Raw genomic sequence first — 144,179 nt, forward strand, 5'->3', positions numbered from 1 at the left:
TCAGGCTTTGGTGAGAATTTCCTCTTCTTTGGGAGCATTGGTCATTTTCTCTTAAGGCCTTTAATTGATTGGATGGGGCCAACCCCCATTATGGAGAGTAATCAACTTTACTCAACATCTACTTATTTAAATGTTAACCTTCACAGAAACATCCATACTGGTGTTGGCACATATGTGGGTATCTGGCCTAACAAAATTGGCACAAAATTAACAGTCACACACACATTTACTAGCAATGGATTGTAAATCTAAACCTGAAAGCAAAAATTAGAAACCGAACAGAGGAGAAAAGTCTTTGTGACCTTATGGCAGACAAAGATTTCTTAGGAAATGTTTAAACACACACAAACACCATAAAAGAAAAAAAGCAAAGATTAATTGGAATTTGTCAAAATTAAAAACTTCTGGTCATTGAACAGCACCATCAAGAAAACTAAAAAGCAAGCCACAGAATGAGAGAAAACATTCACAATCTGGATATCTGACAATGGCCTTGTATCCAGAATACATAAAGAACTCTTATAATTCAAGGAGAAGAATTCAGACAACTCAGTGAAGTGTGAACAAAAGAATCAAACAGACATTTGACCAAAAGTGATGTATGAATGACCCATAAGCACATGAAAGACACTCCACATCATTTATCATCAAGGAAATGAAAGTTAAATTCACAATGAAATATCGCTACAAACCCATTAAAATAGCTAACATCAAAAAGACTGGTGATAGTAAGTACTGGGGAGAATGCAGAACAATGGAACTCTTACGGTAGAAATATAAATTGGTAAACCACCACGAAAAAGTGTTGGGCAATTTCCTTAAAAACTAAACATATATCTACCATACTGTATTGAACATATACCTACATATTTAGCCAACAGGATTGAAAATACATGTTATGGGGCGCCTGGGTGGCTCAGTCGGTTGGGCAGCCGACTTCGGCTCAGGTCATGATCTCACGGTCCATGAGTTCGAGCCCCGCATCGGGCTCTGTGCTGACAGCTCAGAGCCTGGAGCCTGTTTCAGATTCTGTGTCTCCGTCTCTCTGACCCTCCCCCGTTCATGCTCTGTCTCTGTCTCAAAAGTAAATAAACGTTAAAAAAAAAAAAGAAAATATATGTTATGGCAAATACTTGTATACGAATATTCATAACAGCATTATTTGTAATAGCCCATAAGTGGAAATAATGCAAATGCTCATGAACAGGTGGCTGGCAAAGAACCTGTGGCATGTATATCCATACGATGGGCTCCTACACAGCAAAAAGGAAAATAACATGCAACAATATGGGTGAATCTTAAAATCATTACCCTGAGTGAAAGACATGGAAAGTACTGTGTGATCCCATTTACATGAAATCCTAGAAAGTGCAAACTAACGTGTAATGCCAGAAACTAGACCAGTGATTGCCTGGGGCCTAGGACATAGAGAGGGCTGACGGTAGATGGGCATCAATCTGGAGTGATTGAAATGTTCTCATGTTAATGGTGGTGGTTTCACAGGTATAAATAATTGTCCGGCTTCATCACATGGTACCCTTTATATGGATGAAGTTTATTCAGTGTAAGTTATACCTCAATACACCTCAATAAAACCGTGGCCATATAGTCAATGGCATTGCAATAGCTTTATAACAGGATAGATTGTAGCTACAACAGCAGTTAACATAGTGTGATGTATAAACTTGTCAAATCACTAAGATGCACACCTGAAACTAATGTAACATTGTGTGTCAACTCTGCATAAATAAACAAATAAATGAATAAGTGAATAAAATAAAAGTTAATCAGTAAATAAAAGCATAACCTCGTATGACATTTTCCTTCCCTGTGTTTTTACCCCCTTGGCAATCAGGAAAGGAGACAGGCCATGTATGTCGGTTTCTTAATCAGCTTTTGACGTGTACCAAGCCACTCCAAAAATTACAGACTTAAAACAACTAGTTCTCTTTTTTGAATATATTTTACGGTTATCCTTCAATCGTTCAAAATAGTATTTTTGGCAAATGATAATATAGCATAAATGTAGATATTTAAATACTAAAAAGAATGATATCCATTAACTGCTTTCCCCAAGAGCAGATGATCTTCAATCAAGTAGTTCCATGGTCTTCTTCCCCCGCCCCCATATTTTATTTTGCAATTTTCCAAACTTTTGAAAAAATTGGAAGCACTGTGGAGTGCACACCTGCATGATCACTACCTAGATTCTACAGTTGACGCTTTACTAGATTACAACAATAGGTTCTTGGGCTCACAGTCCTACTGGACCCATGGTTTGGCCAGAGCCGGCCCACTGCTGTCACTCATTGCCTGCCGTGGAGGTGTAGGTAGGGGCTAGCTGGCTCGGCCTGGGCCTCACTCCTGTGTCCAGCTGGAGGCTGGATTCCAAGTATGACTGGGCCTTTGTCCATCACCATCCAGCAGGATGGCCAGAGCCCTTTACATAGCAACCAGTTCCAAAGCAGCAAGACTACAAGGCTCTTGAGGCCTGGGCTTCTAACTTGTATAACATATAGCTTCCATAACATTCTTTCCACTAGATGCTATTGGCAACAAAGCCAACCCCAAACTGGGAGGGGGTGATGTGGGGGGATGGGGTAAATTCTCTCTCTTGATGAGGTCTTCACTTTTGAAGTCTATCACACTCAACTGATAGGTGGCTTAGGGACTAATTTTCTAAAATGTCTGGAGTCCCCAGCCTCACATGTCTCCTCAGCCTGTGTCCTCGGCCAGCTAACAGAGTCCTAACTCACAAAGGGCTCTGTTCCCTGCCCAGGTAAGGATTCTCCAGCATCCAGGATACTAAGCACCCGTTAGGCACCAGGCACTCTGCTTGGCATTTGACATCCATTCCTCCTACACCCCTTAAACGATAATAATAGTGAGATGCTCCCATTTTACAAATGAAACTCACAAAAGTTAATGAAGGTTATTTACACGCAAAAGGTTATTTAAGCTCACAAAGGTTAAATAACTCATACAAAGGTAAATAACAAGGGCGCCTGGGTGGCTCAGTCGGTTAAGCGTCCGACTCTTGGTTTGGGCTCAGGTCATGATCTCACTGCACTGACAGTGCGGAGCCTGCTTAGGATTCTCTCTCTCTCCCTCTCTCTCTGTCCATTCCCTGCTCCTGTGTGCTCTCTCTCCCTCTCTCAAAAATAAATAAACATGTTTTTTACCAAAAAAAGGTAAATAACAAGAAACCCACCTGTGACAGGGACATGGGACTCAAACCTCCTTCTGTCAAACTCCTAGGCCTCTCGTCTTATGCACTATCCGTGCTGCTCAACTGCTTCTAGAAATCGTAAATGTTGTTCAGTTTTTCGAAGAAAACTAATGAAAGACATATCTTTTACCCCCAGATAGTCAAAGAAGTTTTCGAATCTCCACCCAACGCAAACACACACACACACACACACACACACGCACGCACGCACGCACACATACACCTTGGGGCGCCTGGTAATATTTTTTAAACCTCTTTAGCAATCATTATTTTGAAAGGACAATTTTGACTGATGAGTCACTGTTTCAGTGTCCCAGGGCTTAATAATAGCAAAGCCTGCTGGAAGTTAAAAAGGGATCAGGAGGAGAGTGGAGGCGGATGGCGAGGCTGCCCAGGGGGATTTTAGCCAGATGGCAAGGCCATGCAGCTGAGACCCGCTCATCTTCTTGTCTTCTCACATCAGTGCACTTTTAGGTCCTAATCCATCTAGTACGAATTAATCACCAAAGGGCAATTGCTTCTTTTAGGATCAGAATGAAAGATAAGGAAGTTCTTTCTTTATGGTGTGCTTTGGAGGATGTGGTTATAGGGCTTATGAAACTGAACAGAGGAAAAATAATGAAATGTCAGGATCCGCCCTTGTAGACTGGCCTGGGGAAAGAGTCTAAACGCGGAGAGGAGCAAGGAACATGTTGAAAGGACTATTTAGTGCCTGTGACCTAACAGCAAGCCGCCAGCCAGAGAGCACTTCAATCATCGTGAATAGGAGCCATCTGTCGATGCTTGAAACTTCCGGAGGCTCCGTGAGATATTTTAATATCTCGCAGCGTTATAGACAAGAATCTTGGGGTGACAGATCCGGAGGTTGTTTGCGGAAGGTATTCCTCACATTTCTTCTGCTAGCTCCAGAACTTCCTCTTGTAGATGGTATAACCTTGTAGGCACAGGGATATATGTTTCTGACAGGAGAGGCGGATCAAAATGAAAGCCACGCACACGCCTTAAAAAAAGACTAAACTAAATTAAAATAAAAAAAAAAAAACACCTTTGTCTTATAACACACTGAATTTTATTTTTTTTATTAAAATGTATTTATTTTGAGAGAGAGAGGAGGACGCGAGAGGGGGAGATGGGGCAAGGCGAGAGCAAGTGAATCCCAAGCAGGCTCCGTGCTGCCAGCACAGAGCCCAGGTCCGGGTTTGATCCCACAAACCCTGAGATCACCACCTGAGCGGAAACCAAGAGTGGGACGCTGACTGAACCACCCAGGTGCCACAGTATACTGAACTTTAAAATGGGGTTTTCAGGGCCGCCTGGGTGGCTCAGTCGGTTAAGTGTCCAACTCTTGATTTCGGCTCAGGTCATGACCTCACAGTTGATGAGACTGAGCCCCGCATCAGGCTACACGTTGACAGTGCAGAGCCTGCTTGGGATTCTCTCTCTCCCCCTCACTCTCCTCTTCTCTCTCTCTGCCTTTTACATGCGCTCTCTCTCTCTCTCTCAAAATAAATAAAAGTTAAAAAAAAATAGTGTATTTTCTGAAGATCGTGCAGCCAGTGAGGGAAAAAGCCAGGATTCAAACTCAGGACAGTGCGACCCCAAAGCCATGCTATTTTTAGCTCTTCGAAAGGGATAAAAATGACAAATGTCAACTCCAGCGATGCAGACAGTATACAACACAGACACTTAAGCTACTTGCGGAAATTTTAGGAGGCAGTAGTGGATCAAGGGGAAACCCACCTGGAAATTGCTATATTTCCATCCCTAATTCAGGGCGGAGCTAGCCCAAGATCAACCTTCCCAGACCCCTCCAGAGGGAATAGCATCTTCAGCAGGGCATCTAAACAAAAGCCAGAATGTCATCGCACAGATAAAGAACATCTCTCCTTGTCAGCCCTGACCTATCTCTGTCGAGCATTTGATTTTCCATTGCAGTGATTCTTGAGGTGGGGGGCCCAGATCAGCAGCATCAGTGTCACCTGGGAGACTGTTAAAAATGAAAATCCTCAGGCGTATCCCCAAACTTACTGAATCAGAAGCCGTGGGGCTGAGGCATGGAGAATTGTGCTCTGATAAGCTCTCCAGATGCTTCTGTTGAACGCTGAAGTTTGAGAACCTCTGCTCGCCGTCTCCCCAGTGCACAGCATGTGCAATTCTCTCAGCAGATAGGGAATGAATGAGTGAATGAATGAATGGTTATATATGCTCCCATCATGGACACTGAGACCAGCCAGTATAAGTGCCCTGGAGTCAGGGGTCCTAGCTGCCTCAGTAGCCATGCAGAGGTCCCTCAAGTGTCCAGACAGGTGGCCCTAGCCTGTCACAGGGACTCGGCCTTAGCACCACATCTGAGCTCTAACCCCACCTCCCTGAGCTCCCTCATTGAGCTTATATTTGACTCCGAGGATTTGGGTCTTTTTAGGGAACTGTCCTCAGCCTCCTAAATATTAATTGGATCAAGTTTGTGTTTGTATCCCTTGGTGAAAATGTCGGTGTTTTTTGTCTTATTAATTTGCCCGTCTGGGTGCATCAAAGACGCGCTTTCACAACAGAGGCTCAGGCAGTGAGGCAAACATGGGTCCAGGTTGGCCTGAGCAAGACCCACGAGGAACACTGCTAATGAGACTGGTGCCCTTCCAAAGATAAACTCAGGTCCCCCAACAAAATGTCAATGATGTGCCCCTATTCTACCTCATGATTGAAGCATTGGCTCTAGGACAGACCTGCTCACCATAAGTATAACCGCCTTGAGTCACTCTTGGTCAGGTTAGTGACAGGGGAAGGCCAAACCCTCCAGGGAGGAGCCTGAGGCCCGGGTGACATGGACAGCATCTCAGACCTGCCCCAAAACTTGTTCATCATGAGTAGGTAGATGTTTGACACTGGTTTTTTTTTTTTTTTTATTTCAAGTTTTTCTTTAAATTCCAGTTAGTGAACATACAGGGTAATATCAGTTTCGGGTGTGGAATGTAGTGATGTATCACTTAAATACAACCCCCAGGGCTCATCACAGCAAGTGCCCTCCTTAGTACCCACCACCTATTTAACCCACACTCCCCCCCACCCACCTTCCCTCCGGTAATCACTAGTTTATTCTCTATAGTTAAGAGTCTGTTTCTTGGTTTGCCTCTCTTTTTCCCATGTTCATTTGTTTTATTTCTTAAATGATACGTATGAGATATGGTGTCTTTATCTGACTTATTTCGCGTAGCATAACAATCTCTAGCTCCATCCACATCCATGTAGATGGCAAGATTTCATTCTTTTTTGAGTGAGTAATATTCCATTGTACATATATATACAACATGTGTATGCATTCATCAGTTGATGGACATTTGGGCTCTTTCCAGAGTTTGGCTAGCTGATATGCTGCTGTGCACATCAGGGTGCATGTATCTCTCCGATTTAGTATTTTTGCATCCTTTGGGTAAACACTTAGTAGTGTAACTGCTGGATCCTAGGGCAGTTCTATTTTTAACTTTTTGAGGCACCTGCATACTGTTTTCCAGAGTGGCTGTGCCGGCTTGCTCGCCACTGCTCAGACACATTTCCCATGGTCATTCTGATTCTCATGTTTCTCTTTGTGAACAGCACAGTTTCACCAAGGATATATTAGAATTTCAGTAGCTATTTGAGAAAAATTTTGAAAATCGTGGAAGAGACACTCTAGAACAGAAGGGGAATGAAATCTCTTAACACTCAAGAGTTACCATGCTTTAATTGACAAGAAGAGGCTTCAAAAAGAAATTCAGATTCGAAAAGTGGATCTTTTTAAATTTTCATTCCACTTAGTTAACAGTGTTAATTAGTTTCAGGTGTACAATACAGTGACTCAACACTTCTATACATCACCCAGTGCTCATCACAAGTGCACGACTTAATCCTCATCACCTATTTTACCCATCCTCACAGCCACCTCCCCTGGGGTAACCATGAGTTTGTTCTCTATAGTTTAGAGTCTGTTTCTAGGTTTGTCTGTCTTTTTCCCCTTCACTCACTTATTTCTTAAATTCCACATATGATTGAAGTCATGTGCTATTTGTCTTATTTCACTTAGCGTAATACTCTCTCGCTTCATCCATGTCATTGCAAATGACAAGATTTCGTTCTCTTTATGGCTGAGTAATATTCCATTGTGTATATATATCCATATATAAATATGTGGTATATATAGGTGTGGGTGTGTGTGTGTGTGTGTGTGTGTATTAATCGATGACCACTTGGGCTGCTTCCATATCTTGACTGTTGTAGACAATGCTGCTATAAACATAGTGATGTATGTATGCCTTTGAATTAGTGTCAAAAACCGTCTTTAGTAGAGTCCTTAACTACGTCAGGCACCACCCTTGCTCACTTCGTCTGCCCAAACACCTTTTTCTCCTCTGTGCCTTCTTCTGCCTTCTGCTCTGCCTCCCCTTTCTAGCCCAGCTCTGTCTCAACATCTCTTTAAGTCTCTTGAATCACTTCGACTGTCTCTAAAAGCCAAACCACTCGACAGGAAGCCCTTACAAGTAGACTTTAATGCATGGGCTACATCAGAATTAAGGCATCGTCCAAGACTTTCCTAAGCCTAAAGAACATAAAACAAAAAATATACTAAGAAATCCAGAATAGTCCTAGAGGTAAAACCCTGATTGCCAGACACATCAAGTGGTCTCATGCTGGCAAGCCTTTCAGAAGTGAAATCCTTGGCGGGAGAGGCTTGCTGTGACCATGCTGTTGATGTGATCAAGGACAGTGGTTCCATGGAACAGCTAATTGGTTCAATAGGGCTGTCAAAATTGACTCGTTTCCTTGTGGGCTATACACAATGATGAACCTGTAAAGATTAACTAAGATCTTCACTCTTGTAAGCAGGGAACTGACGAAGCTACTGAACAATTCAAAAACAGATTGTTCAGCATAAATTCTAAAGCACGGAGCACAGACTCCAATGTCAATGTGACCACTGCTCAGACTTGGCTGTCTGTGAGGGAGACAAATTAAAACCTGAAATTAGACGGGGCGCCTGGGTGGCGCAGTCGGTTAAGCGTCCGACTTCAGCCAGGTCACGATCTCGCGGTCCGTGAGTTCGAGCCCCGCGTCAGGCTCTGGGCTGATGGCTCGGAGCCTGGAGCCTGTTTCTGATTCTGTGTCTCCCTCTCTCTCTGCCCCTCCCCCGTTCATGCTCTGTCTCTCTCTGTCCCAAAAATAAATAAACGTTGAAAAAAAAAATTAAAAAAAAAAAAACCTGAAATTAGAGATTTAATTAAACAAGTTAGGATGGTAAATAACTCCTTTGTTTTGACTACAGCATCCTAAAGAGTATTTTGAAAGGGTAACAGATAAAAAAAAAATTAAAACTCAGAGAAAACTTTTGAGTCTCCAAATCAAACAATTACATGCCCCAACACATAAAAACAATTGCTTAAACCCACAGACAGAAGAATTCCAAGATGGGGAGTCTTGCAAATAATACAGGCAAAAAGGGTATTCAAAAACTATTGGATAGGAGGGGCCCCTGGGTGACTCAGTCGGTTAAGCGTCCGACTTCGGCTCAGGTCATGGTCTCACAGTCCGTGAGTTCAAGACCCGCGTCAGGTCTGTGCTGATGGCTTGGAGCCTGCTTAGGATTCTGTGTCTCCCTCTCTGTCTCAAAAATAAACGAAAACATTAAATTTTTTTTTAAACTACTGGATATGAAAGATAAAACATTGAAGTAGAAAAATACGATGCCTGAACAATGCAGGCGTTCAAGAGAGAAACAGTGTTGTTCCCCACCATGTTAAGCTCTCCCTTAAGGCTACTCATGTGGTGGGTATCTCTAACAGTCCCCAAACACATCCCATAAGCCTCTGTCATTTGTGGACATTTCTGCCTCCGTTGTGACACCACACCTGCTAATTTAATAGAGCTCCACTATGTAAATGGGATTGCCAGAAATCTTTACTTCTGAAGGTCTTTGCCCTGAAATTCTTGAAGACTCAGGTCACGGCTTATTTGAACATTCCCTTGCCAGTTAGCTGATTTATATTTACCAGTTGATTTGTCTTTAAATCAAGCCCAAATTGAACAGCTCTAGAAGGAACTAGCCTCATAAGCAAAGAGTTCTGCTGACTGGCAGAAGTTATGGAACCAAACCCATTAGGGTCCCCAATATCATTCTATCCGAGGTAACAACTAAGTCCTCGTATTTCACATCTTTCTCTGCTTTCTCCAGCAAAGATCCCTCTAGATCAGGATAGCTTATACCTGTTCATTTCATTCTGTGAAGGCCAACACTAAACTTGGGCGTCGTGCCTAAGAATTTGACGGAAGCCTTGTATCACTTTTCATAAATCCTTAATCAAGACCTTAAAGGCCTTAGATCTCCTCAGAACAGTTCCTACAGACAATGGGTCTGTATTTTTTTTTTTACAAAATCAAATTTCCACATGATGTAATGAAGTCTTCAGTATCCCATTGGGAACCCAATAGTGAGCAGGCATTTTGTGATTTGAAGTTTGCCTTAGAGCCTCCCACAGCTAATCTACCTCGTTATTATAATGTGTCCACTTGTTGGTACGCAAAAGTTCCAAACAGACCCTTGGGGCTTTGACTCAGCCCTATGGGCACTGTAGAGACCAATAACTGACTACATTGCACTGGTAGACAGAGGCATGTCTGCCTTGTTTCAGAGCAGTAGCAACACCGTCTAACCATCTGCCAACTGAAGTCCTAGGATCCCCTTTGGCATAATTGGTTGTCATGCTATATAGCACTTTTCACTCACCGGAGAAAATTAACATTTCTCAGCAAGCGGGATCACCTCACAAAGACCCCTGCTATTTTCAGCTCTCACATTTCCGCCCACCCTTATAACGTCTTGAAACCTGCTACACGTCTTCTACCTGACGAAGGGGAATCAAAATTGGTAACCTCTTGGGTTGCTCTTCATGCCTCAAAAAAAAATGTATTAGAGATTCTCATAGAAAATCCACATTCAATACCATCTGTTGATGGATCACGTCTTAATAGGATTTTCAGTTTTAAGAAACCAATGAAGATATCAGTTTGGGTTCTCAAGGCTGGGCATGTCCTAACATAACAAACATCATCTCTCGATTAGCACTCCTTACCAGAAGCAAAATCAATTCAAATGGCAGAGCTCGTTAAAGCTGCCAGTGACCTCGGGATTAAAGGATTCATATCTATACCTGTGGGGATGTGCATGATTCGGAAGTGCCCTGAAAATAATGAAATCAGTTAGGAGCCCAATTTAAAATGGTCATCAGATTAAAGAACTCCTAATACCTTGATGCTCCCCAGAGAGAAGGCTGATATAAAGGTAGAAGCGTACACAAAAGAGGATAATTCGGATGCTCAAAAAAGGCGTTCTAGCTAACCACTCTGGTGCATGGGCAGCCGTCACTACAATCGGGGCCTTCTGAGACTACACAGTGGCAAATTCTCGGACAATTTCAGAGAGGCTATCACGTGGTGTCAGAAAGTGTCTCCAGAATCAGACCATAAAATGTTGGCGATGCTCTGGCTATACACTAATGAGGATAGTCTTTCCCATTCTTATCAGCCTTCCAGTGGTGCCAGGGAACTTCAAAAATGCAGAGTCCTGCTCACCAACGGGATCCTGATTTAATTACAAGGTACTGATCCTTAGATTCGTGTCTCCCAATTCAATGGAAGCCAACTTTCCTTAGACCACTGGAAAGGGATCCCAACCGAAGCTTCCAGATTTCTAAGAATCCTCCAGAGGCATGTAATCTTCTGAAGGCAACTGCTGAAGCCAAGACCCCTGGATAAAGCAGACATTGCAACGTGAAATACGTCCCTTCCACCTAACGCGTCAAAACAAGATGGATCTCAGATGGCTACAGCTTTTGATTGGCATGCACCTACTCGCATGCTTCGTTTCTTATGGCCCTAGCTATTGTTTTTCTTGTCTGCGGCTTTAAGGTCCTGGGATTCTAATAGAGGCGTTATCACATCACACTAGGACACATAACACCTCTCTCCTTAATATCAGCATATCCTTAATATCAGCACTCACTCCTTAGCGTGAGTACAATACAGGGCTACAACTCACTTGTGATTGGTCTAACACATACCACTGACCCATCTCTTGGGCCAGAGAGACTCAACCACTACGTGACAGTCTCTATGTCACATACCACAACACACCACCAGACAGCCAAAAGTCTAAAGCCCCCCTAGCACATCATAAGCGGTAAGAGAGGATTTTATCTCTTACAGGAGCTAGCTTCTACAAGCAAACTTTTCTAGGAATAGAATGCAGTAAGGAGCTAAGACCTGGAGGTACAAGTGGAAGAGATTTCATTTTTATAAACCTTATAAAGAAGGTTTATAACGCAAACACAAGTTCATCCCCTTCTACTATAAACAGGCTGCTGGCCTTCTTTTAATTTCATCTTCTGATGAATCATCACGCTCAAATTAGAATTGTAGAGGCCAGGGGCGCCTGGGTGGCTCAGTCAGTTAAGCGTCCGACTTCGGCTCAGGTCATGATCTTGCCGGGCGTGAGTTCGAGCCCCGCGTCGGGCTCTGTGCTGGCAGCTCAGAGCCTGGAGCCTGTTTCGGATTCTGTGGCTCCCTCTCTCTCTCTGACCCTCCCCCGTTCATCCTCTGTCTCTCTCTGTCTCAAAAGTAAATAAACGTTAAAAAAAAAAAATTGTAGAGGCCAAAAACACTTGACTAGGGGTCCCAACGACCGGTCGAAGATTTTCAGCACAAAAACATCTTAGTTAATACCTAAAGTTAAATAGGGACTTACTTTCTTGGTAAATTAATGCCTACCTTCAGGAAAGTCCCTGATATCACTCAAGGTCCGTTTTGGCCCATCAGCGTTCTCAGAAAAAAAAAAAAAAAAAAAAAAAGAAACTCTTTAGCCAACTCACAAAGAAGAAAAACTGATCCTCAGTTTGTGAACTTAACAACTATTTGGGGCTACTTTTTTTCTTTCTTCATAAATCTTCATTTCAAGTTTCAAAGTACACCTGAAAGGCGGAGCCATTTAGGATTCCAGGGACTATAGAAGGGCCAGACAATGCCATTAAGGTGATAGGTCTCCCACCAAAGAATTTCACAAGCTAAACAGAGTGGTTCAGAAATGAGCAACTCCAGTTCAGGCATAGCTGTCCAGGCAAAATGTGTGCCGTTTTATGGGGCTATTGTTGCGCCTAACGCCCACAAGCTTTTCCAGAGTCTTTAATATTCCTACAAATATCTGAAAAACCCACAAAGAAAGTATGACATTAGGTAATCTATCAGATATCCCTGTGTCTACTACTACAGGCTCTATAGATCGAGGACAGGATTTGTTCCCAGGTTTAATGTGACTATGCGAGGCTCGTAGATTCAGAGTGGGTTACACACTCTGCTCCTCATCCTCTTTTTAGTATTTGCATCTTTGCAACATTCAAATCTGTGATCCCCCTAAATGCTGAGTGACAGTAAAATGCTGTTACTCAACCACTCTCTCACCAATGACTACTCAACAGAAACAAAACTTTATAAAGTATGTTGAAGCGACTTCCAACAGAGCCACAGATACCTTTTTAAAAAATTGTTTAAATGCTTATTTCTGAGAAGCGAAGAGAGACAGAGAATGAGTTGGGGGGGGGGGGCGATCAGAGAGAGAGGGAGACACAGAATCCGAAGCAGGTTCCAGGCTCTGAGCTGTCAGCACAGAGCCCGATGCGGGGCTCAAACTCATGAACCAGGAGATCGTGACCTGAGCTGGAGTCAGACACTTCACCGACTGAGCCACCCAGGAGCACCCACAGATACTTTGACCAACAGTGCACATGTGGAGCGATCACCACCCTGAGAACGTAGTCTATCCTATAGTCTTGGTTTAAGTATAGCCAAAAGACAGGGCTGAGGAATGAAATTTTTTTAACCACAACATGCAAAATAGACAAAGTGCAAACAAACCATAACTTGCAAAACAGAGAAACTATGCAGAAATCACATTTAAAACACAAACCCTTTAAGCTCTATGTGCATTAGCGGTAGCTGTCTCCGACTGTATGCTAGAAAAAGAAAACCACAATTTCAGCAATAACCTTGCTTCACAAAGCAGCCCAATAAGCTATTCCCTAGTTTCTAACTTCCAACCAATCTCTGCCAAGCCCTACTTGCTACCTCCCACCTAAAACCACCTATGTCAAACTCCTCTCCAAAAAACCCAAGACCTCGAGCTAGTAAATTCACTTAATGAAGGCTTTCTTCCCCAGCAAGTTTCTAATGAACTCATCTTGTTTTCCAATTACAACTAATGTTTCCAACCATCTTTTATGGGGTCTTTGACTGAAACCACCTGGATAAACTTGGATAAAGATCCATTTTCCCACGTCCAGAAGATGATGGACAGCAACTCCATGAAGTCCATCTGCATGTTGTTCTTGCCCAAACATGAGTTCCTGGCACCAGGTAGGTACATAACATCTATTAAGTGAATAAAAACAAGCCACCAGTATTAAGTGAAGAGATTTTACTGAGGCCAACATATATATTTGTAGTTGCCTATTCAATCTCAGGAAAATCAATGAAAAACAAAAGCTTCAAGTGCATGAAAATGCACCCAGTTTATACTGAATGAAAGCAATACTGAATGAAAATGTTCTTTCAGAACAGAGTCAGTGAGTGTTTTTGTTCCAGAAGTTCAATCAGTTGGATGTTTACAATTTTTTTCTCTTAAACTTCTCAGATACAATACTCAGATTTTTAAATATAAGGCTAACATTACTTCTCCAACTGAAAACCCTGGTGATCAAAGACCTCTATGGGCCAAGACAGACAGAGACCAGGCTCTGGAAGGCCCTTCATCAGCCTCATCATACTCAGGGCCCATCTCATTGCCCTCTGGGGGAAACCTGGCCTCCCCATTGGTTCCCAGGACAAGCTGAGGCAAAATGGAGAAACCAGCTACTGTGATCTGCAGAAGATGCTATAGGAAAGACACCAGCAGGCTGGAAATGGGGGGAAAGTCAAAAGAAATAGCAAGGGCAGGCATTCGGTGGGTGTACAGATGAAGAATGCAAACTGACTTCTCACTAGAAACAGAGTGACAGCCATAAAATGATGCTCAAAGTCACTCCTCATCAGGGAAATACAAATCAAAACCACACTGAGATATCACCTCATGCCAGTCAGAGTGGCTAAAATGAACAAATCAGGACACTATAGATGCTGGAGAGGATGTGGAGAAATGGGAACCCTCTTGCACTGTTGGTGGGAATGCAAACTGGTGCAGCCACTCTGGAAAACAGCGTGGAGGTTCCTCAAAAAATTGAAAATAGATCTACCCTATGACCCAGCAATAGCACTGCTAGGAATTTACCCAAGGGATACAGGAGTACCGATGCATAGGGCCACTTGTACCCCAATGTTTATAGCAGCACTCTCAACAATAGCCAAATTATGGGAAGAGCCTAAATGTCCATCAACTGATGAATGGATAAAGAAATTGTGGTTTATATACACAATGGAGTACTACGTGGCAATGAGAAAGAATGAAATCTGGCCTTTTGTAGCAACGTGGATGGAACTGGAGAGTGTGATGCTAAGTGAAATAAGCCATACAGAGAAAGAGAGATACCATATGGTTTCACTCTTATGTGGATCCTGAGAAACTTAACAGAAGACCATGGGGGAGGGGAAGGGGGAAAAAAAAGTTACAGAAAGGGAAGGAGGCAAACCATGAGAGACTCTTGAAAACTGAGAATAAACTGAGGGTTGATGGGGGTGTTAGGGAAGGGAAAGTGGGTGATGGGCATTGAGGAGGGCACCTGTTGGGATGAGCACCGGGTGTTGTTTGGAAACCAATTTGACAATAAATTTCTTATTAAAAAAATAAATAAAACTAAAACAAGAAAGAAAGGAAGAAACAGAGTGACAGAGAAGTCTCAGCCAGGACCCCACCATCTTCAACTGGGTTATTTCCCAAAATAATTTTGTATGCACCCGTGAAAGTGCTTTCATATGCCGTTAAAAAGTTGAGAATGAACCAAATAATGAAAAGAATGTGGGAAAGAACATTTTAGGCAGAAGAGACAGAGTGTGTGGGAGCCTTCGTGTAAGAAGGGTGATGTTAATGGGAAAAGTTAAAAGATAATGATGCATGAAGAAGAAAGTGGCCCCAGATGAGGAGGCGGTAAGTTACTATCCAAGTATGAACACATTTCTAAATTAAGGTAATCTTACATGTTCATATCCGTTGCTGAGACACGAACTGAGCAAATGCCTTTTCTTATATTACTCAAACCCTGTCTTTATTTTCTGTTCTCATCTCCTTTCCTATACTTTCTTCAAGGGAACTCACATTTAATTGCCTGATGATAAAGCTGGGGTATGTATTCATCTTTCAGGTGGTCTTTCCTGCGTGTCTCCTAGAGACATCTGGACATACCTTGTTTCTTCTTGGCTTGTCTGATTTGGGGGGTTTGGTCTTTTAACTAGAAAAACACCTTACTCTAACAGTGAGAAAGGTCTTTAAGGAAGGTAGAAAGCCTCCTTTCCTTCCCCCAAGTCCATTGGAAAGTAGTTTAAAAGCAACCACCCAAAGATGCTCTAAATCTCAAATGGCCAACAGGCATCCAGTAGGTGATTTACGGGTCTATGATCGCCCGCCTACTCTTCTGATTTATACACTGGAGTAATCCCTGACCAGTTTCTTAGAAAAATCTTGGATTTCGGGGACAATTTTCCACAAAATGATGCCACTCTTTCCCTCTTTTTTCCCCTCCTTTTCCCCACCTGCCATTTTAGCAAGAATGTTTTCACCTCATTAACCTGCTCTCATGAACTCTCACAGCCTAGCCATCGGCCAGTAAAGAATCTGAGAAGTTTAGTCAAAACATGGAAAAGTTGAGTTAATCAGCAAGGAAACATAGTACCTTCAGCGAAGGAGGGGGAAAGTGTCAGCAGTCATAACATCCTTATATTATGATTCCATTGCATCATTTATCGTAAGTTTGTGCTGCGGTCTGTAAGTCAAGTTTATTGAATGATCTAACGGATGAAGCTATCCCCTTAACTCTTACCAGGTTGGGGAATATACAGAAGACCCTGAGGCCCAGTAAAGGTATTCAGTTTTCTTTACTTTGGTCATACGGCCGAACAAGGGAAACTTGACAGGGAGATCTACTGATCTATTTTCTCACATCCAGGACCTTTTAGAATTACAGCTGCCTCCCCAGTGGCTCACCAGCTGCTGCATTCTTCCTGATGTAACAAAAACATTTGGACACACTGACACCTATCCTTCAGGAGCAAAAAAAACATTAATTTAAAAATTCCCAATGTCTTCTAAAACGTACACTCGTATACAGTCTCGAGCTCAATTTTCATACTGGAACAGGAACGATCTATGCATAAGCTGTGGCCCTGACGTCACTGAATAGAAGATGAAGGTACAGATGCCTGATAGACATTTGGAAGGTTTCATTTACCCAAGGGAGATTTCCATGCCATGGGCTTCGGGAGAAGCCACTGCCCGTGCCCAGTTCAGAGGGAAAGTCTTTGCAGTTTGTGCCAAAACACTACTTCATCTTTTCAGTTTGGCTCTATATCCCTTTCCATCATCAGAGAGTCCTCTGTACAAAAGGTCAAGAGCGGAGGTTTCCTTTGTGATTCTTAACCAAGAACATTTTCTCATCCTTTTGTATTTCGTTCGTGGCTCACCGGTTAATGGGGAGGTATGGCAGCCTTTTCAACAGCCAAAGGCATATATCTAAAATTACGTTACAGAGTATTCATATGGTGGAGAAGAAATAAGCCTTCCTCTCCTTTTCTAGGTCCCTTAACAAGAGGAGGCGGATACATTCTGAAGACCTCAGTTGCCATTTAAAAGAAATGCAGTGAAGCCAGTCAGAATAGGAGCTCTAGGACCTGACAGTTCAGGCGGGTTTCTTGATCCTTTGACTTACTGTGCGTATTTGGGCTAATATTTTAGAATTCTATCAACTTTTTGATTCCGTTAAGCAGAGGTTTTACATTTCTTCTTTGGCAGCATTGTCTGCCATCTCAACGTGGGAAGCTCCATAATCTGTTTCTAAAATATCTTCATTGACAGGAGACCAAACAGAATATTTTGACTCCTGGAAAAGAATGGCATACCCTTAATAAAGATGAGAAGAGGGGGCGCCTGGGTGGCGCAGTCGGTTAAGCGTCCGACTTCAGCCAGGTCACGATCTCGCGGTCCGGGAGTTCGAGCCCCGCGTTCGGGCTCTGGGCTGATGGCTCGGAGCCTGGAGCCTGTTTCCGATTCTGTGTCTCCCTCTCTGTCTCTGCCCCTCCCCCGTTCATGCTCTGTCTCTCTCCGTCCCAAAAAAAAAAATAAATAAAAGTTGAAAAAAAAATTTTTTTTAAAGATGAGAAGGGCAAAACATCCGAAAGTTTTCTGTCTCACTCTATTTTTTTATCTTATATTAAGGTTGAATATTAATATTAGTTACTTTGTAGAATCAGAGATTTTTCTCCCATACATGTTGAGCTCTGGAGCTCATCTGCCTGGTTCAGTTAAGGCTCTTCTGCTTATTAGCTGTGTGACCTCAAGTGTTTTGCTTAACCTCTTTCAAGCTTTCTTCTCCTCATATGTGAAATCAGCATATAATAGTTCCACTCCATAAGGTTTTGACGGGTTTTAAAGGGGATAATACATGTAATGATTTAGCCCAACATCTAGCGTATAGTTAAGTTTTCAATAAATGTTTGTATGGAAAGGAAGAGGGAAAGGGTGGCATAATTTTGTGGAAAATCATCACCCAAATCCAGGATTTTTCTAAGAACGTGGTCAGGGATTACTCCAGTGTATAAATCAGAAAGACCGGGGGAGGAATAAGGAAAAAGGAGACTTTAGTTAAATATGTCATATTGAAAATATGGGTATCTCTCTGTTTTCACTAAAAGAACACTTAAAGTGGTTTTTAAAAAAACAAGACACAAGGATGGAGAGAATGAGAGAGGATGATACCTGAGGAGATAAAATAAAATGTTGAATGAATAAAGAAAATGTGATACACACTTACACACACACACACATGCACATGCACACGCACACACAGAAATGCTATTCAGCCATAAAAAAGAAGGAAATCCTGCCTTTTGAAACGACATGGATGGAACCTGAAGACATTATGTTAAGTGAAATAAGTCAGACAGAGAAAGACAAATACCGTATGATCTCACTTCTAAGTGGAAAACAAACCAACACAAACCGAAGCAAAACACTAAACTCAGAGAACAAAGAACAGATTGGTGGTTCCTGGACACAGGGGTTGGGGGTGGGTCAAATGGGTGAAGGAGGTCAAAAGGTACGAGCTTCCAACTATAAAATAAATGATCCCTGGGGATGTAATATACAGCATGGTGACTAAAGTTAACAACACTCTATTATATACTTGAAAATGGTTGAGAGAGTAAATCTTAAAAATTCTCATCACAAGAAAAAAATATTTGGTAACTACATGACGGGATGCATGTTAACTAGACTTACTGTGGTGTAACTAGATTTATTGTGATGATCATTTTACAATATATACAAATATCAAATCATTATGTCGTACACTGAAACTAATATAATGTGCCAATTATATTTAGTATATATATATATGTGTGTGTGTGTGTGTGTGTGTGTGTGTGTGTGTGTGTATGAAATACGGAAAGCAAACAGACAAATGCAAGTGATTTAGCCAAGTAAAGAAAGCTGAAACCTGCCTATCTAAAGAAGGACAACCAGAAAGAAGCAAGTAAAGTCACATTCCAGAAAGTCTTGAAATTTAAAGGCTACAGTCAACTTTGAAGATATTGGGATGGGGTGGGCTGAAAACAGCAAAAGTAGTTGGAAGTTGTGTGAACGAGGCTGTTCATTCGCCACATGTACCTCCTTCTACCAAGCAGAAGGTAAGAGATTTACTCTCTGAAGAAAAGTGAGGCACAGGGACTCTGGACCTCAGAACATCAAGTACAGAAGAAGGCAGGGCCAAGGCAAACAGCCATAAACCAACAACAAATTAGAAGCATTGCGTCCTACAGGCTGCTATTCCCACTCAACCCAAAAAGCTGGCGGCCACCTTACACCCCACAGAGAACTGTAAACTAAAAGTCACAAAGACTAACAAATACTGGTGCTTTGGGTCGCTCAGTGAAATAATTTGGTCTGCAATCAACAATCCCACACGAATTCCCCTAACAAAACCACACACATGCAGCTTCCAATCAGCTTTACTGTCATGCTCTTTAATGTAAATGGACAGATGTGTATTAAGAGACATTCTTATCAGTCCCCTTTTATTCGTCATTCTGTAATATCGAACACAAAAAAATCAAAAACAGTTTACAAAAACGAATGTAAGGACTTCCTGTTTCTGGCCCAACATATAAGGGGTGTGGACGTCATCACTCCCATCTTTACAACAATTAAGAAAAAAAAAAAAAGCTGAACAAACTGAAAATTAACAACTCATCTTGGCTCCATCGGTGAATTGAGGTCATAGGCAAACACTACCCCAGAACCAGAGGAGAGACAGACGGGCAGGTGCAGAAAACCCCCGCCTAGCAGGAGCAGAAGCTCAAGAGGAGAAGCCCACCCCTGGAACTAGCACTGGGGCGGGAGAACCTAAACTGCAGTTTACTCATTGATGAATTGCTCCGAGTGGACTAGTTTAAGAGTTAAAACCTCTAGAGGGGGCCAGACCTAGAGTGGGCCCCATACTTTTAATAAATTTTACTTCCAGCAACCCTACCAGGTTCTCATGGTGAAGATCAGAGAAAATCTGTTCATGCTTCCAGCAGGAAGAAAGGAAAAGTCGCCATTTTGAAGTATACCCTCAAGAGACACTACTTTACCAGAGCCTAACCAAGTGGGGCTTCATCAGAGTCTTATTGTCCAAGGGAAAGAGAAATGCCCAATTTCAATTCCTTCTGACCTTCTTGCCTCACCTAAGGGGAAAAGGGAGAATTGAGATGTACTTGTGAAGGTCACCACCAAGGGACACAGGGACATTGATGACGGACACATAATCATAGGATTATGGACCGCTTCTTCTCTCCCACCCCCACACCTTGCCAACAAATCAGTAAGACTCTTGTATAATAACAGAGGACGAAACTAAAAGAACTGCATGTTTCAGACCATATTTAAAAAGAAGTCTCTAAGGGAAACCCAAAGACAATAGAGGAGATGAGAATAAATACATCAGAATAAATCTTAGCCTCTGATACCTACAGCTATAGCAAACTAAACATAGAAGAACTCCTAGCCAGATAGATAAACATAAAACCTCACACTAAAGGTCTATTTGCCCCAGCTCCTTTACCCAGTACACCATGTCTGACTTTCAACAACAAAAAAATATAAGCCATACTAGAAGATAAAAAATGTAATTTGAAGAGACAGACCATCAAAGCCAAACTCAGACAAGGCAGAGATTTTAGAACTATCAGCTCAAGAATCTAAAACTCTGAATGATACCATAAGAACGCTAACTTAAAAGACTAGCATTTTATCCAAGTGACCTAATGTCATTTCAAATCAGTAGAATCCAAAATGCATCTTGACAAAGGATTCATTTGCCAGATAATGTGGCAGACCCAAGGGGGAAAATAGTAAACAGAGTTTGCAATTCGCTAGATGGCAAGCTTTTAGCATGTATAGGCAAAAAAAAAAAATTCTTAACATCTACCAGCCATTGAAGAAAACGTAAGACAGGAATAAGATCAACAATACTCATTTGTTTTCATACACGAAAAAGGAAACAGAATCATAAAGGATCCTGGAGAAGTCCCCAATCCAAGTAATACTCTGTGCCTAGTGAGCCCAGAGAACTAGAACTAACTTTTGCATCTCCAGAGGAGTTTTTAAAAGATGGTCAACCGTGTTAAGACCATATCTTACATCTACAGAGGACACCAATCGTGATGATTAAAATAAAACCAACAAGTTGTGAAAAGAGAAAAAAAGTTAGCCAATCATCCAAAAACGTATAAAAAGAATTATACCCTATGACCCACTGGTATTTATTCCACTTAGAATGGTGAAAGTACACAGCAAAATAACAACAATCATAATCATAATCATAATTAATAATAAATAACCCATGCAAAATCACATGACCACAAAATCTCAGAATCTTAGGGGAAAAAATCTAAAAACATTCTTAAGAGAAAAAGTGATCAAGAATAAGTATTTATGCAAGTTCTGAACCACAACAACAAAAATCTAGAAGAAAATGCAGCAATGGAAAATGAAAACGATGAAAGTATTTTCCCAAATTATGATTTTATAGTTCTCTCCAAGCTATCAGTTATAATAAATGAACAATGCATTGCAGACATATAAGTTTTAAAATATTTTACCTATTATGCGTGCATTCTCATGAAACTACTGGAAAAGGTTTGTTTCACCAAACTGAGGAAGGTAGCCGAGAATATGGGAATTAGTAAGGAACGTATCCAACACTGACAAAAAATTCATCAAAATTCTGAAGATGATGATGAAAAATGTCCTAAAGAGACACGGGCCCATCCTGGAAAAGAAAGATAAAGGGCTCCAGAAGAGGTAACATAAAGGGAGAAAATATATACATCTGAAAGATCATCAGATGTGTTTTTCCTCTATTGAGAGGAATTTTATAATTCTCATCAGTGTTTGGAGGAAGGATTTATGACAAGTATATTTTAAAAAGCAAAGGAATATTGAGGCAATTAACCCTGGGTGGGGGGAATAGAACAATGAAATAACATTGCATGAGAAGTAACAGTGCCACTAATGGTTTAATAGTATGTATCCTACTAACCTTCCAGCCAATAATATAGACTCCATATTATTTTTTCAAAACAACTATTTGATGGATACAGAGAGTGGGCATAAACAACAACAAAAAAAAGAGGTAACTTGGTTGCTTTCTTTAATCTCTTCTTTCTTTTGAAAGAAGTGAACCACACAAAATGAGATCTATATTCATCACCTGAGAACACCTTCCAATCTCTGCAGCACAAAGAAACAAATTCAAGCAGAAAGCCACAGTATTGTCAGCTTGTAGTACCAGTGGGTGAAGAGGACTATTGCTATACTAGTAAGAAATTGAGGAAGTATACACCAGGAAAATGGGAGCTAAAGAGGGGAGAGACTCCAAAGAGCCATATAAATGTACCTAAATTCTTGCTGAGCAAACATGAACAGAGCATGCACAGAAGAGAACACCAGAGCCTTGCAAAAGCAGTATCTAAGGAGTTGGGGAAAGCTGAGAAGAGATTTCAGCTACTGCTCACCACAAAGTAATCAATATTTGGAGGCTGAATCTCACCAACTGAAACCCCAGAAGGGCCATGCCTTAGAAAAAAAAAAACTATGTCCCATGATTATGATTTTTCCCTAAGACTAAAAGCAAAAACAGAAACAGATACAATCTAACATAACGTACAATCAAACATATACAAGTTTAAGGTGAACTGCCAATAACTGAAATGCCCAACAGAAAAAAAAATAACATTATCAAGTAATAAAATCCAGAATCTTCATCATGTAATCCACAATGTCCAGTATACAATAAAATGAAAATGAAAAACATAGTCAACAGAAAAAAGAAGCAAATCAAAATAGGTCCTGAGATGATACGGGTGTTGAAATGAACAGATAAGAACTTTGAAGCAACAAAAATGTCCAAGGGCAACCAGAAAAGATAATCATAAGGAGTAAACAAATGGAAATATAAATCAAGAAATGGGAATTTTTTAAAAAAACTTTTAATGCTTATTTTTTGAGAGAGACAGACAGACAGACAAAGTGTGAGAAAGAGAAGGACAGAGAGAGGGAGACACAGAATCTGAAGCAGGCTCCAGGCTCTGAGCTGTCAGCACAGAGCCCGACGCAGGGCTTGAACCCACAAATCGTGAGATCATGACCTGAACCTAAGTGAGACGCTTAACCAACTGAGCCACCAGGCGCCCCAAGAAATGGGAGTTTTTTAAATGGAGTTTCTATAACTGTGAAAAATTAACTAGCTGAGCTTATCATCAAATTATAGAAGGCACAAGAAATGGTCATTGAACTTGGAGATAGAATAATAGAAAATACCCACTCTAAATGGAAAACTGGGGGGGGGGGGGGGGCGGGGAATGTAGAAAAAAGTTAACAGAGCCTTGATAATTTGTGGGATAACATCAAGAGGATTAGTGTATATGTAAGTTGAGTCCCAAAAGGAAAGGAGAAAATGGGATTTTTTTTAACTTTTTGAAGAAACAGTGACCAGAATTTTCCACTAATTTGGTGAAAAACATTAATTAAAAATACAATAAGCCTAATCCATCCCCCCAAAATATAAGGAAACCCATACCTATTCACAATGTGGTCAAACTGCAGGTAGCCAAAGAAAAAAAGAAAATCTTACAATTATCCAGGAAATAAAAGACCTTATATACAGGAGGAAATTCTATAAATCACAATATCCATTAAAAAAAATGGTGACCAAAATTCATTGGATCAACAGCATAACTTACACTGGAAAAAATTAAAACTCTCAATTCAAAATTATATATCCAACAAAGCTACCCTTGTCAAATACAAGACAACGTGTTGACTTTGCTGCCCAAGAGAGAGGAACAAGAGTCAATTGCTTTCCCTCCCAAAACAACTAAAAATCCAGCCATTTATGAAACAATGATTGCCATACATTGGAAGTCAGAAAGTGGAGATCCAAAAAAGAGAGGAAATAGAAGTTGTGAGCCCCACAATTGCTGAGATTACTACCTTGAGAGTTTCTAGGAAGCACCTTAAGTAAGGGGGAATCAAGGCAAAGCTGGTGGTCTCCCTGAGTTGAGAAGCTAGGAATTGGAGGAGGCTAATTTCATGGGAAAGAGCATCAGAGGTGAGGATGCTTCACTAAGAGCGAGATCTGGGATCTGAAGAAGGCTCCTTGAGTCTTCTGTCAAAGTACTGACCAACACATGAGTATGAACAAACTACCCAAAGCTTGTAAAATACCACCCTAATGTAGAAGAGGGGAAAACCCTAGAATTTCACACGGGGCTTGGAAGTATCTTTTACAACTGTCAGAATGTAAAATATAATTGATAGGACAATGACAAGACTGATGGGACACTCAGAAGAATATTATTTCAATATCGCTTCATTCTGTCTAATAAAGCTAAAACACAACCTTGAAACAATCGATCAGTTTCCAAGTACACTCTGTCCCGGAGGAAAGCTCAAGAATATGTATAGGAAAAAAAAAAAAAATCCGAAAGCTTCCAGCACCGAAAAGATAGATTTCATTACGTCTGGCATCTAATCAAAATATATCATGCATACAAATAGACAGGAAAATGTGACTCATAACGAGGAAATAATCATCACAAACAGACCCAGAAATGACACAGAATATAGGATCAATAGGCAAGAAATCTTTAAAAGATTTATGACAAGTATATTCCGTAAGTTCAAGAAGTAAAGGGAAAATCCAGCATATTAAGACACAGAAGATACAAGACCCAAATCAAAATGTTAGAGATGGAAACGGCAATGTCTGAGATGAAAATTATGCTGAATGGAATTAAGAGCAAAATAGACACTGCAAACAAAAGATTCGTGAACTTGAATACATAGCAGCAGAAAGATCCAAAATGAAACACAAATGAAAAAACAACAACAACAACAACAGAAAAACTAGCGTATCAGCAGTGATGTTATTATTCCAAATACTGTGATAGTTGTAAGTCCACAAATCCAAGAATCTGAAAAGCACCCAAGCACACTAGGAATGAAGGAAAGTACACCAAGGCATGTCAATTTCATTCACGCTAATAACCAAAGGAAAAATCTAAAAAGAGCCAGAATGAAGAAATGCATTACATACAGAGAAACAAAAATCAGAACGACTATAAATGTCTTGTGAGCAGGAATATAAACAGACGAGGTTGGAACAATATCAATAAAAGGAAAAAATGTCAACCTGGAATCTACACCAATTTAAAATATCTTTAAGGCTAACAAAAGGATACCAGGTACAAATCCAAATCTACAGAGACAAACAAAGAGCACCAGGAATGGTAACTATGAGAAAAATGTAAACGATAGTTTTCTTCTTCTTACAATCTCTTTAAAAATGATGGACTCATTAAAGAAATAATAACAGTGTAGAATGAGGTTTATAATAGAAATAAAATGTGACAATAGCACAAAAAGCAAGAATGGAAAAATGAAATTATACCATTGGCAGGTCCTTATACTATATGTGAATGATACAATTTTGTCTGAAAGCAGATTTTGATAAGGATGTATACTATAAACCCTAAAGCAACCATTAAAATAACAAAACACAATGTTACAGTGAAGATGCAAGGAGAGAAGATAAAATGGAATTATAAATATACGAATTCAGCTAAAAGGAAGAAGTAGAGGGAAAATCATCAGCACAAATAGCAAGACGGTAGTTTAAACTCAATAAACTCAATAACTCAATGTTAGTATGTGAAGTACAGTGAAATGTAAATTGTCTATACAAAAGAAAAGGCAGAAGATATCAAATGGGATTTAGACATAGCAAGACAAGTACATGAGGCTTACAAAGAAAACACTTGAAATATACAGACTATTAAATTGAAATGAAAGGATGAAAAAAGATATGTCATGCTCCCACAGATAAGAAAGCTGGAGTGGCTATATTAGTTTCAGGCAAGGCAGATTTTATTTTATTTTTTATATTTTTATATTTGTATATTTATTTTATTTTACTTTATAATATGAAATGTATTGTCAAATGGGTTTCCATACAACACCCAGTGCTCATCCCAACAGGTGCCCTCCTCAGTGCCCATCACCCACTCTCCCCTCCCTCCCACCCCCCCATCAACCCTCAGATTGTTCTCAGTTTTTAAGAGTCTCTTATGGTTTGGGTCCCTCCCTCTCTAACTTTTTTTTTCCTTCCCCTCCCCCATGGTCTTCTGTTAAGTTTCTCAGGATCCACATAAGAGTGAAAATATATGGTATCTGTCTTTCTCTGTATGACTTAATTCACTTAGCATAACACTCTCCAGTTCCATCCACGTTGCTACAAAAGGCCAGATTTCATTCTTTCTCATTCAGGCAAGGCAGATTTTAGAGCAAAGACTATTACAAGGATAAAGATGATTATTTCGTAATAATGAATCAATTCATCAAGAAGATGTATACATCCCAAAGGTTTATGTACCTAATCACAGAGATTCAAAACAGCAGCAGCCAAACTTGGTAAAAATAAGGTGAAAGACATAAATCCACCATTACAGTCAGAAATTTCAGCAACCCTCAATAATTGATGAAACAAGAGGACAAAAATAAGTAAGGAGATAGAAAAGCTGAATAACACTATTTACCAGCTTGACTTAATCCACATTTATAAAATAATCCACTCAACACGAGCAGAATAAATCTTCCATTCAAATGCATACAGAGCATACACTAAGGTGGGCCATCTTCAACACTTTAAAACAAGTTTACATAAATTTAAAAGTACTTAAGTCATACAAAATACATTCTCTGACTACCAAGGAAGCAAATTAAAAATATATAACATGAAGACTTCTGGAAATCCCCCAAACGTTTGGAAACCAACAAACTTCTAAGTAACCCATCTGTCAAAGGATAAACCAAAATAGATATGGCAAAGTACTGTGAACTAAATAAAAAGGAAAACGTAAAATATCAAATTTATAGAATACAGCTAAAGCAATTCTTAGAGTAATACATATAGCATCAATCACCTTTAGTAGAAAAGAAAGGTTTCAAACTAATAACCTGTTTCTACCATCCATAAGAAACAAAAAAAGAAGAGCAAGCTAAACATAAAGTAAGCAGAATAAAGGAATAATAAAGGTCAGAAATCAATGGAATACAGAAAACAATGGAAAACGAGCAGAGAACAATCAGTGAAATTAAAGCTGTGTCTTTGAGACTATCAATAAAATTGATAACACTCTAGCCAGATTTATCAGGAGAACAGTAGAGAAGATGCAAATTCAGAGAAAATTTTAAAACCACGATTTTAAAAGCACAATAATGGATGGACCTAGAAGGTATTGTGCTAAGTGAAATAAGTCAGACTAAGAATGTCAGATTTCACTCATATGTGGAATCTACAAAGCAAAACAAATGAATAAACAAACAAAAAGCAGAATCAGACCGGAGTTAGGAGGAAGATGGAGGCATAGGATGACACTGGGCTCACCGTGTCCTGCTGATCACTTAGATTCCACCCACACCTGCCTAAATAACCCAGAAAACCACCGGAAGACTAGCAAAATGGATTCTCCGGAGCCAAGCATAGACAAGAGGCCCACAAAAGTGGGTAGGAGGGGCGCAGAGGCTGTGCACACTACACGGACTGGCAGGAGGGAGCCGGGGTGGAGGGGCAGCTCACTGGCAAAGCAAAGCAGAGCCCCCGAGTCTGGCTTGCAAAAGCAGAGGGGCCGGACAGAGTGTGTTCGGACAGCAAGCGGGACTTAACATCTGGAAGTTATAAGTTAACAGCTCTGCTCGGAGAATGGGAGGGCTAGAGGACAACAGGAGGGAGAGTTGTTGAGCCCCAGATGACAGAGCTCAGCTTGGGGGGGAGGAACAAAGGCGCTCACCAGCGCCATCTCCCTCACCCACCCCCCAGCCAAAATCCCAAAGTGAACCAGTTCCCATCAGTGAACTTGCTTGCACCGCACAAACACCCAACACTGTGCTTCTGTGGATCCATCCCTGCGACGGGTCAGCCTCCCTCCTGGTGCTGCAGGGCTCCTCCCAAAGCGGACCACCAAAGGCAAAGCCAGCTGAGCCTGCCCCTCCCGCCACTATGCACCTTGCGGATCCACCCCGGCTCTTACGCCAGATCCCATAGAAGCAGCACCACAAGCCTGGCAGTGTGCAAGTAGCCCAGACAGGGGCCACACCACTCCAAAGTGAGTCCTGCCACTGGGAGAGGGGAAGATAAGGTACACGCCAGTCTGACTGTGGCCCCAGCAGTGGCTGGGGGCAGACATCAGTTCTGACTTCAGCCTGCCCACCAACACAAGGTACTCCAGACAGCACAGAGGAAGAGCTCTGCAGTTCCACACCACTCCAGGGACTATCCAAAAGGACAAAATGGAAGAATTCTCCTCAAAAGAAACTCCAGGAAGTAGCGACAGCTAATGAACTGATCAAACACTATTTAAGCAATATAGCAGAAAATGAATTTAAAATAATAGTCATGAAGTTAATCGCTGGGATTGAAAAAAGTATAGAGGACAGCAGAGAATCTATTACTACAGAGATCAAGGGACTAAGAAACAGTAAGGAGGAGCTAAAAAATGCTATAAATGAGCTGCAAAATAAAATGGAGACAACCACAGCTCAGATTGAAGAGGCAGAGGAGAGAATAGGTGAATTAGAAGATAAAACTAAGGAAAAAGAGAAAGCTGAGAAAAAGAGAGATAAAAAAAATCCAGGAGTATGAGGGGAGAATTAGAGAACTAAGTGATGCAATAAAATGTAATAATATAAGTATAATTGGGATTCCAGAGCAGGAAGAGAGAGGGAAAGGTGCTGAAGGTGTACTTGAAGAAATCATAGCTGAGAACTTCCCTGATCTGGGGAAGGAAAAACGCACTGATATCCAAGAGGCACAGAGAACTCCCTTCAGATGGAACTTGAATCGATCTTCTGCACGACATATCATAGTGAAACTGGCAAAATACAAGGATAAAGAGGGGCGCCTGTGTGGCTCAGTCGGTTGAACGGCCGACTGCAGCTCGGGTCATGATCTCGCGGTCCGTGAGTTCAAGCCCCGCGTCGGGCACTGTGCTGACAGCTCAGAGCCTGGAGCCTGTTTCGGATTCTGTGTCTCCCTCTCTCTGACCCTCCCCCGTTCATGCTCTGTCTCTCTGTGTCTCAAAAATAAATAAACATTAAAAAAATAAAAAAAAATACAGGGATAAAGAGAAAATTGTGAAAGCAGCTAGAGATAAACGTGCTCTAACATATAAAGGGAGACCTATAAGACTCGTGACTGATCTCTCTTTTGAAACTTGGCAGGCCAGAAAGGAATGGCAGGAGATCTTCAATGTGATGAACAGAAAAAATATGCAGCCGAGAATCCTTTATCCAGCAAGTCTGCCATTTAGAATAGAAGGAGAGATAAAGGTCTTCCCAAACAAACAAAAACTGAAGGAATGCATCACCACTAAACCAGCCTTACAAGAGATCCTAAAGGGGATCTTGTGAGACAAAGTACCAGAGATATCGCTACAAGCATGAAACCTACAGACATCACAATGACTCTAAACCCATATCTTTCTATAATAACACTGCATGTAAATGGACTAAATGCGCAAACCAAAAGACATAGGGTATCAGAATGGATAAAAATACAAGACCCATCTATTTGCTGTCTACAAGAGACTCACTTTAGACCTGAGGACACCTTCAGATTGAAAGTGAGGGGATGGAGAACTATTTATCATACTACTGGAAGACAAAAGAGAGCTGGAGTAGCCATACTTCTATCAGACAAACTAGACTTTAAATGAAAGGCTGTAACGAGAGATGAAGAAGGGCATTATATAATAATCACAGGGTCTATCCATCAGGAAGAGCTAACAATTATAAATGTCTATGCACCGAATACGAGAGCCCCCAAATATATAAAACAATCACAAACATAAGCAACCTTATTGATAAGAATGTGGTAATTGCAAGGGACTTTAATACTGCACTTACAACAATGGAGAGATCATCTAGACACATGGTCAATAAAGAAACAAGGGCCCTGAATGATACATTGGACCAGATGGACTTGACAGATATATTTAGAACTCTGCATCCCAAAGCAACAGAATATACTTTCTTCTTGAGTGCACATGGAACATTCTCCAAGATAGATCACATACTGGCTCACAAAACAGCCCTTCATAAGTATACAAGAATTGAGATCATACCATGCATACATTCGGACTACAATACTATGAAGCTTGAAATCAACCACAGGAAAAAGTCTGGACAACCTCCAAAAGCATGGAGGTTAAACAACACCCTACTAAAGAATGAATGGGTCAACCAGGCAATTAGAGAAGAAATTTAAAAAACTATGGAAACAAACAAAAATAAAAATACAACAATCCAAATGCTTTGGGATGCAGCGAAGGCAGTCCTGAGAGGAAAATACATTGCAATCCAGGCCTATCTCAAGAAACAAGAAAAATCCCAAATACAAAATCTAACGGCACACCTAAAGGAAATAGAAGCAGAAGAGCAAAGACACCCTAAACCCAGCAGAAGAAGAGAAACAATAAAGATGAGAGCAGAAATAAACAATATAGAATCTAAAAAAACTGTAGAGGAGATCAATGAAACCAAGAGTTGGTTTTTTGAAAAAATAAACAAAATTGATAAACCTCTAGCCAGACTTCTCAAAAATTTGGGGAGATGACCCAAATAGATAATATCATGAATGGAAATGGAATTATTACAACCAATCCCTCAGAAATACAAGCAATTATCAGGGAATACTGTGAAAAACTATATGCCAACAAACTGGACAACCTGGAAGAAATGGACAAATTCCTAAATACCCACACACTTTCAAAACTCAAACAGGAAGAAATAGAAAGCTTGAACAGACCCAAAACCAGTGAAGAAATTGAATCAGTTATCAAAAATCTCCCAACAAATAAGAGTCCAGGACCAGATGGCTTCCCAGGGGAGTTCTACCAGACATTGAAAGCAGAGATAATACCTATCCTTCTCAAGCGATTCCAAAAAACAGAAAGGGAAAGAAAACTTCCAGACTCATTCTATGAAGCCAGTATTACTTTGATTCCTAAAAAAGACACGGACCCAGTAAAAAAAGAGAACTCCAGGCCAATTTCCCTGATGAATATGGATGCAAAAATTCTCAATAAGATACTAGCAAATCGAATTCAACAGCATATAAAAAGAATTATTCACCATGATCGAGTGGGATTCATTCCTGGGCTGCAGGGCTGGTTCAACATTCGCAAATCAATCAACATGATACATCACATTAATAAAAGAAAAGATAAGAACCATATCATCCTGTCAATCGATGCAGAAAAAGCATTTGACAAAATTCAGCATCCTTTCTTAATAAAAACCGTCGAGAAAGTCAGGATAGAAGGACATACTTAAACATCATAAAAGCCATGTATGAAAAGCCCACAGATAACATCATCCTCAATGGGGAAAAACTGAGAGCTTTCTCCCTGAGATCAGGAACACGACAGGGATGTCCACTCTCACCGCTGTTGTTTAACATCGTGTTGGAAGTTCTAGCATCAGCAATCAGACAACTAAAGGAAATCAAAGACATCAAAATTGGCAAAGATGAAGTTAAGCTTTCTCTTTTTGCAGATGATGTGATATTATACATGGAAAATCCGACAGACTCCACCAAAAGTCTCCTAGAACTGACACATGAATTCAGCAAAGTCGCAGGATACAAAATCAATGTACAGAAATCAGTTGCATTCTTATACGCTAATAAGGAAGCAATAGAAAGACAAATAAAGAAACTGATCCCATTCACAACTGCACCAAGAAGCATAAAATACCTAGGAATAAACCTAACCAAAGATGTAAAAGATCTGTATGCTGACAACGATAGAAAGCTTATGAAGGAAATTGAAGAAGATATAAAGAAATGGAAAAACATTCCATGCTCATGGGTTGGAAGAATAAATATTGTCAGAATGTCAACACTACCCAAAGCTATCTACACATTCAATGCAATCCCAATCAAAATTGCACCAGCATTCTTCTCGAAGTTAGAACAAGCAATCTCAAAATTTGTATGGAACCACAAAAGGCCTCAAATAGCCAAAGTAATTTTGAAGAAGACCAAAGCAGGACGTATCACAATCTCAGACTTCAGCCTCTACTACAAAGCTGTCATCATCAAGACAGCATGGTATTGGCACAAAAACAGACACATAGACCAATGGAATAGAATAGAAACCCCAGAACTAGACCCACAAAAGTATTGCCAACTCATCTTTGACAAAGCAGGAAAGAATATCCAATGGAAAAAAGACAGTCTCTTTAACAAATGGTGCTGGGAGAACTGGACAGCAACATGCAGAAGGATGAAACTAGACCACTTTCTCACACCATTCACAAAAATAAACTCAAAATGGATAAAGGACCTGAATGTGAGACAGGAAACCATCAAATCCCTAGAGGAGAAAACAGGAAAAGACCTCTCTGACTTCTGCCGTAGCAATTTCTTACTCGACACATCCCCAAAAGCAAGGGAATTAAAAGCAAAAATGAACTATTGGGACCTCATGAAGATAAAAAGCTTCTGCACAGCAAAGGAAACAATGAACAAAACTCAAAGGCAACCAATGGAATAGGAAAAGATATTTGCAGAGGACATATCAGACAAAGGGCTAGTATCCAAAATCTATAAAGAGCTCACCAAACTCCACACCTGAAAAACAAATAATCCAGTGAAGAAATGGGCAGAAAACATGAATAGATACTTCTCTAAAGAAGACATCCAAATGGCCAACAGGCACATGAAAAGATGCTCAACGTCGCTCCTTATCAGGGAAATACAAACCAAAACCACACTCAGATACCACCTCACGCCACTCAGAGTGGCCAAAATGAACAAATCAGGAGACTATGGATGCTGGAGAGGATGTGGAGAAACGGGAACCCTCTTGCACTGTTGGTGGGAATGCAAACTGGTGCAGCCACTCTGGAAAACAGTGTGGAGGTTCCTCAAATAATTGAAAATAGATCTACCCTATGACCCAGCAATAGCACTGCTAGGAATTTACCCAAGGGATACAGGAGTGCTGATGCAGAGGGGCACTTGTACCCCAATGTTTATAGCAGCACTTTCAACAATAGCCAAATTATGGAAAGAGCCTAAATGTCCATCAACTGACGAATGGATAAAGAAATTGTGGTTTAGGGGCGCCTGGGTGGCTTGGTCGGTTAAGCATCCGACTTCGGCTAAGGTCATGATCTCGCGGTCCGTGAGTTCGAGCCCCGCATCGGGCTCTGTGCTGACAGCTCAGAGCCTGGAGCCTGTTTCTGATTCTGTGTCTCCCTCTCTCTCTGCCCCTCCCCTGTTCATGCTCTGTCTCTCTCTGTCTCAAAAATAAATAAACGTTAAAAAAAATTAAAAAAAAGAAATTGTGGTTTATATACACAATGGAGTACTACGTGGCAATGAGAAAGAATGAAATATGGCCCTTTGTAGCAACATGGATGGAACTGGAGAGTGTTATACTAAGTGAAATAAGCCATACAGAGAAAGACAGATACCATATGTTTTCACTCTTATGTGGATCCTGAGAAACTTAACAGAAACCCATGGGGGAGGGGAAGAAAAAAAAAGAGGTTAGAGTGGAAGAGAGCCAAAGCATAAGAGACTCTTAAGAACTGAGAACAAACTGAGGGTTGATGGGGGGTGGGAGGGAGGAGAGGGTGGATGATGGGTATTGAGGTGGGCACCTTTTGGGATGAGCACTGGGTGTTGTATGGAAACCAATTTGACAATAAATTTCATATATTGAAGAAAAAAATAAATAAAATAAAAAAATAAAATAAAAACTGAGAACAAACTGAGGGTTGATGGGAGGTGGGAGGGCGGGGAGGGTAGGTGATGGGTATTAAAGAGGGCATCTTTGGGATGAGCACTGGGTGTTGTATGGAAACCAATTTGACAATAAATGTATATATAAAAAGAAGAAAGGTATTAAAGGAAAGTAATTATATGGAATGATAGGTCTTGTCATTGGACAGGCTTAATGTAAAAAATTAACTATCCCAAAATTAATTTATAAATTTAGTCTAGTTCCAATTAAGACTAATAACAATAAAAAGTCTATTCGCTGATTGGACATTTTATTGTGAAGAGTAAAATGACAAAAATACAGCAAAGACATCCCAAAAGAACAACAAAAACAAAGTAGGAGTACGTAGAACCTTCTCATATCAAGATTTATTATAAAGCTATACTGATTTAGGATGGGGGTAGGGAGAGGGAATTCTGGAAAAAAGCAAGCAGAACAATTACTAAGGTTCACACAGAAGCAAGCATATTTCATCTATCTACCAACCCAGGTAGAAAAACTTAACACAGAATGTGTTACCTCAGTAGAAAGTTAAATTATTCATGAAATAAGGTTGTTTGGGTTCACCTAACAGAACTTAAAAATCTCTGGGGTCACATTATTTCTAGGTAAGTTGACTGCATCACAGGACAATGTTCCAAAACATTCAAAAGAATACAGACTCAGTAAATCCAGCACCCAAGAGCATAAAATTGACAATGTTTTTAACGCAATAAAAAATTAGCAAGGATGCAAATATACAGTTTTTAAAAAGTCATCCAGCATGAAAATATAAATCAGTCAATAGAAACAGACACAGAAATGACACAGAATTTCTAGATAAGGACATTAAAATAGCTACTATAAATATGTACCATATGTTCAAGCTGGTAGAGAAAAGCCATGTACAAGGTAAGAAATATAAAAGATATATTTAAAAAGACTCAAACTTCTAGAGATGAAAAATACAATGTCTACAATTAAAATACACTGGACAGAAAATCTCCCTGAAGATTCAGGGAATTATGCTGAGTGAAAAAGCTAGTCACAAAAGATAACTGTATGATTCCACTGATGTACATTTTGAAATGGTGAAAATTCACAAATGAGAGGATGGATTGGTGGTTACCAGGGCTTAGGGATGGAACACATGTAGAGGGGCAGGAGAGAGGTGGACGTGCTTATAAAAGGGCAGGATTAAAGATCCTTGTAGTATTGGAACTATTCAGTATTTTGACTGTGGTGGTGAATACATGAACCTACACAAGTGATAAGATTGCACAGAATGTTACACACACACACACACACACACACACACACACATAGAGCACCAGTAACACTGGGGGCATCTAAATAATGTTGGTAGATTGTATCTATGCCAATATCCTGGTTGTGATATTACACAATAATTTTGCCAAGTGTTAACTTTGGTGAAAATTAGGCAAATAATACAACTGCATGCAACAATTATGTGAATAGAATTTTCCACTAAAATTATACACTGGGTGGGATTAACAGCAGAGAAAGCACTACAGAAAATAAGATTGGCGAATTTGAATACATCAACAATTAGAAACTACTCAAAAGGGGACACAAGGAAAAAAGATTTTAAAAAATTAAACAGAGTACCAGTTAACTGTAGGTCAACTTTAAATAACATAACCATAGTCCCCAAAAAAGAGCAGCAATTAGTAAGGACATAAAACAGTATGTCAGGAAATAATGGCTAAAAACTTTCCAAATTCAATAAAACTAGTAGCCCACCGTTGCAAAAAGCTCAATAAACCCTCACCTCCCCATGCACCATAGCACATCACAATCAACTTGTTTAAAATCAGTAGTAGGGGCGCCTGGGTGGCTCAGTCGGTTGAGCGTCCGACTTCGGCTCAGGTCACGATCTCGCAGTTCGTGAGTTCGAGCCCTGCGTCGGGCTCTGGGCTGATCGCTCAGAGCCTGGAGCCTGCTTCCGATTCTGTGTCTCCCTCTCTCTCTGCCCCTCCCCCATTCATGCTCTGTCTCTCTCTGTCTCAAAAATAAATAAACATTAAAAAAAATTTTTTTAAATCAGTAGTAAAGAGAAAATCTTAAAAGCAACCAGACCTACCTACAGGGGAAAAAAGATTTGAATGACAGGAGACTTCTTGGCAAAAACTATGTAAGCCAGAATATAGTAGAGCAACATCCTTAAAACATGTTAAGGACAAAATAGTTAACCTAGATTTCTACTCTGAGGAGGAAGTCTTTCAAAAGCAAAGGCAAAATTAATATTTTTTTCATACATACACAAGCTGAAAGAATTCACCATCACCAGAACAACATTATAGGAAAAGGTAAAGTCTTCAGGCAGAAGGGAAATGATACCAGATGGAAATCCGAATCTACAGGGAATGAAGACCACACTACATTGTTAAAATGTGAGCAAATATGGCAACATTTCTTGAGCTGCTAAATAATTGAATGAGGAGCACCTGGGTGGCTTAGTCCGTTAAGCATCCGACTCTTGCTTTCAACTCAGGTCTTGATCTCAGGGTCGTGAGTTCAAGTCCCGTGTTGGGCTGCACACTGGGCATGAAGCTTATTTAAAAAAAAAGAATTGAATGATTAAAGAAAAAAAATAATAATGCATTGTAGAGTTTATAACGTATTTGGGAATAAAATGTATATACTAGTACAAGGACTAGGACAGGGGAAATGAAAATATTTAATCGTAAGATTATTGTCTTAATCTGCTTGAGCTGCTGTAAAAAAATGCAACAGATCAGGTGGCTTAAGCAAAACAAATTTATTTTCTCACAGTTCTGGAGACTGGCAGTCTGAGATCAGGGTGCCAGCATGGTCAAGTTCTGATGAGAATTCTCTTTCTGGCTTGCAGATGGTGGCCTTCTCACTATGCTCACATGGCCTTTCTTTGGTGCATGTACATGTGTATGGGCGTGTAGAGAGCTCCTGGTGTCTCTTCTTATAAGGGCACCAATGCCATCATCTAACCCTGATTACCTCCCATTACACTGAGGATTAGGGCTTCAACATAGGAATTTAGTTGGGGCCGGGGGGGAGAGGGGAACACAACCATTCCAAACATAATCATTGTTATACTATACACAAAGCTTTTATATTATTTGAAGATAGACTGTTTTAAAGATGTACCCTGTAAACCCTAAAGCAAACACTATGAAGAGTACTGTTAGTAAGACAATATTGGAAATAAAGTAGAATCACAAAAAACGTACTCAGTTAAACCAAAAGAAGACAAGAAGGGAGGAAACTATGAATAGATGGGGCAAACAAAATCAAAAAGAAGATAAAAGACTTAAACCCAATCAAGTCATTCATTGTATGAAATGTAGATGGTCTAAACACCCAATTAAATTCGCATATTGTCAGAATGGTCTGACATTCATTGTCATGATCTATGTGCTATCTACAAGAAACTCAATTTTCATATAATAATATAAATAGAATAAAAGGAAAAGGAAAAAATATATACCACTCTGCTTATGTTACTAAAAAGGAAGCTATAATGGTTATATTACTGTCAGACAAGTAGATTTTGTATCAGAGATTATGACCAAGGATTCATAATGATAAATGTATCACTTCATCAGGACATAGCAATTCTAAATACAATAACAGTCAAATACATGGGGCAAGAACCGATAAAACCAAAAAGAGAAATAAACAAATCCACTGTTACAGTTGGGAGACTTACCATTCCGCTCTCAATAAATGAAAGAACAAGTAGGAAGAAAATAAGAATGTACAGGGCGCCTGGATGGCTCAGTTGGTTGAGTGTCTGACTTTTGATTCTGGTCATGATCTCATGGCTCATGAGTTTGAGCCCCACATCGGGCTCTGTGCTGACAGCTCAGAGCCTGGAGCCTGCTTAGGATTCTGTGTCTCCCTCTCTCTGCCCCTCCCCCTGCTCATGTTCTGTCTCTCTCCCTCTCTCTCAAAAATAAATTAAAAAAAAAAAAAGAATATAGAAGGCTTTTAAACCACACTCTCAAACAACCTGAACTAATTGACATTTGTAGAACAACCCGTCAAACAATGGCAGAAATAAGAGCAAACTAAATCAGAAGAATCAAGAATAAATTAGATCCAAACATAATCAGAAGAAAATCGGTAATAAAGACACAGGTAGAAATCAATGAAAAGACAACACACTATTGGCATGAAGATAAACAAAGATCAATGAAATATAATGGAGACTGTAGAAAAAGAGATACACTTTTTTTTAAGTGTATAGAGAACATTTACCAAGACGAACTGTATTCTGGGCCATAAAATAAGTCTCCATTTTGAAGAAACCAAATCGAGCAAAGAACATTTTCTAACCACAGTGAAATTAAATTGAAAATCTGTAACAGAAAGGTATGTGGGAAATCCCCAAACATTTGGAAAATAAACACGCTCTATATAACCCGTGGATCAAAGAAGAAATCAAAAGGAAATTTTAAAAGTACTCTGAGCTGCGTGAAAATGAACATGCAACATGTGAGAGATTTCATAATTCGGCTAACGCAGTGCTTAATGGGAAATGAACAGCACCAAACACTTCTCTTAGGGAAAAAAAAAAATTGGAATGTCAAGTCAATGGGCTAAGTGGCCATCAGAAGAAACCACGGTAAATTAAATCCAAACAATCAAGGGAAAAACAATAAAGAGCAGGACTCAGTGAAAAGAGAGTGTATTATTGGTGTAAAGATAAACCTGTAGATCAGTCAAACACAATGGGTCATGTAGATTGATCAAACAGAAACATGGGGAATAGCAGTGGGAAAAACAACGATCTAATAAATGCTGGATTGATAGGAAAGCCGTGTACAAAAATAAGTCAAATGAGGGGCACCTGGGGTGATTCAGTCGATTAAGCGTCCAACTCTTGATTTCCACTCATGTCACGATATCACTGTTCTTGAGTTTAAGCCCTGCCACCGGGCTCTGTGCTGACAGTGCAGACCATGCTTGGGATTCTTTCTCTCACCCTCTCTCTCTGCCCCTCCCCCCCCCACTTGCTCTGGGCACGAGCGGGCCCTTTCTCTCAAAATAAATAAACTTTAAAAAAATAAATAAATAAGTAAAATGACTCTTGACCCTTACTTAACACCATACACAAAATTTAACTCAAAATGATCAAACACCTCAATGCAAAAGTAAGAACTTCCAGGAGAAAACGGAAAAGAAATACTTAGTAACCTGTGTTTAACATAGATTTCTTAAACAAAGCATCATAAGCAGGAACTGTAACAGAAGACAATGGATGAAATGGACTTCATCAGAATTCAAGCCATTTGAGCTTCAAAATACAACATTACGAAAATGAAAAGAAGCCAACGACTGGGAGAATATATTTCCAAAGCATATATGCAACAAAGGACTTGTATCTAGAATATATAAAGAACTCTTACAGCTCAGTGATAAGCCAAAATAGCTTAATTTTTTAACTGCCCAAATATTTTAACAGGCACTTTCCCAAAGAAAATATATGAATAACGTGACACACACAACAAGACTCTAAGCATCATTAGTCATTAAGAAAATGCAAACTAAAACCCCAATGAGATACCATGACATACCCACTAGCATGGCTAAAATTGAGAAGACTGACTACCCTAAAAGATGGCAAGAATTTGGGTCAGTTGGAACTCCCTTACACTGCTTGTGGGAATGCAAAATGGCACAACCAATTTGGAAAACAGTTGGGCAGTCTCTTAAAAGGTTAAACATAACGTCTACTCTCTGGCTCAGCTATTCCACTCCTAAGTATTTAACCAAGAAAAATGCAAGCATGCTCACAAAGACTAAGACATGAACGTTTATGGCAGCTTTCTTTGTAATTGCCAAAATCTGGAAAATAACAAAAATGCCCACTACCAGGTGAATCAAGAAATTATTCCATCCAGAAGATGGAATACTACCCAGCAGTAAATAAGGATACAAAGTATTCATACAAGCAATGATGGATGGATCTCAAAATAATTATGCTGAGTGAAAGAAGACAGACAAAAAGAGTCCTACTTTACAATTCCATTTATATGAAATTCTGGACAACGCAAAGTGATCGATAGTGATAGAAACCAGTTTAGTGGTTACTGGAGAATGGATTACAAAGACATGAAGAAACTTTTGGTGGTGGTGAATCTCTTCCTTATTTCTGATTGTGGCAATGGTATCATGGGTCTATGCATATGTTAAAACTCATAGAATTATACACTTAAGGTAGGTGCAGTATATTTTATATAATTACACCTCAGTGAAACTGGGGGAAATGAGCAACAAAGATTATAGTTCACCTTGACTAGCTGTGCCATCGCCATAAACTATTTCCTTGATCATGTCAGATCACACTCAGAAGAAATGTGTGTTTCTTTAGGAAAAATGCTCCTTGTTCCAATTTACTCTCCATGTTTTTCAATACAATTGCGATCCATCTGCAGAAGTGACAAAAACCAAAAAGAGAGACTATCCGACATGCACACCTGAAGGATCTCTTCTACGTAAGCTAGGAACTTCCTTTGTCTTGGCCTTGAGATTCATCCTGCGTCTGGGGAGGACCTGCTCTTTGAGACACTTAGAGCTTATGTGAAAGTAGATGGAGGCAAGCTGTGGATCTGGTGAAACGATATTTGACTTCCACAGCTGGAGAGAAAGCGAATCCTCACAAAGAGTGTAGAGCGGAAAAATGGAAATGACTAGATAGAACAGGAAAACATTCTGCTGAAAACACCAATCAGTCCAGAGACCTGTGCAGGGTATCATGCAAAACTGTCCACTGTTCCATCCTCCCTCTGCCCTGCTGCCATCAACCTCACCCAGCATCAGCACTGGCTCCCACCACAGTCAGAGCACAGTAGACCCATCAGTACAAAAAGAAGACAGGGTTGGTGGGGTCCCCTTGGAGAGGTTCCCATTGTATTTCCTGTTGTAAATGGAACCCAAGACTGCTCACAGGGATAGAAAGGCTCTCTCCCTGGAACAGATTCCACGGTGACCCACCTCCCTCTTTTATGGAGTCTGGCAACTGGAAACCCCAATAGCTCTAAGGCAAAAATTATATCCACCCAACTCATCAAGCCTGCACTTGGCCACACAAGGCGTTTCTTGGCCACGTGACTGCTCGGAAAGCAGCAAAAGATGCACTTGTGATCAGTGAGGCAGCTGGGCAAGTTTGGCGGGGTCTCCTAGGAAGAAAGCAATCGCTGCTCATTCCTGCAACATGTATTTCCTGAGGGCCCACAATGTGCCAGGAGTGTTAAGGACAGAAAACACATCTTTGACCAGACAGGCGATAATCCCTGGCCTCAATCCTTGCTCTCTCTGACATGTCCATAGTAACTACGCAGGTACCCTGAAGGAGACCCCTCCGAATGCTGTAAACCCTGCCCGGACAGAAGGCAGGCAGGGCTGACCAGAACAGCCCTCCACGTCTTTAGTGATATCACTAAATCACTGAATTTGAATGTCAATTATCTGAATCAGCAAAACATATATAGTCTGGGAGGTGGGGGGAGAGTGGGAAACAGAAGCAACCCAATAGAAAAGGAGACAAAAGACAGGAGCGGAGATTCAGAAGAGGAGAAACAGGAATGATTCAAAACCCAGAATACACAAAGATCAGCATCCTCCTTCCTAATCAAGAAACACAACATTATAGGGGCGCCTGGGTGGCGCAGTCGGTTAAGCGTCCGACTTCAGCCAGGTCACGATCTCGCGGTCCGTGAGTTCGAGCCCCGCGTCGGGCTCTGGGCTGATGGCTCAGAGCCTGGAGCCTGTTTCTGATTCTGTGTCTCCCTCTCTCTCTGCCCCTCCCCCGTTCATGCTCTGTCTCTCTCTGTCCCAAAAATAAATAAACGTTGAAAAAAAATTTTTTTTTTAAAAGAAACAGAAATTAAAGAAAGCCTAACTTACCGTTTAACAGCAGACAAAAATGTAATAAAGTTAACGATACCAAAGCGCGGAGCAGAGAAAACTCTTTGAAATGGTAGTCAGAATATAAATGCCTATATCCACTTGGAAAAACGGTTTGACAGGACCCTCTAAAGTTGAACACATACATCTCCTGAGACCCAGGAATTGTTCTGCTAGCTATGTCCCCAGAGCAATTCTTGTACAAGTATATCAGCAGAAATGTATAATTTCATACCAGCATTGTCTTAATGGCAGGAAAAAAAAACTGCAAAGAGGATAATGGCCATAGTCAGGAGAGAAAGTAAATACAATAAGGTGTGGTCACACAGTGGAACATTATATAGCAGTGAAAATGAACTATGGCTGCATGGTTCCGCATGAATGAATCCCAGAAATACAGCAGTCAATGAAAAAAACAACAAACAAATCTCTAAAAAAACATCCAAAAAGAAACAACACGTTGTACAGAGATACCAGCACCAAGAATGGTATTAGCCAGTACATAACATCTAAGGCCACATCCCAGTTATCAGTGCCCACATCATACTGGTTGTTAAATATTTTGAATATTACCCCTCCAAAAACCTCTGAGAAAGGCTGAGGATTACAATATAACCACAAATTTCAATTCCTTGCCATTACAGAAAAGGAACAAAGGCTTGAAAGTTAAGGCTACTGATAGTGTTCTATTTCTCCTACTTGTCTGAGAGTACATATTTCTCATGTTATTGTTCTTTTATTCTAAACATATTTGTGTGTGTGCGTACACCCGCATGCGCTCTTTGGTTTGGGGCTGTTTCTTTTTTTCCTCTGCGTGAATACACGTATGTTTTCTCTACGTTGCTTTGTGCACACATCTTGTGCAGTAGCCAGCCTCCAAGATGGCCTCCCCGGTCTTGCTATCTGGCATTGGCACCCCACTGCATGTCCTCTCCCCCACAATAAGCACAGCCAGCTATCATTGCAGAAATGACAGGGGGTGGTTTCCACGTCTTGGTCATAAGTAAATTCTCACCCATCTGAGAGAAACCAGCAGTCACATTGTGAGGAACCTCAACCTTACCAGGGGATCCTTGCAGTAAGGAACACGGCCTCCTGCCAACAGCCAGCAAGGAACTCACCAGCCATGTGCATGAGACACGTTGCAATTGGATCTGCCGGTCCCGGGAAAGCCTTCAAAAGACTGCAGGTCCAGCTGACATTTTAACTGCCACTCCACGAGATGAGAGACCCTGAGGCAGGACCACCAGCTAAGTCGTCTTATTCCTGACCCACAGAAAATGGGCGAGATAACAAATGGCCATTATTGCCTTACAACATCTAAGTGTTGGGGTGGTTTGTTATGCCGCAGTGGATAACTCATAGGTCTGGGACCATGGGAGCAAGGCCCTACAATGTGGGAGCAGTTGTGAGCCTGGCAGTGGGCAGCAGCTGGCAGGGCTTTAAGAAGGGTTAACGAGACCCTAGAGGACTTGGAACAAACATTAGCAAAAGCTCAGTGACATTTCAGGAAGCTTCCTGTGAGGGCTTCAAGGAAGCCGAGGTGACTATGATTGGAAATAAGGGATTGCGTAGTGGCAGAAAGTTTATCAACACTGTCATCTACAGAATGTGGGACATATTGAGTGTACCTAATGAGCTGAGTGACGTAACTGAATTCCGAAGGTGCGCTGGGGTTTTTTTTCTTCTTACTGCTTATACTAAAATGCAACAGGGCAGAGATAAGCCAGAAGAAGGACTATTAAACAGGAGGGATCCAGGAATGGTTGCGTTTGAAAACCCCCGGTCTCTCTCCAGACAGCAAAGCATGCTAAAATTAAGAAATGGCTCATAGCAAAAGTCAAATCCAGGGCCCTCCCAAGAAAACATGGTCTAAAGGTGAAGCTGAGAGTGTAACTGAAAAATCCTTGGTTATAACCTCAAACCGTTCAGCCCCTCACTGTCTGGGACTTCTAAGTACTTTGAAGGTGTTGCCTTTCAGGTGTCTCAGTCGACAGCAATCTAAGGTGGGGATAAAGTCTTGAAGAGGTTTGTGGGCGTGGCTTTTGTCCAATAGGATAGACCCACTGTGGTAGGAGACCCGCAAAAACTTTAAGAGAATTGCTTTGGCAGAAACACCACCAGTTTGGACTGAAAAGGACAACGGAAGTTCAAAATGAAAAGTAGACTTTGGGCCTCAAACAGCTACAGACAGGAAGACTAGGACACTACTTGGTTGCAAGCAAAGGCCTCCTCTCACGGGAAAGGAAGGGCGATTCAAGGTAGAAATAAGGACCAGAAGGCAAAGCCAAAAGGCAAGGAGACTCATTCCAAGGCAGGAGGAGGACTGAGTCCTAGAAGTTTTTTAAATGTATCCCGATGGATTTCAGAATTGCTATGGGCCAGTGACTCCCATATAGCCCCCTTCTCCCCGGTTTTTGGACAGGAATGTCTATAGCAGTTCTCCTGCGCCTGCTGTCCCATCACTCAATGTTGGGTGTGAGAGGCAAATAACTTGTTTCTTTACTTCACAGATCTTCAGACTGTGAGGAACTGGGCCTCATTTGGATAATGAGACCCTGGGTTCTTGGAGGAGATCCTTGGGTGGGATGAAACCCTTAGGGGACCTTGAGAAGAGAGGAGTATATTGCATGTGCAAAGGACATGAGTAACATTGGGAGGCCAGAGGGTCAACTTCGGTGGCCAGCCTCCAAGATGGCCCCCAGTGCTCCTCAACTCCTAGTATTCATGCCCTTGTGTCTTCCCATTTCACAGCGAGCAGGCCCTGTGTGTAGAACCAATAGAAATCACAGCATATGCCTTCCAAGACTAGGTCATCAAAGACAATTTTGAGTTCCCCTGAGCTCTCCTGTAACACTCATTTTGAGGGAAGCTAATGACCATGCCATCAAAACATGCAAGCACCCCTGAAGAGGGGTCCATAGAGCAAGCAGCTAAGGGCTCCAGCCAACAGCCAGCCCCCACCTCCCGGTCATGCAAGTGAGACACCTTGCTGTTGTAAGCATCTAAGTTTTGGGGTAACTTCTTACGCGGTCATAGATAACTGATAGACTTTGGAACTCAGTGGTAGGGCACTACAGAAACAAAAACCTAAGATGGAGGGGCAGCTGTGGATCTGGCAGTAGGCAGAAGCTGGGTCCTCCACCCCCCTCCACAAAGCTTTCTGACAACTGCAGGGCTGGCCCAGGCCTTGACTACAACCTTGTGAGCAATTTCAAGCTAAGCCACTCCCAAATCCCTGACCCCTCCCCGCAAATCAGTGTCAGACAATAAATACACCCCCGAGCATTGTTTAAAGCCACTGAGCATTGGGGTGATTTTTCATGCAGCGACAGATAATACGCCTCATAGGAATCATTTTGCAAGAGAACAGGTTTACTGCAATGCAAGGGAGACGTCGAATAGAGTCGGGAATCAGTAACAGAGACGGGGCCCGTGGGTTGGAGGCTTGTTTTACACAAATAAGATCAAACTGCATTTTTCTATTCTGTAGCCTAGCATGCACCTGAAGCTTCTGTGATTTTTCAGAGGAGAAGGAAATGCTACGTCAGTTGTATGTGTTTTAAGAAAGCAATTTTTGAAGGAACGGCCACTGAAAATTATATTCTGGGTGGTTTGCAAACGGAAACACTTGCTCCAGCGAAAGAAGAAAGGAAGTGTGGAGTGGGAGGCCCTCCCAGAAAACAAAATGGAAATAGGACTCTCACTCATCACCTTAAACATGCCATAATTAATAAAATGAACCCGTTAATAGTTTCATTTTATCAGTAATACAAACTTTGCAAAAATCTGTCTGTGTGACTATGGCACTGGTAGTTTCATCTCCTTGTGCTTCTTTCCAGATTTTTACTCAAATGCATACAATTTTCAGTGGTTAAGATCAAATATACAATGTGTATTCTTTGCTCACTTAATATCACATCCCATAGGGTTTTTTTGTGTTGATCCACAGACTATATTTATTGTTATCATGAATGTATAGTTTCAAGTATTTTAAAGGCCCCTTCAAGTGTCTTGTAAAATGTATACATTTCTCACGTCACACTGACATGTGCAAAGAACATGTGGGGTTTTTTTAATCTTCTGAAACTACTTGAATGTTCTCAAGACCCTACACCTCCGTGAGAACAGGGACAACTTTCAACCTGACGATTTATGTCGCCACAGTCCCTGCCCAATGAAATGGGCTCTTGTGAGTGACTTTTGGAGGTGTATGAGTGCCCATGTTCTCCCACTCCCTAGCTCCTATCCAAGAGGGAGTCAGCACTTGGAGGGGTCCTGGTGCCCTCATGGCATCGGAGGCCTGCCCATGCCTTCACCTCGGACTCCACCTTGGACTGGACGTGCTGGCTGGGGTGCACGTTGGGGGGGTCACTTAGCAGGGTGGGCTGGTCTGGCCCCTAGCATCCAGCTGGGAAAATGAGCCTTTCCTTCAGCGTGGGCATTCCTCTCAAAGGGCCTGTCCACTGGCTCATGCTGATACACCCCTGTTCAGCCTTTGCTGGCACTAGGGGCCCCTTGGGGTCCCCTGTCACAATTACGGTACAACCCCCACCCCATCCCTTCTCCAGGCAACTCACCCAGCCACCTTCATCTACAGGGCCCCTTCGTGGGTGCATGTCTGGGCCCCAGCCCCCTAGGCCACACAGGAGCTGACGGGGTGCAGGCATGCCGACTGGTGCTTTTCCTATTCATACACCATTCCATCCACCCTAACAAATGTCCCCCGACCCTCCACCTACAGTTTGGAACTGAAAACAAGGCCAAGTTCCCTCCACTCTTGCTTTTTATAGCCAACCTACCCAAGACACCTTCCTCTCTGCTCTTGCTTCCCCCTCCTTCTGTCCCCGTCTCAACAGGAGACGGTGTGGAGCAAAACAGAAAAGCATCTAGGACAGAACCCAAAGGAAAGACGAAGGTGGCAGGACCCCAAACACCAGAAATAAACAGCCAAAGAGAGAGGAGAGAAACCGGTAGCATCCAGTGGAACCATTAGTCAAGCGAGGAGAGAGAGGCTTGCGGAGGGAGAGCGGAACCATCTAGCCTTGAGAAGACAAGAAATGCCAAGTATCCACTGGCCTTAGCAACATGGAGGTCAGCGGGGACCGCTTCAGGGGAGTGGAATGGAGGGAGAAAACCACACTGAACAGGGGGTGAGTGGGGAAAAGGCCCTCAGAGAGACAGTGAATGTAGACACTGCTTTCAAGATATTTGGCTGTGAACGTGAGGACACGGAAGATGCAGAATGGGGGTGTGTCCTCCAGGGAGAGGCTTATTATTTTTTTGGATGGGGCAGACATGAATAAGTTCAATACTAGTGGGAGCAGGCCAGCCATGAGAGGGAGGCTGGCAGTGTGGGGGCATTCTCTACCAATAGCTTCTGTCTTCCTCTGTGAAGCAGGAGGGAGGCAGATTCGTCTGTGAAGAGTATGGCAACAGGCGACAGGATCAAAGGACTGGGGCGGGGAAGCTTTGAAAGAGCTCTCTTGCTCAATGGAAGGGAACGCTGTGTAGGGATGCACACAGGAATCGGGAAGGAGTGCTGGATGCCCAGGTGACCTCAGCCAACGTTGAGTCTATAGGGTCAGTGACCAGGAAGGAAGCACGTGTGCGCGCGCACGTGTGTGTATGTGTTCAGTCACAGAGGTGGCCATCCATCCATCACGTCAGATCACTTCACCCAACCAGCCATGCCAGGCCATGCACGTGCTTTACCACAGTAGGTCCAGTAAATGTGCTACTTGGATTATAAATTCCTGGAAGGCAGGGATGGTGCTGCCTCCAATAGACACAGAGCTGGAAGGGTCCTTAGAAATCATCTAGTCAAACGACTCTATTTTTCACAAGGAAAAACCCAGCTTAGGGAAGGAGCCAGGAATCCAAGGCTGACATCCCCACTACTAAGCCCAGCGCCCTTTCCTCAGCACCAGCCACCCCCGTTTCCCTCAGGGCACACTGCCCCTGCTTTGGCTTCTAGGTAAGTGTGGCCTTTTCAAAGGACACCTTCGCTGAGTGCCTGGGTCTGGTAAAATTGTAAAGCAGAAATACCATTTGATTTCTAAAGCAACACGGCCTCCCCCAGTCATGCTAAACGACTTACTAAAATGAAACCTACAGCTTTGGAGAGGCGGCCCAAGGGACATTAACCTACGTCTTCGCATTCCCAAGAGGCTAAGTTTCTAGATTCATGAGAAGCCTTTTCTTCTTCCATTAACCTGACACAGAGCGGGTTAAACCAACCCTCTCTGCGGTTCTGAGTGAAGCCAGCAGAGGGCGCTCTACACCGCTGTGTATTACCTTGCCAGCACCTGTTTTCCTCCAGGATGAAATCATTCCCGTGGCATGGGTCACGCTTTATACAGATGGATCGCACTTCTTGGCTCACCTCTTACTAATTCAACAGTAGAAAGGTGATGGAGAGGAGAAGAGGAGAATGGGCGAGCTGGGTCTGGACAACGGGAAAATTACGAGGGTGCTGCTCTTTGTCTACTAAAAGCTGATAGAAAAGAGAATTTGCTGATGTCACAGTAAAAGGGAAATTTTGTTAGCAAGTTCAGTGTCTGGTCTTTACAGTTCAGCAACTCTTCTGAAAATCTGAGAAGTTCCCTACATCCAGAAAGTACTCAGTGGGAAACCCTGGGAATACAAACACATAGGAGGCATCGTCCCACTCTTCAAGGAACTGAGGACGTCAAGGGGAAAGAAGACATGGGGTCCAGAGTGCTCCTGAGGGCAGTTCAAGGCGATTCTGCCTCATCTACTCTGCAGAGCTAGAGTGGAAGTTTCCCTGCCAGGAATCAGAGGTGAGACCAGCCCCGTTGTGAGGAGTCGGAAGTCAAGAGGGAGCCTGCAGCAGTGATCGTGTTTATGAATAACTATTATCCCTCTATCTAATCCCTAATCGTAACTCCGAGGCACAAAGTTTATATCCCTCATAAATGAATTCACTGGAAGTCCCACAGCACTAAACCACAGCTTCCAGATCAACACTACTCCCTCCCACAAGGGCTTCGGGCCCACTAATGGGGCATCTCCACCAGACACAGCTCAAAACTAGGCCGTTCACCAATAGAGTGGTTTGCGACAGATTTTATTCCAGACTTTTAAATCCCTTGAATCTCTGTGGCATTCCCAGGAGGGCCAGTGTCCCTTAAATAGCTTCTCATAGAAAGCTGTCTGTGAATGGCAAGACTTCATTCATTTTTGCAGCTGAGTAGTTTTCCAGTGTATATATACCACTTCTTTGAATTTAAGAAACAAAGTAAATGAACACAAGGGGGTGGGGGAAGGGGAAAGAGGCACACCAAAGACTCTTAATCATAGAGAACTGATGGTTACCAGGTGGGGGGCGGGGTGGGAATGGGTGAAATAGGTGATGGGGTTTAAGGATGGCACTTGTTGTGATGAGCCCAAGGAAATGTATGGAATGATGAATCAGTATGTTGTAGACCTGAAACTGACATTACACTGTATGCTAACCAACTGGAATTTAAATAGAAATTTGGAGGAAAAATTGTGGTTTGTCCAGGTAGAGAGCACATTTGGCAAACTCAAGCCTCCAGATGTGGCCCAGAGAATGTTACCATCTTTTCTACAACAAAGGAGCACAGACAAGAGACAGAGACAGTTTCCCCCTCTGATATGCATGCATTTGGGGCCTTCCTGTGCCAATGAAATCGAGCTCTGCCTCCCACCCCTCCCCACCCCCATCCCAATGTACAACTACAAAAAACAAGAAAATGTACTTTGTTCTAAAGGGTATGGGGGCGCCTGGGTGGCTCAGTTAAGCATCTGCCTTCGGCTCAGTTCATGATCTCGCCTTTCATGGGTTCAAGCCACGCTGTTCAAGCTGTGCTGACAGCTCAGAGCCTGGAGCCTGTTTCGGATTCTGTATCTTCCTTTCTCTCTGCCCCTCCTCCACTCACAATCTCTATTTCTTTCTGTCTCTGTGTGTGTGTCTCTCAGATAAACATTTTTTTAATTAAAAATAAAGGGTATGGGCTTTGTCGCTTCAGCTATGAGGTCATGGGCATTCCCAGAAAGCGATTTCTTTTTTTTAAGCCAAATTTGAGATCTCTCACCAGGGGGCAGAGAAAAGTAGTTTGTGAAGACGTTTTGAACGGAAAAGCTAAGAAGGTGGGAACAGTGTCTCAGATGCTCATTAGTATACTTGAGCCCAGAACGACTTTCGGTGATAAGGCAGGAACATTGTGCCTCAAATATCTGCACACGCTCTTGAGAAAGTGACCACCGTCTGTGCTGCTGGTTGAGGTGGCCAAGTTCTCAGGGAACATTCAGGAGCTGGCTAACTCCTCTGGGCCATCTTTGTATCATGGAACCTAGTAAATACCTCCAAATGTCCCCCCACCCCTCCAGCATTTCTGGCCACCAGGTAGTGGGTGAACTTATCTCAGACGTTTCATCGGAGGCCACCAGTCAGGAACTCCATCAGATCCTGCCCACCACCTTATCTGAACCAAAGTGCGGCCATTTCTCGTCCACCCTCAGCCTCTCCTTGCGAGCTCTCTTCCCAGCAGCCTGCGGACATTCTCCTGTCTCTCCCGCCGTGAGCCTCCCCAGTGGCCCCTGCCGCCAGTGCGACATCCCCATCTCTCCTGTCTCAGCCTCCCTCTGATTCATGCCCACTCCCCGTTTGCTTTTCCTCAGCCCCCACTACTTCTCCCGCCCTCCCCAGTCGGCCTGCCCTCCGCTAAAGCTCTCCTTTAGGTCAGCAATGACTTTGCCTCTTGATAAACCTGCTGCCTGGAGGGTCTCGACCTTCTGGACCTCTCAGAAGCCTTGGGCACCGTTAACCATTTTGTTCCTTCTTGAAACACTCTTCCCTCGGCTTCCTGAGTGATACTCTCTTTGTTTCCCTTCTGAATCTCCGGCCAGTGTTTCTGAGTTTCCTCCTGAGAGCTCTTCCTTCTCCTCCAAAGCTTTAAACATCGGAGTTCGCCGAGATGCTGTCCTAGACTCCCTTCTCTCTAGGGGCTCTCCTTCGAAGGTCGAACCACTCCCGTGGCTTCAGAGATTCATAATGTCCCGATCCCTAACTCCAGGCCAAATCTCTGCTCCATTTCCAGTCCGCCCCATGAGCTACCTAATTTACCTCTCCACGGGAGGATTGCACATGGCCCCAGCCTCTGCAAATCCAGAACGCACACATGGCTGGGTCTCTTCCTTGCACACAAACGGCTCCTCCCTCTCCGCCCTGCTCACCTCCATGAAATGGCAACTCGGCGCTGAAGCCCTTCGCGCTGAAACCTGGAGCTCATCCTCGACCCTTCCCTGTCCCTCCCCACTTGCACCCAACAGGTCAGGTCGTCGAGCTCTGCCAGTCCTGTCTTCTAAATATCCCCGACCCATCGACTTTTCTCCATTTCCGCCCCCTCCGTCCTACCCAAAGCACCTGCAACTTCCACTGTACGACACTCCCAAAAACCTCCTAGGGATTTTCCCCTGTGCACGTGCCGCCACACGGCAGATGGTAGTGAGAACACAGCTTCCGTTTAAATCCCCGAAGACGTGATCCTTAGCCTGGTGCCGGGAGCAACCTGGCCCAGCCTCCACGTGCTCTCAGCCCCGTCTGACCCTCCCCTTGGATGCCGGGCCCCAGGCTCACGGCTGCACTCCCTATCATCTTGGACACCGAATTCCTCGCAGCCAGGAGTCTTCTGCCGTGACACCTGCCCTGCCCAAGACACTCTTCTCTCCTGCCCTGCCCCTTCCCTTCTCCCTCCTTCATGCTTTCCTCCTCTGCCCAGCCCAGCCCAGCCCGGCCAATTCTGCTCACACTTTAGTGTCTCGCCTTTAACATTACTCCCATAGGGACATTTTCCTGATTGCCACTAGCCCCAGAAGACATTATAACCTTCTATGTATTTACAGCATTTCTCCACAGCACCAGACGGGGAATTAAATAGTTACTTAATAATTGCGAAGTGGGTATGTGCTCTCTTAAACTACAGACTCCAGGAAAGCAGAAACCTGTGCGTGGCTTTGCTCACTCCTGTCTCCCTAGGACCCAGTGCAGTGCTGGTATTAGAAGACACTCAATAAATATTTGTGGAAATGAATGAATGAACCCTCAACTCACACTATCATGTGGATGAGAGTCACAGCAGAGCCTCTTAGGCACCTCTTCAGAGCCTCGAGACCTCATGAGTCCTGGATCCTGCTCTTCATGGGCTCTGAGGAGGATGGGCATGCATCCCAGTTTGCCCAGAACAATCCCAGTGTATGCCTGTTGTTCTGACATAATTATTGTGTCCCTTTTCACTTTCAAAGGGGTTCCTGGTCTGACCTTTACTGATCAGCAGTACACCAACCATCTCGATGCAGGCACAACCTGACAGTGCTGCCCACATACCTCTTGTCCCCAGCCTTGGAGAGGTCACTGTTCTATACCACCACGTGTCCACACCAACACATGAGTGGGTGGTGCCCAGAGTGTAAGGGAGCTATCCCCCCAGTAGGAGACCCAAACCAATGCATGGATTCTCCCCCTTTGTCATTGCCAACGGAACATCCTAGGGCTTGGCCGGCGTAGCCCCTCAAAAGCATGGTCCTGTGGACTGGGACATCAGTCATGATCAAGAACAAGTTCCCGGCTATGGACTCCCTTGCCTCATTCCTCTTTATCCCCGGCCCCTCTTCCTTCTGCGTCCAGCTTTGATCTCTAGAGAACCCAGGCTATTTCCACGGTGCCCCAAAGGGAAGAATTAAATTCAAACAGCAGGGAGAGAGCCAAGTATGAGAAGATGCATTTGGGCTGAGTAAAAGACCGGCCTAACACCAAGCTTAAGCCTGTCTTTCTTCAGAGGTAATGAGTTCTCTGTCATCAGAAGTGTTCTCAGACAGAACACCAGAAGGGAATTTCAGCACCAGGTAGGGCTGGGCAAACGTCTAACTGCCTTCCTCCCCGAGAGCCCCGTGGTTCTATATCGAGTAAAAAATTATCTCCCACGTTTATGTGGTTCGAGACAGTGTGGATAAACAGCTCTTTGGTTTGCAAACCTTATCCACAGAGCTGGATGTTTTCCACAAATATCCGTGCTTACCGCAAGCCCAAGTAAAAGTATAATGGCCGAAAGATCAAGACTTTAAAATAATGAAAAGCACACATAGTTTCCCAAACACTCCCAACTGGCATAAACATGCACAATCCATCTAAAAAACAGGATCCTGACCACCCCATTGGCTGATGGGGTGGTAACAATTCAACTTTTTTTAATTTTTTCAATTTAACAATCCTAAAGTAGCCAATTCATTTCATTTTTAAGTTCATTTGTCTCAGGCCCCGGACCGTCAAACGATAAAGTTCAAGCCAACCTCCCCTACGACTAGTAAGGCGTTTGGGATTGCTTTCAAACATGAGGTTAATTTCCTTTCCCGGGAAAGGTTCGACCTGAAGCACGGTGTGGATGCGAGGACAGTTGCCACGTGGCCTCAGCGCCTTGAACTTGGGGGAAGGGAAAGGAAACGAATCCTGAGAGTGCGCTGGTGGCCACGAAGCCGACCCCCCTCCCACCCCCCTCCCCCACGCCCCCCCCACCCCACCCCAGCCTCCCCCGGGGCAGACAGATTCATCCACCTAAGACATGTACAAAAGGAAGCCCAAAGGTCGTGGGCCCTAGGGCTTGCCCACGCAGAACTGGTTGGCTGCATCTGTCAGGAAAGGACCACTGCATTGGGGGAGGCGCGGTGGCAGCGCTGTTGTTTACACAAACGGCACTCGTGGCTGGACTCTGACCACAACCAGAGGGAGGGGCCCGCACTGTCCTGCCAAGGGGACCAAGAAGTTAGGCCAGGGCGTCAGGATCCGGGGCCAGCGGTATGCACTAGACACGGAATCGGAAGGAGAAACCTACTTGAACAAGATGCCATGACTTGACCTGGGGGCGGGGAGCACCCAGCACCCTGGATAGAAGGCTCCCCAGGACTGTTTCAGAGCCCCCAGCTGTGACCTGAGACCACGCTCACTAGCTGGGCCCCCGGGGAAGATTAGCCAGGAACGGAAGGAAGAGGAATGAGTCGGTGGGAACCAGCAGAGGCACCGGTGGGAGCAGCTGAGGAAGGCGCGCTGGCATTTTTCCAACCCCAGGCACTTTGGGCGTGTGCCCGCATCTTACTTTCTACCCATGTTCACAAGGAATACACCTTAAAGCCAGCCAGAAACACACACACACACACACCCTTAGGAAGCATCCAATTCGTGCTTTTGAAGGGTATCGGCTGAAGCATTCATTCAAACAATTTCGGGAATCAGCTTTTCCTTTCCCTCCACGGAGTCCGTGTTGAAATTGTGCACCACGATGTGGCCCGGAATTACACTTTTACTTTTGTCTTTTCTTTTTCAGAATTAAACTTTCTTTGCAGAATTAAACTTTTGCCCATCGCTTGCCCTCCTCACCTCCATCGCCAGGTTGCTTTTCAAGGTCAGTTCTCACAAATGAACGATGCGGCACGTTGAGAGGATTCGCTGGAGCAACCAGCCCGGAACAGCTGGGCAGGACCCAGCCGGGCACCTCTGCTCGCCCGCTACGGGGTTCTTCTCTTGCCTACACCTCCGGACCCAACTTCTCAGTGACATATCTATGCCTCTCGCCTTTGTACCTGTTCTCTGTCCTGGAAAGAACGATGCTTCCCACAGCATAGGATTGAGCTACCAATATCAGTGAACATTCAAAAAACCAAGGGGAAGAGACCTGATGAGGGGACGTACTGGCCTCAAAGGACGCAGGTCAGAATGTAGAGCTGGGAGGGAGCCCAGATCCTCCCTCACCTAATTCCCATATTCTATTCAGAGGTATGAGAACTGAGGGGGTCAGGCTAGGAGGCTCACTCCCTTGCAGAATACATGAAAATACTTCCTCAAGAACGCACAGCTGCTTAGTGGTAGCAATGGAACTAGAAGCCAAGTCAAAGCGTGCCCCGTGTCACATGCTCCCAATCTGTATGTAGTGTGTGCGAGCAAATTCACAGCACCACCGGGAAACCTGTTACCCAGATGCCTTCCTCTCCACCAACTGGTGTCACCAAACGAGAGCCAACCACATTCGATAACCTATGAACGAATGCATGCTCACCCGGCACTGCCTGTGTTCCGGGCACTTTGGAGAAGGAATCAAAGCAAGGGCAAGCGGTTCCAGTGCTCAAGAGCTTACAATCTATTTGGAGAAGCAAGACATTCGTCCCATAGGGTTTACTGAGTGATTACGTGCCAGGCACTGATGCAGGCACCGCTGGAGAGAACTAAACCAGACCTCTCTCTGCTTGCCACCCCACAACGGGGGGGACGGGGCAAAAGCGGACAAATAAGACGGGTCAAGGCGGAGATGACGAAGGCTGATGTGGCGGAGAGCATCTGCACCACTCTCGAAAGACTGGGGTGCTGAACACCATCTCTCCTCTGAGGTGTGATGTGTGAGTTCATGGAGCTCATAACCACAAGGGGAATGGCCTGAGGGCAGAGCTTTCCCAGGGACGAGGAGGCACAGGTTGGCATGGCCCACATATAGGCCAAAGGCCAAAGGAGAAGGTAACCCAGGAGAAGAAGAGTCTGAGTTGACCTCAAAGAGTCAGGCACAAACCAGACCATGCAGAGCCCTTAAGTCCAGGCAGGGAATTTGGACTTTGTGTAGGGGAAAGGGCATCATCTGACCCTACAGTCACAAAGTCACCCGAATAGAAACCAGCATATGTACCATGACAAATGCACCTGCCACGTTCAGGGGAGGGACTACGTGGAGGTGACAGACTGGCTGGAGACGGAGCACTGATTCCAGCCACAGGGAGCAAAGCCAAAGGCATCGGAAGTAAAGCGCATGCCTGTCTGACTTTTGCCACGTACAACACGCATTTATTACCGGTTTGGCAGGGAAGGGCAGCTTTTTATGATCCTCTGTCAACTCTACATACAGGACTTACATATACAGGTCGAATAATTATTTTCACTTTTTGTTAGAGGCGGTAGCACCCGGAAGAGGTTGCATTTGGGAAGAAGAGGTAAGCAGCCTTCTAAAATGTGAGGAGCGTGTGCAAAGGCACACTCAGCAGAGGGGCCGTGTGCGGGGCGGGGGGCAGAGGTGGTGGTGAACCCGAGAAGCGGGTGCACTGCCCAAAGTCCACAGCCAGGTTTCCACTGAAATATCCACCTGGGCGTGAGGGGTGAGGTACGTGTGTTCGGATATCATCGTGGCCGTCGCAGAGGCGACTGGGCCGCCTGAGGCAGGGTGGAGTCAGTGAGGGCCTCGAGGGGGCAGAGCTGTGATTCAGGATGGAGTCAAGGAGGTCTGAGCTCAGGGAGCTCACAGGTAGTCAGTTCATCGCACCCTCAACCACCGCAATATCCCACTGCTCGCTTCGCGCGGGTCCCCCAAATAACTAGTACACTTTGCACAGCCACTCGGGACTCTTTTTAAAGCACCACCTGGCACTTATTGTCCCCTTTGCTGTTCACAACAACCCTGTGGGGTAGAAAGAGCCTGTCCTTACTCGTGGTTTGCAGGCAGAGAAGGAGGCCAGAGCAGCAGGGCCCCCCCCCCGCCCCGGGAAGAGCCAGGCCCCAGACCTGTTTGACAGCTAAAGCACATTTGGACTGTCCTCAACAAAGACGACGACTGGCAGAATCTCAGTGGGTGAGACTGACACTAAACTCTACTTTTAAACGAGGGGAGGAGAAAGCCTCTACAATATGCTGGTGTTGCCACAGGGTTTCAGACAACAGGACATGGGTAGCGCGGACACTGGACCGCCTTTGACCCCCTTCCCCGGCTTCCTCGCCGACAACCACCCTGACTTCCTTATTCTTTCAAACCCCGAAAATCAAGAGCAAACGTGACCAGCATTAGCAGAAGGCGACTTCGTACATCTGCAACGCCCTCTCTGAGACGACAACCTCACGAGACAGACCTGGAACAGACCTGCCGTCCCCCGCCATCCCTTCAAACCTACCACAGGTTGGAAACCTAAGCCTCCTAACGCTCATCTGTGGAGACTCCCAGACAAGTCCCTACTTCGCGAGTGCTCATGCTGTCTGCCCCTGTGGTCCCCACGCCCCCAGGGTCACCCCACCTTCCCCCCACGCCCCGCCAACCCAAGTCATGAACCTGAACGTTTTCCCCAGTCTGCCCTGAAAGAACCAACTTACACGAAAGCCTTGGTGAGCCATATGGATTCCATAAACTATTCCTCTGTAAACATGGGAGTACGATCTTGATAGGAAACCCAAGGCCTTTGTTCTAGGCCCCTTCTCATTCCCTCAGCACCCAGTCTGGTAGGCTCCAAAGTCTTCCCTTTCCAGCCCTAATGCAGAGCCCCCCAGCCTTCCCATTCCCTCAGCCCAGGGCCACACGTGAAAACCCCACCATCCACGCAAGACGCACCGGGGTCCCCCCCACACAAGGCAGTTGTGGTCTTACGTTATAAATAAAGCTTCTAACTTTTATTATCCTATTTTTGCCTCTGTTTATATGCAGAAATACAGGGTGCGCTTTATTTCTTGCCCAAAAAACAAGTCGGCACGTGGAGGTCCATGGCTACAGAAGAACACACAAAGGCTAACAGTCAGATCATCACTTGGCAAGTCATATTTAACTGTCACTTCTCCTAACTAGGAGGAATTAAGGCCTTCCAACTCCAAACCCAAGGCGTCTGCTGAAGGGAACAGGCCTTCAGGGTTCAGGAAATTTTTCTAGTTTCTCCTGACCAAAGGGCAAGTTGAGATTTCGAGAAGTCAGACAGGAAAGAAAAGTGAGTGGGCTTGAAGGGCCTTTGGAGAACACATTTGGGGAGAAGACCCAGAAGAGGCGTGACAGGGATTGAAGAAAGAGCAGGACAGAGAAAGGGGTGTTAAAAGTGAGGGAGTCCCTTCATTTCTCCTCAGAACCTAAGTAAGAGCCAATTGTTCATCTGGCTCAGTAAATGTTTGTTCTGCAGAAGCAAGAACACGCCAGATCTGCCCTGAAGGTGGGCAGTGGGTGCAGAGTGGAGGCAAGGAGGGTGAGGCCTTGCGCTTCCCTAACAGGAACTGTCCCTGAGCAAACAGGACCGGGCTACATGTGGAGTGGCGTTTGCCTGGGATGGGCACCGGTACCCATTAATTCACCCACACAAGCACTGAGCTAGGATTCAATAGCAGTCACTAAATGTCCATCCGGGGCTGAGCCAAACCTTGACCTATAAAATGATTTCAAGTTTCTTCCCAAACCGCGAAATTAAACCGTTACACCCTGAATAAGTGAGAAGTGAATTCCCAAGCCATATTATCAATCACTTCTCTTCTAAAAAGTTTTAAATAAGCTTGGAGTGCTCCCAGCACAGCACACATACTCCTCCCCTCTGAGAAAATGTCTCAAAATCTTCCTAAGAATATGAAAAAAGGAACTTCTTGCCTCCGTTCATCTGAGCTTCCATTGTCCCTTCGGGCTTTCTTTCTTTTATATCCCTCTCTGCCCCAGTCTCCACCAACCAGCTTTTCTCTCTGACAAATGTGAATAAAGGAAAACTGACGAAAAAGAGAGGCTAAAAGGACCCTCACATCTCCAGTGGCAGGGAGCAAGGAGGTCGTGTGTGGCGCCCCCTGGAGGCTCCCTGGATCCTTTCTGAACCAAGAGCGGGGAGCCTTGCAAGGCCAAGGTGAAAGGGCAACTTTCCTCCTCCCCTCCAACTCAGCACTTTTGGTCTTTTTTTTTTTTTTTTTTGCCCCACCCTCAGCCCATCTATAAACGCTGGTGATTTTCTAAAGGACTTTAATAATATGAATACACTTGGAAAATCAACGAAGAAAAGTCAAGTTTATAAAGTTTAGGTTTCCTGCCCTGAAATACCTAATTATTGCTTCTTGCTTGGATTATTCACCATGAAAGCTTAGCTTTCAACATTTCTAATGACTTATCTTTACTCTACCCTCCCTTCCTCCCTCAAAGACCCTAGCAGCAAGAGTCACAAGTTCAAATCACTGCGGGACCAGGCAGGAGACGGAAAGGGGTCCAGCCATTACCCGTGGCAGCCATCACCCAGCAAAGAGGTCCATTTTTGGCCTGTGCACATATAAGCCCCAGGCTTCCTGGTCTTCTGGATTTTTCAAGGGAAGTGAGAAACACATATTTTTGGGTGGAATGCCCCAACGTTTAAATGTCTTCAGCCAATTCACACTTTCTTAACATACTCTGTGAATCAACCAACTCATCTCTGCTGCTCGGGTGGACAGGTGGGGTGCCAGCTTACGAATTGCTACTGAGGCCCCTCACCTTGCCTGTGGTTTAGGTTGTTGGGCGCCCACACACTTCCCCACCCCAAAGGGGATGATTTTCCTACGGTAGGAAGTGTGGGAGTCCATTCCCACAGAATCATGCAATTGAAATAGGGATCTATTCTGTCTCTCTTTTAAGAGACATTGAAAGATTGTCCTGAAATTGACTACTGATCTTATTTTCATTCAGACTAATGTTTTCGTAAATGTCTTCCTTAGAAAGTTAAGAATCCCACCCCCTTTGTCTTTTTTTTTTCAACGTTTTTTTTTTTTTTTTTGGTTTTTTTTTTTTTTAATTTTTGGGACAGAGACAGACAGAGCATGAACGGGGGAGGGGCAGAGAGAGAGGGAGACACAGAATCGGAAACAGGCTCCAGGCTCCGAGCCATCAGCCCAGAGCCTGATGCGGGGCTCGAACTCACGGACCAAGAGATCGTGACCTGGCTGAAGTCGGACGCTTAACCGACTGTGCCACCCAGGCGCCCCGCCCCGCCCCTTTGTCTTTTAGAAGGATGGGGAGCAAGGTGGTAGCAAAGGAGTAGATAAGTTTTAGTTCTAAATTACAGCTCCCAAAATACAGGTGTTTGAGGACCACAAAATTCCTCTAATACAATTGTAAGATGAAGGACGAAAGGTTGTCCTTTTCAGTTCAGTTCAAGGAATATTGATTCTGCTCTTACTACCACGGGCATAAGTATGTGCCCCAGGACTGCCCCAATCTTGGAGAAGGTCATAGAGTCACAGATGACTTCTGACCCATCCAGCCACCACGCGACCTCATGTCATACTGGTGCCGTAGGATCCTTTAGAGCTCCTCACCAAGATGACCTGTTAATCTTTTGCTTCTAGAAAACAACTTTTTTATTTATTTATTTATTTTAATGTTTATTTATTTTTGAGACAGAGAGGGACAGAGCATGAATGGGGGAGGGTCAGAGAGAGGGAGACACAGAATCTGAAACAGGCTCCAGGCTCCGAGCTGTCAGCACAGAGCCCGACACGGAGCTCGAACCCAGGGACCAAAAAGTCGGCCGCCTAACCGGCTGAGCCACCCAGGTGCCCCGAAAACAACTTTTTAAAATAGTCCCTCCAAATGGAGAAATTGACTGAGGTTTCTGGAGTTCACATGTCTCTTATAGAAGTGGTGTCCTCATCTCAGCCAGACCCCAGCAATGAGTGACTCCTTGGCCTGTCACACATCTGCTTTAGATCTGGTGGGGTGCCTAGACCCAAGATGAGAAGCTTTTGAGAGCCTCCAGTCATCCCTGTGGGCTCCCTCCCCTGCATGGGCTACTCTGTGCCTTGCTCAGAATCATGATGTGGTAACTTATTAGGGCAGCAAAAACAGGGTGTTATATACTGACTGAACACAGATGTGGGCTTTATAAAGTGGACAAAACATTTAAAAACACTTAAGTTCATTCACTCACACAAACACTTGGGAGCATACCATTTATATATTAGTTTAAATTCTTAAATATATGACCTTTATCCATGTAGCTATTTGATTTTATGAAAGCATTCTCCCATGCATAATCTCATTTGATCCCCACAAAACCCTCTCACGTAGAGGAGACTGATGGGCCCACCGCCACCTTACCAGTCGGGAAAGAGAGGTGAAATGCCTAAGCAGCAGTTACCCAGATGTGACAACAGAGGCCTAAATGTGACCCCCAGGTTTCTGACTCGAGAACTCAGTCTTTCCCCTCTTCACTGTGCAGTCTTTGGACGCAAAAGGTCACCAAGCTTATTCTTAAACATTTACGAGAAAATGCACTGACCCCGCTTGCAAAGAAGGTCTGTCCCACGGTTTGTTGCTTCTCAACAAACACTTTGGAAGCTGAGAGAACAAAACACCTGAAGCAACACACGAGGGACCACAGGATGTTAAGCCTGTCCTGGAACCTTGGGCACCTCTGCCTTCCTCCTCAAATATCAAAGCAACTATAACTTACGGTGCAAGAGTATCCCCCATTCCTGGGGGTTTGAGAAGAGGCATCAGATTCATTAATTCTATAACTAGGGATGTAACCACTTTGCCCAACCCCCATTTGGGGACCCGCCCCCTTCCCATTTAATAGTCCTTGTGCCTTTGGAGTGGCTGAGCCCCCAGCTCGAGTGGATGCGTGCCCCCCCCGGGCCCCACTCTACCCCCATGTTACGGTTATTATAAATGGCCTTAATCCTTCCTATTAATAGAATTGTTACTAGAAATGTTGTCTTGGTAAATTAGGGGAGCATGATTACAAAAATCATGCCTCAAGCTTGTCTGTGCAAAGAAAAAACAATGTCTTTCATCTCACCAAAGGAAGGAAGGAACGGAGGCAAGATCAGGAGTCAATCCTTCATGGAAAGGACAGATTTTATATGAGGACACTTTTGGTTGTTCACGAAAGGGGGGTTGGTGGCCAAGCAAACTTGGGAACCTGTGGGGCATCGTATCTGCCAGTATGTTCTATCAGTAACAGACAAGTACTCTGGATGCACAAAGATTTCTCTCCGAACTATCACCAATAAAGGAGGCCCTAGGCTGAGAGATGAGCTTCTCTGCCCAATAGCATTCATGCAACCATTAGCTCTGCAGCGCGGTGGCCCTTCACCCTCCGCTGAGCCTGCCACCAACAAAGAGTATCAAGTCGCCATCCCAAAGAGGGTAAGATCAGGTCAAAATGCATCTGCTATCTAGGATTTCAGGGATGCAAAATTAAATCACACATCAGTAGAGCTGAAAGGGAGGTTGAGGCCGGCTATTCCAACTCCCTTACTCTACAGGAAACGCGGTCGAGAAGTGTCATGTCTGAGTGAATTGCGCCAGTAACGATTCTAATGCCATACACTTAATCGTGAAATTGGGGCACGGCCTGTCACAGGGTAAAGAATTAAATTTAAAACACTATATTCCTTTTTCTCCTGCTGCCTTTCTTTTGTAGATTGTTTTAATTAACTATGTGCCATTCTGCACATGGCTCATCTCCCCGAAATCTTTGGAAGCCTCATCTTTGCTACCTCCTGGTTGAACCTCAAGGCGCAAGTTCTGGTCATCAGCTATATAGGCCCAGAAACTCAATTTTAAGGTTAGCAAGGGCTAACTTCATGTCTTATCTGTGCATTATGGACTTCTGTACTTCTAAGTCCCCAAGGTTAATAAGCTTAAGGTCCCGGTATGTCTTACTGTCACCCCACGGTCTCAAGGGTCTTGGATCTCAGTCCAGATATTTTTCCACTACCACAGGGTCACCTTCAGAAGCAGTTGATATGATCCAGAAATAAACCGCCCCCCCAATGTTAAAACTAGACAGAATCTAACATAACCCCCTCGTCTTCATGAGGCAGGAGAGTGCCAGAGAAATTAAGTTCTTGTTCCAAAGTCACACAGCTGGTTAACCACAGAACTCAGTCTGGGACAGGTCTCCTGACTGAGACCACAGTACTTTCTCACGAATCCCACTCCCCCTCTCTACCAGACTGTGTTAGCTACACACTACTTGCCCATCGGCTTAAATTGTTGGACTCTAATGCAAATTTCTATAACCAGAATGCTACTTTTTCATTGTCCCTTTTGACAGAAATGGCAAAGCAACGCTGTTAGCCGATTCGACATGATTGAGATGGGCTGGTACATTGAAGGGACATTCAAAATAACTAAAAACTGTGGAATGTTACTTCCATATTAATTTCTTATTACAAAATATGAACATTTTATGGGATAAGGATATTTTCCCCACCACATTTTAAAAGATTAATTCATTCAACCGATACTTATTAGTGTACCAGGCACGACTCAAGGTTCCAAAGATACAAGAGTGATCAAAACAGTTTTGAAAATCATTTTGTTCATGCAACCGCATGCTCTTATAGTCCAGTAGGGATCACATTTTTTTTTTGGTTTTCCTAAATTCAAGGTTTTATTGAGGTTTGATTTGCTTGCAAGGCACTGTGAAAAGTACAAAATTCATAGCCTTTGCCCTTTAAAAACTTAAAAGTCCTGGAGGGAAGATAGACAAAGCACACAGTCACAGAAATAGTTATCAATAAGTGATATGTGACTGGGCCACCAAAGTTAATGGTCTCAAAAGGAATCCTTAAAATAATTCAGAGGAGAGGACATCAGAGAGCACATTTTAGAAGCAACTGGCTTGTCAAGGGAAGACAGAGAGGAGTCCAATATGGAAAAGTCACCGCCAGAAGACATGGTCTAGAAGAGCTAGCTCGTTCAGAGAGGGATGGGAAGATGTCACCCCTCTCCCCAGCCCAGCGGGCCAGAGTGGGAAGAAACGCCCCGACCCCTTGCAAGCCTGACTGAGACGCTGCAGATTCAGTCTGTAAAAATCAAGGCTGCCAACGCTTGTAAGCACTCGGCTAACACAGGAGTGGAGCCTTCCTCCTGGCAGGATGCATAGGTTGTAACATAAACAGGAGACCCAAGAGTCCGGGTGCCCCCTCATCAGATACACACCGTGCACGCTGCATGCCGAGCGCTGGCTGAGAAATCCCGCGTGACGGCCACCGCCTCTAGGGACACAGACTGAGCAAATACACGGCACACCTGGTGAGGGCTGAGAGCAAATTAACAGGCCACCGAGACAGAGCCTCTCGGGGAGACGCTGCCAGCTCGGTCAGGAAGCCTCGAAGGGAGTGGTGGTTTTGCCGGGACCCAGACGAAGGGTGAGGAGCCCCAGACAGAGGTAAGGAAGGTTTCCGGGACAAGGCAGCAGACTTGGAGGTCTGAGGCAGGAGCAGCGGGGTGGCTCCATCAGTGGCGGACAGACCCAGACCACCGGGCAACGTACCAGAGCTGGGGCCACGTCAGACCTGGCCTACAGGCCCCATGGGCCTAAGAGGACGTTACGGAGATTTGATAGGAAATGCCGGGACTGCTTCTTGGGTTTTTTGGTTTGCTTTTTGATGGTTAATTTTTTTTTTAAGTTTTGAAACTATTTTCTAGAGAGTAGATTGGAGTCAGGAAACAAAACAAAACAAAACAAGAAAGAAAGGCAGTAGGTATATCCCCATAGAGAAATGCATAGAGCCCCGGGATGGCTGGTAGAATCAGGGAACGGTGGGTTTGAATCACCCCCGTGGCTCTGGCTCCCTTTCGGCCAGCCTCATGGGGAATAGAGGCCAATGCTAGAGTCCAACACACCCAACAGGTGCTGTTGTCCAAGCCGAGAATCTCTCCAGAAATGGCTCGTCTGCCTCTTCACTCCACTGGCCAGCGGCGCTGGGGGTGCAGAGAGCCGGCCTGATGGTGAGAGGTGAGAGAAGAGGGGAAACTTGTCTTCTGAGGCCTTCACCCCCCCCTTGCCCTGCCGGCTGCGTGGCCAGGAGGAACTTCCTCCCAAGCCTGTGACAGTGGCAGGAGCGCTCTGCTCCCGGTTCCCCGCCGCCCCCCCCCCCCCCCGCACCCGCCCCCAGCCCTGCTCTTTCTCGGGTCCTTGCAACACCAAATTGTGAGTCAAAGACTCTAAAGCGCTAAGAAGGAAGAGTCAACACTCTGCCCTCCGCCTCTGCCCAGCCCAGCTCCGCGCAGGCTGCTTCTGGCGTTGGAACCGCCTCTTATAACTGCCTTGGGGTTCCAACGGCTGCCCCGCCCATGAACCGCTTCCAGGCAACTGCCACTGACTCAGAACCGCCTGCGGATCCTCCCGTCCCCATCGGGGACTGGCCCCGCCCTGGACTAGCTCACTTCCTGAGACACTGTCAACCATGCCCCGCGCTGGTGATTGTCTCCATCGGAGCCTCGAGCCTTTTTTGTTTGTTTTTTAATATATGAAATTTACTGTCAAATTGGTTTCCGTACAACACCCAGTGCTCCTCCCAAAAGGTGCCCTCCTCAATACCCATCACCCACCCTCCCCTCCCTCCCACCCCCCATCAACCCTCAGTTTGTTCTCAGTTTTTAAGAGTCTCTTATGCTTTGGCTCTCTCCCACTCTAACCTCTTTTTTTTTTTTCCTTCCCCTCCCCCCTGGGTTTCTGTTAAGTTTCTCAGGATCCACATAAGAGTGAAACCATATGGTATCTGTCTTTCTCTGTATGGCTTATTTCACTTAGCATCACACTCTCCAGTTCCATCCACGTTGCTACAAAGGGCCAGATTTCATTCTTTCTCATTGCCACATAGTACTCCATTGTGTATATAAACTGTAATTTCTTTATCCATTCCTCAGTTGATGGACATTTAGGCTCTTTCCACAATTTGGCTATTGTTGAGAGTGCTGCTATAAACATTGGGGTACAAGTGCCCCTATGCATCAGCACTCCTGTATCACTTGGGTAATTTCCTGGCAGTGCTACTGCTGGGTCATAGGGTAGATCTATTTTCAATTATTTGAGGAACCTCCGCACTGTTTTCCAGAGCGGCTGCACCAGTTTGCCTTCCCACCAACAGTGCAAGAGGGTTCCTGTTTCTCTAGCCTGGCTAGAGGGTTATCAATTTTGTTTATTTTTTCAAAAAACCAACTCTTGGTTTCATTGATCTGCTCCACAGTGTTTTTAGATTCTATATTGTTTATTTCTGCTCTCATCTTTATTATTTCTCTTCTTCTGCTGGGTTTAGGGTGTCTTTGCTCTTCTGCTTCTATTTCCTTTAGGTGTGCTGTTAGATTTTGTACTTGGGATTTTTCTTGTTTCTTGAGATAGGCCTGGATTGCAATATATTACCCTCTCAGGACTACCTTCGCTGCATCCCAAAGCGTGTGGATTGTTGTATTTTCATTTTCACTTGTTTCCATAGTATTTTTTAATTTCTTCTCTAATTGCCTGGTTGGCCCATTCATTCTTTAGTACGGTGTTCTTTAACCTCCATGCTTTTGGAGGTTGTCCAGACTTTTTCCTGTGGTTGATTTCAAGCTTCATAGTATTGTGGTCCGAATGTATGCATGGTATGATCTCAATTCTTGTATACTTATGAAGGGCTGTTTTGTGAGCCAGTATGTGATCTATCTTGGAGAATGTTCCATGTGCACTCAAGAAGAAAGTATATTCTGTTGCTTTGGGATGCAGAGTTCTAAATATATCTGTCAAGTCCATCTGGTCCAATGTATCATTCAGGGCCCTTGTTTCTTTATTGACCATGTGTCTAGATGATCTATCCATTGTTGTAAGGGCAGTATTAAAGTCCCCTGCAATTACCACATTCTTATCAATAAGGTTGCTTATGTTTGTGATTGTTTTATATATTTGGGGGCTCTCGTATTCAGTGCATAGACATTTATAATTGTTAGCTCTTCCTGATGGATAGACCCTGTGATTATTACACAATGCCCTTCTTCATCTCTTGTTACAGCCTTTCATTTAAAGTCTAGTTTGTCTGATAGAAGTATGGCTACTCCAGCTCTCTTTTGACTTCCAGTAGTATGATAAATAGTTCTCCATCCCCTCACTTTCAATCTGAAGGTGTCCTCAGGTCTAAAGTGAGTCTCTTGTAGACAGCAAATAGATGGGTCTTGTTTTTTTATCCATTCTGATACCCTATGTCTTTTGGTTGGCGCATTTAGTCTATTTACATTCAGTGTTATTATAGAAAGATATGGGTTTAGAGTCATTGTGATGTCTGTAGGTTTCAAGCTTGTAGCGATGTCTCTGTTACTTTGTCTCACAGGATCCCCTTTAGGATCTCTTGTAGGGTTGTTTTAGTGGTGATAAATTTCTTCAGTTTTTGTTTGTTGGGGAAGACCTTTATCTCTCCTTCTATTCTAAATGACAGACTTGCTGGACAAAGGATTCTCGGCTGCATAGTTGTTCCGTTTATCACATTGAAGATCTCCTGCCATTCCTTTCTGGCCTGCCAAGTTTCAGTAGAGAGATCCGTCATGAGTCTTATCGGTCTCCCTTTATATGTTAGAGCACGTTTATCCCTAGCTGCTTTCAGAGTTTTCTCTTTATCCTTGTATTTTGCCAGTTTCACTATGATATGTCATGCAGAAGATCGATTCAAGTTCCATCTGAAGAGAGTTCTCTGTGCCTCTTGGATTTCAGTGCCTTTTTCCTTCCCCAGATCAGGGAAGTTCTCAGCTATGATTTCTTCAAGTACACCTTCAGCACCTTTCCCTCTCTCTTCCTCCTCTGGAAAACCAATTATGCGTATATTATTTCTCTTTAGTGCATCACTTAGTTCTCTAATTTTCCCCTCATACTCCTGGATTTTTTTTATCTCTCCTTTTCTCAGCTTCCTCTTTTTCCATAATTTTATCTTCTGGTTCATCTAGTCTCTCCTCTGCCTCTTCAATCCGAGCTGTGGTCGTCTCCATTTTATTTTGCAGCTCATTTATAGCACTTTTTAGCTCCTCCTGCTGTTCATTAGTCCCTTGATCTCTGTAGCAATAGGTTCTCTGCTGTCCTCTATACTGTTTTCAAGCCCAGCGATTAATTTTATGACTGTTATTCTAAATTCACTTTCTGTTATATTGTTTAAATAGGTTTTGATCAGTTCGTTAGCTGTTGTTATTTCCTGGACATTTTTCTGAGGGGAATTCTTCCGTTTCATCATTTTGGATAGTCCCTGGAGTGGTGCGGGCCTGCAGGGCACTTCCCTTGTGCTGTCTTGAATAACTTGCGTTGGTGGCCGGGGCCACAGTCAGACCTGATTTCTGCCCCCAGCCCCACCGCTGGGGCCACAATCAGACTGGTGTGTGCCTTCTCTTCCCCTCTCTTAGGGGCGGGATTCACTGTGGGGTGGCATGGCCCGTCTGGGCTACTTGCACACTGCCAGGCTTGTGGTGCTGGGGATCTGGCGTATTAGCTGAGGTGGATCGGCAAGGTGCACGGGGGCAGGAGGGGCAGGCTCAGCTCACTTTTCCTTCAGAGATCTGCTTCAGGAGGGGCCCTGCGGCACTGGGAGAGAGGCAGACCCACCGGAGGGATGGATACGCAGAAGCACAGCGTTGGGTGTTTGCGCAGTGCAAGCAAGTTCCCTGGCAGGAACTGGTTTCTTTTGGGATTTTGGATTGCTTTGGATTCTGTGTCCCTCTCTTGCTCTGCCCCTCCCCCACTCATGCTCAGCCTCTCTCTCTCTCTCTCTCTCTCTCTCTCTCTCTCTCTCTCAAAAATAAATAAACATTAATTTTTAATTAAAAAAAAGTTTCAAGGTCAAAGCATTTATTTGCTAATTGAGATCCTGTTCAAGATGCTTTTAATTTCTAGAATAAAATATTTGATTGTTAGAACAGTGGGTATGCTAATAAAATTTTCTCATTCTCTTTACCCAGGCATACACACATTTCTCAATCAGTAGTTTTTGAAACCATTAGTAATAGCAAAGTTACAAAGTGAAAATTTAGTTTTCATGTCCTTTGATTGGCAAGTGCTGACAGCGCCCCCTTGTAGGTCTTCACTTTCAGGAAAATAGCATTTTTGAAAGGGGAACTTCATTCTCTTTGGACAGACTCCACTGAGACAAAAAATCATTATGGTTTATATTTTATTTTCATTTTCTGCAAATCATAATAACTCATCTATTTGCAAGCTTCCAACTTTCTTAAATTTGTTCTTGTTGCAACAGTTTTCTGTCTACAAATCAGTCATTTAAACAGAATTATTTTCTCTCGATTCATTTTGATGCGAAAACTGAAAATCCATTTCTGTCTACCTTCTACCCAGGCTCTTACATATCCCACGTTACTTCGTGGTAGCTATTCCCATAATAATAAATAAAGCCTGCATGAGCGTGGGTACAAAAGTATACAATGTGTCAACAGGGAGGCAGGGGGAGGCAAGATTTGTTTGAAAGTAGTGACTATTCAAGATGCTGACAGATGCTACTTTCTAGTGAGAGGGGTCAACGAAGGCCCCCGGGGGATCACACAGTTTCCAGATCCACACACTCTGTAACCTATTCATGACCAAACAACTGGTTTAAAAAAAAAAAAAAAGGAGAATGGTAAGATGTATACTTCTCAAGATACATCTTAGTTACTTGGTGAGTTATTGCATACCATGTACAAATGTCCTGAGGCATTCAGCTTCAGACAGTGCTGCTCTGTATTGCACACTGGGTCTGACGCAAACCGTTTTCCCTTATCTGCATTCCAGAATAAAAGGCTTCAGTCAGCTCTGGTTAACAGAAAGTCATGTTCATATTCAACTGGGATGATTTCCTCCCACACAGTGAAGAATACACTTAACATCCACCCAGGGTATATAATGTGGTTATTGCATATTTATTTGCATCTGTTCTTAAACAATAATAATAATAATAATAACGCCCATAATAAGACTTATTTTTTTCTAATGAACGTTTTTTTAACCTCTTCCCTTGCCTGGTTTCATAATACAGAGGGTGTTGTTGTTGCTGTTGTTACCTGGGTCCCTAAGCTTGGCAAGTAAAAAGGAGAATGGATGGGATAACTTTCCCTCAGTAATTTGCAATGACACTGCTAGTAATGGGCAACATTATTTTTCATGAACCGCTTTTCTTTTGAAGTTTCATGAAGCTATGTCCTATCTCCCAAAGGGGAAAACTACCCAGAAATATAATTTTTTTTCCATAAATTTTCGAGGGTTTTACAGGCTTTCTGGCCTGGCTGGAAAATAGCTGCTCAGGAACCAAACGGAATCAAATAAATCAAAGAGAATTAGAGACTAGACTGACAACGAGTTGCCCATAAAATAAACATGTGATGCCTATATTAGTAACTTGTAACTGCATAATAATTGACAACATGCCCAGTTAAGAACTCAACTTAATATTATAAATCACAACATAAGAGGGATTAAAAAAAGGAAGAAGAAGATTGATCAAAATGAAATCGAGTAAACTACCTTTAAGTTGGACCCAAGATTACAAGTGTAAAACCTTTCCCGTGATTAAAAACCACGAGGTAGGAATTATTTAAATCCGTTGATTGCTTTTTAACAAAGACTGGCAAAATATCCTCCACACTTAAAACCAGTCAATCAGTCAATAAATTTATTAGTAGAAAACGAGTACCTTTGAAATTAGTTCCTGGGGTGCCAAGGTGGCTCAGTTGCTTAAGCGTCCGACTCTTGATTTCGGTTCAGGTCGTGATGCCAGGATCGTGGGATTGAGCCCCGTGTTGGGCTCCGCACTGAGTGTGCAGCCTGCCTGAGATTCTCTCTCTCTCTCTCTTTTCACTGTCCCTCTGTCCCTCTCCCCACTCGCTCTCTCTCTAAAATAAAAACATAAAAAAAAAAAAGAATTACGATTCGTTCCTAATGTATTTTTTACTTTTTATTTCAACCTAAAGAAAGGGGAGGCGCAGTAGAGGTCATTATGTTGTTAATAAATGAGTTAACATACCTGCCCTTTTCTTAGTGGCTGACCTCCCCTTCTGGGTTTTTTGCTTTAGGAAACTATCCAATCTGCAGACAAAATTTGTCTACACTGAAGTCTGCTGGAAGCCATGCTGATTACTAGAAAGGCAGGAATCTTCCCTAGAAGGGATTCCGAGTGGAAGGTCACTCTGAGACACCTGTGTCATTAGACAGGGTCTAGCATCGTCCCCCGGTGGGGCTGCGCATGGCCCCCCCTCCCCGTGCAGAGGACCCAGCCTGGATGGGGCTGTCGCACCTGCCACACGTGCTCTGGCTTCCACGTCACCCGTTTTCACCTTTGGGCGTACTGCAGATGGAATTGGGATAAAAGCCTAACAGATGACTTTCTATCCCCTTGACTTATTGCAAAAGTCACGATTTCCTTCAAATCCGGCTGCAAAACGGCACTTATTTTAATGGTTGTTTCCTGAAATCAGATATCCTCTACATTCCTCGAAAATAAATTATTTTAAATGGCTGCAAGAAGCCTTAGATGACATTCTAAAGAGCATTCCTAGATACCAAAGGAGTGGTCATCACTTGAAATGTGTCCCCTAAAAGGCGTGGGCCGATCAGGGAGGTGCCAGCAACTGTCCCTTTCACCTTTGTCATCTGGGCCAGTTATCAGGAAGCACCCAATCTTCCCTTTCACTTTTAAAATGCCCTGGATTGGACGACAGATTGGTCACACTCCAAGTAACCAAACTGGGTGGGATGGTGTGGGGTCTGAGGGTCAGCCAGTGTGACAGCGGACCCAGGAATTAACAAGACGAAGCCGACGTTGGGATTAGAACAGTGGTTCCCACACAGAAAATCTGAGCAGGGCCACAGGAGAGGGCACACGGTATCTTTTTGCCTGCATGCTAACCCCTAAATGGCGGTAAGGGTGCACCCCTAAAACTAGAAAATTAAACACAGAAGTTCAAAGATCCATTTCCCTCATCTTACAAATGAGAGAGAACAGGTTATATGTTATCAATTCTATAAACTTAAAGTCAAAAATTTCTACCGAACTTTATCAAATAAGCAATAATATCTGTAGTTATTTTCATCATAATGAAACCTCTTCTGATTCTTAGAGAGAGAGAGAGAGAGAGAGAGAGGGAGACCTCAGAGAGGAGAATGAATTTCTCTAAACCCCCAGAGCCAGTTCCTGTCAGCGTGGGGACTTGAGCCCAGCCCTCACTGCACTTGGCCAGTGCGTTTCTACTCGATCTTGCCCTCCTCTCTTCATTGTATAAAGGATTTGGTGATATCTAGAGGAGTTGGGGCCTTTAAAAAAAAAAAAAAAAAAAGTCGCTCTGGCCTTATTAGAGACCATCTGGTTGTTCCCCAACTCTCCTCTGTCACTGCCCTGCATCTTGACCACACGCACAGCATGTTACATGCACTGCAGGGGGGCCCCACCGGGCACTCATGGGCTTGGTGCCACGGCTCTCAGAACCTGAAAAGCCCTTTAACTGGTTCCGCGAGTGAGTGACTCAGATATCCCTACACTCCCTGAGCCCTGGACGTCGTCACTTCCTGAATGGTTTCCATTGCTGCCTCACAAAGTCTGGCTGAGCACATCTGGCTGTGTGGGCTGGGCACACAGTAGGCCTCAGTCACTCACGTGATAATGGTGTTCGGCCAGGGGATCGGCCATCCTGTGTCACAAAGTCCTGTCCCGCTGGGTCAGCCAGGTCATTAGTGCTCAGGTTAGAAGAGTCTTCATTCCAGTAGTCTCCTGCATAGGTTCTTCGGGTGCCTGTACCCCTTTGGGTTAAGCTATAAGTCAGCACTGAAATGCTGCCCACGTCATAACTCTGTCTGCTTCGTCCTCAGTTGCTCACGCAGTCCTCAGTCCTGAATCAACCAGCCTTCTCTCCCCCAGTGTCGCTCCATGGGGTAACAAGAAGTGAGGATTTTAGCCCATGGGTTCTCGCCCTAAATAACATCTGCCAAGACCTAAAACGTGATCCAGAAGAAAAAAATTCATTAGGCAAAATGAGAAGTTAACAGACAAAATGACCCTGCCATTGCTAGACTTCCTCTGTTGTTTTCTTTGTACCATTTTCTTTCTTTCTTTCTTTTTCTTTTTCTTTTTTCCGATGTTGGTTTATATCTGGTTGCAGATCAAACCAGCATCTCCTTCACATGCAACGCCTCTAGTTTGGCTTCACTGAATACCGCTCAGAAAATGGGGTGGATAATTCAGTTTGTCATGGTCATTTCTGAGCCTCGCTCCCTCTCTCATCTTGGAGACTGTTCTGTTTTTTCTAAAAACGAAATGTTCTATATAAATATCACCCAAGCAGGTATTTCTGCTTAAGCCATTTGGTTACCAAATGGTTTCAATGAACTCAGGATGGGGAGCTCCAAATAAAACATATCTTCTCTAATTTAAAAACAAAACCAAACTCAGCTACAAAGTCCTGAAGGACGAATTCCGCTCTGCGAAAGAAATATTGGGACTTGTAATTCCTCTATTTCCCTGTCCCACCCAGAGAGTGACGTTTCGTGATTTACTGCCAGCCGGGATACTTTTATAAAAACGTAGTACTGCTGTGTTTTCTCGTCCGGCCGAACAGGTCCTTCCCCATCCCTGAGCCCCGCTGTGGCGCTCGTTGTCCGTAGTTTTGGTGTCGTGTGTGATTTGCTGCATGGCCGTGTGTTGGTCAGGTGAGCCGTGTGTAAACTGATGTACCGCTGGTGTTTTAACACTGTGTCTCTGTAACTGTTTGCGCTGCTAGCTGCTACACTGAAGCAACCATGCTGTTCTCAAGGCAGTCTACCCTTGATGATTTAGATGGACCAGAAACTGTTCCTAAAACAAGTGAGCGTGCTCGACCTAGGCTTCGTAAAATGTTCAGCACGGATATGTCCTCCTCATCAGCTGACAGTGGCAGTTTAGCATCGAGGTGCTTAACTCGTGCATGCTTTGTGTTTTTCCCTCACGTTACCACTTTTCCCCTTTCGTGTCATTGCGAACATAAGCTCTTGTGATGTCCGTTTGGTTTTGGTTTTGGTTTCTTAATTTTCGTTCTAAGAATTTGCATGACTAACCAAAAGCATAACCGCCGCTCATTCTGGGACATGAATGGTCACTCCCAGGACAGCATTCTCTTACACTAACCGCTCTTTGGTTTTTGTCTGTTAGGAGTTTCTTAAAAATCCTTATGACAAACGTTGTCCTCCATTTTGTAAGTATCTTCCACTTCCTAGGCGTAAAGAGATAAGCATGCTCCCTCCTTGATGGAGAGCTCATGTGGGCAGTCCTTACAGAGGAAGATGGGCCAGGAAATATAGAAGACTTTTTCTCATGATTTCATCAAAAGAGACATGCAATAGAAAAAAAAAAAATTAAAATCTGCCACATGGAGTCGTTTTTAGTGGATGAGACCAAATCTACAGAACTTAGAATATACTTTACCATTGGCTTTTGTAAAGAACATTATCGTGCGGTAGAATATAGAGCCTTTGCCGACTGGAACTTATTGCTTTGGGCTTGAGTTTTCTCATTAAGTCCTACCGTAAGACAATACTCATTGAGAAATGAAATGATTTATATACAGTCCCAAAGCTCTTTGTGGAATTGCCTTTTTGAATGGTCCACGGGGGCACAGAAACATCAGCTGCATTGCGCTTCTCGTGACACCAGAAAAATCACCCGAACCAAGACAAATTTCAGTTTTGACCGTGCACGGTGGTAAATCAGAGGGGTGTTAACTTATTCTCTTCCATTGCACTCGGTTGAGTCCTGAAGGTACCAGGACTCATTGACTCCCTTCAGGGCCAGACCTGATCCAAAACCATAAAGAACGTGCTTGTAATTGGTTAGAGTCCAGCTGGAAGTTAGACTTGATGTGGGGTTGGCTCCACTGTTCTGAAAATTGCCTGGGGTGATCAATTTCATGGCCTTCCTAGGAGGTAAGTCCTAGAAAAATACCCAGTTTGCCTTGGCATTCCAAGAGCTTTCCATGCGATGTCCCGTACTGAAGTCCAAGGTCCTGGGAACATAAACACATGAGTGGGCACCAAGGGTTCACATAAACGTTCTTCGGTCTCAGGATGCCATGAAAGGCTCTGCCAAGGCCTATTCATCTGTCCATCCATCCATCCATCCACCCATCCACTCACTTATTGACATGTCTACTGTCGTCCATGACAAGAAAAGTGGGTACGACCTGTATATTTAAGAATCTCTGTGTTTATGGGCCCAGGCTGCTCACTGTATGCCATTCAGATAACAGTACAATTTCAGAGTCTAACATAGTATGGTCCTCTATCTACCAGATTCCACATCTCCAAAACATTTTTGCCTTTCTGCCCTTCAGGGGCTGGGGTAGACAATAAAAACAGGCAGGCCATGAATTTCACTGTTACGGCTGCTGTATTTTCATTTCCAAAGTCTCCTACACAGACATGGCAGGGAAAGTTAGGAGATAAAGGACAGAGGAGGAGAGGCACAAGAGAGATGGTCAGGTTGCCAAAACTAGAGGGTGGAGATAAGTAGGGAAGCTTAGGGAGAATGAATACTCCATGGGGAACAAGTAGAAAAGATAAGTTGCAGTCACTGGGGACAGAGATAGCAGGGGTACACCCTGAGGGTGCAGCCTGCAGGATCCATAGCACTGGAGAGGGTCCATAGCACTGGGGAGGACAAAATGGCAGGCCTTCCCATGTGCAACACAAAGAACCCAGCGGGGGATGGTTGGGAGCCAGAGAGATGGTGAAAATTCAGTCATATGTAATAAGCACCAGTAAGAAAGAGGTAAAGGATGGAAAAATAGGGAGGAGGAGCAGATATCCAAGAAATGAGGCATTTTTTCCATAAAGCATGCAGGTTGTTTAATTTAGCCAATATTTTCTCATTCCTATCCTCCCCTTATGGGTAGGAGTGGGCCCATTACGTAGAATTGGGAGTAGAGTACCTCCTGGCCGACACCCACGGACCCAAACTGGCAAAGTTTCGTCTCCATAGGCCCCATCCTTTAATATAGCGGTAGGTATGCTATGCTAACTGTCTCCATTTGAAAAGAAACACTGGAAACCATGGCTGCAAATCTTGATACGATTTAGACAACCTCTGTGCATAGGTGGCTTTAGCAACGTCTGAGCCATGTCGTGTGACTTGTTCAGGGTCTCAACCGTGTGCGTGCACTGTGGGCTTTTGCATTTTGAGGCTGCTGTTTGCAGTCTCTGCAGACCAGACATGAATACTCTGAAGGAACAAAGCAGGTGGATGGAATGTCGGGGGCGGGGTGGTGGGGGCAGGGGAGGGAACGGGGTGGTAATTTTCTCGCCCGCCTTGACGTTTGTATTGGGGAGTGTTGGGAAGGTGTCTCGAGAATCGGGAGGATGCTAAGAGCGGGGTGTGTGCCCTCCCTCTCTCCCGACAGCGAGCCCACGCAGTGCACCATGCTGTACTCGCGCCAGGGGACCACGGAAACCATAGCGGAGGTGGAGGCCGAGCAGGATGACGAGGCGGTGGCCAAAGACGCCGATCAGGGAGGGGAGGAGGCCGCGGACTTGGGGCCGGAGGAGGCCTCGGAGGGCTCGGAGGCCGGCCTCACCCCAGATGCCGAGCTGCCGCACTACTCCACCGAGGATGGGGACGTGGAGGTGCCTCCCTCCTACAGCAAGGCGGTCAGCTTCGAGCGCCTGTCCTTCGGCTCGCGGGACGACTCTGCAGGCCAGAGCCGCATGGCTGTGAGCCCTGACGAGAGCCGCTCAGACAGGCTCGAGTCCAGCATCTTACCACCCCTGACTCACGAGCTGACGGCCAGCGAGCTGCTGCTAAATAAGTAAGAGTGCTGGGGGGGGGGGGGGGTGTTCTGCAAGTTGTGGGTAGACAAACTCCCGTGGACAACCGTCCACCTGGACATTCAGAGCAAACAGACCCAATGTTCAGTGCTCCCATCGTGAAGCACAGAACTAGCCAAAGCCATCCGTGATAGACGCTTGTGCACACATTTCTTCCTCCAGTAGGCTATTAGGTCGACTCCGCCAGAACTTTGGCCACATGGGAAGGAGGGGAGGGACAAGAGGGATCATGCAAAGCAGAAATCAGTGATTTGGAGAAATGAAGACGAGTTTATTCTCATGTTGTTTATTTGAACAGGATGTTCCATGATGACGAGCTGGAAGAGTCCGAAAAATTCTACGTTGGCCAACCCCGGTTCTTGCTGTTGTTCTATGCCATGTACAACACTCTGGTGGCCCGCTCAGAAATGGTGGGTTATTTTGTGATCATCCTCAACCACATGGTCTCTGCCTCCATGATCACCCTTGTGCTTCCCATTCTGATCTTCCTCTGGGCCATGCTGTCTGTGCCCAGGCCCAGTAGACGATTCTGGATGATGGCCATTGTCTACACAGAGGTAAGCCTCGAGTGGGAATTGCTAATAAATCGCCTGCGGCATTCACTCGAGGCAGGCCAGCCCTGTCTCCCAGACAGTTTCACGCAGGACATTCAAGTAAATGGATGTTCTTAGATAGGCAAATGACTATTAACTAACAGTTATTTAGTGCCGGTGATTGTACATGTCTTTTCACAGGTCACGCCACACCAAGATAGGCACCAATATCGTTTGGTTTAACATACAAGGAAACAGCTTTAGCGAGATGAAATAACTGACCCAGGCTGCCCAACTGGCAAGTGATGGGGGAGGCTTTTGAAATCTGGTCATCTGTCCTATGATATGAACTACTGAAATAATGTGTTATTTATGCAGAAATTAGTGTCTCGTGCCAGTGGATGTCCAGTGAATGGATGCTGAAGTAAACAACACAGTGAGCAATTTGAATATAGTTTGATACAACATGCATATTTCCCATTTTTAAGCTTAAAGCCAGTTTCAACACACAAAAACACAAAGTCACATAAGCACCTACCTAAAAATCTGAATAACACGAGGGTAAATTACCATTTCATTTTCATCACGTGTGAGGGACAGGAGACACTCTTCCCAATTATACGAACCTGTTTTTCTATCCTTCCCCATCAAATATATGCAATGTCACAAACTCCCATGACAATGATAAAATTGGGAATTAAAAGGGAGGCTCAATAGCCTTTTTTTCCTTGGGTTATTGTAGTTCTTTGTGTTCTGAGGTCTTTGAAGAAGGTGAATTTTCTTACCTGGCTCATAAAGGAAAGTTTTCACTAACATTGGTACTGTGGTTGCTTCTTAAAGGATGGAATTCATGATGGATGTACATTGAGATTCCAGAAATTTTGTAGGTTTATAGGTAATTCACCAGTAAAATAAAGCAAAGCTTTTATCAAAGCATCTCGAAAGTATCAGTGTAAAGTATCATGTATCTTATTTCCATAGTAATTATTTAAATATATTTAAATACTTATAGAAGGTGGAAAGCCAACTACCTAGCTATCACTTTAAGTAGACTGTCTGTCACGATCTTGCCAAAATGATCATTTTTAAGTCTTACTTCCATCACATAAACTTTGTGATCCGGGACATAAATGACCCCCTATTTGGGGAATGGGTCCATTCTCTGTACCACCTCTGTACAGAGGTGAGGGAATTTCTAACCTAGAAGTGAAGGAAGGGAGTTTCTAATGTAGAAGTGAAGGAAGAAGGAAATTCTCTAAAAATTTAGAGAAGGGAACAAGAGCTACTTACGTTATTTCATCATAAAATGAGATCTTCCTAGTTAAGTTAAATTGGGGTTCCCCATTTTCTCTGTCACACCAAGAAGGGAGGAAGTAGAAGATTAAGGTGATGTTAATTCACTCTACAAGTTAGACTATGCACCAAAACCCAGGAACTATGCCAAGCATAAGAAGAGGACAATAAATTTAATAAAAAAAACTTTTTAAAAAAAAAGTTGTTTCTGTTTCTCAATGGCTCACAAACCAATATGGTGAACACATAGGATGTAAACAAAGAATTGCCCTACAGTACAACACAAAACCGCATTAGAGAGCATACAAGAAATACGGATATGGTCTGTGCCTCGTGCAGCCTGGGTGGTGTGGAGAGAGGCCATCATAGCATCTTCTCAGTAGAAGACAACTTAGAACTGAGTCTTAACGGATGAGTGTAAGGTCATCAAAGGACAAAAAGCAAAGGGTCAAACAAAGGTATAGACACTCTGACGTGTGCCCAGAATGACACATGGCTTGTGATGGCTGGGAGGCAGGCCGTGAGTGGACAGCACGGTAGTAGGCTCTTGGGAATGTCAACAGGGTGTATGCTCGGGACTTTCTCCCGTTGGTATGAAAGTTTTTGAAACGTCGCTGAGAGGTCATGGGATGTGAACTGACCCAATGGCCACGAGGCTGAAGATGAATGGGGTAAATGAGGAGTTTTAGTAAGTGACCCAAACGGGTTGGGGGTGCGAGTGAGAAGGAAAGAGGCAAAGATAGTCTTCAGGTATCTGCTCTGGCATCCGTTTGTGGCAGTGCTGCTCAGCATGGTCAGAAACACAGGACTGTTCTTTGCGGAAGCTTGGCTATAAGAAGGAGAGAGACGGGAGGAGGGTAAAGTGACTCTAGGTCGGAAGAGGACTTCGAAAAATATTTTTTATGGATGAATTGCATGAATTGCAATTAATTCCCGGTGACCCAGCTGTCAGAGGGATGTTTAGATGAGGCCTGTCAATTTTCTCATGTGTCTTTGTCACAGACCGCTTCTCCCCAACATTTGTACCCTTAACTAGTCACCACAACCGGCAAGTTTTTATTTCTTTTTATTTCTTCTTGAGGAGAACTTCCAGGGAGCAACGAAACGGTGAGAACAGGGGCACCTGGGTGGCTCAGTCGGTTAAGTATCTGACTTCGGCACAGGTCATGAGCTCGCGGTTCGTGGGTTCGAGCCCTGCATCGGACTCTGCTGACAGTGCAGAGCCTGGAGCCTGCTTCAGAACCTGCGTCTCCCTCTGTCTCTGCCCCTCCCCCACTCACGCTCTACCCCCTCTGCCTCTGAAAAATAAAACATTAAAAAAAATTTGTTTTAACGGTGAGAACAAAGAGGTCAGAGGAAGATGAAAATAGGCATCAAAACTGCCTGAGATGCTCAGGAAGATTACAAATGAAAGCAATATGTAAAATATAGAATTCTTTTTGTTCAAGTTTGTCCTCGTTACCATATCTTAATAGCTGAGTAATGAAACCTTATTAAATCAGTATAAACTAGCCAAGTCCTGAAAAATAGAAAAACTCATAAGTAGGTGCCGTGAGTAACCTGGCCGGCTCTGATGTATCTGCAGTCCATGTACGGATGATAATGTTATTTTTCCACATCATTGTGTGTGATCTTATCACCAAAACTGTGAAATGATCTTTTTCTTAGCTTTTATATCACTATTTTTCATATAGAACCATTCTTAAAAGGAGTGATTTTTTTTTTTTTATTTCCATCATCTGCATGTAGGTGGCAATTGTGGTCAAGTATTTCTTCCAATTTGGCTTCTTTCCCTGGAACAAGAACGTGGAATTGAACAAAGATAAACCTTTCCACCCACCGAATATCATAGGAGTGGAGAAGAAAGAAGGCTACGTCCTTTATGATCTCATTCAGCTCTTGGCTCTTTTCTTCCATCGGTCCATTTTGAAGGTACTGCACGTTAACACTTAATCGGGTCATGTTGATCATTGCAGCCCCGGGTGATACCCCTGGAGAACCTGAACATTACGATTGGCGATGAGGCCAAGGCATATGGGGCTCAATAAGGGAAACTGTAACAAACTTGGAAGAGAATTCCCCCATATTTCTACTTCCATTATGAACATATCATAATTATCCATATTTGTGGGAATTATGTTAGAGAAAATGCATAACCTTGCAAAGGTATGTTATCCAAGGAAACCACTTAGCCAAAACTGAGTTTGCCTGAATTTTCTAGTTCTTCTGATAAATTACCTGAATTCATGCAGTTTACTAATTCTTGTTGCGAATATATTAACAAATGTGTTAACATTATGTTTTCAGTTCTAGAAATTGAAGCTTAAATTTCTGCATTTAAGACATGGTAGTACTATGTTGTATGTCAACTACACCTCCGTTTAAAACAAAAAAGACATGATTGTATAAATTTGGTCACTTCACAACTCTCTTGCAACTTGTATCCTTTTTCACATCATTTCAAAAATGTATATATAAACCTTTAGGCATTTTGCTGCCTTCTCATTAATATTTCAGTGGTTTAGCAGCTACAGTTGAATATTTAAAACATAGAATAAACAAAATTTTGACGTTTCCTATTGATATACTTACTCTGGTTTCTTAGAAAATTTCATATCTATGGTCAATGTATTTGAGGCACTCTTATGCTGAAATTTCGGCTAATGATACGAAAAATCATTTTTAGAATAACAAATCTTTTCATAAGGAGACAAAACTACCCTACAGCTTTGGAAATCTAGGAAACCAAACAGTTCAAACTATGTGGAAATTTCAAATGTGGTTAAAACTATCCTATTTGGTATGAATTGCTATAGATCTTATAAATAATTGGAAGAATTCACTAACAAATACACTACTATGAAAGTAGTAAAAGAATCTAAACATGTTCCAATGTTGGCCAAAGAGAAAACAACTTTTAAAACGATTTAAAAGAAAAAAAATGATGTAAAAGGAATCAGTATAAGTTGGAAAATCCCATTAGGAAAATCTAGAATGTTTGTTATGTTTTCAAGAATGCATCCACTGACTTTTCTTTTTGAAATAATATACCTATTAATATTTAAGAATAGGGACGCCTGGGTGGCTCAGTCAGTTAAGTGTCAGACTCTTGATTTTGGTGCAGATCATGATCTCATGGTTTATGGGATCAGGCCCCACGTCAGGCTCCACACTGGGCATGAAGCCTGCTTCAGATTTTCTCTCTCCCCTTCTCTCTGCCCCTCCCCACCTCAAAATAAATAAATAGACTTTAAAAAATTAAAAATAAAAGAATAATCTGTGTTTTAGGTGACATTGTCTTTTAATGAGTTGATCATGCTCCAAGTTATTTTTTGACCAACTGAATTTTGGCAAATTGGACTGGAGCTCTTGTCCTCTACAGCATGTGTCAGAGGGAGGACTGGGTGAGCTCCTCGGGGGAATAAATGCATAGCCTGGCAGTCTGGGCACTCAGGAGGCAGTGGGCTCCCTGGGGAGCTTCAAGAAATGGCAGCAAGGTCTTTGTAAGGTGGATTTGCTGTCCAGGTAACCTCTTGCACCAGCAAGACCCCTGGTTTTTCTCAGCCTCTCCTGCTATCCTTCCTCCTGCTGTCCTACCAGCCCCTTTTGCCCATTTCTTTGAAGCAAAATGCAGGCTCTACAGAGTGCATCACAATCTCTGTCTCATATGTGGGCCAACATTTTTTGAGTAGAGTATTTGCAGCTCTGTTCCTGACCCAGCCGTGGGTGATGCAGGGGTTCACAGCTTACCGTGTTCAGGGAGACACAGCATTTGCATTCAAGTGTAGGTGTTTGGTGAACATGGACGGTGGGGCTAAATTCCCCCACTGATATTTAAAATGCTACTTGTAAACACAGAGAAATATGTTCTAGAAAGTGCTTTCCCTCAGGAACGAGTTAAGTGATTATAACTTCGCCTTTACTCCATCTGCCAGACATGATCTGCATCCATGTCAATTAGTTAGCCAAACTCACGACCTGCACCAGCCCGTCCCCGCTCTCTGGGACTATCATAAACATCTAGATAATAAGCTTTCCTAGAGTCCCTTCATTTTCCAATCCTTTTTCTGCTTTATTGCAGTATGAGTGACAAAAATAATTGTAATATAGTTAAAGCGTATACATTGTGGTGATGTGTTTTATGTAGACACAGTGAAAGGATCATCTCCATAGGGTTCATTAGTTCCCATCGCCTCCCGTATATATCTGTTTTCTTTTTCATTATTTTTTTCCTCCCTTCCTCCCATCCCCCACCCTGCTTCCTTCCTTCCTTCCTTCCTTCCTTCCTTCCTTCCTTCCTCCCTCCCTCCCTCCCTCTCTCCCTTCCTCTTTCTTTCTTTCTTTTCTTTCTTTCTTTCTTTCTTTCTTTCTCTTTCTTTCTTTCTTTCTTTCTTTCTTTCTCTCTTCCTTCTTTTTCTTTCTTTCTTTTTTGTGAGAACATTTAAATTCTAACTATCTAGCATATGTCAGTTTTATGATGCAATATCACAGCCACAGTCACCGTATTTCACATTTGGCTTTCTAATCGTGGGGGATGCGATGCTACCTCACCGGGAATGGCCGTCTGAGTTGTCCCTTATGCTTTCTCAGTGCCACGGCTTATGGGATGAAGATGACATCACCGACAGCGGCACAGACAAGGAAGAGTCGGATGATGAGCTGTCCCTCAGTCATGGCAGGAGAGCCTCCTCTGATTCTCTGAAATCCATCAACCTGGCCGCGTCAGCGGAGTCGGTGCACGTGTCCTTCCCGGAGCAGCCCACGGCCATCCGGAGGAAGCAATCGGGCAGTAGCTCCCAGATATCGCCCAGATCCAGCTTTTCTTCCAATAGGTCCAAAAGAGGTATCTGTCGCATGATTTCCTTAGGCTGGAAAAACTCTGAGTTTTCTGGTTGTTCCGGTGCCAGTGGGTCTGGGTCTTGGGCAGGGGCGTTTACGGGGTGCTCTCAAGGAGACAGATGTGGTGATGTGAGAAGAAAGTGCTTTGACATCACAGGCTCAAGTTCAGTTCGTAGCTCAACTGTGTGACCTGGGGCAGCCATATCGTTCTTTAAAACATCTGATTCCTTCCCAGGACGAGGATGTGGGGTCGTTATGAAAAGTGGCCAGCACACTGCCTCGTATAGTAAGTGCTGGGCACATGCTAGTTTTTAAATCATATCCAGAGATATGAGATATTTCAGGGTGTGTCCAGAATGCTATAAATCACAATTTATTTTGAAAATATTTTTTAGATTTTATCAGTGGAAACTTTTAGCAAAGCCACCTATTTATTCCCTAAGCTAGTTAATTTCTAACTAAATAGTTGGGTATTATCAGCAGATAGATAAGCTCTCCAGTTTCCACTCTTGGAGAAATTGGGTTTTTGTATTTATAGTGCTCCTGCCTGAACCTTTCCAAACACCCGTGTATTCATCTTCAGAATACACTTTTCAGGCAGGCACCAGCAGTCATCCATATTCGTTTCACAGTTAGAGAAATCTGGACATGAAAAAGGCATGGGGCATGGACCCAATCTGGAAAACCCACAACCTGGGACCCCGTTTAGCACGATAAAAACTATTCTTCCAATCTATTTCTTCCTGGAATAAAGATCATATAACAGGGGCGCCTGGGTGGCTCAGTCTGTTAAGCATCCAACTCTTGGTTTCGGCTCAGGTCTTGATCTCTGGGTTCATGGGTTTGAGCCCCATGTCAGGCTCTGCACTGGTAGAATGGAGCCTGCTCAGGATTCTCTCTTGTGCCCTTTCTCCGCCCCACCCCTGCTTGAGCTCTCTCTCTCTCTCTCTCTCTCTCTCTCTCTCTCCCTCAAAATAAATAAATAAACTTAAAAAAAAAAAGATGGCCTAACAACCCCAGAAGGAGCCAGTGTTGGGTGTAGAAACCCAAATACATTTCACTGTGGAGGCAGAGTTGAAACTGCAGATTGCAAATCCCCAGTCACTATTCTTACAGTCCATCATATATAGTCACCCTCTCAATCTGCTTCAAGCCATCCTCTGCTCTGTGGGTTCCAGGGGCTTCTGTGGTGTTTATGTCAACAAACCTGTAACTCAGCACATCTTGGTTTTTTTCTGTCTCTAGGCAGCACAAGCACCCGAAACAGCAGTCAAAAAGGAAGCAGTGTTTTGAGCATCAAGCAGAAAAGTAAAAGGGAACTTTATATGGAAAAGCTTCAAGAACATTTAATCAAAGCAAAAGCATTTACCATAAAGAAGTGAGTCCACGAAGACACTTGGTGTGGGGTGTTTTATTTTAGGGTCAGGGAGCTGATATCAATTATTTCATATAAACCAGGGGTGCAGAGCAGCGAAGTTACCTTTCATATCACAAACATCATCTGCTTAAGGCATAAGAAAATGACTTGTTATTGTATTGTTCTTAATGGAGATGTAATTGACATATAAATTAAGTTCAGGCATACAATATAATGATTTGATAGATGTATACGTTGTGGGATGATCACAATAGTCAACATTCATCACCACCTGTAGTTACAGATTTTTTCTTATGATGAGACCTTTTAAGATTTACTCTCCTAGCAGCTTTGTAATGTGAAGTACACGGGGCACCTGGGTGGCTCAGTGGGTTAAGCGTCTGACTCTTGGTTTTGGCTCAGGTCATGATCTCACGGCTCATGAGTTCAGGCCCCACATCGGGCTCCTTGCTGACAGCACGGAGCCTGCTTGGGTTTCTCTCTCTCCCTCTCTTCTCTGCCCCTCCTCTGCTCTCTCTGTCTCTCAAAATAAACTTAAAAAAAATTTTTTTAATGAAATGTAAAGTGCAGGATTATTAACTGCAGTCACCATGCTGTGCACCCAGGACTAACTTTATAACTGGAACTTTGTATGCTTTGACCCCCTTCACCCTTTTGCCCAACCCTCCTTCATGACAATCACCTATTTGTTCTCTGTATCTCTGAGTGTGGGTTCTTCTTTTTTTTTTTTTTTTTAGATTCCACGTATTAGTGATATCATATGTTATTTGACTTTCTCAGGCTTGTTCCGTGTGTGTGTGTGTGTGTGTGTGTGTGTGTGTGTATTCATCCCAATAATATATATACTTCATTATATACCACTGTGCAAACACACACACACATTTTTTTTATCCATTCATCCATTGAGGGACACTTGGGGGCCATGAGTTGGCTATGATAAATAATGCTGCACTGAACCTGGTGTGCAGAGATCTTTTTGAGTTAGTGTTTTCATTTCCTTCAGATAAATGCCCAGAAGTAGAATTGCTGTATCATATTATAGTTCTATTTTTTAATTTTGGAGGGGAGACTTCATACTGTTTTCCACAGTGACTGCACCAATTTGCATTCCCACCAACGGTGCACGAGGGTTCCCTTCTCTCCACTTCCTCACCAACATGTTATTTTCCTGTCTTTTTGTGTGAGGTAATGTATTGTTTTTAAAAATCACTTCTCAGTGTGATTCATTTTTATATCCATTACATTTATAAACATAGTTTTCTTATTTGAATAGAATAAATAATTTCAAGGATTCACAGTATGTATTTCCAAGCATCATCATGCTAAATCCCACCTAGACTGAGAGGTGTATGATGTCAAAGTTGGAAGGTTAGAGAAACACTCTCATCCTGGAGAGGGGAAACTGAGGTTCACTGGCACACAGCTGGTCTCCAGCAAAATGCATGAGCCCCTCCTCCAGTGCCAGGGACCTTGACAGGCAGCAGACAAGCAATGGGAATGGAGGAGGTTCGGCAAGGCTGGCCTTGAATGTGGCCTCTGAGACCAGGAGGGCCATCCAACGTGAACATGGCCTTGAATTGAAGGCAGAACCCAGAAAATAGGGAAGACAGAGCAGAGGCTGGACAGAACAAGGTGTAGTCAAAAGCCCAGGGCACTATGTAGGAATCAGAAGGGGCACAGGACCCATAAAGGGGAGGAGCAGGGCTACCTAATGTGTACAGGGTGCTCAGGTCAGACTCCAGGTCTAAGCACCATTATGTAGTCCCATCTAATTCTCACCCCAGCCCTGTGGGGTTTTACAACAGAGGAAACAAAAACACAGAGAAGTAAGTAGCATGCTCAGGGGCTCACAGGCAGGGAGTAATTGAATCAGGTGACAAACCCAACACCTCATTTCTGGGGCTTTCGACCATTCTCTTGTGCTTTGAACAACAGAGGAGGCCTGTGGTCTCATCAGCACAAGGAGGCAGAGTGCCAAGGAAGGCACTTGAATGTGTCTGCACTTGCCATTAGAGCAGAAGCTTCCCCACCCCACACCGTGCTCTGCTGGGGCTGAAAAGGGAGGTGTGACCTGCTGGGAGAGAGGGATACGGAGGAATGGAATGATGGAAATACCCGGTCATCCCTCCCATCCTGCCCCTCCTGAAGCAAGCGCTGGGGTCTCTGTTTTGCAGGACTTTGCAAATATATGTGCCCATCAGACAGTTCTTCTACAACCTCATCCATCCAGACTACAGTGCTGTGACCGATGTGTATGTGCTCATGTTCCTGGCTGACACTGTTGACTTTGTCATCATCGTCTTTGGCTTCTGGGCCTTTGGGGTAGGTTGGGGGGTGAAGGCCACCACACTTCTAACGAGTAAGAGCGATGCTGTCCTGTGAAGTGCCACTCATGCCTAAACCTGTTGTTTCCTTCCCAGAAACACTCAGCAGCAGCTGACATCACCTCTTCGCTGTCAGAGGACCAGGTCCCTGGGCCTTTTTTGGTGATGGTCCTAATTCAGTTTGGAACCATGGTCGTGGACCGAGCACTATACCTCAGGAAGACCGTCCTGGGAAAGGTCATTTTCCAGGTCATTCTTGTGTTTGGAATTCACTTCTGGATGTTCTTCATCTTGCCTGGTGTGACTGAGAGGTAAGGTGGAAGCCGGAGGCACGCTCCCACTTTAACACAAATATGTTCCAGGAGGTTATCATACCATACGCATCACCACAACAAAATCACCAGGTACAGGCAGAGGCACGGCCGAACAGCACCACGGGTTGGAAAAGTTAGAGATCTTCATCACTATCAAATTCAGTGTGGCTCAAAACGTGAACTGATTCCTCAAACACATTTTCATTGTGCGTTCGTACGCATTCATAGAAATCGGGTTTTTCAGGGTGGGAGAAGTGATGACCTTGGCGATCTGAGAAAACCAGAGGCTTTCCATTGTGATTGTCTCTACCCCTTAGTAGACAGAGATGAACCAGAGATGGTCTTACAGGCACTGCTAAGAGAATGAGAGGCTCTCAGACTATGTCCTATGAGAAAGTGGGACATAAAAAGAGCAGCCTAAAGTTCAATGGGGAAAGGGCCAGTGAGGTCCTTGGAGGTGGCTGTCTGCTGCCTTTCCCTGTCTCCCTGAGCTCTAAGGTCCAGTCATATTGAGGGCGCCATGTCCTCCTACACCTCATGGGACCTTGTTCACTGCCCTTCTCTCCTGCCTCCAACCCACTCTTCCTCCTCACCCTTTAGATTTCCCAGGTTGCTTCCACCAGAAACACTACTTGGGACCGAGTCGGTGCCAAACGCATGAACAAATGGATGTGCCAATGAATGAGAGAGAAACAAGGGAGACTGCTATAAATAGGACATTATGGGAACAAAGGGTGAACAGAAGGGGACATGGAAGCACCCATATAATGTAATAGGAATGGTCTTTTTAATGAACATATCATTAAAAGTCTTCATGTTTTACAAGAAGCTGATCTTTTTATCATACCTCAAGGGTCATTCCTGGCCAAGCCTTGTGAATAACATGGCAATCTGGCTGGCCAATGCCATTTTCCGAAGAGTGACTAGAAAGTAATGAAACCTGCTCTCACTTATGTGGTTCATAACTTGACTCAAATGGCATTCTTAACGAGGAAATTCAACTCTCTCCTGACAATGCTTCAGCTACCTGTCTACTCTCACCTGGATGGTTAGGCTGTGACCTTTTGATTTTGGTGACAATGCAAATATTGTAAAAGCAAAAATGGAGTTAGGATATTTCCCATGAGTCTGAAGTAAAACTAAGTCAATAAAGAATTGTTACCCAGAAAAATACCAGCAGCCAAATAAGTCCTTCACACTATAGTGCGTATGGGGAGAGTAAACATATCTCAGCTGATAAAAATAATTCAGATTAAGGCAAGCTTTTTGTTAAAAGACTAGTATTTTGTTAAAATACTTTGCAAGGACATTGTGGATCTTATTTGTTAGTCTTTAAAGTGAAATAAATGCGCTTTTCTCTATAAATAATTCTATATACATATCAACTCAGAGAAGTAGACCACATTCAAAAGCCATGGTAGTTAGATGATGAATGTTATTTCTGTGACATTTAAGAGCATCAATGGGCATTCTCCACCAGCCTTCCTAGAAACTCTTAATTTCAGAGATGAAAGGGACCTTAAAAAGCTTTCTAGACCTGCTAACTTCACAGATGAAGATAGGTAAAACCCATACAGAAGAGTGGTGTCCCCAAAGTCACTCAGTTGGCTAGTGGTGAGACCAGATCCCAATCACAGACCTCTTGACCCTACTGTATGCTACACCCCACCTCCCATGGGGGGGTGCTCACTACCAAGCAGATTTCTTGAAATAATACAACCTACAATTCGTTGTGCAGTTGTGAAAAGGATTTTATTTTTCCATCCCCAGAACAGAGTTCCAGAGCATGGATGTTGCCATGTCCTGATAGAAAAGTTCATAGAGACTGGTGTTTCCAGAAATAGGGCAATGGAGAAGCCATGGAGAATCCTTCAGCAGGATCAAATTACCAAATAGTTGGATTATTCCTGCTGGTATGAGTTTCCAATTGATGCTGTAACAAATTGCCACAAACTTAGGGCTTAAAACAGAATGAATTGATCATCTTACGCTGGACTAAAATCAAGGGGTAGGCAGGGCTGCATTCCTTTCTAAAGGCTCTAGGGGAGAATCCCTTTCCTCGCCTTTTCTAGCTTCTCGAGGTGCTAGCCTTCCTTGGCTCATGGCCCGGCCTCAGTCTTCAAAGCCAACATCAGTGAGTGGAGTCCTCTTCTCATTACTTCACTCTTTCCCTTCCTCCACCATCATGGTTCCCTCTGACCGCAGCTGAGAAAGATTTCTTCCATTAAGAGCTCATTGATTAGAATCAGCCCACCTGGATAACCTAGGCGATCTCCCTACTTCAAGGTCCTTAATCTAATCTCTACTATAAAGCCTTCTTTTTCTTTGAAAGTTAACAGGGGCTCCTGGGTGGCTCAGTTGGTTAAGTGTCCTACTTTAGCTCAGGTCATCATCTCACAGTTCGTGAGCTTGAGCCCCACATCGGGCTCTGTGCTGACAGCTCAGAGCCTGGAGCCTGCCTCAGATTCTGTGTCTCCTTGTCTCTCTGCCCCTCCCCTACTCATGTTCTGTCTCTCAAAAATGAATCTCTCAAAAACTTTTTTTTAAAAAATGAAAGGTAATATATTCACAGGTTCTGGGGATTAAGCAACAATACCTTGCAAACCGAATAGAGCTGGAATGTTTGTTATAATACCTGAATAATGAAAACTTCAACTCAGTTTCTCATTTATTGAGTACCTGCTATGTCCAGGGCAGTAGACCAGGTGAAAAGGGGCATAACACTAACGTGAATAAAGCAGAGACCTATCCCCATCTGGGAAGGACCACATGATGGGATTCCAGAGATTGAGGCACTATGATAAATACTAACACTATGCCCATAGCTGCACACCTAAGACTAATATAATGTTATATTAGTATAATTAGTATAATTATATTATATATATTATATAATGTTATATATAAAATCTCCTATGCCCTTTATAGACAGAGGCTTATCCTTCACCTCTAGCTTCTGGTACATCCATTTTCTGTCCCTACAATTTTGCCTTTCTCAGAATGTCACTTAAATGGGTCACACATCCTATGGCTTTTAAGGTTGGCTTTTTTCACTTGGCATAATATATTTGACATTCATCCATGTTGTTGCATGTATCAGTACTTTATTTTTTGTTGGTCAGTAGTATTCTATCATGTAAATGTACCAAAGAGTGTTTAAATATACAAAAGTTGAAGGACATTGGGGTTGTTTATAGTTCTTTGGCAATTACAAATAAAGCTTCTATAAATATTACCAAAAAAAAAAAAAATGGCCACAGAGATCATTTCTGTCTCATTGGATCTCACTTTTGAGCCTCACCTAATGGTCATTCCTAGTGCAATGGATTACCCTATCTTTATTTTTGGACATTTAATTCAAGATATATTAGGATTGGTGAGCCTTGAGTCTACATTGCCAGCATGTCAGTGACAATATAATTTCATGTCATTTCAAGCCATGCTGCCATCACTTGTTAACATCCCAGATTCATTTTTCCTCCTCCAGGTATTGTTGCTAAAAATTTTACTCATTACTGTGCAAAAGAAAGCAGTCATTAATAGTTATGTTATATAAATCCTTTTCAAAACAGGAAAAGAATAAGAGAAGGAACAGATTAGGAGTTGAAACTACACAGAAAAAAAATTATGGCTACCAGTTATAATATTCAGCATCAGGAAGCTCCAATATTTTAAATAATTCATCTGATAAGTGATTTTTTCTGTGTGTGGGCACGTGATTTATTTAGTCCACAAACTTTCAGTGGTTGCCTATAGTCTACAAAGTGCTGTGTGGCTGGTGCCGTGGGGGACAGATTGGTGAGTAAGGCATAACTCCAGCTGCTAGTAATAAAGCATGGAGAGACCACCAAAAGAAAAAGTCCTTCACTGTGGGACAACCTTAATGTTCCTATTAGATATAACAGGATTACTTCAGGAACCACTGATTAACTTCTTCCAAGTTGATTCACTTTAAGGTTGAAGGAAGGGAAATGTTCATTTATTTTTTCAAGTTTTTATTTAAATTCCAGTTAGTTAGCATAACATACAGTGTAATATTAGTTTCAAATGTATGATTTAGTGATTTTGAAATTTACATACAACACCCAGTACTCATCACAACATGGGTTGGTCCTTTTATAAGGGATAGAAGACAACACAGTTTTATAACTTTTTTTTTAATGTTTATTTATTTTTAAGAGAGACAGAGACAGGATGCGAGTGGGTTAGAGGCAGAGAGAGAGGGAGACACAGAATCCGAAGCAGGCCCCAGGCTCTGAGCTGTCAGCACAGAGCCCGACGTGGGGCTTGAACTCACAAGCTGTGAGATCATGACCAAAGCCGAAGTCGGACGCTCAACCAACTCAACCACCTAGGCGCCCCACAGTTTTGTAATTTTGATTATTATTTTGATAGATAACAATTTTTCCTCAGGCAGTTTTCATATAAATTATTTGTAAAATCCAAGGACATTTCCCTGGAAAGCTGAAAGAATGTTCTTTCTTACTATTACACCAATAGAGACAGTCCCTAGAAAGGGAGAGGGAAGGAATACTTGATATTGGCTCTCTGTAAAGTTCTGATATGTTTATTAATAACTTGTCAAGTGCTAGATCATGGTCAAGTGTATTTAACACATTAGGACCTGAAATACCAAAGCTGGTTTCTCTACAGGGGAAGACACTTCTAAGAAATACTTTTAAGATTTCCAGTTGTTGAGATCCACGTAGAGGTCCCTAGGTCCCTGAGATACATGGGCCAGTGCATCCCCGGCTGGTTCTTAGATCTGGTCAACTAAATAGTATTTTCAGTTAAAAAAAAAAAAATAACACATGTCTTCTTCTAATGTCAGAATTAAAAGTTAAGACGACGAATCTGAAACATAAAATAAAGAGGAATAAAGAGGAAGCTTTAAGTGTTGCTCTTAACTTTAAACACAGGGAAGATGGTACAGAAGTCTTGGCAAAAGGGACCACCATTTCAACTGCTGAAGATGTCATTGGAGAAAAGAATGTTAGATCATGGAATCATAGATTTTCAGAGCTTGGGAAAGTCTTCAAATGAAGACAGACGTCTTGAGCATGATGGCTTAAGGAACAAAAGCAATAGGTTATAAACACAACTGGAACCAAGGGTGTGGAAACTTTGTTAATCCACGACCTGCCTTTATAGATGGATAGCAAAAAAGGGGGGGATTCATTCCTCAGGATACCTCCTCCTACATCTTCCAAATTACAGGTCCTTTGAAGTAAAAAAAAAAAAAAATACATCTTTTTGATGAACTTTAATTTGGATCACGGTAGCAGCATCTTTCACATTGTGAGAAAATGTTCATTAGTAAATTCGCTTAAAAAGAAATTAGTTTATTCATGGCCTAAACAACTGAATTATGCACTAACACATTGGAGGCACCATTTGTAGAATTGTTTTTAATTATGAGACTTTCTTACCCTGCTGTTTGCCTTCGAAGTGATCTACTACTAGGTGCAGAGAATTACTTACAACTGACTGAACTGGCTCTACATGCCAGAGGGGCGATTCGACTTTTTTTTTTTTTTTTGAATCCTAAACTGGTATGCTCTTATACCAGAAGAATATTCCATTATTTCACTTTTATGTTTTTGCGCTTTAGGAAATTCAGCCAGAACCTGGTTGCTCAGCTTTGGTACTTTGTGAAATGTGTTTACTTTGGGTTGTCTGCCTACCAAATCCGTTGTGGCTACCCAACGCGAGTCCTTGGAAACTTCCTCACCAAGAGCTACAATTATGTCAACCTCTTCTTGTTTCAAGGGTAAGGAAGGACACTCTGTGTTGTCACAGTCACTCACAAAGGGGAGGCTGGCAGTAGAAAGGCACTTGTTTCCTTGGGAAGAAACAGGAAGGTGAAAAAAGGCTGATGGGGCAATTTAGATCATCACAGAACTCTTATGACTTTTGGCAAAAGACAGATACACCTCTTGAAATAGCCTTTCTAGGTGTAGTTGCCACACACCTGGTCAGCATAGAGTTCTAGAATTATCCACATGGGTTAATTTTCTATTACTGGATCCTGCATAATTACTGTGCTAACATTTCAGGATGAAAACCAGGGATACACAATCCTTAGGTATTAATGTATTTCTGGGCACAATGGAACAGAAATTCGGCATTTGTACTATTTGAAGATCCCCTCAGAATTTTGCGTATACAATGAGTTCCTCCGTTGAAGAGGGCCATTTATTCCATCTAACGTCAACCTGAATGCCACATGACTTGCTTGTCCCTGGTAGTAAGTTAGCTACCAGACAAGGCCTATCGGCTCTTCCGTGTAAGAATTTCGTTGGTAGTATCTCCTCTCTGTTCCAATGAAGATCATACCACAGCCCGGAAGGTGAGGCTGCTCATGGCACCGCTGGCTCCTTGGTTGTACCAGACCTGGCGACAGGTGACTTAGTCACAGAAGAGGTGTTGAGTGTGCTCGGTCAGTCACTTAGTGGTGTTCTCTGTGTATGGCCTGATATTTCTTCAATGGGCTGGATTAGTGTTCACTTGGCAGAGCTGAGTGGCCTAGGGGAGAATTTCCGAGTATAACCCAAGCTGTTCTGAAGAGCCTAGGGTGAACCTAGGTCTCCAGCTGGGAGAAGCTCTGTGTTAGTCAAGAAACAGGGAATAGTTCCTAGGCCAGAGAGGAGCCCACGCCAACCCATTCCCAAATATGAGAACGTAAGGCCAGAATCTTATTAACCTGAGGCAGCTACGCAGTCCACCATCTACTAAGTCTATTGTGTGCCCCCAACCCCATGTCCTGCTCCCTCTGACATCTCTCGTCTCCCCTCAGCTTTCACGTATCAGGTGTACAACTTTTCCTAGCTCATTCAACAGCAAAACCCCAGGACTCAATAATCCCGCGACCGACAGATTCTCATAACATAAACACATACACGTTTAAAAAAATTTTTTTTTCAACGTTTATTTATTTTTGGGACAGAGAGAGACAGAGCATGAACGGGGGAGGGGCAGAGAGAGAGGGAGACACAGAATCAGAAACAGGCTCCAGGCTCTGAGCCATCAGCCCAGAGCCTGACGCGGGGCTCGAACTCACGGGCCGCGAGATCGTGACCTGGCTGAAGTCGGACGCTTAACCGACTGTGCCACCCAGGCGCCCCAACACATACACGTTTTAAAATGTAAAATGATGGGTCTTTTTGCAGAAGATATTACCTTAAATGTAGAAAATCCTAAAGAATCAACCGAAACACAGTTGTAAGTAATCAACGAATTCATCGTAAAGTTGCAGGATATAAAACCAACATGCAGAAATCAATGGTGTTTCCATACGCTAAAAACAAAACATCAGAAAAGAAAAAATAAAGAAAACTATCCCATTCATAATAGCACCAAAAAACAATGAAATACTTAGAAATAAATTTAACCAAAGAAATGAAAAGGTCTGGGCAATGAAAACCACAAGACTTTGATGAGAGACATTGGAGAGAATACCTTCAAACTTATTTAAAAGGCAATCCTAATATGTTAAGACCATCAGCAAAAAGAAAAAAATAGAAAAAAGAATGGAAAATACTAATTCATACGTTGACTTAAGATGAGAAGCAGTTGTATCCCAAGTTAATTTTACCATAAGTGTCACCTTGGGAATTTTTCCCAAGTCATAGGGGCTAAAACAATAAGGAACTACATGAGCTCCCGGGGTTGGGAGGATGACGGGGGCCACCCCACAACTGCCTCTCTAGCAAGATGTGGTTTCTGGCAGGTTCCGCCTCGTTCCCTTTCTGACTGAGCTGAGGGCTGTGATGGACTGGGTGTGGACAGACACGACCTTGAGCCTCTCCAGCTGGATCTGTGTGGAGGACATCTACGCTCACATATTCATCCTGAAGTGTTGGCGGGAGTCTGAAAAAGTAAGCCAATAAAAATGCCTTACCCCTTTTCGTCTCCCTCCCATCCAGGCTGGGTATAGGATTCATGTGAATCTCTGCAAGCTTTGTGGCCAAATACATGGAGGCAGGGGACAAAAATGGTGAGGACCTGTGACTGTCCCATTGGTTTCCACCCCGGTGGACTTGGGAATTTTGGACTCACTGCTGCCTTAGTCAGCAATGGTATCCAGATGTGTTCTTCTTTTGGCCAGCCTATATTGTAGTTGTTTTTAAAAGAAGAAATGATATATTGCTCTGTGACCCCATAATTCTTAAATGGCTCATTTGGGAGCAGAAGGGAATGTGGTAGGATGGAGAAAAGTGGGGTCAGGTGGCTTGGACTCAGGCTCACCCTCTGATTCACTCTTTGATGAGCGACGGGACAACATAACTTCCTTGTGCAAAGGAAATCGAAGTGCAAATATTTGCTTATTCTGTTAGGTTGAATATTAAAGTTTGAATACGGTTACAATTACTGTTATTTATTGGATTTTTTGCAAAAGCTTAACGTCGGAAACGGGAGTCATAACAGCAGTGGAAATGGCTCAACAAGCATTGGCTGAGGTGGTAGAAAGTATCCCTTTTTTTTTTCTCTTCTTGATAATACCCTCCTTGAAAAAGTTCCCTCCAGTGTATATAATTTCTAGTCTGTTCTGCTGCTGCTTCTTGGAGTTCCAGTTTCATAATCACGGGTCCCACTGACCTGCGGCTCCGTATTTGTGGGGTTTGTGAGAGTAAAGGAGACAGGGCTGGCGGTAAACTTAAAATCTGCTAGCTTGTCCTCATTCGTAAGGAGCAGAGAAGCTGATAAAATGACAGAATATGGCAGATATTCTACCAAAGGGACTTTGAAGGTAACAGTCATGGCGATGAAGCGTCCAGAAATCGTGACCGATGAAGAAAAGCGGGAAGAACCAAGAATCGTTCTGTCGGAAGTAGAAAAACAAATGGAAGGAGGCAAAGACAATAGCCGCTTTTAACTATTTGAAATAGTGGGAAATAGGGGGGAAGTTTGAATTTGTCTAGAAGACGCGAGATAACAGAGTGGAGACAGGTTGGCAAAAGCTCTAGTAAGCTTCAGTGGCATCTGACGAACTTCCTAACAGTCTAAGCTACCCCATCACGGACTGGCCGCCTCAGGAGGTGGCTGCTGCCCAGAGGTGTCCACATCTACACCGTCACACAGAGGAGAATTTACATCCTGAAACCTCTGTGCTGGGAAGCGTGGGTCCTAGATCTATTCATTCAGCGGTTTATCATATCAGTTGTCTATTGCTGCTTATCAAACTACATCAAACTTAGTGGTTTAAAAATAACCACCTTTTTGGGGGCACTTGCGTGGCTCAGTTGGTTGAGCCTCTGACTTCGGCTCAGGTCACGTGGGTTCAAGCCCCACATTGGGCTCCCTGCTCTCAGCACAGAGCCCACTTCAGGTCCTCTGTCCCCTGCTCTCTCTGCTCCTCCCCTGCTCGTGCTCTGTCTCGCAAAATAAATAAACTTAAAAAAATCACAACCATTTTCTTTGCTCACAATTCGGCGGGTCGGCAGTTTGGGCTGCATGTCGCTGGACGGACTTGCCCGGGGTCATCCTGTGGCTGCTGTTCCAGAGGGAGCAGACACGGGCCAGAGAAAGGCCCGAGAGAGAAGCGGTTCAAGAGACAGGCAAGTGGAGAAGATAATTTCGGAATAGAGAGGATCTGAACCTCTGTAGATGGTAAGGAAAAGAACAGTAGAAAAAAAGAAAAAGAAAAATTCTTAGTAGCGAAGCCAAAGGATAAAGGTCTGGGTGGGGGGCCTCGGGAAGCGTGGGACCAGAGGCGTGGGTGAATAAGTGAGTAGTGGCAAAGAGGAGTGGCCATCCTACGGGAAGCTGGGGAAAGATGTGGTGAGCCGACTGCACGCCACACAGCCTGGCTTCCGCATGAAGTAGACGAACTTATCTGTTGACAGCAGGAGGGAAGGACGGCATCCTAAAACCCAGAGCCTGTCCACTGAGCACTGGAAACCGTGAGATCCTACTTCCTCTGGATGAATGGGAGGGGAGTCCTCAGGTGGGGGTTTCTGAATCAGAGGGCACGTTACTGTCCCACATCGATACAGGGCCACCTTTCATGGGAGCAGCTGTGTCTGCCCCATTTGTTAGCTCTTACAAGCTTTTCACTGCCTTTGAGCCAACAGGTGACAACCATCTTTTTTTTTTTCAAGTTTTTTTTTTTAATGTTTATTCATTTTTGAGAGAGAGGAAGAGCCAGAGCGTGAGCGGGGGAGGGGCAGAGAGAGAGAGAGGGAGACACAGAATCTGAAGCAGGCTCCAGGCTCCGAGCTGTCAGCACAGAGCCCAATACGGGGCTGGAACCCAGGAACCCTGAGATCATGACCTGAGCAGAAGTCAGGCACTTAACCGACTGAGCCACCCAGGCGCCCCGACAACCTTCTTAATACTATAGTGAGGAAGTCACAGCCATCGCCCATCGTCCTTGTGAAGGACAGGGTTTGCTGTGCCCTAGAACACGAAGCATTCCTCCCCACAAAGGGTTTACGATTATTGTTGTCATTTTATCTTCAAGAAATAAAAAGCCTCATTTCAATGTATCACTTTGGTGATACATGCATCACCTCTACTTAAATATATACTTCTATCTTATGCTCAGTCGCTGGCTATTTCAGAATAAGAGCCTTTTAAATCACACGTAGTACAATTTGCTAAGGAACTTAGGTGTGTGGGAGGTCAGTGTCAGGGGAGTCCAGGCGAAGCTGGCACGCGTTTTTACTCCGTCCCGTCAGAGGCAGAAACGTTACCAGTGACCGTCTCTTGTCCAGTATAAAGCAGAAGAGTAAGCTGCTTTTAAAAGTAAATTTTCTTGGGGCACCTGGGTGGCTCATTCGGTTGAGTGTCCGACTTCGGCTCAGGTCATGATCTGGCGGTTTGTGAGTTCGGGCCCCGTGTCGGGCTCTGTGCCGACGGCTCGGAGCCTGCAGCTTGCTTCAAATTCTGTGTCTCCCTCTCTCTCTTCCCCTCCCCTGCTCGTACTCTGTCTCTCAAAAATAAATAAATGCTAAAAGAAAAAAATTAAGTAACTTTTCTTGGGGATTCTTCCAAGTCGAATGTGCTGTGTTCCAGGGGCTTTATGAACACACTTTATGAAGCCAGAACAATTTCCTAAAAGGCAGAGTGTTGGCATAGGAGCACTCACAAATGCAGGCCACTCGGTCCCAGTCCTCGTTTCCAATGGTTTCCAGGCAGCCACGTCCCAAAACATTTTAGGAAGCTGATTGGAAATGTAGCCTGGAAGGTTATGCAAACTGGGAGACCCAGAAGAGCATTGACTTACCCAGGAAAGGGGTGACAGGCAGTGCAGGACAGGAAGGGGACGGTCCCTTTGAAAGGTGAAGGGGGAAGTAGCCTCAGAGTTAGAGAGAGGTCCAGAGGTGCTGGCCCTGTCCTGCCCCGGGGCTGAGCAGGAGAAGGGGGAGAGCGGAGGGGGAGGTTCTGGGGATTTTAGCAGCGAGCCTTAAAGGGTGGCCTCCAGGAGAGGAACCGATATGGCACCACTACAGTCAGAAGAGACCTAGGCTGTTCTTAGCAGAGAAAAGTCTTGAACCAACAAAACACTTCGCCACCTTGTGCCTGAGCGCTCCTGCGTGAGGATGAGAGGCCGCTTGTCTCAACTTGCCTCCCGGAGAAAAAGATGGAAAAGCAAGCCTGTGTGTGTGTGAATATATATCTGAAATTCTCCAATACTGCAGTTTTTTTTTCGCAATAGAAAATTGTAATCAGTGGCCTCAAATTCCAGCGCAAAGATACCGAAATACAGTGCTGGATCTGAACATCGTGTCCTAACTCGGAGCACAGCCACTGAGAGGCACTATCTCCTGAGCACAGAATCCATAATGCTGCCCATACTGGCTCCCGTGCACCCCCGTCCAGCCCCCGCTCTATACTTCCAGGCCTGACTTCAGCAATCACGGACGGCCAGGGCCCATAGAGCCATTGTAGCAGTGCTGGCTCCCAGACCTCTGTCCTTGTTGGTCGCTTGTCACATGAGCTCAGCGCCTGCAGGCAGAATGTGGATGAGTTTTCCTTACCTCACCTCTAGTGAAATGAATGGCTGCCTCCTGAGGGATTGTGCCCCCCAGGATAAATCTCACAGCCAGGCTGGGGAGTGGGGGTAACCCCCATATTGTGTGTGCAGCCCAGCTTCAGGGGCTGACCCTGGAAGGCAAAAAGGTCACGGAGAAGCAACATTTAAGCAAGGATTACACGTGCATATCTGAAGCCCTTTTGATTCCGGACAGCAAAGCTGGCTCCTTGCGCCTTGCTTAGGAGCAGTGCTTGGTGGGTCCCTAACAAAGCTGATGGAAGTGATCCCATCCCTCCCAAACGCACTGCTTTTGTAGGAGAGAGCAGGTCCCTCACGTGACGCACACTTCTGCCACCACCCCCACTTCCTGCTGTTCAGCACGGCCCCCGCTGAGGACCCGCGTGGAGTCCTGGCGGCCGAGAGAGAGGGCTCTTCTGATCGTATAGATCTTATTGCAGGGCTTGAACCACACTGCCTTCTGACAACGTGTGTCATGAATGAAGTGAAAAACTTTTTCCACCCACCAAGAGCAGGTGGTTGATAGGCACAACTTTGGAATATTCAGGAATTTGCAGTAAAATGTCTTTCTCCCACATGATCCCTTGAAATCAGAGGCTTTGTTCAGCAGTATTTGATCCATAGGTTCATCACCAGCCAAAACCAACACAGTTTTAAGGAGAAAGTCCCTCGGGTCCCGCTGGTCCCTCGTGGCACCACCGTGGGGACGTGTTGGGTGCTCCTTAGAGCTTCACATCACTACTTAATTTCCTAGAGTGACCTGAACGAACTGAGCAGAATCAGGACTCAGTCGGGTCCCGCGGCAAGAGCGCGCACCCCTCCTCCCCGACCCAGACCCCGCCTGCTTCTCGGGGCCAGAAGCCTGAGCCCGGTGTGACCCCTCTGTTGCAGAGATACCCGCAGCCCCGGGGGCAGAAGAAGAAGAAAGTGGTGAAGTATGGCATGGGAGGCATGATCATCGTTCTGCTCATCTGCATTGTCTGGTTTCCCCTTCTCTTCATGTCCTTGATCAAATCTGTGGCGGGGGTCATCAACCAGCCCCTGGACGTCTCGGTCACAATCACCCTGGGAGGGTACCAGGTAACCGCTGTGCCCCTCCCCCAGGGCTCACTCACCTGCCGGCGCCTTTCCCAATAAACAGCCACAGGATGTGGAGTTAGCTTTGGTGCTCCAGATTCCTCCCTACATTTCGGCTGGTCAGCGAATACGTGATGTATGAGATAAGTAAAGCACCGAGGACAGTGAAAGAATCGTTTTGTTCTGGTTGGGTAATCACTTCAAAAAGAGATCTCTGAGGCCAGCTGCCCTCGGGTACCCGGGGGGGCGATAACACGGCGGAAATATTGTTCTTTGAACCCAGATGCAGAGACGGGCCTTGGAGGGCTAACGGCACCTTGTTTCTTTGTTTTTCAGCCTATTTTCACAATGAGTGCACAGCAGAGCCAGTTGAAAGTTATGGATCAGCCCAAGTTTAATAAATTTATGAAAGCTTTTTCTAGGGACACTGTAAGTAAATGCATGTAGTAGATCTCTGTGAAGACCTTTCTAGACGAAAGGTGAGCTCACTGCTTGTCATTTTGTTCACTCCTCTGTCATGGCCTGTGGTGGTGGGAGGGACTTTTCAGGGGTTACCAGGGGTCCGCAGCGCATTTCTGGCCACGGGCCCCTTCGATACTCTGAGCCATTATGTCCGTATCATTGGATATGTGTTAATAAACGTAATTGTAATTCGGGACATTTTAATGTAAGCTTAACAGATGTAGGTCCTCTTTCATATTTTTAATTTTTTTTTTAATTGTAGTAGATACTGACCCCTTTGATGGGTAGGTCTAATCTGAGAATCTATATCAAGGGAGTCATTCAAAATGTTGGAAAAGCTCTATGCAGGCCTTGCTTGTGCTGGCATTCTCTGCATTAGCAAAAGCTGGAAGCCACTGAGGGCTTCGTAACTAGGGACCGGTTAAATAAGTTATGGCAAATGTATCAAGTGAATTCGATAGGCACTGGCTGCCCTAGGGCGGTCGGCGTGGGAGAAGGGGACCACCACTTTTCATTTTATTTACATGCTATGTCTTCTGAATATTTTCCGAGCAGCGTCTTTCATAATACAAAATAGTCATTGCAGAGACTCTGCGTGGCGTGAACATTTCTCAAGATAAAACCTAAGTGAAAAAGGACACACATTCCTATTTTTTAAATTAAAACAAATGAAATCTACATTTCCTACCATATATCACAGCGGTGATGCCCTGGTGGTGAAGTTGCGGCTGATGTATTCTCTTCCCTACCTTACAAACTTTTAATCACATGATAAATCGAGCTTTCAGAATTAAAATTTGCTTTACAAATAATACTTTGTATTTAAAGAAAATGATTAGGCACACCGATGCTTATCTCCTTTATAAAATTATCAGCCTCTAATGCACACTGCCAAAACCAATCTTGAGGAATGTGCAGCTGTGAAGACAGGACCAGGATATTGTGGGTGGATTAAATTTGACTGGGTGGTGAGAGGGAACACCCCAATAGTTGATACATTTCCTTCTTAATGGGGAGGAAAATGACACCAAGTCATTTGTCTTTTCTTTATTGATGAGTTGGGATGATCCCATAGCTGTATTGGTGCGGCAACATCACCAAGATTGCTCTGTGGCACTCGGGCTGCCCATCCCTGTGGGGAGGGGAACAGAATAGTGCAATTGAGCATGAAGACCATGCACTGTAAAAATTGCCCTTCCTTACTAAGAATTCCCCTTCATGTAGCCAGTTACAAAGAACAGTAATCACTTTATTTGTACATCACCACAGGGGGCACATGGGTGGATCAGTCCGTTGGGCGTCCAACTTCGGTTCAGGTTATGATCTCAAGGTTGGTGGGTTCGAGCCCCACGTCGGGCTCTGTGCTGACAGCTCAGAGCCTGGAGCCTGCTTCAGATTCTGTCTCCCTCTCTCTCTGCCCCTCCCCTGCTTGCGCTGTGTCTCTCTCTCAAAACTAAATAAACATTTTTGAAAAATTTTTATTTGTACATCACCATATACATGATCTATTTATGCATGTGTATTTGTGCGCATACAGGGTGCTATGCAATTTCTGGAAAATTATGAAAAAGAAGACATAACTGTAGCAGAACTGGAAGGAAACTCAAATTCTTTGTGGACCATCAGCCCTCCCAGTAAGCAGAAAATGATAAGCGAACTCATGGACCCCAATAGTAGCTTCTCTGTTGTTTTTTCATGGAGTATTCAGAGGTAGTTACTGTATTTCCATGCATAATTTCCCCTTTCCCCCCAATCTAAACTCGGGGTGGGGGTGGGTGGATAGAAGTAAAGAAAAAGTCGATGGATGTGGTTTATAGCTGACATTACACTTTGGGAACGTTCACTCGATGCTACAGCTAACATCTGTGTTTACTAAATAACAGTTTGCCTAGGAATCTCTGACAAAAATAAGAACTTCTTAGTTTTCCTTTTTTCTACTCACTCCAGTTTTTAAAGAGAGGCTGGCAGTGAGTTTTGTGAATGAGAGAGAGAGAGAGAGGTAAAGCAAAAAGAAAAAGTGTCATGACTTATAAAATGAAATGGTCTGGATGATTGTAAGATTTCCCTGAAAGGTGGACATTTGGTCTTAGCAATGAAGAATTGGCAGTCTCGGGAACCCGAATTCTCACTCGAATCCCTCCAACGTAGGGAGGTCCTGTCAGATCTTTTCTCTAAGCAGGAGATGTGAGAGCAGCCTGGGAGTCCCAAGATGGGAGAGCTGAGAGAGATTCCTTCTTACCTAACCTGAGCCCATGGCCAGCACGTGGCCACTACTGCACTTGTTGATCTGTGTGAAGTTTGTATTTAAACTCAGTTAACACACAGTGTAATATTAGTTTCAGCTGTACAGCATAGGGATTCTTCACTTCCATACAACACCCGGTGCACCTCACAAGTGCCCTCCTTAATCCCCATCACCTATTTCACCCATCCCCCCACCCACCTCCCCTCTGGTAACCGTCGGTTTGTTCTCTGTGGCTAAGAGTCCCTTTCCTGGTTTGCCTCTCTCTTTTTTTCCCCTTTGCTCACTTATTTTGTTTCTTAAATCCTGCACATGAGCGAAATCATATGGTATTTTTCTTTCTCTGACAGACTTATTTTGCTTAACATAATACTCTCTAGCTCCATCCATGTCTGTGCAAATGACAAGATTTCATTCCTTTTTACCGCTGAGTAATATTCCATACACACACACACCCCCCACATCTTCCTTATCCATTCATGAGCGTGTCTTAAGAAAAGTTCTTGCATTCAGAAGCCCAATGTGTTAGTGAAGCAATCAGGGGGACCTCAACACAATACACTAGTTGGTTGGCTTAGTGTTTGTTTGTTTGTATTTGTCATAGTCTTGTGATTCAGGATTCTATGCCAGCAGTCAAATGACAGGTTCATTGGGTTCATGGTTCCTGGCTTCTAGGATAAAATTAAGAAAGAATTCTGATAGGTACAGAAGAAGGCTTCTCCAATCTAAAGTGAACTTACAAGGAAACAGTAAAGAAATATCTGAAAGGGGGCTGTTCAGAATTGAAAGAACTTTTTCTTTCATCTTATTTTCTCCTTTAGAACATCCCAAATTCCTCACATGAAATTCTGTACTGCCAAAATTCACTTTCTAGCCTTTTCTTTGAAGAGCTACCAAAATAATAATAATAATAAATAATAACAATATTAAAGATCAACTCTTGATGGAACATTCTTTAAAAGCATGGATTCTATTAGTCATCATGGAGACTAACCTCACTAGATTAATAAAAAAAAAAATGTTTCAGAAACCCATTATCAGAGCATCAAGACGGTTTCTCTTCTAGTCAACAGACTCTGCCCTCTCACCTGCCATCTGTTTTAAAGGTGTTTGTGGCCTCCCCGGGCTTTACTAACTTGGTTGTCTAAGAAGCTGGACGTAAAGGTGAGGTGGACAGAAAAGGTTGGGGGTGACAGTTGTGGATCCAAGGAAGACTTGGTGAGATTAATAAAATGAAGAGTCAAGTGAATTTTTGAACGTCTCTTCTAGACTTCCAAGTAATCACTGACATTGAGCCTTTTTATTTCTCTTCACAGAAACATGAGTTTGGGTGCAAAGGCAGAAATTGCAACCGATAAGCTTTCTTTTCCTCTTAAAAATACCACACGAGAACATATAGCTAAAATGATAGCCGGCAACAACACGGAAAGTTCAAGAACACCGGTGTAAGTGATTGCTCCTGTTAATTAGCTTTAATAGATGGATATATCTGGTACAAAATCTGCATCTGCAAACTCGCGTATACCAAAAATGCAACTTTCTTCAGTAACTCAAGTCAATCTCTACTTGGAGGCCTCATTGTGTTACATTAAGGCAGCTCTGTTTTCCTCCCCCGGTACTCTGTCCACCTAGCCCTGGGAGTACTGACCTTGTTCCTGGGTAGCAAACTTTGCTCTTATCTGACCATAATCACCAAAAGCCAGAGAAAGCCCCTGGGATACCCCTCCTCTACTATGACCCCCTGGCCTGGGGTCATTGAATGGATGGGAGATGAGGGGAAGATAAGGGGTAAAAGGAAATTTGGGGGGGGGGGATCTACATCTTAATATATTCTCCTGCCATATAAGTACTCCACTTCAAACAGATATAAGCTGTGATGTCTAGATTCTAAGCAGGAGGGAGAAAAAATGCTATTGGTGTAAAACCACTAAATGAAGTATTCCAGACGTCCACCAGCCAATGCCTAGTTCTGACCTCCAGTCTGCCTTGGCCCCACTTTAATGCAGTGAATATAAGCCGCCATGATGCAGTCCTCAGACGTGCTCCCTACGACAGCCTTTGTTAATCACTAAAGTTGAAGAAACCTCAAAGACTGTCAGTTCCTCCCCCATTATTTCATGAGAGAACAGGCAGGCCTAGAAAGACACAGCGACCTGCTCAGGTCACTTAGCTTGTCCTTGGCAGAGGGAGGGTTAGGTCCAGGCCACTAGTTCTCCCCTCAAGCCTCAGTCTTATCACTAGATAGATTCATGCCGTCCACTTGATTATAGATATATCTAGAGAGAGAGAGTACAGACCTAGATCCTAGCAAGAAAGACAGTCCCTTGCTTCAGAAACAGTCACAGTCATGGAAAATCTCTGTAGCAGTTTTCAAGTCATAAACTGCTCATGTACAGAGTTTACTTGAGCATTCGAATAGAAACAAGTAAAATTTTTTTGGCTTCAGAGAATTCTAGTTATAATGGAACCCATAAATTGCGATGACATCATATTGTATACATATACAAAGATTCACCATTATCGTTTGGTATGAGGTCAAAGTAGCAACAAAAAAAATCAATTTTATGTGGGTAAAACAACTAAAACTTAATTACGCTTCCCCTCCTTTTTTTTTTTTTTTTTTAACATACAGGACTATAGAAAAGATCTACCCATATTACGTGAAAGCACCTAGTGATTCGAATTCAAAACCTATAAAGCAACTTTTGTCTGGTAAGGCTGAGAAGGAATTATTTCAGAACTTTTTTTTTAACCTTCTTTTATTCAACTTCTACAGTTTGCATTCTCAACCTTTCTCGAGCTTCTTTCCAGTTTTCTGTCTCTGTGAGACAGAGCTTATAGGAAGCATGAGACTCCCAGCTGCGTTCCACAGCCAGAAGGAATCAGTCAGTCACCAGAAGCCATATTCTTCATTGTTTTCATTGATGTAGAACTTGATGGGCTTAAATCCACATTTAGTGCCTTAGTCTGTTTACTTGTTTCTATTAACGTCCATATCTTGGGCAGAAAATGGCCTCATGCAGTATTAAATATGAAGTCCCCACAATAAGAATAAAAAGGTAGCAGGAAATGTGGGTGATTCAGCCCAAGGGTCGTTAAGGATCAACAGTAGTCTCTAGGGACTGTATTTACCCCAAATAACAGAGATGGTAGTAAGATGATGATACGGAATTCTTAAGCATTAATTATGAAGCATTGTTTGACTTCATCAGTTGCCTGGACCGGAACGGATGGGTATGGATGGTAAAAGTAGAAGGACAATGCGGTATATATCCAAGTCACATTCATTCCTTTGCCAACATGGGTTGCTCATTGTCACCAGGCAGTATGCCAGTCACTGGAGACGAGGTTCTACATGGTTCATGTTTAGCTGGAAAGATGGGGATTGCGTAGGTAAACAGGTAGACGCCCCCATGGAGATCTCAAGAAGTAGAGGCAGCATAGAGGTTCCAAAGACAAGGGTGGGCGGGCCCCCACATCTCTATGCATTTCTTCCTCATGAGGTTCAGCCTGTGAAGTCCCCCTTCCCCACACCACAGGTCTTGGTGTTCTCAGGTCCTGCCGACACAACAACTTCTCTCATTAGCTTTACTGAGTTCTCTCTGATCTTTACCATAAGGCCTATTTAGCATACGTTGGTGGTTATCACCAGTTTGCAAAGGGGGAACCAAGGCCCAGTGTGTGAATTACTCAGCAAAGGTTATACAACCAGTACGTGGACAAACTAGATCCAAACATGGGCCAGATGTCCCCCTTCAGAACTCTCTAGACTTCAGAACCAAGGTTCTTTTTCTTCCTGAGCATTCTCAGTGGTTCACATTCTTCTTGAGGAGGGGTTTATCTTTATGAGTCTCCTGCCTCACTCTCCATCCATCCATCCATCCATCCAATAGACTTACATTGCCACACACTGTCCTAGATTCCTTTGATCTAGGAATTTAGCAAGAAATAATGCAGCCACGGCCCCCACCCTCACAGAGTTTATAGTCCACCACCATGATTCTCAGTGGAGGCCATATCATCATTGGCAGTGGTGGTATTTTCTTAGAAAGGCCTACACAGAGAACTCCAAGCCCTCTGTTGGCCCTTTTACTGTTCTTCCATATTCACCCTAAGCTCCAACACAAGCAATCATTAACCACACATCATGGGTTTTCAGAACTTTCCTGAGCTTCATGCCATCAATCCTTGTGGAAATAACCTCCTCTCCGTCTCCATCTCCACTTTACTGATGTTCTCAGCAAAATTCAACTCAGAAGTCATGTCATCTGGGAAGCCCTCATGGATCCTACCAACCAGAATTGTTCTCTCCTTGTCAGCACAGGTCTCATAGTGGTTGCCACGTGCCCATAAGTTGTGCTCATGTACATGGCCTGTTCTCATTGAGATATGGAATTGTGCTGTATTCAACTCTGTAACCCCTGATCACCTAACAGAGGGCCTTCCTCCCAGAAGACACTCAATAAATGCTAGTAATATGATTGGATTAATCAAGTCAATAAAAAGTCAGTGATCTGGGTTTTTAAATGTCTAACTAGTTGCTTGGAATTATTAGCAAAGAAATATACTCATGTATATTAAGTATGTGTGATACTCACGTATATATCACATGGGTCTTCGCTCTCTCCCTGTGATATGGCTGCCATGCTCACTTAGCAACAGTGAGCGTCCTCTTTAGCGACAAGGAGAAACCTTATGCACACCTGCGGCCCACTTTTCTTTCTCCACTCACACTGTTAACATGTGCCCTACTCATCCTGGCATCACACGCTACGGATAGTGGTAATCAGGTTCTGCCATCTGACAATTGTTTGCGTGCATTGAATCTTAATATGCTTATGCTAACTTGGTTTCATTTTTCTCGTCTTGCAGAAAATAACTTCATGAATATCACCATCATTTTGTCCAGAGACAATACAACTGAATCTAACAGTGAGTGGTGGGTTCTCAACCTGACTGGAAACAGAATATACAATCAGCACGCTCAGGCCTTGGAACTGGTGGTCTTCAATGACAAAGTCAGCCCGCCCAGTCTGGGGTTCCTGGCTGGCTATGGGTAAGGACGCATTTCAGTTAGCAGTCACAAGAGCCTACTTCTGTGTCATATAAAGTTGATGGGAAGCTTTGTACCTTCCTAAAATTCTTGAACTTAACAGCTGCAGTGTTAAAATTCATAGATCATTGGCCCTTCAAGAACCAGAGTCCCAAAGAAGTCAAAATGCCTGGGGTGAATAACACCATTAAGGACAGGACTAGAGGTCATAGTTCTGGTTTCTTGACTCCACGTCTTCCTGTTACGTTTGATGTAATTCAATGTTTAAACTTAGAAATTGGTGTAGGGTTATCTCTTTTCCGTATAGATTGCCTTCTGACCTCAGCATCTGCAGTCAGTCAAGCATCGCAATTTTGGACATGGTCCAATGTCCAAAATGGTCTGATGCTATCATTTCACCGTGTTCTGATGCTTACATTCTAAGACACACGCATCCCCTACAAGACATGAAAGTCTGTTAAGAAGTCAGTGTCTATGCAGAATTATAGCATTAAAATAAATAGCTAGGTGCAGAAAAGTATGTATAGTACAATTGCATTTCTATCAAGTATATTATGTGGTTTCTTTATATAATATTTGCAGTAAACCCCCCTGAAGTTCATGCATGAGACTACTAGCGTTGGTTGTTTCCAGAATTGAGATTTTTTTTGACACTTTTATTTTTCAAGTCTTAAAGCACTGTAATGTATAAAGTGTGTTTACACAAGGAATATGAATTACCTTTAAAAAAATTTTTTTTAATGTTTATTATTTTTGAGAGAGAGAGAGAGCCAGAGAGCAAGCAGGGAATGGGCAGAGAGAGAGGCAAACACAGAATCGGAAGCAGGCTCCAGGCTCTGAGCTGTCAGCAAAGAGCCCTATGCAGGGCTTGAACTCACAGACCGTGAGATCATGACCTGAGCTGAAGTTGGCTGCTTACCCAACTGAGCCACCCAGGTGCCCCTGAATTACCTTTTTAATAAACAGAGTAAATGTTTTCACCAAAGGGAAAAACTCTACAGAAATTTTGTTATTTTTTTCTTTTAGACGTGTTCTATTAACTGTGTTTAACTGGTAGATACAATTTCTAGCTACCTTTTTTTTTTCCCCCAGTATCATGGGATTGTATGCTTCGGTTGTCCTTGTGATTGGGAAGTTTGTCCGTGAATTCTTCAGTGGGATTTCTCACTCCATCATGTTTGAAGAGCTTCCAAATGTGGACCGAATTCTGAAGTTGTGCACAGATATTTTTTTAGTTCGAGAGACAGGGGAACTGGAACTCGAGGAAGATCTCTATGCCAAATTAATATTCCTGTACCGCTCACCAGAAACCATGATCAAATGGACTAGAGAAAAAACAAATTGATGCTTTAAGACACAGACTGCAGATCAAATTAACATTTGAATTTTAAAAAAAGCACAATATCCTCATAAGAGCTAAGCATTTCTAGTTGGATGGAAATGGTTTCTCTTCTGACAGGTGGTCAAAAGGAGCTGACTTCCTTCTGCAGTCTAAGCTACCTTGTAAATGAAGGCGCTGTTGAAAATGTTATTTGTAATTCCATTTCTCCAAAATCAGGGCTATTTGTTTTATGATATAGTCAACAGTGTCTTGCATTCTGATTGACGATGCAAAGGAATCATTTATGGGTCTCCTCCCTCAGAGAAGCAGGAGAGAAGAAGGGAGAAGGAAAGTTGCCCATGGTTTTCTGTGCGGAGCCCGCACACTTCCTGAAGAGATGCTCTAGTTCAGTAGGCCGCACCCTGTTGCCAACGGGGAAGCTGCCGTGGGGAGAACAGATGGGCCTCAGCACGCCCCGAAAATACGCAACAGCAATAGGAGGCTGAAACTCCTGAAGAGATTTCTGGGGCGGGGGGGGGGGGCGGGGACAAGAGAGGGAGCCAAAGACCCATGAAGATACCAGTGGACGAACGAGCCTCATTCTAAGCAAAAAGTTAACATTAGTGACACTCTTACTGCCTTATCTTAACTGAAGACTAGTAAAAAAAAAAAAAAAAAAAAAAAAAAAAAAATCTTTCCATTAAACACCAGTGACTTCTCAGGAAAAAAGAAAAAGCAGCAAAACAAAAATGGGGACACCGGTGTTGTCGAGGCCCAGCAAATGACTCGCTCCAGTGGTGGCTGTTATGCTTCAGAGTCCGGCTCCTCCTCAGACACAGGCTCCAGGTAGAATGATGAAAATGGCGCCCAGCTGGGCATGGAAATCTCTGGCTCTGTAACTCTTTCCCAACTGAGGTCATGAACGCTATTCTACCTTTTTCCCCATCCCTCAACACGCTTTTTCCCATTTCGATGATTTAAGGCAATGGTTTTTTCCAGTATGTGACATTTTCCTTCCTGTTTTTCAGGTATATCGAAGAGTTTACATATTCCAATTCACATTTTTACATCTGAGACGGGTTTTTTAAGTTCATAGTTATGGAAGAAAGATGTATATTGAGCTTGGGGAAATAAAAAAAAACGGCCTTTTCTTAAATTATTATTATTGGTAATACAACCTCTTCATTAAATAACGATGTAGCATGAAAATTTATGATTGAAATGTAGTTTTCATTCTGTATTAAAATACAGTTTCTGAGGAGTCATTAAATGGACTAGAACATGTCCAAAAAAATGATCCTATGTAGTCTGGGTTCAGGACTGACTTAAAATAAAGCACATCTTGCAAAGCCATTTCAAGAATAGTCTTCATTCTGCCTCCTTTGCGTGAAGTAGGAAAAAATTACTATTTTCCATACTGTGTACAAGGAGTTTAAAAAAATCATGGTAAGGGAATATGGAGCTTTAAAAAAAAACAGAGATCCGACGGTGTTCGGTGTCTTCTAGAGAACTGGTGCATATTTTTCTTCGGGCGGGAAAGCCAGCGTACTTCCCACCCTGTGGCAATCAGCTCCTCCAGTCGTCGTGGCAGTAAACTCAGACCACAAACTGCGGCCCACACTCTGATTTCCCAACAACACGAACAATCATTGTGCGTATCCCGGGTTGTGAACTCTTTCTTTGAAAACGGGGCAGCTCAAGGGAGTTTCCAGAGAGCAGGTTATGACACATTCAGGAAGGAGGAGAAGTAGGAAATCCTCCCGAGAAGAAAGTGGAAAGTCAAACTATACCAGAATGGTAATGCTCTTCAAGAGAGCAATTTCCAGGGCTCAAGAAGAAGCTTCCTGTATGTGTGGGGGGAGGGGGGGTATAGAAGGAAATATAAAAGATAGAAATAAAGGATTGTAGAAAGGAGGCGCTTCCTCCGGGGAAGCATGTGCTAGAGTGGAAATGGCAGACAACGAGGAGGTCCGCAGGCCTGGCCAGGCCACCGTTGGGCAGGGAACCCCCGGGCCAGCAGGCCCTGTCCCCTCTCAGCCCCATGTATCTGACAACATGAAGGGATCGTCGTACTGTAGCCAGCCACGTTCCAAGCCCCGGCCCGGCGGACGCTCCTTGTGAAAATGGCCTGCCACCTTAGATTGGGTTCTCTGGAGACGGCCTCCGAAATGAACAGCCTGGACCAAGGACATTTGGGGCAGTGGTCCCGGGAGTTACACTGGTCAGCAAGGAAGGCAGGATTGAGCAGAGGGACGTGCTGCCCCATCACGCAGCTGCAGCTGAACGTCACCCAACCCTTCAGGGCACTTGAGATCTGGGGTGGTTCTGCCTCGTCCCGGGCAAGGGCATGGCAACTGGATGCTGGAACAGCAAGTTGTTGCCACCGCCACTCCCTGTGCGGGTTTCACCTTTGATGAGGCGGGAGCCTACTCCCTGGAAGGAGGGGCACAGCCTTGACCCATGAGCACAGGCGTGTGGGCGTGCAGAGGGCATTCGTGGAGACTGCAGTATCCATCACTGTCTAGCCTATCAGACCCGCTGGCTTCTTGTAAGATTGTGAGGACTTACTTCCCTTATGAGGGACGAGTAAGACGCAGGAGATCCGGCCCCTGCTGCCGCAGCTGGTTTTGAAGCCAGACATAATACTCAGCATCTATCCTCCACCACCTGTTCTAGGTTCCCCTCACCCTCATCTGGTCCCTGTCCCAATGAGGCAGGGAGCCGGGCAGGGTGAGCCAGACCCTCGGCCATAGGGGCCCAGCGTCCTCGTTACCAGCCTTGCTCTGGTCCCAGCTGCTGCATTTACCTCTTTTACTGTTCAGTCTGGTCCCCCCGGGACCCCTGAGCACCAGCGTCTGCCTCCCTCCCCGACTGTATAGCCGCAGCCTTCCTCTCTCAGCCTACCCTTTCCGTAAGGTGACCCCATCTGTAATGTGGCTCCATCCGTAAGGTGACCCTGTCCCTTGCCAGAACTGTCATATTGTCCTTCTAGTTTAGTGATCCTTTCTAAAATGATTATTTTCCTTTTTCACTGGCTTTCAAACCCTGATTTCTATTGTTCTTTGGTGTCTTGTATTAATTGCTAATTTATTTTCGTCTGTTTGAAATACTGGGTTATAGCTTTCACCCGTGTTGTTGCGGCCATGCCTTTCTGGTAAACTTGTATTGTCTTTAGGGACCTGATTCTGCTCTTTATTCTTTTTTACTAATACGAATTTGATATTGTATTTAAGTACAGCCCTTTTCTGTGGCTCCTTGGGGTGTGGCACTAGGTTTCCCAACTTTTGGATCAGGGGATGGCTCTTCTGGCTCTGCGACTCTGGAGACCCCTCCCACAGTCCCGGAGTGTCCACAAATATGTCTTCCATTCTGAAGCCCCCAGCTCTGCTCACCTCTCCGGGAGGCCCACCCAGCCTCTACATGGTTCTCTCTTCTCATCGGCACCTGTTCTGCCCCCTCTATTCCTAGCAGTGTCCCCGAGGCATGGGGCCTGGTCCTGAGAAGCAGTTTCTATCTGTTAGTTTTGTTGTTGTTGTTGTTGTTTTAAGAAAGGGAGAGGGAGCAAGCAGGAGCAGGAGAGAGGGGCAGACAGAGAATCACAGTATTCAACAAGGAAGAATACATTTAATTTCACAGTTAGGGATAACAGCCTTACATTTCCCTGGCTTGCTTAAATCAATTACTTGCGATAAAGGTGCTTTAGGACAGTGTGCACAAGTGATTAGTTCTTGGAAGCCTACATTGTTTGGAGGAAGAAGAATTTTTTGTAAAAAAAATAAGCTATTTTTCATTAGCTTAGAGCATCGTTTCAAGTTATAAATACCTGTGGTATTTAATGTGGGTGCACCCACATTAATGAGGCCATCCTTCAACACCAGCCACACTGCTTCTTGGGACATCTTCATGGGACCTCCAATGGTTAGTCTAGATTTTGTCCCCAGAAGGTTCTGAAGTAGCTCAGCACACTCTTTTCGTTAAGTAATTTCCATTACTCTATACCCAAGACCAAAATTTCAATCTCTAAATAATTTTCCACTACAAACTATGTCCCAGTACTTTGGCTGACATCACCTAGGTGAGGTTCTGCAGTGAAATAAGGTGGCAATATTAAGACACTTGACAAGTAAAATGCTAATATGGAATTGTTCCAAATTGAAATATAAGCCTCCTGTCCTTTTTCAGTGAGAAAGGGAAGTTAAAATATTAACTATTCATTTATTAATTAACTATTGATTAACTATTAATCAAGTCAATGTCCAAGAACCCAAGAACACTAATAGCTTTCTTATCTTCACGAATTAAAAGTCAAAGAGATTAAAGCCCTCCATTTCTGATTCTGATCAGTCTCGGGCAGAGATGTTCTCAGCCCCTTAGAGAAATTGAGGTCACTTCAGGAAAGCAGCTTGTGTTGTCTTCACAGATTCTTTTGGTCCTTACGATGGCAATTCAATTCGGGGCACCTGGGTGGCTCAGTTGGTTAAGCATCTGTTGACCTCAGCTCAGGTCATGACCTCACAGTTTCATGCGTTCCAGCCCCGCATCGGGCTCTTCACTGGCAGCATGGAGCCCGCTTAGGATCCTCTCTGTCTCCCTCTATCTCTGCTCCTCCCATGCTCACGCTGCCTCTGTCGCTCTCAAAAATAAATAAATTCAAAGAACCGTTTAAAAGACAACAATTCAATTCAACACCAGGTTTCTGATTGTGCTTCATTTTCTAAAGAGCCCCCAAATCAAAAAGGACCCACAGAACTCACCCATCATGATCAAAGGTCCTGCCTCCCCAGTTATCTAAGGCAAAAGCATGTTCTCGGAACCACCAAGAGTACTGCAAACCCAGAGCAGAAACTCAGGGGAGCTTGAGTGAAACTGATGGGGAAAATCATGCTGATCCAAGACTGGCTGAGAAGGCAGTCAGTCCGCACCAGGGAAGCAAAATCCACAGCCATGATCTTAACTCAACAGAGAGAGATCTATCCCAACGAGCGGTTACCTTTGGCTCGGTGCATTTGCCAGATTGGGGAGGAATCCACATTTGCACCCCGTCCCCTCTCTCAGAGAGACACGGCTGGGAGGGAGCCGGGGTTGCCCTCTTTACAGAGTGTGGAGATTGGCAGTGTTGACGGCTCCAGCCATAAAATGCATTAGAGATGCTCCTCTTTCCCTCCCGGTCAATTAGTAACTTCTCGGTTCCCATTTGTTCTTCACGCCCATATTACTACTGGCTGGAATGTTATTGGGTCTACTTTCTATTTAGTTACAAAGAGGCGGTATCAGTCCTGAGCTGCGGTGACAGCTTCCACCATCCCCTTGGCATGCAATTGTCTGGACCTCCAAAATCAGCCTCCTGCGCAAGGGCTCTTCCTCACGTGCAGTTGATTATCCAGACTACGGGAGGGGTGGACTGTGCAGCCCTTCATGGAGCAGCTACACGAATGCAAGGTTAGCCTCTCGACAGCCCGTTCTGGGAGCAAATGCAGACGGAATGTCGAGGCACCTGACGTAGTGCCACCGCTATCTGCATATGTCACCAGCACTCAGTGGTGCCCATAGAATGAAGCTGTTCTGCGGTTCTAGAGCAATGCATCAAATGTGTCAAGAATCACCTTCGGGGTGAGGGAAATTGGTAGCTTTTAGGGAATTTGTTTAATAGGTTGCAGGGACACTTTCCCCAAAGTCTTTGTTGAACATTGATTTCCACACCATCCATATTTCTAATTCTCATTCTCTCCGGCAGTGAGGGTAAGTGATACCAGCCAGGAGGATAGAAGGTGCTGGGTGGGGGACACAGCTCCCCAGCCCTTGAGTGCCACAGCCCCCAGCCAAGCACCTGCTGCACCCCCCTTCCACCCTGGCTGCAGGACCCATGTACCCCAGAGCTTAGGACTCAGGACAAGTTCTCATCGTCTCGGGGGACGGTAAGCAAAGATTTAGAGCTACAGCAAAATACTACTTTGAAACCTTTTGCCAAAGGAAGGAACTGAAGCTAAATGTCTCAGGTAAGGATGCCATGGGAGGAATGGAAACTGCAGATGTCACTTAGGTAGCTCTGGGCCCCCTATTTTCCTGCCCTCTGTCCTGCACTGAGGTCTGGGAAAGTGTTTCTGAAAGGCTACCTTCACCCAGGAGGCTGTCAGATGCCTAGGTGTTTCCATCTGCCCACGGAAGAGTGGCGTGGCCAGGGACCGCTAGCAATGTGGCTGAGGCCCAGGCCAGGTGACCAGAGCTGAGACACCAGAGTAGGAATTCTGGAAAGAGCCCGAAGATTTGTTATGAGAAAGTGCTCGAGAACAGCCTGGCAGCTTCATTTCAGTGAGCTCGTCAGGCTTGGGGGTCGGAGCCCAGCCTCCTGTCCGCAAACACATGGATGCCGGAAGGGCATTTAGTCGTTGAATTACATCAAGCAATGAAATGTATAGAGAAACGTGGAGGGGTTGGACTGGGAAGAAGCCACCTAGTATATTTCCCATATCCTCGGGCTTGGCGCAGGGGTGCGGTCTCAAACACCTCTAAGCACCCGGGTCAGCCCTCCACACGCCTCGCCCCCTCCCGCAGCCTCTCATCCTTTCTAGTTTGCTCACGCCTACCTCACCGTGGCCCCGTCTCGGTTCTTCCCGGCTTTCCGTGTACGTGGCCATCACCCTCTGCTAGGTCGGGCTTCAGGTGCCACTTGGGAGAGAGAGGAGACGGATTGGCCAAAGGCTGAGGGAGTGAGCTTAGGTTTTCCAGAATGGAGGAGAAGAGGGAGAAGAGAGCCTCCTGTGATCTGCCCTCCAGGCAGTTCCCTGACAGAGGACGGACCCTCCCCATGTGAGGATTCACACTCACTGGCACATCTGTGCTGTCTTACAAAGAATTCCCACCTCATTCCTGGCTGATGAGACACGTATATTTTAATAGACACATAGTCCACAGACAATGTCACATTAATGTCAGGCGTACGGCAAGGTGATGACAAGTTATGCCGTGTTCACTACGAGTGTGGCTCCCATCTGTCACCACACAACACTATTACAATACCATTGACTATATTCTCTACGTTGTGCCTTTTATTCCCGTGACTTACTCATTCCATAACCGGAAGCCTGTGTCTCCTACACCCCTTCACCCACTTTGCCCATCCCCTCCCCCCTCCTCTCTGGCTACCATCAGTTTGTTCTCCGTCTTTATGGATTTGTTTCTGCTTTTGGTTTGTTTGGTTTTTTAGATTCCACATATAGGTGAAATCATACGGTATCTGTCTTCCTCTGTCCGACTTATTTCACTTAGCATAAGACCCTCTAGGTCCTACCCGGTTGTCACAAATGGCAAGATCTCTGTAGTTTTTATAGCTGAGTAATATTCCATTGTATATCTATACCGTGTCCTCCTTATCCATCCGTCCGTGGATGGACACTTGGACTGCATCCACGTCTTGGCTATTGTAAATGACGCCACAGCAAACATAATATTCTCCAATTAGTGTTTTCGTTTTCATTTTCATTGAGTCAATATCCAGTACTGGATCACTTGGTATTATTGTTTTTCATTTTTTTGAAGAACCTCCACACTGTTTTCCACAGGGGCCACATCAATTCACGGTCCCACCAACAGTGCATAGGGGTTCCCGTTTCTCCACATCCTCGCCAACAACACTTGTTATTTCTTGGCTTTTTGATTCTAGCCATCCTCACGGGGGAGAGGTGATATCTCATCATGGGTTTGATTTGCATTTCTTTGATGATGAGTGATTTTGAGCATCTTTTAATGTGTCTGTTGGCTATCTGTAGGTTTTCTTTGGAAAAATGTCTGTGCAGGTGTTCTGACCATTTTTATTTTTTTTCTTAATGTTTATTTATTTTTGAGACAGAGAGAGACAGAGCATGAGCAGGGGAGGGGCAGAGAGAGAGGGAGGCACAGAAGCTGAAGCAGGCTCTAGGCTCTGAGCTGTCAGCACAGAGCCCGACGCGGGGCTCAAACTCACAAACTGTGAGATCATGACCTGAGCCAAAGTTGGATGCTTAACCGACAGAGCCACCCAGGCGCCCCTGTTCTGACCATTTTTAAATCAGATTATTTCTTGGGTTGTGTAAGGAGTGTGTGTGTGTGTATAGAGTTGTATAAGTTATTTATATATAGTTGGGTTATATTTTTAAAAGATGTCTTTCCATTACTTAGGAGGTATCAGGCTCTAGGCTGATTAATGGCATTGTTGCCTTGGGTAAGAGGTCAGTCTCCAAACCTAACTGACAGGTGACCACTGAAGTTCAGAACAGCCCATGAGTTTCATTCAGGGTCACAGAAGGAATGTAAAGAGCCTGGCTCTTAGTGGAGGATCAACTATATGAGCTCTTCCTCATAAGTAACCCAAGTCCCAGGTCATAGACAAGACAAGCCATCGTCTAACAGGGACAGAACTTCTTCTGCAGATCCCCATGCACCCAAGATATAAGGTCACCCTTTTACTTACGGGAAGTAATGCCAAGTTTACTTCCCTATGGTCCCTTTTTCTTCTGAAGATTCTCTCTTCCAAGTTGGCTTCGTGGATGATGCATGTCACCATCAATGATGAATGTCACCCTTGTCCACATTCAATGTCCCCACCATGAAGGCAGTTTTAGACGTATAGTCTTAATTCTTTTCTATCCATTCTGCTTTTTCGAACCACAGAGGGATTCCTTAACCACTCAGAGGGATTCTACGTAGAGGGATTCTATGTTAATAATCCATTGGCATCTCAGATTCAATATGCCCCCAACCAAAATCATGATTTTCACCTCAGCTCTCTTTAACTTTCCTGCCTTATATTTGTTACTAATACTGTCTCAGGCTGAGGACCTCAGACAGTCTGACATTCACTCAAGCCACCGAGTCGAGCAGACACCTGTCTGGTCCAGTCCCCTAAGCCTCTGCTATGCCGGTATTGTGGCTCTGCCCCCACACTTCTTCTTGCTGACCGCAGCGACCCCTTCTTGGGCATCCAGGCTTCTACTCTCCATCCGTCCTCTCTGTTCCAGCAGCTTCCAGATCTTTCTGATGATCAGAATCGACAGAGAGCTTTGAAAAGCCAGAGTTCAGAAGCCTACAAGACTAAACCATCAGATCATAGAGATCTAGGGCCCAGAAATACCTTTTTTTTTTTTTACCTGCACCCAGCTGATTCTGAAGTATTGGTCATGGATCTGTGTTTAAGGACAGAAAATCTAACCCAAATGCTCCTAAAACTCCTTAGCTCCTAAACTGCTTAGAATCATCTCCAGCTCTTGTTTAAAAAATACAGACTTCTGGGGATGCCTGGGTGGCTCAGTTGGTTGGGCATCCAACTTCAGCTCAGGTCACAATCTCTCAGCTTGTGAGTTCCAGCCCCACGCTGGGCTCTGTACTGATAGCTCAGAGCCTGGAGACTGCTTTGGATTCTGTGTCTCTCTCTCTCTCTGTCTCTCCCTGACTCTCTCTCTCTCTCTCTCTCTCTCTCTCTCAAAAACAAGTAAGCATTAAAAAATTAATTTAAAAAAATACAGACTTCTGGACTCCCTAGGACTCTGACTTAGAAGGCCAGGGTCTAAACCTTTTCAGATGATTTCAACCTCAGCCAGGTCAGAAGATACTCCCTTCCCTTTCTGCCCTCGAGTGGAGCCTTGCCAGATACGTCTATATCTAAGACATCATGGTAATGTATAGAAGATGCTCAATAAAGGCTGGTTCTGCCACCCTTCCAGCCACGCTGGTTCCAAAGTTTTCTCCCCACCACTCCCCATAAAAAGGATGTCTGAAGCAATTGGGGAACTAGAGCTCCAGAGACAGAAGGTAAGGGTCCATTCCCTTTTATTCACTTCCTAATCAGTTACACTTGCTCGGGTGTTGGTCAAATGCCTCTTGGGAAAACTAAGTCAAGTTTACTGAGAAGAGTGAAGAATGTTTGCAGCCTTCTAAAAACGATGGCTGACAAGGGAAGTCTCTGGGCTCAGAACCAAGTAGCCAATAATTGGAAATGTCTGGCTGGACTCATCAATAAATGATAATCCAGGAGGCACAATTGGTGGCCCTAAGCGTGGCCTCAAAGATAACTAGAAAAGGCCATGAGTCTCCCACTTGGAGTAGATTCAGTAATACTAAGCAGGCTCTCATACCTTACATGAAATCAGTCTCCTCCCCCTTGGATTACAGGAGAGATGATTTTCAAAAGAAAGCGTAAATTTTTCTATCCTCAGCTAGAGAGAATGCATATACGCAAGTCCCACCAGGAAAGGTGACACATTGTCTTGAAGTTATGCCAACGGGTGGATCATCTCCAGGCATCCGTTTTGATATATGGAGGGCAGATGAATAGGAAATATGAGAGGGTGAGAGTAAAAAAAGGCTTAGAGTCACCAGGGAAGGACATCACCTGGAGTGATGTCCAGAGTACCTGGACCAGGGCAGAATACAGTCCCGCCCTGACTTGTCTACAGGATGGAGTATTCAACCAAATACACAAAACTTAGGGACCATGATGGCTTTTTGCAAGCCTAAAGCCAAGCCAAATCATAAATGTCTATACTTCCAAGTGTGGAAATATCACCGCTTAAAATCTTCCTAAATAAAATCAGTGTTCATCTATTAGCTGTTTTCATAACGCATTCATCTTTTTATGTTTTTGGTATGAATTCAATCGCAGCGAAGTCCTTTCTGAAAAAATTTTACATCCATGAATGTTGTTCCATCTCCGTGTAGGAAGGCTTCGTGCAAACACCGAGGTGGATTGAGCTATGGAAAGTTCTGAGGTAACCTCCCTGAACTCCCAGTGCCTTTGGCTAGCAGACAGCTCAGCTGGGCTGCTCTGCGCAGCATGTTCTCCCCTCCCCTGGTGCGGAAGAGCTGCCCAGAGCCTGACCTCTGAGGTTGCCAGCACATATGCAACATATGCTCCATGGGCCAGACCATCCTAAAACACTAATGATGCATTAGGGAACTGCACACCAGCAATATTCAGTTATGACTTATGCTGCTTCGTGGCACCCAGACTGATGCAAGGCAGTGAAATATTAATGAACCTTGCAGATGGCTGTGCCTCACAGTGTTCAGCCCTGCCCTGAGCCCGCAGCAGTTAATAACCAGCTTTTGTCCTGCATTGCACTTGAGACAAGAAACCCAGGAAACATTTTTTTTTAATAGGGGAAAAAACAAAAACAAAAAAACATAATAATGCCAGAAAACAGACAAAAAACATCTGATGTAAGTTGATATACTAAAAGTAAAGCCTGTCTGCAGAACAGACAGAACAAAGACCCTTGCAGACAGCAGTCGGCTTGGGAGCCTAACCGTGCCACCAGGCTGCCTCGCCACGCTGGGGTCTGGCAGAGAGAACACACTGGAGTCAGGCAGGCTCCACAGAAACACCAACACAGGATCGGGCCAAAAGCTTCACGAGGCAGAGGTATAAACATGAATCATCAGACTCAGGGCTGATGTATGGGACCCCTCGTGAGAATAACCTGGGAAATGTGCTCCAGCAAAGGGAATGCATATTTCAGGGAAGGAATTAGAAGGAGGAAGGTTTACAAGCTAGGAAAACATCTCCACTACATAGCTCGTATTCCTTTCTCCCTCATCACGACGGTGTGGCTGAGGGCCACTGTGTGCTCCCAGGTGCTAACGGGGTCCAGGTAAGCGAAAGAGCAGGCAGGTGCTGTGCAATCTGGCAAGACACAGCCGGAACAGCTAATTTGTAGTACAAGTTTTTGCCCCACGGAGATCCGTCCAAACAGCTTCCGAGGGGAATGGATTGTGCACGATTGTTTTGGCCTCAGATGTTGGCTTGCCTTTTTTGAGACAGCATGGGCCTAGGAAAGAGCCCAGACTTTGAGGTTCTGGGGCGGGATCCATGTACGCTGGAGTAAATCGGGAATACCAGTATGTCTATGGCCTCACAACGATAGCGTTAGGGTAAAATGAAAGCATGTACATCAGCAACAAATAGCCAACTAGTGCCGAGTCCTGTCAGTTAGGGACGATCGCCAGATGGAGGAAATTTATGTACCCTTTTGATCAGTAATTTTATCATTTTTGGTAGAGATAAGCAGACAGAGCCAAATGACATAGTAATAAGTTGGACCTAATCATATCCCCTTCAAAATATAGAAACATGATTGCAAGGAGAAATTGATAAAACCAAAGTCCCAGCCATAGTGGGAGATGATCCTACAGCTCTTTTAGAAACTTACAGACCAAGGGCAATAAAAATGAGATTTGAACAAGGCGGCTCAGAAGTTTGATGTGTCCGTTATTTATGGAACACAACCATCTACAGATAGAGAATATATAAACTCTCCAAGGACCCATGGAACAGTTACAAACCAAGGGCGCGGAGCCTTGCAAGGCCACGGTGAAAGGGCAACTTTCCTCCTCCCCTCCAACTCAGCACATTCGGTCTTTTTTTTTTTTTTTCCCACCCTGAGCCCATCTGTAAACGCTGGTAATTTTCTAAAGGACTTTAATAATATGAATACACTTGGAAAATCAACGGAAAAAGTCAAGTTTATAAAGTTTAGGTTTCCTGCCCTGAAATACCTAATTATTGCTTCTTGCTTGGATTGTTCACCATGAAAGCTTAGCTTTCAACATCTCTAATGACTTATCCTTAGTTTGCCCCTCCCTTCTTCCCTCAAAGACCCTAGCAGCAAGAGTCACAAGTTCAAATCACTGCGGGGCCAGGCAGGAGACGGAAAGGGGTCCAGCCATTACCCATGGCAGCCATCACCCAGCAAAGAGGTCCATTTTTGGCCTGTGCACATACATGCCCCAGGCTTCCTGGTCTTCTGGATTTTTCAAGGGAAGTCAGAAACACATATTTTTGTGTGGAATGCCCCAACGTTTAAATGTCTTCAGCCAATTCACACTTTCTTAACATACTCTGTGAATCAGCCAACTCATCTCTGCTGCTCGGGTGGACAGGTGGGGTGCCAGCTTACCAATTGCTACTGAGGCCCCTCACCTTGCCTGTGGTTTAGGTGGTTGGGCACCCACACACTTCCCCACCCCAAGGGGGATGATTTTCCTACGGTAGGAAGTGTGGGAGTCCATTCCCACAGAATCATGCAGTTGAGATAGGGATCTATTCTGTCTCTCTTTTAAGAGACATTGAAGGATTGTCCTGAAATTGACTACTGATCTTATTTTCATTCAGACTAATGTTTTCGTTAATGTCTTCCTTAGAAAGTTAAGAATCCCACCCCCTTTGTCTTTTAGAAGGATGGGGAGCAAGGTGGCAGCAAAGGGGTAGATAAGTTTTAGTTCTAAATTACAGCTCCCAAAATACAGGTGTTTGAGGACCACAAAATTCTTCTAATACAATTGTAAGATGAAGGACAAAAGGTTGTCCTTTTCAGTTCAGTTCAAAGAATATTGATTCTGCTCTTACTACCACGGGCATAAGTATGTGCCCCAGGACTGCCCCAATCTTGGGGAAGGTCACAGAGTCACAGATGACTTCTGACCCATCCAGCCACCACGCGACCTCATGTCATACTGGTGCCGTGGGATCCTTTAGAGCTCCTCACCAAGATGACCTGTTAATCTTTTGCTTCTAGAAAACAACTGTTTTTTTTATTTATTTATTTTTTTAACGTTTATTTTTGAGACAGAGAGGGACAGAGCATGAACGGGGGAGGGTCAGAGAGAGGGAGACACAGAATCTGAAACAGGCTCCAGGCTCTGAGCTGTCAGCACAGAGCCCGACGCGGGGATCGAGCCCACGGACCAAACTCACGGACCCCGAGATCATGACCTGAGCCAAAGTCGGCCGCCTAACCGACTGAGCCACCCAGGTGCCCCAAAAACAACTTTTTTAAATAGTCCCTCCAAATGGAGAAATTGACTGAGGTTTCTGGAGTTCACATGTCTCTTATAGAAGTGGTGTCCTCATCTCAGCCAGACCCCAGCAATGAGTGACTCCTTGGCCTGTCACACATCTGCTTTAGATCTGGTGGGGTGCCTAGACCCAAGATGAGAAGCTTTTGAGAGCCCCCAGTCTTCAAAACAAAAGAAAACAAAAACAAAAATAATGGAGGTCAAAAACAACTTTGGAATGACTGTTCAAAGTTATAAAGAAGAAAATTGTTGAACAATAAGTTTACATGAAGTAAAACTATCCATCAAAAATGAAGGCAAAATAAAGACATTTTCAGATAAATAAAAACAGAGAATTTATTGCTGGCCGACTACCAAAAAAAAAAAAAAAAAATCCTCCAGGCTGGATAGAAATGATAAATGATACCGGAAGTTAATTTAGATAAACAGAAGGAATCAAGAGCACCAGAAATGGAAAATATATAGAATAAATTTAAAAGAACACATGTTTTCTATTTTTTCTTTTATTTTCTAAATGTTTAAAGTGAAGTTTATAATACTGTATTTTTGGACAGATTTAATATACAATGCCATTGCAAAATTCTTATATTTTAACAGAAGTAATTCAGTATTAACTTTTAAAATATTTCAGTAAGTTTAAAAAGCTCATTTAATCTCTAGAGAAACCTCCAAAAACAATGCAAAGAAATACAGCTAAAAAACCAATAAACAAAAATAATTTGCTTCACACACAGACACACACACACACACACACACACAGGACAGTAAAGGAGAGACAGATACACAGAAAATAAGTGAGACAAATAGAAAAGAAATAGCAAAATGGGGGGCGCCTGGATGGCTCAGCAGGTTAAGTGTCCAACTTCGGCTCAGGTCATGATCTCACAGTTTGTGGGTTCGAGCCCCGCATTGGGCTCTGTGTTGACAGCTCAGAGCCTGGAGCCTGCTTCAGATTATGTGTCAACCCCTCTCTCTGCCCCTCTCTGCTTACACTCTCTCTCTCTCTCTTAAAAATAAACATTAAAAAATTTAAAAAAAAGAAATAGCAGATTATATGGCAGACCATATCATGCAGTTAAATGTATAATTAAATTCATATAAAATTACATAAACACATAAGCAAATATAAATGAACTAAAGATTTCGATGAAATTCCAGAAACCTTTGAACTGGTTTAAAAAGCAAAACCCAACTACGTTCTCTCTAGAAGAGATGGGCTTTAAATACAGAGACATGAAGTGGTTAAGAGTAAAAGCATACAAAAGTGTACATCATGTAAACACTTAACACAAAAAGCTGACAAATTTCTATTAATATCAGAAGTAATAGACAAGGAAAAAAATAAGAAAAGATAAGAAAGCAAGAATTTTCAGAAACACAGAGAGATATTGCATAGTGATGAAAGGTTACCATCATAAATATAAACAGATACTCTAATAATGTAGCTCCAGGACATGTGAAACAAGACCTGACAAACTGAAAGGAGAAAAAATAAATAAATCAACAAGTTATAAATATATATGTATATGTTATATGATTTATATTATATATTTTTATTTATACATACAATATATTCAATTATTATAAATTAAATATAAGTTAAACAGTTATTTGATTTGTAAGTAAAAATTTTCTATTTATATAAATATACATAACATATAAATATAAATTTTAGTTGGATACTTCAATACTCTCTAAGTAATTGACAGAATAAGCAGAAAAAAAACATCGGTAAGGATACAGAAGATCTGAATGACACTCCCAATCAACTTAACCTAATTGACATACAGAGAACACTTCACCGTATTGAGGAGGGCACCTTTTGGGATGAGCACTGGGTGTTGTATGGAAACCAATTTGACAATAAATTTCATATATTGAAAAAAAAAAAAAGAACACTTCACCCAACAGCAAAATACATTCACTTTCCAGTAGAACATTCACCAAGATGGACCACATGTCAAACCATAAAACAAGACCGAATGAAGTTAACAGAAATGAAGGCACATAGAGTATGTTTTATGATCACAACATGATTACATAAAAAATCAATAATTGAAAGATATCTGAAAAATCCCCCAAATAACTAACGGATCAAAGAGGAAAACACAAGATAAATTAGAAAACAGCAATTATAAATTTTTTTAATGTTTATTTATTTTTGAGAGAGAGACAGAGTGCAAGTCAGGGAGGAGCAGAGAGCGAGGAAGACACAGAATCCGAAGCAGGCTCCAGGCTCTGAGCTGTCAGCACAGAGCCCGATGCGGGGCTTGAACTCACAAGCCATGAGATCATGACCTGAGCTGAAGTCGGACACCTAACCCACTGAGCCACCCAGGCACCCCAAGAAAATAGCAATTATAAGTGAAAACACAACATGTCAAAATTTGTGGGCTGCAAGTAAGGCAGTATTTAGGGGACAACTTAACTGCCTCTATTTGAAGATAAGGAAGGTATACAACTTATAGTTTAAGCTTCCATCTTTTAAAAAAATGGAAAAAGAAGAGCGAGTGAAACAAAAATGTAAGGAATAATTACACTAAAGATAGAAAACAATGAAAGGATAAACAATTTTTAAAAAAAGACCAAAAGCTGATGGACAGACATCATTTTAGAGTTTACAGACATTAAAAGGATAGCAAGGTTATAAATATTATGGACAAATGTTGGGCAATGAATTTTACAACTTAAATAAAATGGGGGGGGGGGAATCCATGAAAGGCATATATTGCAAAAACAGACTCAAAATAATTTAAAAAAGAATAGAATAGCCCTGTGACAATTAGCAAACTAGAATTCGTAATTGGAAACTTTCCCACAAAGAAAACTGCAGACCGGGTGTATTCAGTGATGAATTCCAGCAAAAATTTACAAAGAAATACCGATCGTTACACAAGCCCTTTTAGAAAACAGAAGGGGGAGTACTTTCCTTCTCATTTCGTAAGGTCAGTATTACTCTGATTCTCAAATCATTAAGAACACTGCAAGGAAAGAAAATTAAAGAAAGATACCCCTCATGAACAAATAAACAGAAATTCTTAACAAAATATTAGCAAATAGAATCAGCAGTATGCCAAAAGAAGAAAAGGAAAAATCTACCATGATGGAATGGGTTCCATCCCACACAGAGCAGTGGTGCTGGACACACACTGAGCTCGTGAAGGACCGCCAGGATGCTGGTACAAGGGGGGCATGAAATTGACTGATACACACCCGGTGACCCCAGCAGAGGCAGGAGGAACTCACAGGAAAAGTGCAGGATCTTCCCGACCTTTCTATGGTTTTCTCCAAGGAAGATAAAACCTAGCTGAAGTCAGTTTACGGTGTCAAGGAAAGTTGATGGCAAGCTTTTTCTTTGTTGTGCTTTTTTTTTTAATTAAAAAAATTTTTTTTCAATGTTTATTTATTTTTGAGAGACAGAGTGTGATTGGGGGAGGGTCAGAGAGAGAAGGAGACACAGAATCTGAAGCAAGATCCAGGCTCTGAGCTGTCAGCACAGAGCCCAGTGTGGGGCTTGAACTCACAAACCATGAGATCATGACCTGAGCCTAAGTCGGATACTTAACCGAGTGAGCCACCCAGGCGCCCCATTTTGTTGTGTTTCTTACAGTGTCTTATGTGCCTCAGCTACTGACATCGGTCTAAGTGTCTAATAAACCAACCAGGCTGGCCATTCTGCCACCACTGAGGCTCATTACTAATGATGGGTGAGTCTCAGGATAGACACCCAGCTGGGGACCACAGTGCTACGAGAAGGGAGAGGCTCTGGACATAGAGACAGGTTGGGAAGTGATGGCCAGAAAGTTGGCAAGAGAAACAACCCGTGGAACTTTTCCCTCCGCAGGAGAAGGAGAGAGAATAAGGTAACTCATTAGAGATGGGAAAGCCTGGCGGTCAGACACCAAAGGAAAAGGATTTCATTTCCAATATTTCCTCGGTGATAAGTGGAGAATCTGCCCAGATAAGGACTGGCCTCATTCAGTCTGTGGGAAGTCTTTTATAGGGTATAAAAGAAGATCAAGCAATCCCTGAAGCAGGTGTTAGGAGCCAAGCTCCTAGGCCCTATGGAATGAGAGTTGGCGCAAAGAACCACACGGCACTCCGACGTCGGCAGAGAGTCTTTACTGGTGCACCAGGGCTCCCCAGTGTTAGAAAGCGGGAGAGCCCCGATAAACGGGGTCACAGGTCTTTTATGCTATTTTGAGTCTTATTTGCATACAGGCTGGTGGTAGGCTCTCTGCTCGGTGATGGTTAGGGTTGTGGGTAGTTTCGTCCCGGGGAAGCTTGGGAAATGAAGTTTCTTTTGGCTGATGCAACTTGGAGCCCGGGCTGCGAAGCGGCTAGGGACCTTTCGGTTAGGGTTGGGCGCGTAAGCAAGATTACTATGGTTGGGCGCGTAAGCAAGATTACAGAAGCGAGAGGAAAGCGGTTATCTATGTAGCAGCCTGTACAGCTCCCCCGGTGTCCAGATGTCTAACCGCAGAAATCCTGTTTGTTAACTAGTGGGAGTACAGGCTCTGCGAGTGAGGCGTTTACAAAGTTGAAGGTAGGGTGGGGGTGTTTTAGTAAGCTAGACCAGGGGTCTCTCACAGGGGAATGTTGATGGATGGCCGGCCACGGTGTCCAGACTTTCAGCCGTCCTTCCTCACCTGCCCGTTCACACTTGCCTGGCGGGGCCCACAATTGTGTCCACTTCCAGTACTCCTCATGCTGTCTCCTCCAGGCTCTGCTCCTGCACCTGAACCCTGCCTGCCACACCGCACACGGACGTCTATACCGCGCGGCGGGGGGAAGTCTGCAGAGAAGCAGAGCACAGTTGGGGCAGGAGACATGTGACCCTTTATGTCCACACAGTCTGAGGGAAAGCTATGCAGAGATCAACCTTTCTCTCAGGCCCCCGGCTTGTCTCTTCTCCCCCATATACCTTTTTCTTCAAGGAGCCGCCATCGGTACCTCTCCTCACTTTTGAAAAAAAAATAACTACACACACACACACTCACACTCCTAAAGACAAACACTAATTCCCTGAGGCAGTGCCGGCGAAACTCGGAAAAAGACAAACATCATCCAAGTCGCTTTGTAAATTACAGGCTCATTTCAGCTGCCCTGGAATAGGCGTTTAATACGTATTGTAGGGTTAGCTCCTTCATTCCCACCCCCCACTTCCAGTCGCCTTTCAGATTGCGTGTACTCTTAACCTGCAGGGAATAAAATGGGCCATATGCCTTTTATGGGCTATTTCCCTAGCTGTCACAAGACTGGCTGATTCTGGAATCACCCCGATGAAGGCCCGATGGAGTGTATGGACATGGCCAGGCTTTCTCAGAGCCTGCCTTGCCTGGGAGCCTGAGAAGAGGGGGAGCTCCGTCTCTTTATTTGGCACATGCTGTGCTGGTGACTCTGCTCACAGCCATGACACATAAATTCAATTTCTTTATTCCCGCACAAAATGTGGTCACCAGGACCACAATCAATGGTCTCTCCTCTCTCTCGCTATTAGAGCCTGAGCAACTTGCTGCATCATAAGATCATGCCAAGGCAGTTCTAGGACCCCTACAAAGGGGGCTTCGTGTGAAAGAGCGGACCTACACCGGCCGACTCCATCTTGTTCTGTGTCCTCCACCTTGAGTGACTATGTGCCGGACATGGCCCCTTTTCCGGGAAAATCGCAGAAACCTCAGACCACGCCTCCTCCCCTTGAGTAACCTCCCGCTCACCCGTTCAAACTTCCGGATCAAAACACGCCCACCCGGATACCTTCGTAATAGGACTCGGACCCTTCCCCAGCCAATCGGCTGAAGCCACAGCCATTACCTCACCAACTGCCCCTAGACCCCTATAAAACCTCTGTGCTTTTGAAACTCAATCTCTCTCCCCATCTCACCGCTGTGTCGGTGCAGGTAGGGGATTGAGCTCGAGCTAGCTCGAATAAAGGCTCTTTGCTTTTGCATCGGACTCAGCTCCCTGGTGGTCTTCGGGGATCACGAATTCTGGGCATAACACGTGCAACTTGTGAATCAGTCCTTCGTGCGTCCCTTTGGCATCCACGCATGTCCTGTCCTCTGTGAAGGAAGTCTGCAAGGTACCAGTGTGGCCTGCATCGCTTGGAGTCCTTGATGCCCACATGGCCCATGGTTTCCGGGTGGATATGCAGTGAGGTGCCTTTGGCCCGAGAGGTCTTCCTTTGTCGTGTGAGAACGACTGAAGTGCTACCTTGAGACCTAGTGTCAACAAAGAAAGCCACAGAGCAGACGCCTTGTTCCTTGTTCCGTTCTGTTTGCTGGTTGGCTTGTGTCCATCCTCTCCCCAGGACTCAGACGCAGAGCCGCCTTTTGATACAGCCAGCTGGGTTCCTGCCAGGAAAGCCCTTCTGCGGGTAACATCTGTACACCACTGGGCAAAATGCAAAGAGAAGAGGAGGAGGGAAGAAAGGAGAGGGGGAAAAAAGCAGCCCAAAGGTACTATAAAAGAATAAAGACAGCTTGGCATTTGGAAGAGCGGAAAGGCAATGGATAGGCTGTGGTTTTAATGAGGTTTTAACGAGCTCAGGTTTTAGCCTGAGATCTGGGCACAGGCAAAGCTGCACAGGGACCGCTGAGATACCTGACGTCTGTCTTTCTGGTTCTGAAGAAACAGAGGACAGGGTTTAAGCTCACCAGTGAGGGAAGTGTGGAAGGGGGTCCTGGGAAGAAGAGAATCTGAAAACTGAATTTTCTGGCCACTCTGAACTAAGCATGGGCAGAGAGGCGACACGCAGCCCAGTTACAAAGCAAAGAATGAAACTGAGAAGTGCTGTTCAAGGGATAGAGTTTGATGTCTGCGACCAACCAAGTTAATTTTGATAAAACAAAACATCATGCATGCTCATTGGAGGAAGATGGCTGAGCCTAAAGTCTCTACCACAGAGCATTCACAATGATCCGGGCACAAACTAAAATCACCTGGCATCTAAAGAAACTAGAAAGTAAGGGGCGCCTGGGTGGCTCAGTGGGTTCAGCTGAGTCCAACTTCAGCTCAGGTCATGATCTCGCAGTTTGTGAGTTCAAGCCCCACATCGGACTCACTGCTGTCAGTCTGTCAGCACAGAGCCCGCTTCAGATCCTCTGTCCCCCTCTGTCTGCCACTCCCCTGCTTACACTCTCCCCCAAAATAAATATAGAAAGAAAGAAAGAAAGAAAGAAAGAAAGAAAGAAAGAAAGAAAGAAAGAAAGAAAGAAGGAAGGAAGAAAAACTAGAAAGTGTGACGCAGTCTCGAGAGAACAATGGAGAACACTCTGATAGGACCCAGGTATCAAAATTAGCAGACAACGATTTTCAATCAGCTTTGACAATTAGATTCAATGAATGGCAAGGTCTTAATGCATTAAGAGACAGCAATTCTCCGCAGAGGAATAGAAAATATAAAGATCCAAGTGGTAGTTCTGAAACTCAAAATTATTATACCTAAAATGAAAATGTTTATCAGCTTAATGGAAATGACAAAAGACTCAGTCAGTGAACTTCAAAGATTGGTAGAAACTAATCTGCAGAAGAGAGAAAATGAATGTGGAAATACCTTGGCAATTAAGATGAAATGGACACATTCCTCGAAAAATAAAACGTAGCAAAACTGGAACAGGATGAAAGAGGAAATTTGAATAGCCAGATGTAGGTTTAAGAAATTGAATTTTTTTATTAACATTTTTCCACAAAGGAAGCTCCAGGCATAGATGATTTGACTGGGTAATTTATCAAACACATAAGGAAGAAATAGCAGTAATCTTACACAAACTCTTTGAGACAGTATCAGATCTCAAAATGTGACAAATGTCACTAGAAAAGAAAAATACAGGCCAATACATCCATGAAATGCATATCAAATTCTTTAAGAAAATCTTAACAAATTGAACCAAGTAATATATTAAAAGGATAATACACGACAACCAATCATCTGAGCCCTTTTACTGCAGGTTGCAATGAAGAAGGTGTCTCGTTTATCTTTGCCGGCCAGGGAGAATGAAGTTCAGGACTGCGTGATAGTTGGCTTTTAAGACTCAGGCTGAAGCAGACCCAGCAGAACTTTCCCTAAAATTCCCAAGCCAGGATTCCCTGTCCCTCCCCTGAGGATCTCACCAAATACCCCTGGTTATCACGACACGAGTAATCTTCTCCACAGCTCCTCGAAATTTCCTTTCCAATGTTTTCTGCTCCATTTATCAAGTGTGTCCTCTGCTCCCCCAAGACATCTGGATCCATCATTAACTGAGACCATGCTTTTCTGGAGACAAAGTTAGGTTAATTCATTGGAGATAAACCTATAGGGTGAGTATCCAAATTCCGTGAGCTTCCATTTCCTCATGTAAAAAATATGGATTGTAAAATACGTCTGTCTGATGTCTCTGGCCTGTTATGAGCATTAAATAAGATGATAGGGTGTCAATGCTTTGCATGCATAGCGTCCCAACAAACTTTTGGTATGATATCCTGTAGCGGGAAGATTGCCCAGTATGATTACACTTATGATCCCCTCCTCAGTAGAAGGATACTCACCCACTCATATATAAGTACCATGTGTGAACAAAATAGGAATAGCTTGTCTATTTTTAAATGAGGAAATATCCTAGGGAATATGAAACCATTGTGGGGACCTTGTCCTCTCTGTACCCCAGAAGGCCTAGTTTTATGCTCTGATCCACTGAAAGCCCTCAGCAAGTGTTCATTGCCATATTTGCTCTTTCTTGGATCCACCCTGCAGCTTGTCTCCCCCTTTGCATTCATTCATTTTGCACGCACACATTGAACACCTACTATATGCCTGGTACAATGTTAGGAACTCGTGGTGCAAGATGGGGGCAGAGAAGGGACAAACAAACCGATGTGCCCTAACGTGTGGTGGTCTCTGAGGGTTACGAATATGCACACAAGGCTTCTAGGGGCGATCAGAGGGGTTCAGCAACTGGAGACATTTCTCCTGCTTGAATCCTTCTCCTCCTGCTGCCTCACTACCCATGAGCCTTTTCAGTTCACATTCTTTCCATTCTTAAGGCTTAGTCCAAATGACTCCTAAGGCAGGAGGGCTCCTCTCATCGTGCTGTTTTATCATCTTGTTGAAATCTGGGCTTTTTCTAACTTACGGCGTTCAGACATTTGTAATATATATAAGGGATGGGTGAATGACAACCTACCAGCTCACAACTCTGTGTAAGCTTCAAAACAAAAACAGAACCTTCTAGAAAAATTAAAATCTCCCCATAACTCTTTTTTTTTTTTAAATACAACTTTATACTCGATTTCGCTGACTGTGTGGCCTGCGATGGTAACTCTAGGGTGTGCTGGTAATTGTGTAGACAGTGACGGTCACTCTTCAGGCCGTGGTGGTCACTAGGTTGCAGGGGCAAGGCACATGAAGGAAAAACAGAATAATGACCAAACCTCTCCGTTCATTACTCCACACTTTCTCTTTGGTGGGCATGCAAACCTCCTGCACTTCTGGGTTCCCATAGTGCCATGCTTCCTGCACTCCAAGGACCTGAGCCAATGAATACTTATGTTCATAACCTCTCAGCTGCCAAATCATGCACATGACTATCTCTTCATTTCCAGAAGGAGTACCAGGGGCCTGGTGTGTTGACTTAAAGTTATCAAATATTCTTTACTCTAAGAGATAGACATGCATTCCCAGCATTTGGGGACCACATGCCCCCCTTTGATGAAATACAAATGCAATTAACGCTTTGCCCTTTCGTTTGAGGTTGTATGTATTTCTGTCTCAGGTGGTTGATCCGTTTTTGTTTGTTAGACAGTTTTCCTCTGGTAAATGAGAGTATTAGTTGCCAAGACAAAGAGGGAGGGAGAGAGGGAGAAAGAGAAAGAGAGAAAGAGGGAGGGAGAAGTGAGATGAGGAGGAAGGAAGGAAGGAAGGAAGGAAGGAAGGAAGGAAGGAAGGAAGGAAAAGAAAGAGAAAGGGTAGAGGGATGGAGGGAGGGAGGAAGGAAGGAAGGGAAGGAAGGGAGGGAAGGAAAGAGAAAGACAGGGGAGAGGGAGGGAGGGAGAGAGGGAGGAGAAAAGGAAGGAGAAAAGAGAAAGAAAAGAAAGAAAGCTTGGTTGATGGCTATGGCCCCTGGCCTCTCATCCCTGCCTCGTCTTGGATTCTCATTTATATCTCCACCGTGCAGCAAGGCATCTGTTGCTTTGTAATAGATCACCTTCTAAGATATCAGAAAGCTTATTGTATATAAGTTCGGCTTAAACTCACCTTTCATGAATAATTGAGATAAAAGGCTTATGTAGTTCCTTATTAGGGTTATGGGAAATTACTAACTGCCTTATCTCGTTTCTGTGACCTCACCTGCTTACTAAATAGATAACTTAGGAAGCAAAACGCTCCCCCACCCCCCTACCAAGATCTGGCCTAGGCAAGACCAACATGCAAAAAGTCATGTACTCGCTGCCCTACGGCATCTCAGGTGCTATGATTGGCCATTTTAAACCCTCTTAGGACTAAGACCTTTAAATTGATAGGTTCCCGCCAAAACTAATGTCTGTGTGTCACAATATAATTGGCTACCGTGAAATGCTGTAAATTGTAATTGGTTAACCAAATAATGACGTATTCTGACTTGCTAAAATCCATATAAGCTCACTGCTACCTTTGTTCGGGGCCATTCTCTGCGCTTTTCTCCTTAAGATCAGGAGATCAGGGTTGGCCCGGCCGTGAATAAAATCTTGCCTCGCTTCTATTCGGCATCCGGTGGTTTTTTTCGACAGCACCCTGTTTCAGCTTCAGTGACTTTGATCGCAGCTGGGAAGATAAAAGCTCTGGAGAATAATGGTGGTGTCCTCCCCTTGTCACCTCCATACGCCCCCCCCCCCCATGTGAGTCTACGGGTTCATACATAATTCGCAACCCTTTTCCAGCTCTTAATCATTTTTTTTTAACCAAACTCAGGATTTACCATCAAAAAGCTCTTAAGACATAAAAGAGAAATTTATTAATGTGCTCTGGTGTTAGTCCAAACTGCATTTGCTGGACAGCACAACTCAAGTTATTTTGCCTCAAGTTTGAAGAAGAAAAAAAAAAAATTAATCTGTGTTTGCCCAAATTAACCGAAGGAGATTCTTTGTGGTAAAACGGTAGGGAAGTTTACGTCTTGGTCATGGGGCTTCTTTTCCCAAGATTGTTCAGGTAAAGTCCCGAAGTGCTGGCCAGAGAAGAGAAAGAACTCACATAGCAGGGGTCACTGATTTCCAGGAGCTGTCCAGAGTAAACGAAATTAGTTTTCAGTGTTTTACGTGGAGGAAGCACTCATGGGCCTTAAGGTGTGGAAAACAAGATCTGGAATGGTTTAGCTGCATGTGATACCTCTGGTCTCATCACGGACACCCAGGATCACTCCTTTGCTGATGACATGAGGGGCAGGGAAGCATTCTGGTCAGAGAGAAGAGAAAATCCACAGGGTTCTTGTCATCACTTGCTTTCCTGGTGAGGAGACACGCCAGAAAACTGAAGCTGTGAACATGGTGGACCACACAGAGCCATCTTGTGCTGAGGCACAGAACTGTCACCTCTGGGTCTCACCACGGTGCTCGCCCTGTCCCAGCCCTTCTACATCTGCTTTCCCTAGAAGCCCGCAGCCGAGTTCCTCGCTTCCTTTGCCACAGGGGCTGTAAACAAATCCTGGCACTTAGCGCCCTGGTGGCCATCAGATGAGGCCATGTGTTAAGACAATGTGAAGGGGGGAGGGGAGACAAGGGCTTCCCACCCCCCCCCCCCGCCCTCTTGGCACAGCAGGGGCACTTCTCAGCTCAGTGGTCATGCCTCGGTTTCCTCATCTGTCAAAAGAGCCATAACACTTCTTATTTTGCAAATGGTGTTACAGGAGGCAATGTCGTACAGTGATGACCACTTTTCTTTTTCCCTCTTCCTCCCCTTTGCCCCTTCTTGAGGTAAAAAAAAAGGTGAAAGAGTACGCTGACAGTAGCTGATGTGACTACAGAGGAGGGTATGTGGGAATGTGCCCGCACCAAGTAGCTGTTCACGGGGACATTTCCTCTCCTTAGGCTCACCCAGGAATCAAAGACCCGGTGCTGGTCACTGAGCTCCTACAGGGAACCTCCTGTGCATGCCTGCTGACCACATGCCCACCCCCTCTAGGGGGCCTTCCGTGTGTGGTCCCCTATGCCCTGAGTGCACCCCAGTTCCTGTAGCTGCTTTTCACCTGTCCCTGCTCCAGAGTGCCGTTCCAGGAAGAGGCTTAGCTCTATGTCCCCCTATTTCAGCCTTGGCAGCCATGGGCTGGCCAGTCCCTATCCATGGAGACATCCTGGTCCCCAGGGAAGACCCTCCCAGGGATGGCCGCAGGTGTTATTTTATGAATGCAATGTCATGCTCTGCCAACTCATAAAGCAAAATGGAAAGACTCATCTTCGGGTTGAGAGATAGACCCAGTAGGAAACTTCTGTATCTAGAGGTCTCGGGCCCACCCTCCAAAACAAGTTTGGGAAGATAAGCCTGGAGAGGTCTGCCATTTGCACCGTTTGTGGGGAGGGGCCTTCTCGTGGCTGGGTCTGCATTCTCACACTGGCTGACTTCCCCGGAGAAAAGGCCCCAGTCGAGTTCACCATTGCCATCGGCCTTCCTGGGCCACTGCTCTCCAGTGGGCAATAGAACTGGAGAATCAGGACAAAAAACAGGACGGGGAGGCATGTGGAGGGGTTCACGGAAAATCCATGGATTCCTATATGGTCTCCAAACATTGGTGGTTTCCCTCCTCTGGGGCCTGAGGATGCAGTGCGGGATTGAAACGGTGTTCCTGGAGCCAGGGCAGAGAGCAAAGTCCATGCCTCTGGCTCACTCCTGGCCAAGTTCTGGCAAAGCTCTTCTTCGTGCTCATGGGGCAGAGATACTCAGGTAAGCATGTGTTGATCCTGGAGGGCTGAAGGGATAATAATCCTTCCACAAGCTGCCCTTCTGCTCATATCTAGCTGCCCCCAGTTCATTTCTGCACAGCAGGTGTCAGAATGAAAGCTGTAAGGGGTGGTCTGGCTGTCCCTTTCCCTAGAGGGGAAGGTGAGAGGTGGGCCTCAAGTTAGCTTTCCTCACTGCCTCCTTACCTCAACCCGGCAGTAGTCACATGCTCTTCTGCAAGCTGGCCTTGCCATTTCTCCATCTGAGGGTAGAATCTAACTCCTCCACCACCACCACCACCACCACCACCCCCCCCCTTCCCATTCAGGGTGGGCCAGCCTTAGCAATTTGCTTGACCAACAGAATGAGAAGGAAATGGCATGTGGAGACTTCGGAGCTTAGGCCGTAACAAGCCTTACAGCCCCCACTTGGGTCCCTTGGCATGTTTGTTCTTGGGATGCCAGCTGCCATGATGTAGACAGCCATGATGGAACACAGCTGCCATGATGTAGACGGCCCAGCCACGCCAGAAGGCCACATGGAGGTGGTCCAGTTGATGACCGCAGCTGAGTTCCAAGCCAAGAGCCAGCATCAACTGCCAGCTCCAGAAGGAGAGCGCCATATTTGATAATCAGCCAGCTCAGCCTTTCTCCGACTCCAACCCCCACCTCCTTCTAGCAGCAATCCAGGAGACCCCAGTTAAGACTGCCTTGTGGAATCCAGTCAATCCGCAACCAGGAGAGGTAACAATAAAACGCTGGCTTAAGCCTCTGAGTTTTAGGATGGCTTGCAATGTAGCCATGGATGATCAGAATATAAGTTTACCCCCCAACACTGCAGCCTCATTGAGCATGGCTGGTTCGGAAGGATCACGTTCACTGTGGATCTTTTCCTGCCACAGGGTCCCCTTTCTATTGACTTACAGGTAGGACACTCTTACTTCTTTTCCAATTCTGTTCTGAATTGGAAGTTGCTCAGCCAGCTTGCCCTGCCCCGCGGCCAGAGGACCCGCTCAGGGGCTAAACCACACCAGGAGTGAATCCCCCCAAGGTCATCTAGGATGACTGAAGCAGCCTTCTGCCGAGGTCACAGAGCTGATCTCTCCTGTAAGCCCCTCCCTGGGTTCCCTTTCTTTGGAAAAGGCCCCACCTGAAGAAGGAGGGGGTGAGGCCCCTAGGCCCCAGGTTCCTGGCAGGTCAGCCAATCCACCCCAGCGACACTACTTCCTCTCAGTGACATTTGTACGTCATTGTACTTTGTGAACTTTGTGAACTTTGCGTACTTTGTGAAATTTCCTCACCCAAGTTCAAGGATGATGAGTCAAATCCCCGAGACAGCTCTGCAAATATTGACCGCCAAGCAATACCGAGCCAATGGAATCAATAAATCACCCTCAGTGCTCAAGGATGTGGCTGGCGGCAGAGCTCAGAGAGCAGATGCTGGGCGTTCGCACACCTCGGAGCGCGTAAGAACGCCAGCTTCTCTCCTTCACCTACAGCAGGCTTGTGCAGGGGCGCACGATAGGTCTTGCGAGGTGATACCAGCCTCCCCATGTAAGTTTTGAGTAATACTTGAACACGAGTAATGATCAGAAAGGATCGCACGTAGGGTCTATACCTAAATAATGTGAAGTAGGAAATTCACATAAGTGAAAGGCAGAGGGCAGAGGTGTATCACAAGAGATGAGGAATAAGGACGACGGTCCGTGGTATTGTAACAGCATTGGATGGGGACCGACGGCAGTGACTCTCGTGGCAAGCCGAGCACAGTGCACACTCTTGTCAAATCGCCAGGATGTACGCCTAAAACGAACGGAACACTGTGTGTCAACCACATTCGAATACATTTTAACAAAAAGAAACACTACGCAATCATAAAAAAGAGAGAGATGCCGCATAAGAAAGAGGCAGATTTAGAGAAATAGTTCTCCGTAGTCTTTTTATGAAACGTTTATTTATTTTGAGACAGAGAGAGAGAGAGAGAGAGCACATGGGGAAAAGGCAGAGAGAGAGAGGATCCCAAGCAGGCAACACGTTGTCAGCACAGAGCGGGACACAGGGCTCCAGCTCACTAACGGTGAGATCATGACCTGAGCTGAAATCAAGAGTCCGACGCTTAACCTCCTGAGGTGCCCAGGTGGCCCTCAGTTCTCCAGAGCCTTCAAGAAACCGTGCATACACATGGCGCGATGTGGAAAGGGGGAGGTATTGGGGTCCACGGCAATCTTCTCAAGGAAGAAAGAGAAGACACAACCAGAATTTTTTAAAGATGAAGATGGCGTTGGAAGCAAACATACCAACAATGGCGTGGGTTAGGACACAGTTGGAGACAAAGGAGGCAGGGAGACAAAGACAGTTCTCCAGGGGGGCGGTGCAGAAGACGGCACGAGTGGGCCTGAGGGAAGTCCAACAAGCTTACTTACAAGGGCGTTGCCACGGAAGAAGCAAGAGCCAACGGAATGGAAAAGACTCGAAGTCACAGAAGAGATGATGACTGATCCCAGGCGGCCCAAAGCACACTTCCGGCACTGCCAACCCCTCCCCCTCCCCGCCCCCCTCCCTAAAGGGTAGGGAGGGGGGAGGAAGAAAGCAGGGTTCAAACCCCAACAAAGGAGAACCCTCAAGAGCTGGACTTGTGTGGGTTTAAAGCATGAACAGATTGGGCAGATTGCAAGGTAAGAAGCAGAAGCACAGAGAAGGCTACACCTTAAGGGCCTGTGGACCCCCGGGGGGGGGGGGGGGGGTCTGGAGAGCTGGAGGTGCTGGCAATCAGAGAAGTGAGGTGAAGGGTGGAAACAGGCACATGGGGCCGAATCTGGCCAAGGAGCAGTGAGACCCCAGATCCCCGGGTCTGGTGCGAGGCAGGCAGGATGGCCTGTCTTGGAAAGCCAGGAGTGTCCACGGGCTGCCGCGAGACGGCCGGCCCCTTCTTCCACCTGCTCACGGAAGCTGGAGGTGCCTTCTCCGCAAAAACGGATAGATCTAGAGAAGAGACCTTCAGTTCTCGGCGATCTGGGGATCCTCCCAAGAAACTTCTGAACACCTGTGCACACCAGCCTGCGGCACAGCCCCTTCGTTGTAAGGCCCGCCCACAAATAGCTCCTCCTACTAAGCGCTTAGCCCCTCCCCCTCAAACTGAGGGTCTCAGAGTATCACCAGACACGTGGGGAGCGCCTCTGACAGGAAAGGCAGAGGCCAACACACACACACACACACACACACACACACACACACAAATGGAACCGAGGGGCTGAATTTCAAAAGCACAGTAACATCCTCCAAAAGATAATACGGTATACGGTATTGCATTCAAGAAATAACAGTTCATGTTAGGAGGGAGAAGAAGAACAATTGGTAAGCAAGGTAAGAGAAGGGGGCTCGGTGGAAATTAAAAATATGAGAGTTTAAATGAAAAATGCATGCAAAATATTTGAAAGATAAAATTGAGGAAATCCTCCATTATGTAACAATAAGATGAAAACAGGAGAGAAAGGATAATAAAAATCAGAGAACTAAATCAGGATGTGCAACACCCCACTGCTAGAGAAAGATCGAAAAGAGAAAATCTAAAAAGGGAAAAACAGAAGAGTGGAAATTATTTTGAAAAATAAAAGAAATGAAGATCTTGGCATTCCCCGTGTAATCTATGCAAAGAATCCCCCAAGGCACATCATCGTGATATTTTAGAATACCAGCTACAGAGAACATCCCAAATAATTCCAGAGAAAGAGAGAGATACAGAGGAAAAGCTGCCGTCATGGCAATGGACTTCTCAAAAGCAACGTGGGATCTAGAAGATAATGGGGCAATGTCTTCAAATGTCTAAGGGTTTCCAACCTGGAGTGTTAGTTTCAGCCCGATCACAAATATTAGAACGAAACAGTTCATTCATACATGCACTAGCTCAAAACAGTGCACAGAGGCATTTTTCAGGGAATCGCTGGGAGATGTGCTCCTCTATAACGAAGGAGGAAACCAAGAAGAGGAAGACGGAGAATCAGGAGGCAGGGACCCGGAAGGAGCGCCATATGTGCGGACGGGGGTCCCGGGCAGACAGCTATAGCAGTCTGGACACCAGGGAGGCTGTGGGGTAGGGGAGAGATCCCCGGGTCTAGCATCACAACATCAAGAAACAGTGTTCGGGGGTGGGCATGGAGGTTACAATTTCTTTTGGAAATTCTGGAAAGGATTGATTATAATTCCAAACATATAAGGAAGTAAAATGTGAGGCAATGATTAATTCTAGGCGATTATTCATTCAGGGGAAAAAATTAAAAATGCACAAAATAGGATATATAATCACAGCGCTTAGTTTTCTCAGCATTTATTTACTTAACAAGGATTTAATGAGGAGCAATTTCATGACAGGCTTGGTTCTTAGCCCTGGGGTAAAGCAGGAACAACACAGATTAATCCTTGCATTCTTGAGGGGAGGAAGGACAAGAGAGGGTTATGGAAAAGAAACCTCAGGGTAAGGAACATGAGGACAGCTCTCGGATGTTCAAGGAAAATTTCTGTGTTAGTCATGGCAACATCAGATAGGCAATAAACATCATTTATATACTTAAAATAATGAAATCATAAGGCATTAATCAATCAAACTATGTTAGCTGAGAAAAGGAGGAAAGAGTAGGAGGAAAAATCTTACCTTCCACCAAAGGAAGTTATTAAATAACTTCTAAAATCTAAAAATCAAGAAACAGCATTATAAGTGTGTTATTTAGGGGCGCCTGGGTGGCTCAGTCGGTTAAGCGTCCGACTTCGGCTTGGGTCATGATCTCACGGTCCGTGAGTTCGAGCCCCGCGTCGGGCTCTGTGCTGATGGCTCAGAGCCTGGAGCCTGCTTCCGATTCTGTGTCTCCCTCTCTCTCTGCCCCTCCCCCGTTCATGCTCTGTCTCACTCTGTCCCAAAAATAAAATAAACGTTAAAAAATAAAAATAAAAATAAAATAAGGGTGTTATTTAGAAATACAGAGGTGCATAGAAAAAGAAACAGAAAATTTGAATTCGGTCGGCTCTGGAAAACAGGATTAGGGCTTGGGGAAGTGTGGGGCAGCGTGTCTTTGACTCTGTAAGTTTTGTGTGTATATTACCTTGATGAAAATAATAAATTCATTTAGTAGAATTAAATATTCCTGAGATAATGACATAGCTAACTCTACAGATTAAAAGAACACAACCTGGGGCGCCTGGGTGGCTCAGTCGGTTAAGCATCCGACTTTGGCTCGGGTCATGATCTCAGGGTTCTCTGCCATCAGCACAGAGCCCACTTCAGATCCTCTGACTCCCTGTCTCTGCTTTTTCCGCCCCCCTCAAAAATAAATAAACGTTTAAATAAATACATGCATACATAAGAGTAGAAAACTGAGGAAATTGTCATTAAAGAATCAACGTAGGGGTGCCTGGGTGGCCGAGTTGAAGGGGTAAGTGTGGGACTCTTGATTTCCACTAAGGTCATGATCTCATGACCTAGGGCTCTGTGCTGAGACCTCGGAGCCTGCTTAGGATTCTTTGTCTCTCTCTCTCTCTCTCTCTCTCTCTCTCTCTGCCCCTCCCCCCTTGCACACATTCTTTCCCTCTCTCTCTCAAAATAAATATAGATAAACATTTAAAAAAGAACACAATGGAAATATTCTAAACCTTGAAAATGGAAAGTTAATCCTATACGTTAAAAAAAATCAGGGCATATTTAAAAAAAATAAACAGTGTGAGGCCCCCAGGAATGCTAATGATCTGATTTCCAAGCAAGAAATCAACAGAAAATGTTTGCAGTTGAGTTAGACATAAAAGCATAAACAATCTGATCCATTTTAAATGGGGGAGGAATCGTGTAGAAATAAATCTCTCCTGTGAAGAAACATTTATCTGAATTTCTTCCCTTTCACTAAGTTCCATGAAGCTTAAGTATTAACAATTTTATTTCAAAATAGTAAATAAGGTCCTATCCTGTAAAATAATTTATATATTTTTGTATTTTCACCAGTTGTGCAGAGGACTGGCATGATCATCACAAAAGAAACATCAATTTCTGAATGATAAGATTTGCAAGAATTTGTTTTTGCCTTTTCCATGTACTTTTTTTTAACAGTTTTTTGTTTAGTTATTTTTGAGAGACAGAGAGAGAGAGAGCAAGTGGGGAGGGGCAGAGAGAGAGGGAGACACAGAATCCGAAGCAGGCTCCAGGGTCTGAGCTGTCAGCACAGAGCCCGATGTGGGGCTTGAACTTATGAACCGCGAGATCATGACCTGAGCCGAAGTCGGATGCTTAACCGACTGAGCCATCCAGGCACCCTTACCTTGTACTTTTATGGTTGTTTGCTGTACTTCTTCTTCTGCTTTTTTTTTTTTAAATAAATAAAAAGTTATCTCATGTCTATAAAACAAAACCTAAAAGGAAATATTTATTGACTGGTACTTATTTTGTGTCTGAGCCCTGGCCACACGTAAGCACTGTGGAAAATACAAAAGGTTCCTGGGGTCTTTCTGTGCAGTTTAGCTAGAGACAGAGGTGGTGGTGGTGATGGTGATGAGATTAGTATATAGAGATAAATAGATGAGAAATAATACAGACGCACGATGTACATATACGTCACTAGTAAGCCCAACAGATTAAGAAATACCTAATAGCACAGCAATGCATAGCCCAAACATCTTACTTTTGCATTTGAGTTTACTTATCATAGATTTGCTCAGTAAGGAAAATAAAAAAGCAAGACGAGGGGCGCCTGGGTGGCTCAGTCGATTGAGCGTCCGACTTCACCTCAGGTCACGATCTCGCGGTTCGTGAGTTCGAGCCCCGCGTCAGGCTCTGGGCTGATGGCTCAGAGCCTGGAGCCTGCTTCCGATTCTGTGTCTCCCTCTCTCTCTGCCCCTCCCCCATTCATGCTCTGTCTCTCTCTGTCTCAAAAATGAATAAACATTAAAAAAAAAAAAAAAAGCAAGACGATTTTCTGGATGTTACCATATTGTCTAGCTCAGGGAGAGAGAAACCCCCCTACCTGGGTGCTATGATTTGTTAAGATATTTCTCTAGTTCCTTCATTCATAATCCCACATTCTATTTGAAAAAAAAAATGTGCTAATATTCAAACTGGATATACTGGATGGTTTTGATAAAGATTCTTAAAAGAGTGTACGATCTGCAAATTGCAGGGGAAATGGCTATTATTCTTTTTAGCTAAGTTACACATGCGTAAAGGAAGCCTAGTTTTTCAGACAGAGGGGACTTTACAACCTATCACTACCATCCACCTGTGAAAGAAAGAACCAGGGTCAAAGGGCTGCGAGCAGGTGCTGAGGAGGCAGCCCTTGCTGAGGCCCCAGGCATACACCCAGCTGCTCTAGCAAGTTCCCTCCACTGTGATGGGCTCCAGGGGCCAAAGAAGTAAAATCAGCATTTGTCTTTTTACACTTGGCATCTTCTGTGTTCATCTGTATCCCTTGAATCCTGAGTTGTTCAAGATAAAGGGTCTTCTCTCTCTCGTGGGAGTCCAGGGACCTCATGCTCATTCTATTCCAAAGTCAGAGCTTTAAGCAATAAAGATCTGACAACTGCCCTTGTATCTGGTGCACATATTTGCCTCTCTGATCAGAGGGAGTGGAAGGCCGACGCCTTTAAAGTGCCTTCGTGGGGAGTGTGTTATTAAAGCCTCTTGCACACTGGCCATGTTGTATCACATCACGGACACAAGAAATCACATTCATCTAGACACAGAGCAGTAAATGTTACCCAGTCAGCATGGAACATGAAGTGGATGAATTATTGAGATGCCAACATACAGGCTCTTCTTCCAGGAATGCTAGTTTGAAAGCCCATGTGTCTTCCCTTTCCAAAGGTGGTAACCCCCATCAATATTTTTATGTGGAAGTTGGGGAAAGACAAAGTGCTTTCCCAGGAGGGCACGGCTACTTGTTTGTGGGGGGGGGACTTCTCAACAACTCCTAGAGATTTAGGTCAGATTTCTGCCCTTCTCAATAATCCCTAAAGACTTAGATCCACCCTAACGCCCCAGAAAAAAGCCCCTTCCTCCTGTCCCACCCCAGGGCCATTGCACTTTCCACGTTACAGGAAAGCGTTCATGCAGCAGGGCGGCCCAGGTGAGCCGAGAACGCAGGGCAAAGGTGGGTGTCGTTAAGGTAGAAGCAGGCAGCTCCTTGGCAGGTCTAATGGTGTGAAGTTTTATTTGGGACCTAGGGAAGAAGGAGAGGCTGAACTGCAGGAAAGATGAGGCCAAACAAGTTCCGTGGTGCCTTAAACAAACTGGTTAGCTTGATTTCTCTGTGTAACGGGGAAGCCTGGGCATAGTGAGAATGGGTTTAAACGGTGGCTTCACAATATCGCGGAGGGTTCAGGCTCCCTCTGCCTATCTGCTCTCACATTCTTCACTTGTTACCGTGTTGCAGGTCTGAAGCCTGGGTGGGGGTGAAGGATCCGCTTCCAAGGCTGCTCACTCACGTGACTGGAAGGCTCGGGGAGGCTGTGGGCAGAGGCATCCTTTTGATGAGGGAGCGTGAGATGGGTGAGGACAGAATGCAAGCTATGAACACCACCGCCCCCCCCCCCCCCCCCCCCCCCCGCCCCAG

At 44.2% G+C, this 144,179-nt stretch overlaps 1 protein-coding gene across 4 annotated transcripts; it reads left to right on the forward strand.

The window, feature by feature from the left end:
• Nucleotides 1–64,476: 64,476 nt before the first annotated feature.
• Nucleotides 64,477–109,436, forward strand: LOC111557233 (piezo-type mechanosensitive ion channel component 2-like). 4 transcript variants are annotated; one of them, XM_045041425.1, is made up of 18 exons: nt 64,477–64,803; nt 72,985–73,152; nt 75,634–76,038; nt 76,356–76,614; nt 79,633–79,815; nt 82,474–82,726; nt 83,968–84,100; nt 86,275–86,422; nt 86,521–86,735; nt 92,350–92,508; nt 94,468–94,615; nt 99,625–99,813; nt 100,147–100,239; nt 101,810–101,982; nt 103,831–103,959; nt 105,147–105,226; nt 107,387–107,570; nt 108,660–109,436. In XM_045041425.1, the coding sequence occupies exons 2-18, from the start codon at nt 73,004–73,006 to the stop codon at nt 108,910–108,912; spliced, it is 3,153 nt and encodes a 1,050-aa protein (XP_044897360.1). In that variant the 5' UTR covers nt 64,477–64,803; nt 72,985–73,003; the 3' UTR covers nt 108,913–109,436. The 4 variants fall into 4 exon arrangements, 3 of the variants coding, with proteins under 3 accessions (XP_044897360.1, XP_044897362.1, XP_044897361.1); XM_045041427.1 differs by lacking the exon at nt 72,985–73,152 and having other exon boundaries at nt 64,481–64,803; XM_045041426.1 differs by lacking the exon at nt 64,477–64,803 and having other exon boundaries at nt 73,024–74,161.
• Nucleotides 109,437–144,179: the final 34,743 nt, after the last annotated feature.

Source organism: Felis catus, chromosome D3 (genome assembly GCF_018350175.1).
Source record: "Felis catus isolate Fca126 chromosome D3, F.catus_Fca126_mat1.0, whole genome shotgun sequence".
NCBI classification, from domain to species: domain Eukaryota; kingdom Metazoa; phylum Chordata; class Mammalia; order Carnivora; family Felidae; genus Felis; species Felis catus.

Bases quoted from the DNA above. Each gene is read 5' to 3' on its own strand.
- LOC111557233 (XM_045041425.1), top strand. From the start codon at position 73,004: ATGCTGTTCTCAAGGCAGTCTACCCTTGATGATTTAGATGGACCAGAA. The intron at 92,509-94,467 runs GTAAGGAAGGAC...GGTTTCTGGCAG, and splicing joins AACCTCTTCTTGTTTCAAGG to GTTCCGCCTCGTTCCCTTTC. The intron at 100,240-101,809 runs GTAAGTAAATGC...GTGCGCATACAG, and splicing joins AAGCTTTTTCTAGGGACACT to GGTGCTATGCAATTTCTGGA.